This window comes from Amblyomma americanum, chromosome 1 (genome assembly GCF_052857255.1).
Source record: "Amblyomma americanum isolate KBUSLIRL-KWMA chromosome 1, ASM5285725v1, whole genome shotgun sequence".
Classification (NCBI taxonomy): Eukaryota; Metazoa; Arthropoda; class Arachnida; order Ixodida; family Ixodidae; genus Amblyomma; species Amblyomma americanum.
This window is the reverse complement of record NC_135497.1, coordinates 527,687,617-527,831,795: the sequence shown is the minus strand read 5'-3', so window position 1 is coordinate 527,831,795 and position 144,179 is coordinate 527,687,617. Positions and strand designations below refer to the sequence as shown.

Genomic DNA, 144,179 nt, shown 5'->3' with positions numbered 1-144,179 from the left:
TTACGGCCCAATTCAGGATGCCGGCATTGTTCCTTCAATTTTTTCAGTCCTCCCCGGATATGATGGACACTTTCAAAATCCTGTACCGATGCATGATGCCCGTTTGAGAAACCTCTACTCCGAAGAAATGTTGACGCATGATTTGGATGTTTTGGTTAAGAAAGCCAATGATGTCATGCCATCAATAATTATAAGTGAAGAGACCGTAAAGGCCGTTGAAGCTTTGACAAGGCAACAGAGCAGCTCGTCTAATTGGTTTTTGTACCGAGCGGGCAGGGTGACTGCTTCTGTAATGAAAAGGGTGTGCCACACAAGCATTGATAACCCTAGCATATCACTGCTAAAACTGATATGCTATCCTGAAAAGCAGTCGCTGAAGACGCCTGCCATCACATGGGGAGTGAAAAATGAGCCCCGTGCCTTCAGGGCATACTAAACCAGTGAAGCCGAGAAGCATGACATGTTCAAGTGCTCCAAGTCGGGGCTGCACCTGAGTACAAGATATCCGTTTGTTGGAGCAACACCAGACGGTCTTGTTTCTTGCGCATGCTGTGGGATGGGTGTTGTTGAACTTAAGTGCCCATTTTCGCTCAGGGAAGTGAAGGACGTTACAGAGATGGCTACTGCAGGTTCCTGCCTGGAAACTGTCAATGGTGTAGTCCAGCTACGGCGACAACACGGATATTTCTACCAAGTGCAGACACAAATGGCTGTATGTGATGTTCAGTGGTGCGACTTCGTGGTGTGGACACCTAATTTGTTGCACGTGGAGAGAATACAGAAAGACAGGCACTTTTGTGAGGAAATTCTGGCTGCTGGAAGAAAATTCTTCATTCCTGCAATCCTGCCCGAGCTTTTCAGCACCTACTTCACCAGGCAGCATGCTGGTCCAGTGGTAAACTCTCCCAGTGATGTCTACTGTTTTTGCCGTGGACCAGAAACTGGAAAGATGGTTGCTTGCGACAACGCATCCTGCCACTACAAATGGTTCCACTTTTCATGCGTGGCACTCAAGCGAGCACCAAAAACGACACTGTGGTTTTGTCCAGAGTGCAAATGACCGAAAGGCTAAGCAACCTGTAACACAACTTGGACAGCTGCCTCATGTGTCAACCTTGGAAGTGCGTCTTGAGGCTGGAACACACGTGGCCCATATGGGACACCCTGAAATCTGGCGTTGAGAAATGACAATGCCGTCAGCAGATTCTGAGTTTGCTTTATTCAGACATGCAGGAGCAGGACTCACAATCACTTATCCACTGAGGCCGAAGCCTGCTGTCCAGTGCTTTATTCAGACATGCTGAAGCAGGATTCACAATCACTCATCCACTGAGGCTGAAGCCTGCTGTCCAGTGGCGTCCTTTGGTGCAGCAACAATTGATGCACACAAGTTAGATAGCACACAACACACAGTTACAATTTTGTCGAGTGGTGCGACTTCATCTCCTGGCCGGCACACAACGTAATCGATTGGCACGACAGACTTCAGAAAAATAAACTTATTCCTAATGAGTCCAATTACTCTTTCCACGTGTATTCGCACGTTTGCGAGCTTTCTTGTGCTCTGCACATCTTCTGCTGAAAGTTGTTTCTTTCCCATGGTAAACGCTGGCACGTGCAGCTTTGCACAGTAGAAACCAACGCTTTCGCTGATGTTAAAACCCCTGTCTGCGAGTACAACGTCTCCAGGCACCAAGTTGTCCAAAAACCCACCCACAGTGTTCGGTGATATGTTTGTCACTGGCCCTGCCTCCCCAACCTTCGGATATATATGTAACAACACCTTGTGGAGCAATCCTAATCAGGAACTTGGCTGTGTTGCTACCTTTATACTGGGACCATGTTTCACATCTTGGAAGATACGATGTTGGCCTTTCTATCTTGATTTCGAAGCAATCGATGATGACTGCTACATTCGCACCAAACGAGTCGTAGAATGCCTGTGGCATTTTCTTTTGCAAAGCATCTCGTGTGGGCCAGATTATTTCATCTTTAAGTCTGCAATACGCCACGTGCAGCCACTTGTCGAAAATGCGCGATACTGTAGCCTCTCAAATATTGAACCGAAATGCAAGGTCAGCGTTTTGCAGATTTACTTTTAGCTTCATCATGAACAGAACGAATTCTTGAAATTTTGTGAGCTTATTGTTGACATTGTGTGAAATGAAGCTTGCTAGTGCTTCGAACACAGCAAATAAAACAGCAAAGTTTGGCATCCCAGTGTACAGTCGCACCTTTGCTTCACAAATTTTCAGTGAGTCTTCAGTCACCTCGAGCTGCTCTTTCTCTTTCTGCAATGTGTACAGATGTTCATTCTGCACTACAGAATGCTGCTCCAGTGCCTGTATGTCTTGCATGGTCATGTCAGTTTGAACAGCGATTCCTCTATAAAAAAAAGTTTATAAGCTCGTAAACTAGAGTGGCAGCCAGCGAAACTGCATGCTGGCTAGGCATCACAAGCACTGGGTAAGCGGACCGACGCACCAAAGGCCTTGGAATGCATCGTAAGCAAAAACAAATGACCACGCATTACTATGAAAAAAAAATGCCTACTGACCTTTCTCATTTTCATCGGCGCTGACTTCCTCGGCTTGCGGTGGCTGTGGGGAATCGGGACAGGCACGCGGCGACGCCTCCGATGCCACTGCTGTCGCTTCAACATCGGCCCGTCGCTTGTGAGCGAGTCTTTTTGCTCTGCGATCGTGCCGCGCGGAATCAGCATGCCTGTTCCCGTGGCCGAGACTGAGAGACGGGGCCCAGTCTGGATTTGTCTCGTCGAACAGGTTGGACGGTTCTCCTGCGGACGCAAAGCTGTTTTCAAAGCGTTCCACGTTGTCGTGTTGGCTTTTTTTCTATAAAACGGAGATACATACAGTGGGCTCACCTTTTATGAAATGCACACCGCAGACGCGCACATTGGGGCTTTCGTGGTTGAAATTAGCACGTTTTATGCGTGCTAACCACAAGCTGCGGCGCTTCGCACTCAGAGTCTTGGTTCGCTCGCACTGGTTTTCGATCACTTTCGGCAGAGAGAAAAACCTCGCGCTAGTTGGCCTTTTCTTTCTCCCTGTAACGTCGCTGCGATTGGAGCAGCCCACAACGGCACAGTTGACCATGCTGAGACTGCAACGCTTACGCACACGCGGAAAACAACAGGAGCTGGCACTACCGCGACCACTCCAGTGCGCACGGAGCGGCGGTGGGTCATGAATATGGCGGCCGCGTATCCCAGCATTCCTGTTGATGACGTCGGTGCAAGCCATGTATTAGTTGTGTCAAATCACGTGACTACTTTCATTTCGCAGGCAGAGATTTGAATCTGTCGGAACGCAGACACACGCCGACTGCCGTTACGCGGTCAGGTTACTTACCTCGCCTAGGTTAGAACAATGGGCTAGGACGTCGCCGTTAATTGCGCTTGAGGTGCACCGGGATTCTTTGATAGTTGTTACGCGAATTGCGTTTGGGTCACATTCTCTCGTTCTATACTCGACAGTTTGCGCAGTTGCGCGTACTTTGTGGTCTTGTTTTGAGTGCTCTTGTCCACTCGCGAGTTCGCGCAGTAGCGCGCGCGCGCTGTAGCGCGTCTTTTGTTTTACGCTTTGTTTTCAGTGCGGTTGCGCGCCCTTTGTTTTACGTTTTTTTGTCAGTGCAGTTGCGCGTCCTTTGTTTAAAGTTTTCTTCTCAGTGCTGTGAGCATTGTGCCTGCCGCCTCGGGGCCTCATTGGAATAGAAGGACCTCATTCACCACCTGCTGAGTCACCAGCGCGAGATAAGTATCTGTGCCCAGAGGGCAAAGCTGAATTTGCTTTTCTAAAATCCCAAAGTAGGCATGTGCGAAATAAGCACCCCGAAGCTGCGAGCTCATCAGCTCGTGAGAATACTTTCGCATGTGACCTCTGTTGTAATGCTTTTCCCCACCGTCGTGAACTTTTGCAGCACCACGAGCAGGAGCATGGCTTTATGGCGAGACGCAGCACGGTTCAGTTCTCTTCCACTGCAGGTGAGAAAGAATCACATGTTCTTAGTTTTTGTTTGTGTATGCACGCATGAAGGAATATGTTAGCTTGTGTACAGGGAAGGAGGTTTGTCTGAAGCCCTCGTGCTGTGTTGTGCAGAGCGCGTGTGTCCCTTATCCTCCATCCTCTAGATGCTGTTGTCACTAGTATATCATGCATCAACTAGCCCCACTGTTCACCTTATATCGGAAGCGGTCTTTCTGGTGCATGAAATGAAAGACAAGTGAAATTGAAATAAATGCATGCAGTGTAAACACATTGAAGACTGGGCATGGTAATCTTTAAGATTTTTACACAGCGGTAGGTGGTATACCGTAATAATGTGCCCTTTCAGGATTCAGGATTAGTGTTGATCTTTCGTAGGCTATTTACAGGTTGCTGGATTTGTAAAATGCGTGACGCCTGCTTTAAAAAGTGCACTTAACCGTTTTTAAAGCTTAGGCTGGCGACAGTAGTGAAGTGTAAGTGTTGGTAGTGTTTTGGGATTTACGTTCATGGAGGTTTACCATCTCAATGTGACTCGGACTATGAGGGACACTCTGGGGTCCTTTGACGTGCACTGACGTCGGACACAGTAGACTGGCCTCTAGAATTTCGCCAACGAAATGCGAGCGCCGCGGCTGGGATTGAACCCGCGTCCTTCCGGTCAGCAGCCAAGCGCCATAACTATCGAGCCATCGTGGCGATGTGCTGTCTTCAAAGTAGTCTGAGCAGTCATTTAGTAGCTGTGTCGTGTAGAGAGTGATTGACCCGCTTTTTGGTCAATGCCTACAGTTGGCTGCCTTAAGGCTTGAAGAATGTCATGTAAATGGTTGTGAACATAGCAGATCAAATGCAATCATTGTGTGGTCTCTGCATAAGTATATAATTTTTTTCTTTTGACAGAATTTCAAGCCTGGAAGGAAAACATTGAAAGGAAGGAGCAAGCGCACTTCATCGCAAAGAAAGGGGCGACGCGTTTGTCCTCTGGAGCGACAAAGAGGTACCTAGAGTGCCACCGTACTGGAGTAGCTGTGCAGTCTGGACAAGGTAAACGGCAGCCAAAGGCAGTGGGCAGTGTGAAATGCAACAAACATTGTTTGGCTGGTATGGTTGTCACTCAGGATGGTGAAAAGGTAACCGTTGAATACCAGGCCAACCACTATGGCCATGAGAAGAGTGTGACACACCTGCGCTTGTCCGCCACTGAAGTGGCTGCCATAGCAAAAAAGCTCGGTATAGGAGTCCCCATTAGAAGGATTCTTGCAGATGCACACTCATTTGCTGGAATTGCATTGGACAGACTCCATACTTTGACTACAAAAGATATATATAACATAAAGTACAAGTACCAAATTGGAAATGAGGAGCAAAGAGATCCCGATGACTTTGTCAGTATGCAGATGTGGATACATGATCTAAAGGAAAGCACAGATTCGGCTCTGTTGTATGCTGATAACGAGTTGCTCTCATGAAAAGACATCAAGGAGTTTAACATGGCCCTTATGACTTGTACTCAAAGGGAAATGCTTCTGCACTATGGCACCAAGGCTGTATGTGTTTACACGACGCATGGTACGAATTCTTATGGGCTTCTGCTCATGACAGTGCTCGTAATTGCGGCTGTCTGGTCAGGCATACCTTGTGCTTATCTCCTCTCTCAAAGCACATCGGAGGAAACTATGGCTCGGTTTTTTCAGGCAATAAAAGATAGTATTGGTCAGGCACTTTGCTGCGAGGCCTTCATGACTGATGATGCAGCAGCATATTGCAATGCTTGGCAAAAGTTAATGGGGATCCCTCAGAGATGCTTGCTCTGCACCTGGCACGTAAAACGCAGTTTGACCTGCAAACTTAGCAAAGTTAGTGGTGATGAAAATAAAAAAACTGGTCAGACACTCTGCACACTTTGATGGCTTGCCCAAGCGTACCAGAATTTCAGACTCTTCTTCAAAAATTTCTGGCGGCTAAGTCTTTGGGGGAGTGCAAAGACTTTGTGGAGTATTTCGAAAAGTCTTATGCGAAGCGTCATGAGCAGTGGGCGCATTGCTATAGGCAAGGTACTGGCCTCACGACAAACAATCACATAGAGTCTGTGCACAATGAGCTAAAAGGTTTTATTTGCGAAGAAAGCAGTGCCAGCGCCTGGACAAATTGCTGCATACTTTACTGGAATTTACGAATGATCGGCTCATCAAGCAGCTCATTTCACATGTGAGGCCCATGGAAAACCACCGGACAGCAGACTGCTGTAAGAAGCACTGCGCAGGTGTCGAGCTCGCTCAATCTGGCGTGAGTGAATCACCTGATGGATGGTGGCTGGTGCAGTCGCAATATTTGCAAGAGTTTAAGCACACTGTAGTAAAGGGCAGCATACCATGCCAAGGGTGCAGCTACAATTGCAAACAATGCAACATACGTATCCACACCTTACAATGTTTATGCTTGTATTACAAGCAGCACTTGAGTTTGTGTAAGCATATGCATGCAGTTGCTCAATGGGAGCGTGAAAAAAACAATTTAAGCGCTCAGGGATCGACTGAAAAAGGCGCAGCTCTTCCTTCTACTTCAACAGAAAATGATTCATTCGCTCTAGATGAGCCCCAGGCACTTCTCGACAGCATCCAGGCTGATGCAATCCCTGAGCCGCAAAGTCGTGGTATTGAAAACATCCGTACTTTGCTTGCAGCTGCTTTACAAGACTTAGCGAACAAGGAATCGGGAGATGCAGCACAAGAAGAGTTCGTGATAAAGAAAGTCCATGAGATAAGACAGGCGCTAAAGCAATTTCCGGATAAGCAGCCATCTGCAGCAAAGCGCACTACTACAAACAAAATCTGGAAAAGCAGCCAGATTATTGGCCCAAAAGGCAGCGCACCTCTGCGAGCACACGGTTTCCAGCATTTTGTGTTCATATGTACTTTTTATTTTATGTCTATGTGTACACCGTTTCAACAGGAGAAATCCCTGCAAATGTATTGAAATTTTGACTGCTCCCAACTAAAGATTAGAGTCGAGGCCTTGTCAGGCTCCAAGCCTTTTGCCTCGTCTTCCGCTTTCAACTGAAAGAAAATAAAATGGTCTGAATCTGAAATAAAAAGCCTCAGCCTTCTCAGGAATGAGAAAGTGGCTGAGGTGCATCATGTATTAAAGCAAACCAGTGGATCAAGATTTAGTTTTTTCAAGCACCGCTGCTTCCTTTAATACGCTGAAAACAGAATGTATGTTAACAATGGCATTATCATCTAAGAGCAGTGCTGGATGAAAAGGAATGCATTCATTACAAAATTGAGTTAAAAATTTTTTTTCAGTGTTTCCAGTTGCACACATGAAAATAAAATGCGATTGACCGAAAGATCATCTCCGCATTCGCAAATAGGTTTGCCTTGTTTTGTTAGCAGGAAGTTAGGCGTAAGGTGCGTGTAACCTATCCGGAGACGGCATGAAATCACTTCCTTAAAACGTTCCTGGTGCACACGATTTAAATTCACCGAAAACTGTTTTCACCAAGTGTAGTTTATTATTCACTTCGCCGTTCCATTCCGACTGCCATTTTTCTCTTAATTTACGCTGTGCCAAGTTTATGCAATGCTTTAAAGGTATATTTACTTTTTTTATTTCCCTCCCACGAGCTTTAGCAGTGCAGTAACTGCCCTGTCGTTGCCTCTTATTCCGATATGACTGGGAACCCAGCAGAACTTTGTTTTGTCCTCGAGCTGCGGCTGTTGCTATCTTGTGCATGATGTCACCAAGAATTGGTGTGACTGCATTTCTAGAGTGAAAAGCTGTAAGTATACTGAGGAAGTCTGTGTAAATAATACTGTTGGTAAGGTTTTCGTTTTCTGTTTTTTCTATGGCCACACAGACTGCGTAACATTCTGCAGTGAAGATGGATGAGCACTGTGGAAGTCGTACTGTTTTCTCCGACTTCCCTCGGACCACTGCGCTTCCTAAGTAAACGTCCATTTTTGAACCATCTGTATAAAACTACTGTACTTTCCTTCCAGTGCAAGGAATTCTTGTACTATATGTTGTTCCGGAGTTTGTTTCTTATGAAATTGTGTAAGAGTGAGATCACAGATTGCAGGAAAATTGTACCATGCAGGCAGTGGATCTCGTCTCCGAGCAATGTTAGGTAATGTATCTAGTACGCAGAGGTTTTGGCACATCTCTTCAATACGCAGAATGAGTGGCCTGATAGCGAGCGGTTTGTTGTGAAACAGTGTTCTAGATGGGCACTTTGCGGCTATTGGGCAACATAGGTGTTTAGGCAGTGAACGGATGTTTAAAATGTATGAGCATGTGAGCATGGTGCTTCTATCTGTAAGCGATGGTTTGTTGATTTCTACATGAAGATTAGTTATGTTTGACGTTCTGTAAGCACCAGAGTAAAGACGCAAACCTAAATTATGTATTGGATCTAGTCGTTTCTGGTATGAAGGCCTCGCTGACCCATAAACTATACATCCGTAGTCTAAGGTGGAGCGTACCATGCAGCGATAAATTTGTAAAAGACGTCCTGTCAGCACCCCAACGTTTACGTGACAGTACTTTGAATATATTTAGGGATCCGGAGGCTTTCTTTTTCAGTGCGTTTATATGAGGCAGGAAATTGAGTTTTTTGTCAAAAGTTGTACCCAGAAATTTGTGCTCTTTTTTGACAGGTGTATAAAAGGGTCAGGTGTATAAAAGGGTCAGCTTGTATGCTTCGTTTAAGCGAGAAAAGGATGGCTACTGTTTTCTGTGTGGAAAACTGGAAACCGTAGTGATCTGCCCATGTCACTAGTTTATTCATTGTCAACTGTATTTGTGTCTCGCATGTTGCTACGTTTGAGGAAGTGCAAGCTATTTGAAGATCTTCAACGTACACTGAATACAGGATGGACTTTGGGATTATTTTACTTATGGCATTCATTTTTATGCTAAACAATGTCGTGCTTAAAATAAATCCCTGAGGAACCCCATTTTCTTGAACGAAGCTCCTGGACAGAGTTGATACCAGGCGTACTTGAAATGAGCGGTCGGAAAGGAAGTCCGTTTAACATCCTACCGCGGATACCTAGGTCGCCAAGGTCGCGGATGATACCAAACTTCCAGGTTGTATCATACGCTTCCTCCATATCAAAGAAAACGGCAAGACAGTGCTGTTTGTGTATAAAAGCTTCTCTTATTGTTTTCAAGGCAAACTAAATGGTCTGTTGTTGGGCATCCCTTTTTATAACCGCATTGATGGGCATCAAGTTCGCGGGGTTCAAGGACAAATGTTAATCTTATTTTTTTGTAATTTGACAGCTTACAGATGAAATGTAACTCTGCCATGAGGCTTTCTCAGCACTGTGACTGACGTACTGAGCATAAGGTTCTATGTGTAGGGTATCTGCGAAATTTGCCCCAAGCTCTGTTTTGTTGTTTTTTGCTTCCTTGCATTCCTTTGTCCACCACACTGTTTTTGCCGCACCACTCCTGAAGACTGAGGAACAGTTAAGTGTACGGCAGTAATTATGCAATTCGGGAACATTTCGTTGATGCTGAGGTTTTCTAAAGCTATATTTTTTTAATTGGCCTGTGCTCAAATTTCCCAGTCTGCTAAATGCAGCTTCCAATGTTGCTGTTTAGTTGGGATGATTTCTGGTGCTGATGTCAAACTATTAATACAGAAAGGTGATCGCTGCCATATGGGTTATTGATAACGTCCCATTTAAAATCGTTAAAAACAGATGGTGAACTAAAAGACAAATCTAAACAGCTCATAGTGCCCGAGGTTGGAGAGCAGTATGTGGCCCTTTCCGTGTTTAAAAGACATATTGTTTGTGAGAATAAAATCTTGGATAGTTTGCCCCCTAGAGTCGCAGCGCTCGCTTCCCCAAAAAGGGGAGTAGGCGTTAAAATCCCCAACTACCAGATATGGCTCTGGAAGTTCATCTATCAATTCTTGTGGATCATGGGCTATTAATGCAAATTGTGGAGGAATGTATACTGAACAGATTGATAGTATTTTATAGGTGATGATGCTGACTGCAACCGCTTCAAGGTTTGTAATGAGCTTGATCTCTTGAGCAGGGACGCCGCTTTGAACGACAATCACGACGCCTCCCAAGAGTCGATTTGCCTGCTCTCGATCGCATCTAAATGTTTTGTAATGTTTCAGGATATGTACCTGTTGTGGACCAAGATTGGTCTCCTGAAAACAAAACTATGGGTAACTTTCACCCTAAAATATGTGTTATGTCACTGTAATTCCGCATAAGTCCTCTACAATTCCACTGAATTAAAACAAGGCATGTTTGTGTTTTTGAGAGGAAATGAAAGAGGATTTACTTAGATACGGGCCCGTTATAAGGGGCCTGTCTTTTTTTCGCTCAACAGAGCTGTTCCGCCGCTGCAAAGCAGGCGGACTGGGAGTTATATCCTTCGCCTTGCCAGAACTGCTGGAGGACCGCGCAGCTGCAGTTGTGTTAGTTTCAGACCTCCCCTGACAGGGGAAGTCCTGCGGGATGCCGACCCATGGACCGGCGCTCCCTGCTCCTGGCGGTGACCCTGCCTGGGGAGTCGATGGCCCTGCCATAGGCTCTGTGAAAGCTGCCTTGGCAGGTGCCGGATTGCTGTGTGGTGCTACGCCCCTGCGCACCACATCAGCGAAGTTTTGTTTTGCTGTGAAAAAGAATGTGTTTGTAAGTGCAAAACACCTTCTCCCTTCTTTAAATGAAATGTTTTCCTTTGTTTTTATGGTGATTATCTCTTTTTCTTTCTTCCAGGACGGACACGCCCTGAAGTATGCTGCATGGTCTCCCTCACCGTTTGCACAGTGCGGGGCTGCATAACATCCATCAGACTGGTGATCATTCGAAGCACATTTTGCGCAATTTTTGCGACCGTGGCAACTCTGTGAGCCATGGCCGAACCTTTGACAATTGAAACTTCTGCGAGGGTTGGGTATGTGTGGTCTTAAATTAACTTTCAAATATCCCACGTCAATTGTGTCGGGCAATGTGCTGGTGTTGAACGTAAGGATCAAGTGTTTGGTGTCTATTTCCTTGTTGTCCTTCTGGATTTTGATTCGGTGGACATATATGACGTCTTGGTCGGTGAGCCCTTCGAGCATTTCTTTTTCGGTGATGTGAACAAAATAATTTTCGGATATTACGCCTCGGGCAGTGTTAAGTGAGCAATGAGAAGTCACGGAGACAGGGATTTCCCCTATGGACGTTCTGTTGGAGAACTTGGAGTGTTGGACATTGTCGCACAGTTCAAGCAATAAATCTCCGCTGGCCATTTTTGAGAGCTTATAGCCAATGCCTAATGTTTCTGTCAAGCAGATTGACACAAGGAAGGGGGATATTATTCTTGCCTGCTTATCTTCACTGTGGATCACGTGATATTTTGGAAAAGTTACTCTTCTTTTTTGAAAGAAGTCGTCTGCCTCGTTCTGCCCTCTTTTGAGGAAGCGATCTTGTTTTTAAAGTGGGGGAGCCATAAAAAATTAGGTTTTTCGGTCATGGTGCCAGCCACCCACCATGAAGCCCAACTAACCGACGAGACAGGAATTTCCAAGGAAGGCCTGCCCATGCCACCTGTACACCTTAACTATAATCAAATATGGCACAACTCACAGTGGTTGGTCACACAAGGTTAACCTCGCTGCCAGGAAAAACGAAGAAGTGAGTAGGAGGAAGAATAGTTGTGCGAAAGGGGTACGAAAGTGAAAGATAGAGGAGAGGATAGGAAAAGGCCACTGCAGATTTCCCCCAGTCGGGTCAGGCCGGAGGTGCCGTCTACAGGAAGCTGGGGCCAAAGTGGTGTATTGCCTCTTCCGAGGGGCCTTACAGGTCCAAACACTCGGCATCGGCTCAACCACCAGGAACCCCTTTTCCCCGGACACGGCGATGCCACGCACGGCGAAGCGCGTGTGCTCGGGTCCGTGGTGAAGCACTGTTCACCATCATCCCCCTGCGGGAATGTCCCTGCGGATTCTCGGGAACTCGTGGTGTCGCCGAGCTGTGAAGGGAGACAGCGCAGCGGAGGTCGGGTGATCCAGTCATGGAGGTGGCAGCCATCGGACACTAGGTCCGTGCTGTCGTGGACCTCCCTTGAACCACCGATGCAAGCCTCCTGCGCCCCATTCAAACGTGGAGGTGGCAGCCGATGGACATAAATTATGGTGAGGAATGAAAAAGAATAAAAATAAAAGAGCCTCTGCCTGTGGACCGATTGGCAGAGGGATCGTGCTGTTGAGAGGCTCTCTTGGATTAGCTGCATTAAAAGGTTCCTGAAAAGGGTATTTGAGCTTGCTTATAATAGCACCTTGCATTATGTAGAGTACAGGCCACCGAGTGTTCATGCCGCATACAGTACTTCAAAAGCGGACCAATCATTTACAATATATTTAAAATTTGCGGCGACCTGCGGTGCCGCGTATTCACCCGAAACCCAAGCTCGTTACGTCAGCAGCAAAGGTCTTTTATTGGTTTGCCATGACGTCACGCACCTCCCATGGCTGCGGCCGGAATCTCTGCCCCCTCTCCCACTGAGTGGGTGGGACCGACAGAGGCGTGCCAACATTTCAGCGCGCAAAAAAGTGACGAGAGAAAGGTGCGAAGATGCGTAAATTCAAATTTTGTCTACGGATAACTCAGCTTCCACAAAACGCATTAAATAATTCTAGCTGGAGGATATTTGTGACCAGCGCCCTTTAACATCGTAGGCATGCCAAAACATTATTTGGAGCCCCTTTAAGCCTACGGCGTTTCAGGATGTCGTCGACGGGTCCTGGCTATGGCTTTTCCTGCTGCTGCCAAGTTCCTGGGGCTGTTGGCAGGAGTGAACCGGTGCCTTCCTGTGGTCCTCTCTGTTCCTACTACCACTTGCCTCCCTTACACCGATTCCTTCGACGCAATGCCAGTGACACGTCGCAGTTCATCCACCCGCGTCCGCCCTGTCCCTTGGACATCCAGCAAAATGGTGGTATTTGTTTTCTTCCCCCCCCCCTGCCCAGAATTCGGAGGATAAAAAACTTAGGTCGTCATCATTATTTTAACCTTAAAGGCCTCTATTGAGGCATTACGTAAGTTTAAACATGCAATGTTCAAACTTAGGTACAAAGCAGGCTATTCAAGTTTTATAGCTAGGAATGTTGTGTTGTTACCAACAATGATAAATTACCTCTATCTAGTGCATGTTTTTCTTTCCTAGCAACAAACGACAGGATGCACAGGACACTGCTTGCTTTTGTTTCGTTAAACCTTTATTCAATGCTGCAGGAAATGCAGCAGCCATGGAGACCCTGCTGGCCTTTCCTCTTCCATTGGCTCCTTCTTTGTTCCAGCTTTTCGCTCAACATGTCATTAGCATTGGTAGTGGTCGTACAGTGACGCTGGACACTACCTTATCTAGGCCTCTCGCTTTGAAAATGTACTGTTCGAACTTACCTTCAGGTTACGCCGTGCACTAAAAATTCAGTTCTATAACAAGTACAAGGTATCCACTAATACCCGTGCAGTGCTCTTGGCGTTGTGTTGTGGCAAGTTATATTTTCCAGAAGCTGCAGTTTTGGGTAGAAAAGAGGCTTAACCCGATTTCTGAGAAATCTGCTAGAACAGAGTCCCAACTGAAAACAGATGGCGTTGAAAGAGTACAGAACTAAATTTGAGTTGTTTTCTCACTTTCGAATGATGCGCAGCACACTGAAAAATGGCCATGCAGACGGACTTCGCCAAGAAGCGGTGCATAATTTATAACTGCCTTTTTTTCGCTGTTCTGGTTTCAAGTGCTAAACGACCGCTGTGATGTACACAAGGCGCTCGGGTTGTGCAAGACATGAAAAAACTGCAGTATGGTCACTGCTTTATTCGTTTCACCTCACATCAACTGTTACGCAAGCCTACCCAATAATTGAACGATTATTTTTTGCATGCGTTCTGTGAACTGGACACATCATGTATGTGCATATGTCACTGCTGCCATGCAGCGTTCACATCGAAACAGCATGAGAAAAAAATCTTAAATTATCAGCAGGCTTAAGTGAATGCCATGTCCTAATATATAAAATTTTATTTACATAGCATCGTTCCAAATAAAAAAAACATGCGCCAAAAAATTTGTTGCCTCTATGGCAGTGTTTTGCTAAGCGGTCACAAAGTCTGGTACACTATTGACAAGGTTTCACTGCAGCTTATCTTATTTCATGCGATTTTTAATGCGGAATTGAAATTGGACCCAAGATGTTTTCATTTCTACCATAGTCTTGACAAGTTTTGCTCATTGCCGATTTTTTCATTCATGGATCATTCTGGCTTTGTTGGTGATGGTTCTGCAATAGACTCATCCACTGCTGCAAAAATTGCATTTCAAAGTTTTCCCAGCCACTCTATTCAAGCTCATAAGTCGCACACACATAAATAACCCTGTTGAAAGTGAATGGCGGTGTAGTCTAATCTCAAGAAACTGTTCAAACCCTGCAGTTTACTTGCAGAAATCAGCTGGTGATAGGAACATGTGCATTTCATTTTTGGCCTTAAAAGCTTATGTTATGAGGTTGCTTTGAAAACTGCATATTAATGCAATAGCTTTAAAGGTGCCATTCTTGAGAAAAAGTGGCATCTCTCTGTGTCATAAAAATCCCTGGTTGGTAGAGACAGGTCATGTGACCTCGTGACATCGCAATCTAATTACTGATTGGTCGAGTGAGATCACGTGAATTTGTTATCGCAACTTGCCTACTGTGGGGGGCGAAAATTAATTGGTCATTACAGGTCACGTGATCATGTGGCGTCCTCATAACCGGCCTACCATGCCAGGTGCCACTACGGAACTGCTTCTGCAACACCCCTGCATGTCACACAGTAACGTAACGCCATTTGGGCTTGTGAGCAAAAACCTAGGGAAAAAAAGTATGGGAGGGATCTCTAATGCTATTGCATTGTACACCTAAAGGTAGAAGTGCCCCATCACCTTTTTGGAAAAGAATTTTTCAAACTTAATTGAAATATTATTTTTCTTGCAAATCATTCAGAAATCATGTTCCCATTACACCGTTCCAAACATGAACGCAAAGTTGGAGCATTAAAAGTGTCTCGCGAAACCAAAGCTAACTGTTTCAGTTTGACACACAGGAAAATAAATGGAAGATTTTTGTGACATTTACTCTCAGTTTACATCTTACCAACACTGAGGTTTGGTTTCTATGGTGCCATGTGTCATCTCAACAATAGCAAGGGAAGGATGCTAGATTTCTTGAACCACAATGGGATCAAGTTATATGTGTAAACATTGAAGGCTTGCCTCACATGGGGCTATAACTGGAAATCTTCCTGTCAGCGTATGGATTTGGCAGATAGTAACCCTCTCGACTGCTTTATGCATTCATAATGTTTGAAATCATTTTAGCTGTTTTTCTTGAAAAACCTTTTTTGCTACTTATTTTTCCTATATATTTGCCTGTGCAATGAACTAGAATAAGTAACTTTTTTATGCTGCAGTTCCAAAAAGATGCCTGCATAAAGACAGTTTTTTTTACAGTCATTCCAACATACTTGACAATTGGTAATTACACACCTCACCTTTATGTACATGAACAGTTATTTCCCTCTTAGTGAACTATTTTAAAGTTTCACTGCTGGCCTTGCATGTATATTTAGCAAAATTAAAAATTCAATCTGTTTTAACACTTTCATTAGGGCCCACTTTCAGGGCCGTCACACGGAATTCGTACTTGATGAAAAAGTAGTCCGTTCTTCGAGCAATAAAAAGAAGCTAAATTGCAAGCCGAAATTACAATGTCACGAATTTTGCTGCCTGTGGTTTGTTTGAGATAGTGAGACTTTAAAAAGTTAATTTTCTTGACTGCTGATTCGTCAGCGGAGCAATGCAAGATGCTGCAGATCATGGCCCATTGTTACTAAGTGCGATTTTTTTAAGTTCTATTGTGCTGTAATATTCTATTCTTATCTGCTGTTTTATCTGGAAAAGTTATCTCGTGGGATGCAGAGGAGAATTTTAAGTTGGCTAGTATTGATAGAATGCCAGCTCCTAATCACAAAAAGACCAGTCTCGCTGAAAAAAACACCTCTTGGAACGTAGAAAAAAGCTAGAACTGAAATATAGGTATCGTTGCTACAGGCCAACTTCGCAAGTGCAGGTGAGAAGACATCGCCAAAATAACACTATCTATGAAGCTGACAAATGCCCATGAAGGTTACGCATCTGAGTATTGAAGCAAGCGTCATTTCCAAATGCTAGTGCACTTTCATCACACAACGAAGAGTGAAAAAGGCAGCATCTGAATTTTGCAAGTTAAAGACAGCTTTTACTTGGTGGCGCCAGAGGCAGGCCGATCGTTTCAGTATCCTTGGTCTGGCGATTCGTGTCTGTGTGGTTTCATTTTTGATGTGCCATGATTTACAAGTATGGAGCAGCAGTTAACCCAAACGCTTTCCAAGTGTTCCTCGGACGAAGTTTGTCAGTACAGTAGAACCTCGTTGATACATTCCCGGTTCGTACACTCAAAATCATGGACATAATTGTCTTATTTTTTCCGGTTAATATGTTCCCAGAAACGCGATTTTCCGGCTACTACGCTTAAAAATTTTGACAAATTGTGGTCGTATAATACGTTTATTGACCAAGCGCACATGTGCAAACATACAAGTGGGCCGAATGAGAGGGCACATGACGTGTTTTTGCGGCAATCACACACTGTGGTGGCTTCTTTGCGGTGTCTCAGTGCGACGAGACGAAGCACCACCGCCGCCATCAAGAGCAAAAAATAAAAACTGCGTGCTAGCGTTCGCAATGGGTATTTCTGCAGGGTCCCAATATGAAGAGGGGAAACGCTGAGGTTTCTTTGCGGTGCATAAGGGAAACGAGGCGAAACTTCTATCAACTACAGCGATGAACTTGTATATGAATTGGCCGGGTCTGGGACATGCAGTTTAAAAAGCAGCATTGCGACAATTAGCTGCCGCAGTGGCTTTCTCACAGTACTGGGCAGCGAAGGGGTGCAGCATTTGAAAATTGCAAGGCAGAGATTTTGGTTACTTTCGTCACTGCCATCGACGGACCGTACGCATTACGAATTTCCTTCCGCGCTAAAGAAAGCGCGAACGCAGACTGAATTCAGAGAGCTCTGGAATAGGATCTGTTCAGCTCTTGTGCCAAGAAATGCCAATCGGCATTTTTATAAAGTGAAATTGTCAATAAATGTTTTTTCCTTCAATTCAGCAGTTACATTTCTCAAAATGAGGTGGTTTGAATAATATGTTTCTTCCCGCAAGTGAGGTTTTACTGTATTCCTGTCAATCAACAGTGCAGACACATCACAGCCGCCACTTAACGCACCTGCGCAGTGCTCACAAGAAGTCTCCCTTCTCCCTTCAGATTCTTTCCACGGAGCGCATGGTTAGCGGCACTAGGGACGGCACATGCAACGACATCCATCTATCTACTGAACACGAGGGTTCCAAGGTTCGAGCGACACTGTTGAGAGAGACTCGGCAGTAACATACGACCGCACTCTGCAGGTCGAGGCAATAGCTCGTTTGCTGCCAACTCGTCAGTGCCCAATACTCTTGGTATCCAGGCAGTCCAGTTTTCTGAGTCCTCAAAAGCATTGTGCACTCTCTGGGGCTAAGTTTGGGGAAATGCAGGACGAAGCTAACAGAGTTTATTGCGAAAACTTTGTTATTGGGAACGGGATCCATACCAGCTGCTGGTGTCAACGAAGAGACAAAAGATGCCTTCAACGTCTGGCTGGCGGTTGCTTTTACTTCGGCTGCTGCTAGCCCCGCTTGCAGTCAACAATCACAGAGTCCGCATTTACGTCATGGTTCACGTCACTTTTTGGAGGTGACATCATCAGAGAGTCCAGAGTTTGAGTCAGAGAGGTGGAAAAATCGTTCTGAACTCAGAATCCAAATCTCTCTGCAATAAATTAGTCTTTTGCTGCTGGACAAACAACTCTTTGAAATGCCCACATATTGGATTTTGCTAACAATAGAGTTGTTCTCGGTGTCTCTTTAAGCTGAGTCAGGTGAAACTAGTGACTCTGTCATTAAAATGCAGTTAGCAATACAGGCCAGCTTTGAAGGATAAAGATAGAAAGGGCACATACATAACCAGTGCATTCGTCTTTGCACTGTGGTTTTGCAAGGAAAGGAACCTCTCTTACAGCTAAACTAATTGTGCGTGTTTGTTTGGCTCTCTTACATGTGCGCACCAAAGACCTGCAGCATGGCATCAGCAGTGGTTCGTCTGCTGCAAGGAAGCAACTTCTTTAATATTCAGCATTCAATGTGTTGCAAGTGCAATACGTGAAAGCTGCTGTCCAACTGTGGATGAAAACAGCCTAAAAATTCCTGTGGGTGAACTGCTTCATTATGAGAGTTCATGGTACTGGAGGGCACTGGCCCACCGGATAAATTGCTGTTCCTTAGTACGTTTCTTTTGCCACTTTTATTGCAGTTTTATGTGTCGACCTATACTGTTGGGGAGAGAGTGCCTTCGTGTGCTCCTTAAATGACTGCATTACAAAAGCCTGAATATTGACAAAGTAGACCTGTGTGCCTGGAGTGTCAAAACGTACCACAGCGCTTGAGTTTGCTTAATAAACCTGCAATTGTGGTATCGCCGTCTTATTGACTGGGGCCTTCCTGTAGCATGCAACCTTGCAAAATTGCAGTCTGCCAAAAGAAAGAAAAGCATCCGGCATAAATCCACGACTCTGGGGATGACTTTCCATTTATTTCCATGGACTAGATTTACACATGTACAACTGCACCATACTACATTAACGAGCAGATTTGAGGAAATAGAAGCAAACATAAAAAACAAGGTCAGGGCAACACATTAGCAGAAAAGTAAAAGTCCTTGCAAATGCAACCAACAAGCTACTACAGCAACATGGAGCCACAGTAGCTCAGCTGGACACTAATTCGACCCTGGCTGCAGTGGTCACATTTCAACGCAGGTGAAATGGTAGAGGCCTGTGTACTGTGCATATTAACCGCTCCCCCTGCTTGGTCTCCTGCCTACTTCTTCCCTGCCCTGGTATTGAAGTTGCCCATCAGCTACTCAATTAGCAGTATGTCATCCCACAGCACAGCCCATATACTTCCTTAAAACCAATTATGGAGCAGGGCTTGGTGGAGATATGGCAATGGAACTGTAGGAACTTGGCAGAAAACGGGAGAACCCACAGCTCCACATTGAAACCCTCTCAAAAGAAAAAAGCCTACAAGAAACAAAGGTAAAAAATGATTAGGATATAACAGTGAAACCGATCAAGACGTGCGAAAGCGGGTCGACTCAATTCTCGATTTGGGCGAAGTTAATTTTGAGGGGTGGGCCAAGCATATAACCTGCCATTCCGACATACTGAGACATCCTAGATTATTACAGGGGCTGATGGAAGTGCTACTCAGCCCTGCACAAAAAGCTAACCAAAAGAGGTGGTAGATTAAAGAACGCTGCAGGCAGGCACCTGCTCACACCTGCATGAGCTCCAAAAGATGTGCCCTGCACAATACACTGACAAATGCCCTTGGTGCAAGCTAATCGACAGTCATACATGTAATATGGACCTGCCCGCATGCAGAGTTGGATCTGAAAAAAGACAACTCAAGCGTGACACAGTGGGAACACCCCCTGCCCAGCGAGGAAGGAGATGTACAGAGGTTTCTCGTACGTCAAGCCAATACAGCAGTAACCAGGTGTGGCATCCTAGACCAAGGGTCAACCACAGCACGTGGCAGCCTGTAGGGCTACCGACGTCTCTAAAAATGTAGAAATAGAATTTGTCTAATACTTAACTCCAAGTCAATGTACATAATGCCCTAATCCGATTTTGGGTATGGGGCAAGCAAATTTTCACCTCACGGCAACTCTGATAATAAATGGCAGTTACCAGTATCCCTCGAGGGAAATAAGTTGTGGCTTTATAGTTCCCTCGGGTTTTTTGGGATTGCTCGTGCAGCAGTGCTTCCACGCTAAAAAGTAAAAGTTCACGACCGTAAAACGCGAAAATGCTAAGGAACGAAGACCACTCACGGCTGTCTTGGTCCACAGAAATATGACGACAATACAGCACGACACAGAATGGAACGGTGCACGCTACCCCCTGATTGAGCTCATTGCACACAAAAAGAAGCGAGGCCCCATACTCCATTCTAGATATATAGAGCAACCCCAAAAGCGGAGTCCTATATTAATGAAAGCCATGAATGAAGCCAGAAAAATAAGCAAAACGAATCCCCTGATAGTATCAACGCAAAACGCATGGCATGGGGTTACAGAACAATTTTAAATAAAAGAATGAGCCTCTGGCAACACATTCCAGGCAATGGCTACACATGTGATGGATCTGCTAGTGCCAACTAGGATAGGAAATAGTGCGCAAGCCAACACATGCCCAGACTTGACCCTGTGCTAAAACATCATACATGCACAATGCAGAAACATAAATGAGAACCTAGGAAGCGACCATTACTTAGCAGCACACTCGGGAAGGGAGACACGAGTGGTAAACTGGAATAAGAAAGAAGGCAAGGCAATGCAGATGGCGAGAAGATTGAACAAAAAGAGTGCACTGACTCTTGAATGATGCAGAGTACATCACAAAGACTATAGGGATAGAAACAGAAAACAAAGCCACTGATAGCATGTTATTACACGTGTCAGACACATAACAGCTTACAAAAGTGATGGCTGAAACAAACACAACAAGAATTAACGGTTAGAACAGCCAAACTAGAGAGACAAATCAAAAGCCATGCTCGAGAAACAATAATGACAACAAATCTAAGATACATTTTAGACCCAGATAACAGTAACACAAACAGTGCATGGAAGCCCACCCAATGACGAAGAGATGTTCAAGGAAACGCAGAAACGACACCTATGCAAAATTTAAAAAACTCTTCGCAACTACAGCAGCAATCCCAATCCAAAAATGATAAAAGACAAAACAATACCATAGGTAATAGCATCCATGCAGAAAACTACAACATCCTCTGCACCAGGAGCAGATGAGCTTACCAACAAAATACTCCGAAACCTAGACAAGGACTCTATTCAGGAGATCACAGAGTACAACAACTGCTGGAAAGATGGATGGCTGCCAGACACCCGGAAACACACCAAGGTACTTCTCTTAGTCATGCCCAAGCCTGGCAAGAAACTCACTAACCAACCTCACGCCCATGTTCCTAACCTCATGCTCACGGAAGGTTTTGGAGCGTGTGGCGCTATCTAGTTTACAGGACCACATGGACAAGCACAATCTCTTCCCGCACATGATGACAGGCTTCCAAGCCAACCTATGTATGCAAGATATATAGCTCAAGCTTTCTGAACATGTAATACACACACTGACTAACGCCAACACTAAAGCTATACTGGCACTCGACCTCACGAAAGACTGATAATGTCACCCACACTGCCATCACGAATGCCCTAAAGGCAGAAATCACTTCTGTAAGCATCAAGTCAGATAGACTACTGCTAAGAATCAAAGGCACACTGGAAGGGTTGGTTTCTTTTCAACACAAACCTCATACCCACGGCTACGCTTCTTGTCGCCATACCAAACCCATCGTTGCCACTCTACGCGGCAACATTGGCCTCTGGACAGCCCGTCAGACAACTCCTAAAAGAGCAATATCTTAACACAAAACCCATTAGAAACATATGGGTTCGAGCCCACACGTTGTACCCCGGGAATGAGGTGGCCTGCAACTTAGCCCGACGTTTCGCTAACCTGGCAATGCAAGAGCCGGTCCTGCGGTCGGCCTGAGACACCCTGACCACCTACCACGAAATTACACATTATAGAAACAACAGAAGGATGCTCCCACCGACTGAAAAAAGCCTTAGCATACATCAACAGGTGGCATGGCGGAAACTGCAAATAGACACATTTCCAAACCACCATATTCCAGGGCTTCCCCAGGGGTCAACACCCCCTATTGTAAGCTCTGCGGAGCCACAAAAGCAGATTTAAAGCACATTTCATTCGAATGCAACGATTTGAAACTGAAGAAAGGTCGGCAATTCTTAAACGAGCAAGAGTGGGAGGATGCCGCGTCCAGCCTGGACCCACCGTCTCAACTGCAGGCCGTCAACTGGGCTTTGGAACTGGGAATGGAAAGCAATCAAGGCGATCAAGGCAATCAATGGAAAGACCGGACCCCACAACTAGAGCATGCACCGGAGGGCCTGATTGAACCGCCACCTCATGTACTCTGGATGCCCACTAGAATCAACCAAATCCGTTCTGACGACGAAATATAGTTGCCACCACGTGCAAATGACACTCTACAGACAAAAGCACAGCTATGGACCTCCTGCATGTTTGTAAACAAACGAGGTGGCGCTGCAGTCGCTAGCGAGCTCGTGGTAGGCAAAAGGTCGGGGAGTGGCGTCGCGGATAGGTGTTGAGCGCGGGTTTTCAAGGCTTGTAGGCACGTTTCCAGTTTCTGCGAATCATAGCAATGGTCGATGCTTCCAACTTAGTAATTTGTCGAGGTACACGAGCTCGCGTTGGCCACGTGCGGCCTATAAAGAGAAATAGTTTGCCACTGTGTATTGTATATATGGTTAGTAGTAAACATGTAGAAAGCGTTCCTACCGTTTATGTATGCGCTAGGCATTGAATAAAACAAGTTTTGACACTCTGTATTAGCCGGAATGATTTTACTTCGGGACAATAGTGAGGGGAAGTGCTGGCCTTGTTTCGTCGGAGCAGACGTGCGCTCATCGTCTGCTGACATATGTACGTGTCGCGCTGTGCGAAAAGTGGGGACAGCGTCGTGTCCCTGATCTCCTCTGTCTCGCTTAGCGGTGTTTTTAGCCGCATGACCACGCACCAGCCAGGCCGACTTGTCCTCTTGTTAAGCTGGTCGATTTGGTGAAAAGTTTTGATTTCTGGAATTATTTCTTTCTTAGCCCTGAAGTCTAGTTTCGTGACGAAAAATTATATCAAAATATTGAGTACAAATTTATAAATTGCGCTTTATAGAAGTGTGGTCGTCAAAAATTGTGAGGTAATTTCTTTGATTTCAGTGCCGCATTTCTTTGACCGAAGCGAAAGCGAAGATGCCATAAACTTTAAGGTTCGTTTTGTGACCTCTCACATTTTCTGCGACTGGATCACTCACCTTCGTAATTCGCATGAAAATCAAATGATTCCCTTCGTTGCAAACTATTCCTGAGACGTTGAGGAGCGTAATAAACCTCTCGATTTTTTTCCCTACACGTGCACTACTGTGTTAGTTATTTCTTGTAAGAAATGTTTTCATGTAACTATGCATGCATAAGTACTGTCATATAGAAAAAGAACTAATCGCGTCATCGTACAGAACAGGGCTTTATGTACATGCTGGCATAAAAAAACTGCGCACTATCTACTCAATTATTTTAGACCTTGGGGGGACTTGACGACGGTGTTAATTATAATTACCCAGAACTGCACCAGGTATAGCTATAAATAAAGTAATTACTGAAACTATCGTAGGAATTTGATATTTGCACCAAGTTTAGTTACATATCGCATGCATGAATAACGAAAACACTTTTCATTGCCGCGCCCCTCTCAATCTCGCCACGTGCCTGTTAGTACCACGCCTGCGGCTGCTTCTTTCCAAACAAGCTTCGCGATCATGTACTACCTCATGAAACATGACGCATGCATGATGCAATGAAAAAGCATATGGCGTTTAGCACACTTAAGGTACGCTATTCTAAGCACACCAACGCGACCGCGCAAGATTGACACAACTTACCAGACTTCTTTCTACTCGAATGAAATAATTACGTCGGCATATCAAGAAACAGTTTCAAGTGAATATTAAATGTCATAAAACGCGCCATTAAAACATGGGGTGCTATTAACAAAAAAACGCATTCCTTGGGGGTGAGTGAACCTGTCGACGCCCCGTGCACTCCGGCTCAAGGTGATAAGTACGTGTGCAGCTGCATATGTCTTTTTTTTCCTTGAGCAATTATTAGCCTACTATCCTGAAGTTCAGGTGAATGAAGGCAGTAACTTGCATGCTATTAAGTGCATTGAGTGGCAGTGCCTATCGAATCCCAGACTTCGCGCTTTACTACCGTGGCCCAATGCCTGTTAGCCAGTTTCCGAATGCGGCATTTATGCGCGAGAAACCTATCGAGGCTAATTTAATATTTTTTATGCTACTACGCGGATCCAGCAGTGACGCAGCTGGTCAATACATGCTGCTTCTGCAGTTCACAGGCTTGAAGCAGCCGCCGGTAGCTGCGGCAGCTGCGGTAGGCACGGGCAAGCGGAACCTGTTTTGCCTACCATGCGAAAGTCGCTGCTAACATCAGCGCCACCGCATCTTCGTGACGTCGCGGGGTGAAGGAGGTCCATAGTTTTTTCCCCAACCAATCCAACAAGTCATGCAAACAATTGTCACAATTTTTACACAAAAGCAACGATAGCGCGCACAGCGACAACCGACCGCAGCACGCGAGGAACAGATACACGGAAGACCAACGCCAAGGACAAAAGATGCGTCATCTTGCTCCATTTTAGAAGGCAGACTCCTCACTGGTGAACAGCATAGCGCAGAGGTTTTCGGAACACAGAAATACGATAAAGCCCGACGGCTATGCAGTACAAGTAAGCGGTCACGAACTCAAGGATATGATTTGTACTTCCCTGTGCCACCTGCAAAATGCACAGTCTGCGTCACCCCTGTACAGCGCGCTCGAGCAATGTGCACCGTGCAATAAAAACAAGTTGGAAAGCAGCCCAAGGTTTCCGGGAAAGGTGCTTGTGCCCATCTAGCTTGCAGGCAGTACTATCAATACCTGGCTGGGCCTCTGGGCGATGTGGAATTGCACGTTTTTCGTGTTTTTAGTGTTCCGAAAACTTTTAAGGCTCATGCACAGGAGCGGCCGAAAGAGTAAGGTCCACGCTTCAAAGTTTAACTTTTCTCGCGGCGACTGTAGAGAAGATAAGCTTTTTCTTGTGATTGTATTTAGGCGATCGCACCACAAGCAATAGCTGGTCTGTGTATAACGCGTGCTCCATATTATGACCGCACCTGTACGAAAGCATAGCCCGCCTCAGGTAAGCAATGAAAACACCGCACATTGAGTACCGGCATGTTAATTAAGAAGCTATTTGCGTTCTAAACAACTCACTTCAAAAACGCCGCTGCCACCAATCACTCGCATTCGATCCTCTTGGCACCCTAACTCTCTCGAATCGGTAGCTAAATGTCATTTATCGCTCTCGCTTACTATTCTACACGTTAGCGATGGCTTTACCTGTTAAGCAGCAGGTAGAAGTACACTCCGCGTTTCATGCACGCACTCCGCCATATTTGTTTGTTTCTCGGATTTGTGCTAGGCTACAGGCTCGTTTTGACTTGCAATAGATACGGACTCGTGAAGTAGGAACTGATGCGGAAGTGTATTTTTGCTTACAAAATGATACAGAAGCCGCCTTATATTAATTAACAACACAAATTAAGACAAACTGCGCGTTCTTACTCGCACAGCGAGGACTAAATTTCTTCTGCACAGCCCCTTTCCAGATAAGTCCAAAGGCGCTGCCATAGTCAACACTGGGCTGTGGTGATAGCGCAAGAAAGAGATGAGGTTAATGAGGATTAAACTCCACCCATGCCCACTCCACAACTGCCCCCCCCCCCCCACCCAAAAAAAACATGGAGAGGCCACTTAAGCTGCACCTTACGGGTATGACGCAATAGCATTGTGGGTTAGGCTTCCCATTCTGAGCGGTTAGACAGGTTTTCAAGCATTTTTCATTGTTTAAACTGTTTGAATTCTATAAATGAACAGCTACACACTCTACATTTTCTTAATTATCATCATCAAGCAGTGCCTTTTCATTCAGAGCAATCTGACACCTATGAACCCCCTTTTCCAATTTTTCCTTTCTTTAATTAATTATAACGATTTCATCAACTCATCACCTGTCACACACTGATCACTCACTAGAACCACAAATTACCATGATAAACTTTTTTTACGCAGGCCCCCGGTAATAGGTCGTCTGTTCGAACCCCTGCCGCAAGCTAGGGTCTAACTTATATACCTAAAAAGTTTATGCTGCACGAAACGCTGAATTGCATGACACCATCCAAAGCACTGTGTGGCAATGTTAGATTTTTTTACTCAACCCCCAATTATTTACGGCGCACGGTGCGGACATGTAGCTTTCCGACCGAACGAGCTGCATACGCTGTCACGAAAAAGGTTTTGTTGAAAGTCGTGCAAAAGGTCTACGCAGTATACACAAGTTGCACAGGTCTTAGCCCAGCAAAACTGTTGTGCAGCTTTGCTTCTGCAAGTAGTACCATAAGCGCCGACTGCGAGGGGGCTTAAGGGCTGAAGCCCCCCTCCTTTTGTCCCCCTCGAAGGTTGAATGATGTGGTTAGGGGCAAGCATATCTTGTTTCGTACGGTTCTGGACAAATTAATTAAAGAATTACATTCTGAATTATTTAGGGCGCAAGGATAGGACGAAGGTCGAAAAACACAGGACGTCCTTGCACCCTAAATAATTCAGAATGGACCAAAACCAACTAGCCCAGCAACAAATTCTCTAAAAGAATTACAGCTGCCTAATCACACTGCAAGAACAGCATGACCTTAAACTGCCACGGATACATATAGACTTGTTTCCTACTTATGAAGGGCGACAATAGTAAGTTATAGATCCAGTTCATCATCAAGGATCTGACTGGCAACAGGAGCTCACCAAACGTCTCCTGTTCCAAGTCTCTATGCGGAATCAAATGACTGGCCACTTGATAAGTGCAGTTTTTTGTGCTTGAACATAGTCTTCTTGAAGACTTCGAACTGTCCCCAAGCATTAGGATCATGTTTTGATCCGAAATATCAACTATGAGCGCACCTTTCAAAATAGCTCTTCTTTAACTCTGTTTTTCCCTTTTCGCATAGAAAGCGCGCCACACTAGTTTTACTATATGGGCATTGATAACCTTTCTACGCAACAAGATAACAAGCGGGTGCTTCCAAGAAGTGATGGAATTCAGAGGCAACAGAAACCTGAGAGTGTGTTGTGGATTTCATTAAATCACATTCACATAGCGCTTTTCCATGGGCACACAGAGTTGACTTGCAAAATAAATCTCAGTGGCATCGCGGACAACTTTCTTTGGAGATCAACTGTGCAAAGAAACAATCTTGATTTCATGCTAGCCTTTGTATGAAACAAACGACAGTGAACTTCATCAAAGTATGCCAGCTTTCTTCAAACTGTGACAGTTCAAATTACCCCTTCCCATAAAAACAGCATTCAATTCCTCGTGTTTTTGCTTCCCCATTACAACCTTTGCTCTTTGATTCCAATTTCTGTCTTTTGTTTTGTATAGAGTTTGGCAGTTGGTTTACAGTTTTGATAGACAAGGAGTTTTTTAATCCATGTTTACATTTTGGATTGTTGCCATACTATGGCAATGTTTGTAGAGCCCAGTGTTCCTTAGACATGAAAAGTTTAAAATCTTTTTAGTATTTGTATTGTTAGCTTATTGTGGAAATCTTTGCATTGCCCAGTGGTTTTTACAAATGAATAATTTGTAATGAGTCTGCGATATATGAACTGTTAGCATGTTGTGGAAATGCTTGTGTTGCCCAGTGTTTCCTTTCACTTCGACTATGGACATTATGGACGTCTACCTAGAGGTTAGTATTTTTCAGATATTTTTGTTAATTAATTTATTTAGTATTTTAAGAACCATGGGGTCATTCTGTATAGCATATTCGCTCAACTCAAGCCAAAACTGATGTTTACTGTATATCCGCATATATATCGCTTGCCAAGGAGCATGCATGGGGGGGGGAGACAGAGAGAGAGAGGGCAAACAATTAAAAAGAGAGAGGGTGCTAATTGTAGCCCACCCCCCTCCTTTCGGCAGATTGAAAACTTGGCGCCTATGAGTAGTACATTGACTCCCAAGTCATCTCAGTATAACAAAGCGAAACTGAACACTAAGATACGGTAGATACATAACCCAATGCAATACATTTTATGCGTATGAAAACATTTTGCATGTAACAATATTTCTCAGGGCAAAGTGTACTTGGGCAGCTTGAATGCGGCTTATGGGGGTTTCACGTCCCAAAGCGACTCAGGCTATGAGAGACACCGCAGTGAAGGGCTCCAGAAATTTCAACCACCTGGGGTTCTTTAACATGCACTGATATCACACAGTAGACGGGACTCTAGGATTTCGCCTCCATCGATATTCGACCGCCGCGACCGGGATTGAATCCGAGTCTTTCGGGTCAGCAGCCGAGCGTCATAACCACTGCCACTGCGGCGGCCTAGGACAGCTTGAATGTGTGCACTGTCAATGCCAACCTGACAGACTGCAGCCAGAGAGCAACTACGAAAGGAAAGGAAATGGTATTCCAGCATAAAGACTGGTTCCAATATAAATGTAGTTTGAGAACAAGTGTTTAAGGACCACACATTGTTTTGCAACTATGGTCGTCACACAAGAAAGTGAGCAAGATAACTATGGAGTACCAGGCTAAGCACTGTGACCACAAGAAGAGTATGAAGCACCAGCGCTTGTCAGCCACTCAGATGGAAGCCATAGAAGCAAAGCTGAGTGTATGAGTCTCTGTTAAGAGTATCATTGCAGATGCATATCCACCTATGGAGATGGACTGGACATGCTCTGAGTAGAAAAGACATATGCAACATAAAGTACAAATTTCTTGTTGGAAACGCACATTCCCCCTGTAGTGATGATTGGACACTACTTGACTGGAGCAGAGATCTGCAACATGAAGTACAAGATCCATGTTGAAAATAAGAGCCCTTCCAAATGCACAGTGATACACTGGAGATACCTTGACTGCAAAAAAGACAGGTGCAGTCAAACCTGACTATAACAAAATGGTTTGCGATGAAATAATGGTTATAATGAAGGAGTTGGCTATTCCCCTTGGAAGCTCCGATATAACTGACATCCCGTTGTTACAAAGTAAAATTTTTGTGCAGTGGCATATAACGAACATCCAATGAACCGCATTGGACATTTGACGCTAAGTGTAATGCTTTTTCACAATGCCCAATGCTTCCATGCCAATTTTGTGCACAAAACTGTAATCGCCGCGCATTACTTGCCTTGCCGAGCAGTGCATAAAATATGCGGAAAATTTAACCTGCCTCAAGCAAGGACCTGCATGCAGCCTTTTTATGGACAATTTGTTAGCTTTCACGTGCGGTTTGATGCTGACACACCTTTCAAAGGCCATCGCCCTCCATGAACTGCTTCAGGATCGCGCGGCAGCACGCACAGCTTCCTGAGGTTTTTTTGCTTCGCTTTACAGGTGGGTGAATTTCATAACTAGGTGCTATAGAAGCGATTATAGATTTCTAGTGCTGTTGGCAGACCCCACTGTGTTTGTTGTGCTTGCTGAAACTAGCAGTTGTTTGTTATCAGGGATTGCAAAAAGTTTGCTCCTTCTTTCTGGTGATGTTGAGGCTAACCCTGGACCACCCTTGAACATGATGCTGAATCGGGATCAGAAAATATGTTGGGTGAATTACTGGCAAGACAAGCCCACATTAGCCAAGACGTCGCTGCCCTCACTGCTAAGATTGCCCTGTTTGACGATCGTTTCACAAAACTAGAAGCGGCTTCTGCTGCTACAAATGACACCGCCTTGCGTGTTGAAGAATTGGAAGAAACTCTCACTGGCATAAAGGGCATTATGCATAGCATTGACCAAAACAACGATAATCTTGACAATCTGTCCCGCAAGAACAACTTAATAATACACGGCTTGGCGGAACTTCCAGATGAGACCCCTGGCACGCTACTCAAATCAGCTAACCCCTATGGTAGGTGTGGCATGCAATAGCATCCAGCGTCGGCAACGATTAGGCGTTAAAAGAGATGGAAAAGTAAGGCCTGTGATTTTTAAGGTGTTAGACTTTCAAACTAAGTCTGCTATATGCGCAACGTTAGCAAATTAAAGGGATCCAAGGAATACATGACTGAGGATTTTTCGGTGCACGTGCATTCTGTACGTAAATTGCTAAGGAATAATTCCATAGGAAGAACGCCATCAAATCTCATCTACAGTTTGACCACCTATTCATAGACAATGTTCGGTAATCGTGGGACGATGTGAACAAGTTCTTTGTTAAAGCGCCCGCCAGTACAATTGCACAAAACGATCCTTGCCTCCCCTGAAACACAACCTAACACTTTTGATCGTGAATGCCTGCAGTTTAGTAAATGACTATGTTAACTACAACTGCCTTGTAGAATGCCATGAGCCATCAGTAATATGTGTCACTGAAACTTGGTTGAATAGATCAATTTCCGATAAAGAATTCTTGCCATCAGATTACACAGTTATTAGGAAAGATAGCCTCTCTGGTCGGGGTGGTGGTGTAGCACTTTTTATAAAAATTATACCGAATACGTGATGCTGCCTGAACTCTCTGAAACAGAGTCTGCCTGGTGCAGGATTAGGATATGGAATTTATTTGTAGGAACTGATGCTGTATATCGACTTCCAGATGACGGTGGTAACTTCATTTTGGCTGTCACTGATTATACCGTAAAGCACAAACTTCATGACAGTAAACTGATTGTCTGTGGGGATCTGAACAGACCTCAAATCGACTGGAATTCCTCGATAGCAACTGGCCGCGACAAGGCTCTCTGTAATACACTGACTTACTTGGCCGTCTGATTTGATTTAACTCAGGTTGTTGAATGCACCACTAGAGAGTGCTCCATCCTGGATCTTGTCTTCGTCACAGCGAAGACAAGACAACTGCTGCCTGATCAGCCTGCCGTTCCTGCCACGGCAGACATATTTCCCCATAGCCCACCAGCTACTCACCACTCAGCCACGTCATATACTCCCTGTTGAAGTGATGTAGATGTGAGCAACCAGCGTGCCCATGCTGGACTCGAGCAAGCATTTTCTGAGCCCTGGGGCAAACAGGCAGCTGGACAGAAGATGGAACGCCATGCCCGTCTTCAGGCTGGGCCCTCGCCTAGTAGTCAGACTTAGTGCAACATTACCACATTGCTACCCAGAGGTTACTACCACTGCATAAGTGCCTCTCATGAGAGGAGGCCATCATGTGGTGGCAGCTACCAACGAGCACATATGACCACGTCCTTACCCGAATGCACAGGTAGTACTGCATTACCCAATATTCAAATAAATGTCTCTTTTGCGATGCCTACCGTACCCTCTAGCATATATACTGGGAACAGAAGACTGGCCCAGCCTTTCTGGCATTCATGTGTATGCGGATGCCACATTTGGTGCAGGAAGCGTTAATAGAGCAACGCAATCAATGCCCTAATGTGCATTGAAAGCTCTGGAGCTAGCCTGATAAATGCAAAATTCAGAGCTGAGAAGTGCGAAATTGCAGTTAAAGAGGAGGACTTTTCCTGTAATAAATTTCTGACTTCCTTACGGCACCTACTGTGAATACGTCAAGTACACAATAAAAGTGCTGACTCATTGTGACATGTTCTGTGGTACGACAATCTGCAATGTGAGCTGCATCTTTTCCACTCTGCATAGGGCATGCCCTCTTTCTCTTTTCCACTTCCCGGTTATGCTGTCCTAGCTACATAAGGAAGGACCTAACAGAGCTCGATAGATCTGTTTTCTATGATGCCAGGCCTTCAATACCTCACTCACACAACACCGATACAGTTCTGCAGTCCAAAGAAATGTTCACTTATGAATATTTCAGACTACATATAGCATGTAACAGAGAATTCATGTTTATGCCGTGGAGCGACAACAGATGGAATTTAAACATTGACAGTTAGTGCCACAATGGCCTCTGGACCTGTTTAGAACTCTCTTGGCAAAAAAGATTCAGAGAGCAGTCTCGCAAAAAGTACCGCAATTGCACAAATACAGCACGAGTTTGTTCCTCACTTCAGTGGTTTCGGAATGCCTATCGCGTTATATTCGAAAGCAAGGACAAATATAACGTGATTTTCTTTTCCTCACTGCTCCTGAAGCTAGCTACAGCAAGCTTCACCGCAAGACTACCAAGCTCCTAGAAAAAGCGAGCTTTGCGACGACCTTGGGGCCACGCTGAGCGCATAGGGTGAAAATTGGAAGGTAGAAATAAAGCTGCGCAGGCCGCCAAGAAAGAGAGGGCACTGAAATAGATGGGTGGAGTAGCGAAAAGAAAGAAGGGCGAAAGAACACACAGAACTGGGCGGCATAAAACATGCTGCAATGGTGGCACGGTGCGATGGCGGCTGCTACTGTGTGGGGGACTGCATTTAACTCATAGGAGACATTGCTGCGCTCGACGACATTGTACGCTCTTCTGGAGTGTTGCCTCTGAAATAATGTTTATGTAATGTTCATGTGAAGGCAATACATCGCTTTCGTATTTTTGCGTGCCGTCTCCATTTTTCCAAGCTCTCGGTTGTAGTTGGCATGAGCAGGCTGGGATCGCGTTATAATTAGAATTTTTTTTTCATTTTCCTTAGGTCTCAAACTCCACACTCTCAATATAATTACAGTCGCTTTATTTATGTGTAAATACAGTGCCTCCAGAAAGCGCGGGCAGTGCCCAGGGCCGTTCTGCTGCAGTTGCACTGACAGGCACCATGTGATTTGAAAATGACTGCAATGAGAGCATGTCAGAATGTGGGCAGGTAAAAACAAGAGCAGTCATTTCCATGGCATAATTAGTCATGATTGCAGCATAAGTATAATTGCAAAAGAAATTGCGATGCAATACCAGCCACTTAAAAGGTGATTCACTGCAAAGCTGAAAGAAGCCTGCAGAAATACATAAGTGTATGAAAGTGTGACAGTGATTAGCAGATGATGCCATGCTCCTGTCCCTTGTCCCCCAGTAACCAATGGCATTTCCCAGAAGTCAGCACAACCAGAATAGAGGATAGCACAAGAGGCACACCAAAGTTAACAGCATAGAAGCTTACTAGACTGTTTACATTGTAAGCAGAATTTTGTAATCCAGAGATGCAAGGAGGTAAGGCATCAAGAAACACCTCTGTGAGTCATGTAGTTACTCTAAATGCTAACCATAAGCATGCTCAGATCTCTCCGTATGGGGGACAAAATTTGTGCCCTCTCCATCATGCCACTTGGGGGTGCATACTACCTCTTTGTGTATGGATCTGCTGCTAATGCACAGCAGTTAAGTATGTAGACATTCCAATGCAGTTTCCCTTTAAGAACGCACAGGCAGAGCTAGGAATGTGACAAGGCTGTCCACTGGACAAAGAATGGTTGCATGTGATAACAACCTTCCTCAGCACTATCTTGTGATGACACTCTGCAAGGAACGGAAGCAGAACAGAGACAGAACCAATATATGCAGTAACCAATTACAGTCGCTTCTTTCGGTGAACAGACACGAGCATGCAGCCACAACAGGTAGGACCATTAAACCAACACTACCCATATTGCCATTCCGTAAGCACCACTTGTATCGAGCTAATTTACTGTTCCTATCTCTGCACTACAAAAAAAGACACGAGCGGAGGATAGGGGAACAAATGTGCAAAGCTGAAATGTTTTGTACAAATGGTAACAGCTGCATACCACAGCACTTGTACTATTTAAGCCTTATCCAAATTTACAACGCACGCACAACACTAGGAACTGTCAAAGGGAAAATTCAGTTAGCACACAAATTCACTCAGTACACATCATTTCATAATATGTCACATTAGCACGTCAGAATGAGTGAAGTGATCCACCTCTCCTTTCAACAAAGTGCAATCAACAGCCGCACAACCAGCCTCCTATAAGAGCAGCTCCAGCTTCATCCAGGCAGTGACATGCGAGTCACTACAGCAAAATGTGCACGTGACAATGCTTTTGAACTTGATTCATTTTGAGCTCTGGAAATTCTCCCATCTCGTCTCCCCATCCGAACGTGGCCCAGGTTTTTACAGACACAGACCCCTAGTTTCCCAACACAGCTAGGTACCAAGGTAACAGTACTGACTATCCGGCAGCTTGACACCTAAAATATTCTGTGCACCAGTTACTATCAATTATGTGCCCGGAGCAGGTAGTAACCACAAATCCGGGCTACGAAGCTGAAGTAACTAGAGGAATAAGAATGGGATGGAGTGCATTTGGCAAGCATTTTCATATCATGAAGGGCAGTTTGCCAGTATCCCTCAAGAGAAAAATATACAATTGTTGTATTCCAGCGGTACTAACGTATGGGGTAGAAACTTGGAGGCCGATGAAAGGGGTTCAACTTAAATTGAGGGTGATGCAGAGAGCTATCCAAAGGAAAGTGATAAGTGTGACATTGAGAGATAAGAAGAAAGTGGGTCACGGAACAATGCGAGTTAATGTCATCCTAGTCGAAATGAAGAAGAAATGGGCATGGGCTGGGAATATAATACTAACAAAGCAAGATAACGGATGGCCATTAAGGGTAACGGAATGGATTCTAAGAGAAGGTAAGCGTAGCAGGAGGTGACAGAGAGTAAGTTGGGCAGATGAGATTAGGAAGTTTGCAGGGATAACGTGACCGCGACTAGTGCAGGACTGGGTTAATAGGGGAAATTAGGGAGAGGCCTTTGTCATGCAGTGGGTATAGTCAGGCTGATGATGATGATGTACCTTGAAGGCCCTGGGTGGAGGTTTCAGACAAAAACTGCCTCATGTGGCTATGAAGGAGGAACCAGACATGTCACATGTCATCACTTGTTTCTGCAGGACAAACGAAACGAGATCCGGGTGCAGCACGATGAATGCTACCTTCAATTTCCAGTCCACCAGCAGCTGCGCACATAAAGACCCTGTTGCGTCAAAGACTTGCCGCATATTTCATCGGTATCTGACTGAGCTAGCTGATTTTTATCAGTGACTTTCCTGAGTGTGGACTGAGGTGTGTGGACCAAATCTGCAGCAACACCATTATGCAGGAAGACATGGTGCCGTTTTCCATTGTGGTGCAGAAATATCTTCAAACCAGCAGTAAATGCTGCACCACAGTGAGAGGCAATGAATTCAGGCAAGCCATGACTAGAGAACATGAAATAGACTCAAAATTATGGCTTCTGATGGGTAGGACACTGTTGCAAGCAAATGGGTGCTTGAAAATATTTAAACCTTTTTGCAAATCCATTCACTATGACAATGTGATAACCTGTAAGAAGTGCTGCAAATTCTACAAGAAGGCACAAGAGCAGCTACTACGGAAATTGCTAAGGGAACGTCGGCCTGCGATGGTCCTGACATATTAGCCAGTGATAGACTGTGACTGTGGTATGTTCATCGACAGAAGAGCACTCAATATGCCTTTGGCTTAAGAATAATTTTAATGACACTACATTGTCTTTTGCGACTCAACTGCAGGATGGCATGCTGTACAAACTGAGCAATTTTGACTCTAGCACACACTAATATGCAGTTCTCATGAACACAGCTACCTTGCCCTTGCATGCTGTTTCAAAGCTGATTCAAATGAGTCACTGCATAGGCACAAATCATCCAAAAGCTTCACTAGGGTTTGCATGTTTAAAGTTCTCTCAACCAGAGCACAGGCAGGCAACACCCTTGGGTAGGACTCCTCTAGCATGAACCCTTCTGCAGGAAAGACTCCAGAGTTGGAGACGACGTCACCAGTAAATGACTGAGTACATCAGCGTTCACAATGCAAGCAGCAGGCCTCTACTTCAGAATGTCTTTGTATGTTCAGAGCACCCACATGGCCAACACAGTAGAACATGTTTTCCGGGACCAGTCTGTCGTTGTGCAATGTTTCACTAGGCACCAAGATGCTAGGCAAACCTCTCCATGGCACCTGATGCAAACAGTCTCAGTCAATCAAGACTGGCCTGGACAAAATGCATGTGCACCATACACTGGGAAATGGCTAAGCAGCAAGCTTATTTCATAGTGCGAGGCACATTCACTGTGCTGAGGTGATTTGGTGGACTAGAGAAGTGCAGCAGAGGTACATGGCTATGTCTGCTATTTGCAGGGACGCAGCTTACAGAGGAGTAAAGGTCCACACACTGCATGTCCTTCAAAATTTTTCTTCCCACCCAAGATTTCTAACTTGCCATTGGTAGAAATTCTGAAGGAGGACAGCACAATATCTGTCAAAGTGAATAATCCTTGTACCATGGGCTGCAACGTCCCAAAGGTTCACATGGGCTACATGCGATACCGAGTGGGGAACTCTGGATTGATTTTGGCCACAAATGCCGGCAGGTACGCCGAATGCAAAAATGCCTGTGTGCCGTGTGATGCCACTGCATGTTAAAGAGCCCTTGGCAACACAGTGATGGCACTGCTAAAAGGACTGCTTGGCTGGCGAAGGTGCAAGAATGCCTGTTATGTACACCTTTGCCAGGCCTCTGATGAGGGTCTTGGCTGGCTCCTCAATTCCTTTGCCTGCCGATAGGTTGTACCCGTCACCAGCAAAAAATTGCCTCTTCTGCGCTTTTGCTGCACCCAAGAAACGAAGCTGAAAAGAAAATAGAATTTTGCTCAGAATTAGGCCACATTCAGGGAACATGCCAATTATGATTTGGCCTATGGTGTCGTCGTCTTTCCTGTGTGTGTTGTTTTGGCGCAAAAATCTTTTTAGTATGTATGATCACCAACTAGCCCAGCAGTTAACTCTTCTAATGATATGGCCATCAACGTCATCAGCCTGACTATGTCCACTTCAAGACAAGGGCTTCTCCCACACCTCTCCAATTAACCCTGTCCTGTGCCAGCTGTGGCCACCGTTTTCCCGCAGACTTCCGAATCTCATCAGCGTACCTAACTTTTTGCCACTCCTTGCTGTGCTTCCGTTCTCTTGGAATCCAATCTTTTACCCTTAAGGACCAGCGGTTATCTTGCCTTCACATTACATGCCCTTCCCAAGACCATTTCTTCTTGTTATCAACTAGTATGCTGTTACCCTGTGTTTGCTCCCTGACCCACTCTACTTTCTTCCTGTCTCTTAATGTAACATTTATCACTTTCATTTCCATAGTTCACTGCGTTGTCCTGAATTTAAGTTGAACCCTTCTTGTTAGCCTCTATGTTTCTGGCCCTTAGTAGCTATGTTGCTGAGTGCTATCATCAGTTGAAGTTTCTCATGTGTGTAGACTATGTGGTACACTACAGGCCTTCCTCGTGCAGCAATTAAGCAGTTAGCATGCTTGCAAGAGTAGCCACTCTGTTATGAAATGTTGAGTGTGAGTGCCGTCATGGTGAAAACTGGCCTCGAAGGGCAACTGCATTGTATTACCTGTGGACGCACACTTGAATTCGTGGGTTGTACTGGCCTCGAAGGGCAACTGCATTGTATTACCTGTGGACGCACCCATGAATTCGTGGGTTGTTCCGCCCTCCGAAACAAAGATGACCAGACGCAGGAAAGTAAGGAAGCTGAGGTGTCTGCAGAAGAAGGCGAAGGCTATCAACGAAAACCCGTCTGGTCAGCAAAATTCATAACGAAAAGTATCGCGCGGCGACCAGCCGTTCAAACAAAAGGCGTTCGGTTCCGCTGGGCAAGGCCGAGGTGGCCGAGAGCACGCCAGTTCGCGCCAACAGGCCTTATAATCTACTCTTCCTCGACTGTTAATTGATTGCCATGCACAAATGCCGATTCGCAAATGTTGTTGTAAGCCAGTGCTTTGTTCTTCTGGTCTTCCTTTTAGAAGTGCTTGCCGTTGGGCTAGTTGGGACTTGCCTTTTTGTGCTCTGTTCACTCGAAAGACGTACAGAAAGACAAGCATGGGTCGGGTACTTACGTCCGGATCGTAGCCGTCAACTTGAGGTTGAACAAGCGACCGCGGCCGAGCCAGCGACGGCTCGCCCCAACGTCTGCCGTGACAAACTACCGAGAAAGTTGGCAAGATCCTGAAGACAAGCACCGCAGGGGGGCCACGCAGCAGATGCAAGACGGCGGCCTGTGATGAAAAATTATAAATAACAATTCATTACAGAAATTTGCCGAGGTTCAGCGCATTGTACCCACGTACCTTGATGCTGTCGCTGGTAAACTGCGCACTCGCATTGGACCTCGACAGGTCGTTGCTCCCCACATACAAAATCGCGAAATCTGCAGGGTGCAGGCTGATGCGCACGACATCGTAGCCACCAAAGCTGAATCTGCACGTCTCCACCGACGGGAAACACCGCAGACAGCACCTGCACAATCGCTTCCGTTGGATGTCGCTGACGCGTGCCCCGCGCAACGCCGCTGCAAATCGGCACTAAGAAACGCTGGGAGCGACAGCTAGCACAGCGTGAGGAAAAGAACCGCCAATTTGGTCGCACGGTCGAAGTTCGCGGGGTTAACTCGCGTGAAAGGAAAGCGAGATGACCAGGTACTTTTTGACACGTAAATATCGCAACTTAGGGATTTCTGAAACGCCTAAAATGCCCAAGGGCCATAAGGCGCTAGGTTCCTGCGCTAGAGGGCTGGTGTCCCTATCGGTTCCTGCTCCGTTTAGTCGCGCCCGTATATACAGTATTGTGCGTTTTTATCGCTGACATTTTCAACAATTCCCTCGCCTCAACCGCTGGCTCGTTTGCGGTGAAACTGCACACAGAGCTTGCGTATTATGGTAACTTTTGTATCGTAGGAAGTTTGACAACGGTACTTACTTAGTTCAGGCGCACATGATGCGAAAACGTAAGCGTCTACGAGAGATCGGCGAGCCAAAACCCGCAGACGACGCTTTTTCGCTGAAGGGCGGTAGTGGCGCCATCTGTTTGCGGTAGCGCAAAGCGTCACGACAAGGCCGTCGAGGAGAGCGTTGCAAGGAGCGCGGGTCGTTTGAATATGCCGTTCCTGTCGTTTCGTCTGCTTCTACTGAAGCGCTTACAACATTTTCGACTAATTAAGCGGAAAAATATCAGAACAAATGATTTAACGAGGCTTTACCTTTTAAAGAATATTTTTTGCAATGCTCGCCTCGGCGGCCTTGTCGTTACGGTTTGCGCTACCGCAAACAGATGGCGCCACTGCCGCCCTTCAGCGAAAAAGAGTCGTCTGCGGGGTTTTGGCTCGCCGATCTCTCGTAGACGCTTACGTTTTCGCATCATGTGCGCCTGAACTAAGTAAGTACCATTGTCAAACTTGCTACGATACAAAAGGTACCATAATACGCAAGCTCTGTTTGCAGTTTCACCGCAAACGAGCCAGCGGTTGAGGCGGGGAAATTTTTGAAAGTGTCAGTGATAAAAACGCACAATACTGTATATACTCCCTGCGGCTGTTGCTGAAAGAAAAGGAAAGTGCACGGGCCTGCGGGCTGCGAGACTGACAATGACAACCATTTTCCGACGGCGCGGCATACCGCAGGCAACCGCGCATGAAGCCTTTTTTTTTTGCTGTCGACGAAAATGACGTTGTGCCACGTGTTTCCACTTCTGGACTGCTCTCATTGGACCGGCTGTGTAGCACCGGCCCGGCCAGCCGCCGCGAAGCGCGTGTGGCGCGGGCTTCGAGCACGTGGGCTGTCGTGGCGAATTCTCTGTGGCCACTGTGACCGTTGTCATTTGCCGTAAGCAGGCTGGTAGTGATTTGCATTGTCGGCGGCGCCACTTCTGCCTATGTTTCAGGCCTAATGGTTCAGAGGCACTTGGTCAGAAGCGTTCGACGCGTTCGGTGGGCCGCCGTCGTCTACTAAATTGGAATGATCTGACACCGCTGTAGACACTATCCGTCGTAGGGCAGTAAATTCGGTGTGTGTTCTCACTAGTGCTTGAATAAGCGCAGGCGATACCCGCTTGGACGATTCGGAGTGACAAACAAGGTATTCAGAATTGGTGCGCTTGGTTTTCGCGTATCGTGAGTCTTCCGTGCGACAACTCGCGCATTTATTTGTTTGTGTTGGCTGCGTATCGCCTCTCTGCAGGTCTTGAGAGCATGGAGGACAGTGAGGCACAGGATAACGAGCTTTTGGCGCTGGAAAGCATCTACGACGACTCTGTCTTCCAAGCTGTAAAGAAGCAAGGCTGCTGCCCCGAAGGCCATTTCCTGATCTCTGTGGAGCTACCCAAGCCATTCTGCGTGCTCGTGCCGCGCGTGGATGCTCCAGGTGGGCGCAGTATTCAGGGCTCGTCGAAAGATTTTGGCAGCCTTTTGGAGGAAAGTGCAAATTTCTTCGCTGCTGGGGTGGAACTGCAATAATTTCAATGCCAGAATTTACACGGGGAAAGTATAAGCAGGAAACAGCCTGCCTGCATGCTCTGGCAGCACCAAATATCGCAAACTCAGCATTGTGTGTAGAGTACTGACTTCACGATCTCTGCTGTGTTACTGCGATGTTTCTTATATCATTTTTTGAAGCTGCGCATGCACTGATTTGTAATCCCAGGTTTAGTATTTTCAACTAGTAAAAGGGTGGATGTGTTTGCATAGTCAGGTTTTTTAATTGTTATATTTCGGGAACGTTCTTCACTATACTTCCAATCTCGGTGCTATTATTTTCACTTTGCCAAGACCGCAGAATGTATTCTGTGAGAACAATTGGCATAGATGGTAGCCACATAGAGCTAGCAGCAACCATCTGTCCAGGTGCTTGGCCAGGAGCTTGGAGCTCTTGAGCATTTGTGATTCATCTTGTGAACCTGGCAGATAAGCATTGGATATTCTTGATAGAATATCAGTGGCCTAGTGCGGTCATGGCCCTTGCCAGCCGAGGCAATTGTGGTGTGCGCAATGTTGAAAAGAAATGTGCATCAGTCTGTGCAGCACTCTGTTTTTGAAAGGTGCTATCACACTTAAACGCCACCTGTTGCAAGAGGCAGGTTTGCAATTTTCAGATGTTATTGTATTAACTTAAAAAGCATCAGCTGATGGTGCCTTTGTGTCTGACCTTTTGAGCATTTTTTTATCCTTTAAAGAAGAGGGCTAGTTGGTGTTTCAGTTTAGAAGACATAAGAACTGGTGTGTGAAAGCACAAGGTTCAAAGCATCAGCAACAATCAGCATTGTATGGCATTCTTTCTATTAGTTTAAATGTGTTCTGGTTCTCTTGCACGCAACTTCCCATTAGCTAATTACCTATCACCTGTTATTGCATACTGAACAGTGGTAATGCATCACATGCAATTTGTTTCAGGGGAAATGGAGAAAGTAACACTGGAACACTTGCCTCCAATTCGGGTCGACTTTGAACTGCCTGCCAATTATCCATCTGAAAGTGTACCCAAGATATGTGTGAGCTGCCCGTGGCTCACTTCAAGAGAGGTGACGTATTAAGTTTGGTGCGACATTTATGATGTGGTGTTGCTGGTGTGCACTTACCACTTGCTTAGCCATGTAATTAAGTGCAAGCGTGAAGCAGTAACCATCTAGCGGCTGGCATGGTGTGGTATGTCGTGTGGGTTTTAACGTCCCAAAGACTCGTGCTATGAGGGACGCCATAGTGAAGGGCTCTGGATTAATTTGGGCCACCTGCGGACCACAATTCCCTAAATGCACTAGAGATTGTACTGCGGCCGGTTTGCCTCTATGTTTGTATGTAAGCGACAGTCTCTTCAATGATGTTTTCAAGATCAACATTCCAGTCTGTGAAGTAATATTTTTTCCAGCGGCTTCAGAAACAGGCAAATTTTTCACTTGCAAGAGTGGCAGATCGGGCTAGTTGGTAATTCATTATGCGATACAGCGCGAACAGAGATAAGGACGGAAATTTTTCACATCAAAAGAAAAAAACTTTCCTGTACCCTATGGTGTGAATCGACGTCTGAAGATTTGACTTGAGTCAGAGTCCAGATCCTGGCTGCATGATCGACGTCTGAAGATTTATGACTTGAGTCAGAGTCCAGATCCTGGCTGCATGAATCACTGTGACAGTTGCTGCTTTGCAAGCCACTCTGGTTCATCACAGTCTATGTCATCATTACTGGAAAATAGAAGCACCTTAGTTTTAGTTCAGCACCCATGAGACTCTTGCCTCTTTGCGACTCCATGTTCAGCTTGAAAACTGGCGGGCTGGAAAAAATTTCTTCCCGTAAATATTTGCGAACCTAGTGGACAACTATTGCTGTCTGGCAGAGAAGTGGTAACCAAAACCAAGGAACTTACGATGTTGTGGCATCTTTCACTATTTACTGATAGCAAATGGTTTTCCGGCAGACTGGGCTTTTTTAGGGCTCTGGCCCTTTTACCATCGGGTGGCGAATTGCCATTTTTTATTTGGAAGCGAATGGGTTGATACCTTATTGGCCTAATTCTTATTGACCTCATCTTATCTAATATCTTATTGACCTCAACGAGATTGTCAGTCCACACTGAAAAGCACACCATGCTTGAAATATGTGTGGTCTGGATGATACAAGTGGATTCAGCTTCCCTAGTTTTTCAAATGACATGTGTTCAAGAACCCCAGGTGGTCAAAATTACCCATAGCCCTTCACTATGATGCTTCTCGAAGCCCGAGTCGCTTTGGGACGTTAAACCCAATAAACCATAAACCAGAGCGTTTTGTGTTATTGGTCAGGTTATTCTAAAAACACATGAAGTTTAAAGTGCGACAGAGCTGTTAAAAAGGCAAAAATGTACAGCTGCATTTTAATGGCCTACTATCACAATATCTAGGTAATTGTCAGTGAATTAAAGAAATTGCTGCCATTTTATGCGATTCTCTGTGTGCGATGTCGGTGCACGTTAAAGAACCCTAGGTGGGCGAAATTTCGGGAGCCCTCCACGTTCCTCGCATCCTGAATCGCTTTAGGAGGTTAAACCCCATAAACCATAAAACAAAATGTGGGACTGCATGAAGTGCTCCCGTGCACTTACTCTTGCACCACTGTGATATCCGTGGGAGAAAATAGTTCTTTGCTTCTGAGCCAGTGAAGGGCCTGTTCTGGTTTGCTGTCCCTGTTATTGCCTTAAAAGCCAATGAAAGTGGGCATATAATATATGCCCACTTTCATTTTCAGAACAAGAGTACACACTACTCTCTGATTCAGGTTTGGGAGAACTGTAATATTCTCTGTTGGATGGGTTCAGCCCAGAAATATTTGTTAGTGCTAGCACCATTTTCAAAAGCCTGAACTTTTTGTTTGTGCTAAGAAATTTTTCGGTTTTTGTCATTACAGCGTGAAAGTTTTAGAACACAGGGGTATTGATGTTAAGGGGCCCCTGTGATATGTGGCAGCTGCAGAGCTTTAAACCATAGGCTGGCTGTATCTGTAGTCCATAAACTGCTCATCACCATGTGGGTCAAAATGGGAAGGGCTATAATCATGAATTTTTTCAAATTTGGTTTTAGTGTTGCTTATTCTCTGTGACTGCAAGAATGAAAAAGTTACGAAATTCAGTTATTTTTCACGGGTTTGCCCATTGAGCGGCTTGTGCTTGCTGACATAACCTCCATCATGCTAAGCCTAGTACTAAGTGCCAAAATCTAGAAGCAGTCTCTGGATTTGGGCTTTTTTGCCCCTGGAATTTTGTGCTACAGACAGCAATTGGGTCAAATCAAAAGCATCATGCACCCACTTCCTACAGGTGCCTCTGTGTTGGTTTGAAGCTGACTGCTCGCACACTAGACGTGGAACTTTAGGGCTTGGAAGTGGAGGATAACAAAGCACTGAAATCACTCCTTCAGTCCTGTGCATACATGCTTGCCATGCCCTATTCTAAGGAAGAAAGGGTTTACTTGCTTAGTCTTGTTTTTTTATAAAACCCTTTGGTGATTATTGTTTGAATGCATTAGCATTTTCTGTTGCTGCCGATTGTGTTGCAGCTCCGCCTTAAGGGTATGACTAGATAGTGTTAATAGGTGAATGCATGCCCTTATATGCGGAATTCGTCATTCTCCACTTTACATTCATAGATGGCTGAGTGTCCTCGTACCACTCCTGGCGCAGTGGTGCAGCTGTGAACTGTTTTGTTGCCATGGAAAAAATGACTGTTTTTAATAGGTCTCGGACACAATCTTTTTCCTGCAAAATACGTGTGGTGGAAAAAATGCAGTATGCATGAAAATGATGCCAGTAGAATGTTCTTTCTGAAGGCATTTATTTCAACACAAATACTGGGTGCTAACATTGTGAAAAAAGAAGCGGTAAACACACGGGAAAGTTGAAAATTAAGAAAAAAAGTTGTATTGGCAAGATGTCATTTGGAGAAAAGTATTAAACATTCTGGAACTTAAAGTATTTGAATTTTCTACTACAATTTTAAAATTATAACAACTTTTTGAGCATGAATTTTTTCGTACCCTACATGAAAAAAGGCCGTTTTCAGAGTGACCATGATGTAAATTTTTCACTCTGAGCAAAAAATTTTCAAAACAATATACAGTAAATCAAAATATAGGTTAAGTGTACTTTTGACATTTTTGAGCTGAGAACGTTTTGGAAGAAGCCGAAAAAAATGGCAGAAACAAAGTATATCCACGATACAATTTTTGATGATGTACTGGCACGAAAATAAAAAGGTTATAAAGTGAAACCTAATTTTTACGAGTAGATATAAGGTAGTAAAATAGTTTGATACAGCCGAAATTAATACAAAATATTGCCCAGACCTTACGCTGGAGCTGCAAAGTTTAATCAGCAAAAGAGCGGCAACCAGGAGAGACCTCTGTAGCTTTAGCGTCATTTTGAAGACTCACGGCAATTGCAGTGGCTGCAACAAACCGAGCTGCCAACACTGGTTGGGGCTTCTTCGCACAGCACCACAGCAAGTGGCAGGTCAAACACCAGGCGGGGTGGTTTCCTCGCATTACAGCAGTGTCACATTTCGGACTAATCAGGACCATTTGTAAGACATCCACAGCTTTCGCCAACAGCCTTGGGCTATTACGAAGCGTCAGTCTGAGGTCATTGCCCTGATTTCACCTGTGCCTGAAGTCTATTCTTTTTTTGGGCAGATGGAAGGAAATCTTGTGCATATGTTGTTGAGGCACTACAGAAGCTAGAAATATCATTTATGCATCAGTGCATTGAGCAAATCAACCCCAGTTGGTCGGAATTTCCGGAGCCCTTCACTACGGCGTCCCTCATAGCTGGAGTAGCTTTGGGACGTTAAGCCCCCAAAACTAACTAAATTAAACTGGCTCCAGGAATGAACAAACAGACAAAAGCGGAAAACGAAACCTACGGGCTGACAGGGCTCTACATTTAATGCTGAGGCTGCGCAGTTTCTTCATCGAAATTCGATAATGCAGTATCACCGTTAGTAACTGCTGCTTGCTGCATCGAAAAAAATAAGCAGATGCAGCAGAATCGTACGAAGCTGTATTTTGCTGAGCATGAACCAGCCCTGTGGCTGACGCTGTCCTGCAAGTGCCCTACGCCGGAACCTTAACTTCAAGGGCGTTTCAAGATAGGAAATGAAAGTTCAGTGTCTAAACCACCCACCACTATAGTCCAATACAACCTAAGAATGCTGGGGCTTTTCCCTGTCAAAAAAAGGACCCCCCTCTAGCCAATGGCGTTGGCCGATTCTCATGACCCTGCTAGCGTGAAAACGCAGGCTGCGGCACCACAATGGAGAGAGGGCTCTAGTATCCCTAATCATGATGGAGGGAAGGTTTTATTCCATTTTATCTACCACTCCTTGTTTTGCCACAGTTGAGAATTGGCCAACAACAATGGCTGGAAGGGGGTTGTTTGACGGGGAAAAGCCACTGCATTGTATTCAACTATAGATGGTGCAACATGTCCTTGGTGGCCCCGGCAGAACTGAAATCTCTCTTTGAATCCGTCGATCACTGGTGATCGATGCATAGTGGTGCGGTAACGAAAGAATTAAGCACAGTATAATATGAAACGGCAGTCATTTCCACTTGCACAGACCCTTCTAGTGCTAATGCATTAATAAATGAGATGCTCATGACCGTGCTTCTTCTGTCAGTGTTAACACAGGCATAATTCTCAGTCTCCTTTCAAATCAGTGTTGCCATCTTGAGAAAGAAGGTCAACATAAGTTGTAGGTGAGCCTGATGAGCGCAGGAAGATTTTTGGAATGAAATAAATGACCAATGGTGCTCTATTTAATTGTTTGAATGTGCATCATACTGGTTAAGTTAAGGAGAACACAGCGAGCTATGGAAAGAAAAATGATAGGTATAACGTTAAGAGACCGGAAGCAGGCATAGTGGGTGAGAGAACAAACTCAGGTTGATGACATCCTAGTCGAAATCAAGAGGAAGAAATAGGCTAGGGCAGGGCATGTAATGCGAAGGCAAGAAAACCATTGGTCCTTAAGGCTAACGGAGTGGATTCTAAGAGAAGGCAAGCGTAGCAGGGGGCGGCAGAAGGTTATATGTGGGCGGATTGGTTTAAGAGGTTTGCAGGCATACAGTGGGCACAGCTGGCAAAAGCTGTTAATTGGAGAGACATGGGAGAGGCCTTTACCCTGTATCGGGCAAAGTCAAGCTGATGGTGATGGTGATCATAATCATCACACTGGAAATGCTGTTTGGGTCAAAACCAAATTTTAGGTATGTGCAGGCATAAAACAAAGTATAAGTGTTAAAGGCTTTCTCTGTACTCGAGGTAATACACCGGATGATACAACATTCACGGGGTAACGAAAAATGTTCATATCATATCCGTAGCGTCACAAGAAAGTATTCGAAACATCTGAAATTCTGCCAATTGTACATAGTGCACTTTGGCCAGGGAATAACACAAGTCCATATCGGCTGTGATCGTGTCATTGAGATTTACTATGCTAAGAAAATTATATGATGCAAGAATTACTGATGGGACCCCCCCAGCCAACTTTAGCTGGTGGTTTTGCTGTGCACCAGTGGTTATGTGGTATGGTCCAGAGAGCATTCTTCTGCAAAAATTCAATGAAAAACAGTAAAGTGATGTGAGGGCAACAGGTGCAGTTGAGTTGCTTGTCACCATATTCTCACCCTTTCCAGCCAGTACGTTGGCCTTTACAGACCCTTTGGCAAAATTAAGCCAAGTTGGAGCTGCATGCCACTGCTATGCTTCTTGCTTGAATTTGAATTTCTCGCTTTGTGCTTACTCATGGCTTTGCATGCTCTGTGCTTCCTGGCACTGCAAGCTATTGAGGTTTTTTTACACCAATGTTAGAGTGCACCAGCTCAAATGTCACCATGGTAACTAAGACTGGCAGTACCGAATGAAAGTGTCCAATACTTTATTTTAACTTCCGTAGCCAAGTGTTGCTTTTTTGTCTTTTACTAAACTTTGGGTAAGGGTTTGGAAGCAGTGTGTTGAGACGGAACTTTGTGGCACTTTGTGTACCACATTTACATCTGCACCACTTCATCGCATGAAACAGCTAAAATTTTCTCTTGCTGTAGCCGCCACTCCTGCATCACCCATTCTGAAATGTTGAACTTTCAGCCCAGCATGCAGTGAATGAGCGTCAGATGCTTACTGGACCCAGAGCACTCGTGGCAGTTGATGTAGTACGATTGCAAAACTGGTAAAACGTGGCCGGCAGTCAAGCCAAATGTATCAGAGCCAGGGTTGCTAGGTCCTAAACTTAAAAAAGAACTACAAAAATCATAAAAGTACCCTACCTGCTTCCAAGATGCAAAAGTAGCAAAAAATGGCGTCAAGGCACCACAGAAATGTCACCAAAAGTAGAAATATTGCCAGGAATTTATAATTGTTTAAGAACGTGAGGTAACAGTGTCTGTGAGGCATTTGGAAGTGTAAGTGCATCGTTAATGAAATAAATGAAGAACACGACACAGAAGCACAGAAACTTAGGAGGCATTTATGAAAAGAGCAGAAAAGTAGCCAGAAGAATTTATTTTGTCCTCGCCAGAGCAGGAATACTGCGTTTCTGAGAGACGGTCATAGCAGTTTTAATTCTTATAATAGATGGCATGCATGGCACTGTTCTTTTTGTGCACGAAATTTCTTCAATGCTGTGCTGTCTTTTCCTTTGGCTGCTTTCCAGTACAAAAACATGCTGTTCGCCAAATGCAGGTATTCAAGGCATTGAAAGTATGGCCCTCGTAAAAGTTTTTCAGTCCGCATGGTTTTCTTTTCAGCCACGTACCGGGGTATTTATTGTTCCCCTGAAGCTTTTTTCGGTAAGAAAAGGAGTGTCTTCGGCTTCACCTTTCAAAACTTTTTGGTTTCACGGGTGTCAGTGGCCCACTAAACGGCTGAAAGAAGAATCCCTGTGGCCTGAGAAATCTCAACCAAGGCTCTCATTCCGAGCACTACACAACTGGGTTGTTGGGCTGTTCTTGAACCAGTAGCTTGCGGAGGAAACAAGGTATGCTTGCTATGTAGCAAGCCACTTCTTTACTAAGCTGAGGTACTTTTTAATGAATCGCTGTGCAACATCTTTTATTGCTAGTTCTACGGAAACCTACATAGCAGCATTGCATAACACAGGGAGAAATTTTGGAGTCTCGCCAGGCATGACAAGTCTGGTGATTAGGTGAGCACAGGAGCAAGTAGTATTTCGTCAGGTTCTGTCAGACACGATGACACGTAATTTTTCGACAACAGGGCAGGTAAAACAGAATAATGGTGTTCATAAATAATATTGCAAAAAGAGAGCAATGATTCTATTATTCAATCCTGATTAAGATTTCAGAAGTAGTCGGAAAGTAGCCAAGTAGCCAACAGGTCACAAAAGTAGTGAATTTGGTGCTAAGTAGCCAAGCCTGGCAACCCTGAACTGTTGCTGAGCAACAGAGAAAATATGCTGGCTGTGATGGATGCTGGCTCTTCCATCAGCTGCCGAAACTCCTGAAAGTGCTGCCGTTCAGAGTGACCGTGCCGCCGTGATTAAAGCAGCAGCCCTTCTATCAATTATCAACACTTCCTTGAGCGCCGACTGCACAGAGAAAGTTAAAATTCCAAACAAGTGCGCGGAATAGCCGAATGCTACTAAGTAGAGCCGTAGAGCTAACATAAAATTGTAACCACTGTGTAGCGTTCCTGATATCTCATTCTCTCCTTTATTAAAGGTGTCATGCTTTGGTTTCCACTATAAGTTGACCCCCCAACTTCAGATTTTCAAATTTTGAATAAGACACAAGCATGTCAGTGTGGTAGTGTCTGCGAGTGGCACACTTCACATCTCAGATGCTTGACGTGTTTTTTTTTATCTCTTAAAAGCTTGCAGTGGTCTGCAATGCATTGGACCGGAGCTGGGAGAGCTTTCCCCGCTCAGTGGTTCTGTTCCGCTGGATCACCTTGCTGGATTCCGAGGCAGCAAATATTCTGGAACTCAAGTCCACGCACAGCCTAGCAGCCCTCAACCGTGAACTGACTCGTCGCCGTGCTAACCCCAGTGAGTAGCTGGCCAATTCACTTTGCCTTTTATGTGCAGTGAGCAGCTTGTCTGGTATCCGTGCCCATACACCAGGGACTCCGCAACTTTCTTTCGAGTGGGGGGTGGGGGTTGCAGGACTTCGAGTTGTTTAGTCATTCCTTTATTTACCCCCTGTTTTATTTAAATATTTATTCAATTTTATGAACTTTTTCCTTATACTTAGTGTTTTGCTGTTGAAAAGTGTATTTGTTGAATTATATAAAACTTACTGAAATGGGCAGCTTTATAAAGATATCAGTAGAACCCCGCTGTTATGTTCCTCACTGCTGCGTTTTCCCGGCTGCTACGTCGTTTTCATCGGGTCCCGGCATAGCTTCCATAGGATCCAATGTATAAGGAACCCCGCTGTTACGTAGTAGCTGTGAAAAAGTTCCCGCATGGTACGTCGCAACTTAGCACCTCGAACACGCCTGGGCTGAAGTAGGCAACGCGCTCCAACCGCCATTTTGACTTTTGTCGAGTTTTGGCCGGACTTGGCTATGGAACTGGCTGCAAGAAGCCGTACGTCAGTTCGAGAGACTGCCACTAGGTGGCCGTTCGTGAAAAATGCTCACTTTTACGGTCGCCGCATGGTTGTTGGACGGGTCGACTACTCTTCTATCGTGCTATCGCCATTGTGCATTAAGCCTCATGAACGTCGAACTTGTGCTTAGATGGCATCGTGCAAGCGGAAGGCGCTTTCCCTTGAGGAAAAGCTGGATGCATTAAACGCAGTCGACAGGCAGCCAGCGCGGAAGAGAGTTAACATTGCCAAGGACCTTGGTTTCCACCCTCAACGCTTAGCAGCATCGTCTCGAAGCGTGCCGAGATAGAGGGGAATGCCGCGCTGTTCAGCCCGAAAGCAAAGCAGGCTCGTGGTGCCGAGTATGGAAACCTCGATGAGGTTCTTCTTACCTGGTTTAAGCAAGCTCGCGCTGCCGTTGTCAACTTCGACGGTAGCATTTTGCACGAGAAGGCGATGAACATAGCCGACAAATTGGCCATCACCGACTTTGCGGCGTCCAATGGCTGGATCGACCGTTTCCGGAAGAGGCACGGCATTGCTTATAAGATGGTAAGCGGAGAAGCAGCGAGTGTCAACATGGAAGCAGTGGACGATAGGAAGGCCACCCTATCTGGAATAATTGAGGGGTATGAGCCTCGTGACATTTACAACGCCGACGAAACGGGCCTCTTCTTTCGGGTGCAGCCATCTAAGTCATTAAGCCTGAAGGGCGAAGCATGTCACGGAGGCAAATGTAGCAAAGAACGACTAACCATGCTCCTTTGCTGCAACATGGATGGCTCAGACAAGCTCAAGCCATGGGTAATTGGCAAGTATCGAAGCCCACGGTGCTTGAAAAACACTAGACTGCTGCCATGTCACTACCGAAGCAACAGTCGTGCATGGATGACATGTTCTTTGTTCGAAGAATTTCTTTGGTATTTTGACAACAAGATGGGTGCCCAGTGCAGGAGTGTCGTCCTATTTCTGGACAATTGTGCTGCCCACCCGAGCGACCCGCCGTTTCTTCGGAACGTAAAACTTGTGTTTTTATCACCAAATACGACAAGCTATTTGCAGCCGTTGGATGCTGGCGTCATAAAAAATATGAAGCATTCTTACAGAAAGTGCATTGTCAAGCGCCGGCTCGCGCATATTGATCGCGGACAGCAGCCTGTGACCATTTCGGTGCTTGACGATATGCACTACGTCGATTCAGCGTGGACTGCAGTGAGTGCGTCAACTGCGCAGCACTGCTTCGTGCGGTGTGGCTTTCTCGTGGACGGCGAGATGGAAGCTGCCACGGAAGCTGCAGAGTTGCCAACAGCCTCTTGTGAAGAAGAGCTAGCTGAGGAAATGAATGCGCTGGGTGCCATGGGAATCGCATACGACGACTACGTCGCCGTGCATGCTGCCGTCGTGATGTCAGAGTGTCAGAGCATCGCCGAGATCGTTGAGAACTCGGTCGCGAGTGAAGCCGCGGACTGCGATGACGACGAGGAACACGAGCCGCATGATGCCGGGGAGTTGCCAAATCCTAGCTTTGGAGAAGCCGTCGCGGCTCTGGACCTCCTCCGCAGGTACGTCGCACCCACAGCGACGCTGACAGCAATGCGGCATTCCAGGCTATTGAGAAACGTGTGGTGATTACTAGCAAGCGAAATCAATGGCAAGCCACCATTCTGGACTTTTTTAAGTCCTAAGTGCACTCTGTGGAAATAAATTGTCTATTATTGAAACTGCACTTTGTTCATTCATTTTCGGAGCTTTCCTCACTGTTGCGTATTCCCGGCTGTTACGTTTTTTTGCCCGGTCCGGTGAAAAACGTATGAACGGGGTTCCACTGTTTACATGAGGAATGGTCAGCTAACTTAAAAAAGTTCGCTCATACTCTGTTTCAGTTCTACTAATGAAGCTCGTGAACAGGGGCCACCCAATCAATGACTTCTGTTAGAACATGATTGGTTTAGGTTGTTCAGATTAAATGCTTTGCAACCGGCTATGAAGCCAACTAGCTCAGAAACACTGTGCCTTGCATAAATAACCTCCTAAAATTGAAATCATGCGAGAAATTTGATCTGAGTGCAAGCAGTTGGAGGCCAGGTGGCACTGTCCCCTCTGAAGAAATATTGGGATGGGTGCAGCTGACCCCCTTTGCCCACCCCCCTGTTCCGGGGTCCCTGCTGTACGCCAATGTGTCTTGCAGCTGTGGCTTCGGTGATATCATGGTTACTTGGGCTTGCCTGGGAGAATTTTGAGTTTATTTCCACAAACAAGGGGATACAATGGTTGTGGGGGATAGAAGGGGAAAAAGCTGCTCAGGGGCAGCTTGACTGGCCCCAAGTACTGTTACAGTGGCCGCAGTAGGGCCGAGAGAAGGCTCATGAATAGATTAAAAGTTAAAACAAAGGCAAAACAAAGCCAAAAAGTTACAATTCAAACAGTAGAAGAGAAAATAAAAGAAAGAAAAAAATGCCGTACACAGCTTATTACAGAAACAGTCATGCGTACAAAAATATTTCAAGCAGGCTTTTTAAAAGAACAAGTGAGCACGTCAATGTTACATTGAGGAAGGTCATTTAGTAATTTCGGTAACCTGTAGCTTAACATTTGTTGACCATAATTAGTTCACGGATGAGGAACTCGCCAAGTCTCCGGAGCACGAATAGTCTAGCGGACTACACGTTTTGTGAGATTAGCGAGAGAGCAAAGATTACCTATTCTGTTCTTTGTCTTTACGGTAGGATAAAACCAGGCGGTGATTCAATAAGGCGGGAAGTGTCAGGGTTCTAAGATCACGGAAAAGAGGAGCAGAATGAAAGTCGTGAGGCTTATTGCAAATGATGTGCCGGAGAAATTCTTTCTGGACGACAAGCAGTCTGTGAAGGTTTGTGCAAATTGTTGTCCCCCATACAAGACAGCAGTAATTAAGATGACTGAGGAAAAGCGCGTTATATATTTAAGAGTTTTATGGAAAACGGAAGACATCTGACAGAATGGACTAGACCCAGTACCTGAGACAGTTTACCGGTGAGAAAATTTATGAGAGTGCCAGAACATATTATGATCAAAGCGCACGCCCAAACATTTGAATGTTTGTACAAATTTGATTTTAAAAGTATTCAGTAGTATATCACTAGGTAACGCAGTGTTCATGTTTTTTGGTTGAAAGAGTAAGGCGTTAGTTTTAACGGTGTTCATTAATAGGTCGTTTTCAATAGACCACGGATGTAACTTAGAAAGCACATGGTTAGCATGTACGGTTAGGTCATCTGAAGATTTGGAGGAGAAGGGAAGTGTGGTATTATCATCATACCTAATGAATGTGGTATTGGGATCAATGTTAGTGAGATTGTTAACGAAAATGTTAAACAATAGAGGACCCAAAATGCTTCCTTGCGGTACACCTACAACAACAGGAAGGACGTTAGATGATATGCCATTCACATGCACGGACTGCCTTCTATGACTTAGGTATGGTTCAGTTAAGTTGAAGGCGATGCCACGAATGCCATAGTAAGACAATTTGCAAAGCAGAAGTTTATGGTCAGTGAAATCGAAGGCTTTGGACAAGTCGACAAAAACGCCTAAGGTTAATAAGCGTTCCTCAAAGTTGTTTAGGATTAGCTCTTTCTGTTTAAGGAGTACCAGTTCGGTCGACATGCCTTTGCGGAAGGCGTGTTGATGTGGGGTTATTAACTTATGCTTATCGAGAAAGCTACCGTATTTATTCGAATCTAGGCCAGTAGTTTTTTTCAAATAATCATATTCCAAACTCTAGGGTCGGCTTAGATTCGACGATTTTAAAAAATGCGCCAGGTTTTCAATGAAACTGCTAAATATGGTGCATAGCTAGCGCCATCTAGAAAAAAAAGTCGCACTTCAATCACCCAGAAGCTGCCAAGTGATTTCGAAGAAAAGCTGATAGATTTTCAGCGCTACGTGCTGCGAAAGAGAGAAGCGGCAGGCTACGACCTTGGGCAAATCGGCAACGCTGACCAGACGGCTGTGTATTTTGATATGCCAGCGGCGTACACCGTGAATGAAAAGGGTGCCAAGGAGGTGAAGGTGCGCTTTGCGGGCTGCGAGAAGCAGCGCGCAACTGTGATGCTGTGCTGTACAGCTGATCGACATCAACTCCCTTCTTATATGATATTCAAAAAGAAGACACTGCCTGCTCGAGAAACTTTCCCAAGAAATGTCATTGTGCGGGCAAATGAGAACAGGTGGATGACGGTGCAATGGTGGAAGAGTGGGTTAAGATTGTGTGGCGATGGTGTCCAGGAGCCCTTTTGACAAAGAACTCACTCCTTGTTGTCGACTCTTACCGTGGGCACTTGACCGACAACGTGAAGGCTGTGCTCGCCCAAGCGAACAGGGACCTCGTTGTCATACCAGGCAGCATGACGGGCCAGTTGCAGCCACTTGATGTCTGCATCAACATACCTTTCAAGGATCGTCTGCGGAAATATTACACGGACTGGTTGACTGACGAAGACCACATGCTAACGGCAACGGGCCGCATCAAACGTGCATTGCTATCGCAGCTAGTGGGCTGGGTAGCTGCAGCGTGGGACGACATCCCAGGCACTTTGATCTTGCGTGCATTTAAAAAGTGTAGCATATCTAATGCGGTTGACGGAATCGAAGATAGTGCACTGTTTGAAGGTGATAGTGACAAGGAACACAGTGACGAGTCTTGCAGCGACGATGACGTTGAATGAGCTCTGCACATTCAAATTCAATAAATGCTATTAGCACTTTGTGAACGCTGTCCTCGCATTTTTTGTTCGATCTACATTCGAGATAATATATTTTTTTTGTTGGCTTCGGACTTTAGGGGGTCGGCCTAGAATCGAGTAAATACGGTACATAGCGTACAAAAAATGATCTTCTTAAGCCCTTAAGAAAAATTGGAAGTATGCAGATGGGTCTATAGTTAGAAATTTCAGCTTTGTCATTTTTTTTGAAAATGGCTAACACCTTTGCCACCTGCATTTTTTTCGGAAATTGGCCTGATGAAAGACAAGTATTGTAAACAAGAACAGGTGAAATTAGGTGAAGGACATACCTCACGGGCCCAATCTGCAGGTTATCGACATCACAGGCAGTACTGTTGCTCAGTTCTTTGAAAAGCATTGTTAATTCACCTTCGTTATTAGGGTGAAGAAAGATGGATTCTGTGCAGTGTGCATTAATATAACAGCATGCATTCACACTAGCAGTTTGGCAACCATTAGTGCTGAAATGGTCATTAAAACAACCGGGAAGTGCGTCAGCACTGATCTCTATGCCGTTCACGACAATTTGAATTTCAGGTGTTGCCCTCGAGTCCCGATTCATTAAATCATTTAGCTTGTGCCATAATTTGCGGCTATCATTTTGGCACACGAGAAAGTTCTCGTCAGAATATGAGGCTCTTGCCAGATGGAGTTCTTTTGTAAGCCGCTTACGAAAGGACTTAAAAATCTGCTGATCGCCAGGATCTTTAGACCTAATAAACTTGTTAAAAAGGTTTTTTTCTTTGATTGTCTTAAATGGGTCATTCGGGATCCACGGCTTACGAATTCGTGAATATTTAGGCCTTCTCAAACACAGAGCAAAGTGTTTCTTATAACATGAAGTAAAACTATCAATGAAGAGTTCATACGTGGTATCCACACATTGAATGGCATAAGCCAAGGCATAAGCCAGTCAACTTTGCGGAGCTCCTCCCGAAAGGGGTCAAGGTTTTTACTGGTGATGGAATGAAATATAGGGGAACGATTATCTTTATTTTTTACTTTACGATTTAAACTAAAAAAAATTGGCATGTGGACACTGTTGGATATGAAGGAGACCAGACCTGATATCAACCTGGCAAGAATTCGTGATGAAGAGATCAAAGCATGTGGAAGTGTCACAGGTAACTCTGGTAGGGCCACCTATGACATTAAAACAACCATAAGACCGAAGCAGCAGTTCAAATTCACGCCTCTCGGCAGTATCAGCACAGAAATAAATTTTGAAGTCACCACCACATATTATGTTGTATTGAAAGTTAGAGATGTATTTGAAAAGCCCTTGTAGGAAGAGAAAAAAAACAATATTAATCTAAAGTTCCTTGTGGTGGATGATAAAAAACAGAGTAAACCATATGGGCATGCAAAACACACTTCATAATCATCGGAAACACATGGTAATTCCTCGAGACATTGCACGTTGAAATTGTTTCGCACTAGCATGCTGACACCGCCGCCACGTGAAATACTTCTGATTCAACTAAAACAGTCAAAATTTGGGGATCGCCAGAGAGGAGTGCTGTGGTCATACCAAGTTTCAGATAGCATAATAAAATGAAATTCTAGGTTCAAGCTGCTAAACATTGCACCAAGGTCAGCCGACTTATTTCTCGCTGACTGACAGTTTACATGAATGCACAGAATGGATCCATTGTGCTCAGATCCAATAAACTTCAAATCAGAAGGAAGTGGAAAGGGTTCACGCGATAATGACATTATGAAATATGTTTTTGTTTTCTTTTTCTGACCTTAAGTAGCTAGCTTATCAAGGTCTGCCATGTACTTTGTGCCAAGGATGATGCGTCTGATAATTAGTTTGAAGTTTGTTTTGTAAAAATGACTTGAAAAATCACGAATTGTGCTGCTTCTTTCATCAGAAACATTGGTGAGCAAGAAACTGGCATGTAGAGTTTATGTTGATACCGTCAACTCTTCTGCACTTTTGTTGTACTGTACATTAAAAAGATATTGCTGTAATTCTTGTAAGTGGTGTTGTTTGCAGGCATATAATTCTAATGTCGAATTCCAGGCAAGAGACAGGGGCGAGATGTGTGCATTTCATTACACAGGTGTGCCCGTCTTGATGGCTCAGTGGCTATGGCATTATGCTTCTGAGCCCGAGGACACAGCATTTAATTCTGCCTATGGCAGCTTTCCATGGCAGCGAGCCATGGAAAGAAAAATGATAGGTGTAACGTTAAGAGATCGGAAGCGGGCAGAGTGGGTGAGGGAACAAACACGGGTTAATGACATCCTAGTCGAAATCAAGAGAAAGAAATGGGCTTGGGCAGGGCATGTAATGCGAAGGCAAGATAACCGCTGGTCTTTAAGGGTACCGGAGTGGGTTCCAAGATAAAGTAAGCGTAGCAGGGGGCGGCAGAAGGTTAGATGGGCGGATGAGATCAAGAAGTTTGCAGGCAAAGGGTGGATGCAGCTGGCAAAGGATAGGGTTAATTGGAGAGACATGGGAGAGGCCTTTGCCCTGCAGTGGGTGTAGTAGGGCTGATGATGATGATGATGATGATGATGGCAGCTGCATTTTGGTGGTGGAGAAATGCAAAAATGACCTTGTGTTGTGTGGTGTCAAGACATGTTAGAGAATCCCAGGTGGTCAAAATTAATCTGGAGCCTTCCACTGTGGTGTCCCTCATATCCTGTGTGTAGCTTTCAGACGTTAAGAGCCATATACTGTGCTATGCCAGCTCATGTGTGCGTGACTAAGGCCCCTAACTTTCTGCTGCAGAAAATTTTAAATTCCGCGAATCGAGAACAAAGAGTCTGCAGGATTCTACAGGTATCATCAGGTAATGTTTTCAGAACGCACCTCTCATTATATTTGGAACCATGGTATGAACATAGAGTGAAATTGTTTTTTCCTCCAAGCTCTTCAACGTAGCTAAAGTAACCTTCACCACCTGGTATGCAAGTCACTAGGAGAAGCCACCTCTTTATTGATCATGGGCTAGCAAATGTGAGGGAGGAGGTAGCTATGGATGTGGAAAGAAGGTGGTATGGGTCATTGAGGGAGAAGGCACTGTAAGAGTTGAGTAATGAACGGAAGGAAGAGCAAAGGGGTGGAGGACTCAGCAGCTAAAAACACAGAGCAGTGGTAGCATGCTGACCACGGCTGCTGCTGCTGCTTGGGAGGCTGTGTGCATTGTATTGAAGTCGTTTCTTCGCCCAATTGTGGTACGCGCATCTGAAGCACTGCCTTCTAAATGCCGTTGATGTGCAGTCTTTGTCAAAAGTTGAGAGCCCAGGGGGGGTTTGCATCTAAGCCTTGTAATGGGATTCCTGTCTCATTCGTTAGAGTCCTACCCATTGGAGGAGGCACATCGGAAATCTTACCTTCAGGAAATTTGGAGCGCTGGGGATACATTATGAACCAAACAGTGTGACTCAAAAGCAAACCCCCTGGGCTCCAAACTTTTGACAAAGGCTGTATCTATTGCTTTTAGCGTCCCAGATGCGTGTTTTTGGGGGGTGGGGACCCTCGGCTATGGTTGGCCTGTAACAGTTTGAGGTTGTATTGTAATCATAATAATTTTAAAATTCTCCTGAGGCCTCACTCATACCCCTCGTGTTATATTTGTGCAGTAAGGTAAATTGCACATTTTCCAATAATTCTGTTCCTACTGATGTCCATAACAATGGCACTATAAAAAAGAATGTCTATAAACTTAGAATTCCACGAAGAATGCATAAATCCACGATTTTTTGTGGCATTGCAGGAAACTAGGGGCCTTATGCATGACTGCTGTACTTTGCTTCTGGCTGGATGTGTTTGTACTTGTACTTACCTTACTGTGCTCTGTGTTGTATACTTTGGTGGTGTGTAGTGACCGTTTTAAAGTCTAACACACAAAGGCAAGTGTTTGTGCAGGTTTGGCTGACTGCCGTACTTTGCTTCTGGCTGGTTGTGTTTGTACTTGTACTTACCTTACTGTGCTCTGTGTTGTATACTTTGGTGGTGTGTAGTCACCGTTTTAAAGTCTAACACAGAAAGGCAAGTGTTTGTGCAGGTTTGGCCTGGTGCTCTCTGGGAAGACTGCATGTTGTGTGTATTGACTGACTGAAAATTTTAAAACAATGAGTGTCGTTAGAGAAGTACACTTGAACAAGCTGTTTGGTCAATTGTTTAGGGGAATCCCTCAAGGTGGAGTAGATTGTTAATAAGGAGTAATTTCTCAATGGCTCTGTTAGGGTAGATGCAAATGAGTAATTATTCCTTATTAAAAATATACTCTGCCTTGGGGGACCCCCCTAAATATTTGACCAACACTGTTTCCTCTGCGAATTATTGATCAGTTCGCTCTTGACCTACCATAAGCATGCCGTCCCAATTAGCTCAGTTGGTAGAGCGACTGCTCGGGTGAAGCGGTTCGAACCTTGGACCAGGACGAATTTTTCCTTCACTGTGAAGTTTCTGAGAAAGTTGTATAGCTTACCTTTGTAGCTGTATGGCTGCACTTAAGTGGATGCCAGTGAGTAATTACTCCGTATTAAGAACCAGCTGTTTGTGTGGAAGTTGCAATAACCACTTTGGCCTTTCTACCTTCAGTGAATGCCGATCATTTCCATAGACCTGGAGTGATAGGAGAGTTCTGGACAACAGTTCGAGTTCGGTGGTGCTTCGGAATACCGGCGTGCGGGAAGCAGAGGCAGCTGCCTGTCGGGCCCTCCTGCCTGTTGGGCCTTATTCTATGCTGTCCCCCTCCTGCCTGTTGGGTCTTATTCTATGCTGTCCCCCTCCTGCCTGTTGGGCCTTATTCTATGCTGTCCCCCTCCTGCCTGTTGGGCCTTGTCCTATGCTGCCCCCTCCTGCCTGTTGGGCCTTATTCTATGCTGTCCCCCTCCTGCCTGTTGGGTCTTATTCTGTGCTGTCCCCCTCCTGCCTGTTGGGCCTTATTCTATGCTGTCCCCCTCCTGCCTGTTGGGTCTTATTCTATGCTGTCCCTCTCCTGCCTGTTGGGTCTTATTCTATGCTGTCCCCCTCCTGCCTGTTGGGTTTTATTCTATGCTGTCCCCCTCCTGCCTGTTGGGCCTTATTCTATGCTGTCCCCCTCCTGCCTCTTGGGCCTTATTCTGTGCTGCCCCCTACTGCCTGTTGGGTCTTATTCTGTGCTGCCCCCCTCCTGCCTGTTGGGTCTTATTCTATGCTGTCCTCCTCCTGCCGGTTGGGCCTTATTCTATGTGGTCCCCATCCTGCCTGTTGGGCCTTATTCTATGCTGTCCCCTCCTGCCTGTTGGGTCTTATTCTATGCTGTCCCCCTACTGCCTGTTGGGCTTTATTCTATGCTGTCCCCCTCCTGCCTGTTGGGTCTTATTCTATGCTGTCCCCCTCCTGCCTGTTGGACCTTATTCTGTGCTGTCCCCCTATTGCCTGTTGGGCCTTATTCTATGCTGTCCCCTCCTGCCTGTTGGGTCTTATTCTGTGCTGTCCCCCTCCTGCCTGTTGGGCCTTATTCTATGCTGTCCCCCTCCTGCCTGTTGGGTCTTATTCTATGCTGTCCCCCTCCTGCCTGTTGGGCCTTATTCTATGCTGTCCCCCTCATGCCTAATGGGCCTTATTCTATGATGTCCCCCTCCTGCCTGTTGGGTCTTATTCTGTGCTGTCCCCCTCCTGCCTGTTGGGTCTTATTCTGTGCTGTCCTCCTCCTGCCTGTTGGGCCTTTTCCTTTGCTGTCCCCCTGCCTGTTGGCCCTTATTTTATGCTGTCCCCCTCCTGCCTGTTGGGTCTTATTCTATGCTGTCCCCCTCCTGCCCGTTGGGTCTTGTTGTGCTGTCCCCCTCCTGCCTGTTGGGCCTTAATCTATGTGGTCCCCCTCCTGCCTGTTGGGCGTTATTCTTTGCTGTCCTCCTCCTGCCTGTTGGGCCTTATTCTGTGCTGTCCCCCTCCTGCCTGTTGGGCCTTCTTCTGTGCTGTCCCCCTCCTGCCTGTTGGGTCTTATTCTGTGCTGTCCCCCTCCTGCCTGTTGGGCCTTATTCTGTGCTGTCCTCCTCCTGCCTGCTGGGCCTTATTCTATGCTGTCCCCCTCCTGCCTGTTGGGTCTTATTCTATGCTGTCCCCCTCCTGCTTGTTGGGCCTTATTCTATGTGGTCCCCCTTCTGCCTGTTGGGTCTTATTCTGTGCTGTCCCCCTCCTTCCTGTTGGGCCTTATTCTATGCTGCCCCCCTCCTGCGTTGGGCCTTGTCCTATGCTGCCCCCCTCCTGCCTGTTGGGCCTTACTCTATACTGTCTCCTTCCTGCCTGTTGGGTCCCCCTCCTGCCTGCTGGCCTTATTCTGTGCTGTCCCCCTCCTGCCTGATGGGCCTTGCCCTATGTTGTCCCCCTCCTGCCGGTCGGGCCTTATTCTATGCTGCCCTTGTCCTGCCTGTTGGGCCTTATATTTTGCTGTCCCCCTCCTGCCTGTCGGGCCTTATACTGTGCTGTCCCCCTCTTGCCTGTTGGGCCTTATACCCCTGTCAAACAGCCAGTTTCAATGGCCATCGAGTCCGAGGGCCTTCGAAACCTTCGAAAGTCTCAATCGCCGTCGAAGTCGAAGGAGTTAAATCGCTGCTACACGGCAAATCTCAATGGCCGTTGAAATGGTTCCCGTGTCTTACACCAAGCTTGTGTGGCGCAACAATCACTACTTTGGATTTTTCAAAAATAACAATATTTGATAAATTTAATCTAAATGCTGAAATACACGCATACGCGCATGTCGTTTAAAACCCTTTTAAGTGTATGTACGCGACAGACAGAGGCAGACACTGCTTTAGCCACTTTAATACAAGACGAGCCTGAACCAAGCCAGTCCAACTGCGTCGGTGCTCTGCTTCGTTAGGCTTAAGACCTGGGAAATCGCCTTGATATCTGAAAAACAAGAGCTATTTGTCTCTTGAAACTTTATGCGAGGGTAAGAATGGGCAAATCTAAGGCGAATACAACAGCTTAGAACACGATATTGCTTTGAGGGATTAGCGACGAAGCTGTTATCGCTGTGAAGCGGGCGGGCAGGGCGCAGCCATGTTGTCAATGTCAAGTACCCAAGCAACGCAAAAACTACAACGCAAAATTAATGCGGTTGATGTGCTTAAAACCAGTTTGATACAATTTTATAATTATTTTACAGACTGCTTGCATCAAAGTCTAGGCGAATAATGTTTTTTCATGCTTTTGTATCGTGAATGTATCGTGTACGAAAAGTGCGCTTGGCGCCGCTCGAAGCATCGCTAGCAATCTTGGGCTGCGCTCGAAGGCCCTTAAAACCTCGATGGAGTTCCGCGCTGCTCCGTTGACTCGATAGACTATTGACTCGATGGCCATTGAAACTGTCCGTGTAGCAGCGCTCGATTGCCTTTGAGTTGATAGGCTATTGGTTCGAGGGCCCTTGGAATGCTTGTGTGACAGGGGTATTATACCGTGCTATTCCCCTCTTACCTGTTGGTCCTTATGCTATGCTATCCCCCTCCTGCCTGTTCGGCTTTATACTATGCTGTCCCCCTCCTGCTGGGCCTTATGCTATGCTGTTCCCCCTCTTACCTGTCGGGCCTTATGCTATCCTGTCCCCCTCCTGCCTGTCAGGCCTTATGCTATGCTGTCCCCTTCCTGCCTGTTTGGCCTTATGCAATGCTGTCCCTCTCCTGCCTGTTGGGCCTTATTCAATTCCTTTATTTTACCATATACATGGAAGGAGCTCTTCGGCAAAAAGCTGCTCGAGGCAGCTTGACTGGGCCCAAGAGACTACAAGGTAGGGCAGCATGAAGTTCACTCAATGTACATTGAAGATACAGGAGAGACACCACTTGAAATTTCAATATGTGGTGGGAAATTTAAATATAAAGTTATGCATGTGGAAAGTCAATATAGGAAAACATATTGCATACATAGAAACGAGGAAAAAAAATAGTTTATACATAATTAAAAGAAACTAACATCAAACACAACAAAATCAATATCGTAAGTAATAACATGCAAGGCAGTGTTTAAGTGTTGATCTCATAATATATTAAGGAATTGCTGCCTCAGCCAGTTTATCATAGGCTTAGTATGAAATATGTATGTGTTTAGAACTGAAGGTAAATTATGTTTTAGCAACTGATGTTTATAATTAGTTCGAAAGCGCGGAAAGGCAGGACTTGCAAGTTCCTGTCTCGTCCCCTCGTGCTTCGTTATGGGTGGCTGCCACCTTGACCGAACATAAAATCATATTCTATGGCTCCGCTTCCTGCACATAATGACTGCACTCTGAAAAGGGTACAGACCGAGAATATCACTGCACGCTGCTTCAGGAAAAAGAAAGAATCATTTCCAAAATATGTCCCTCACAGGGAGGAAACAGAAAAACTGCAAGAACTTTATCCCCATTCCTAGTCTGAAAATATCAAAATATCTGGTCTTTGGTCCTGGGTACAAATTCAAAAATGCCCTATGGTGACCTGTTGCTAGAGCTAAAAGACATCGTCAAATACTCCAAACTTTCTAACCAACTTTCCATTGGGGACAGCATTGTGTCTATCACTGCACACCGATCCCTGAACACTATCTGTGGTGCGATTTCTGAAAGCACGAAGAAATAGCAGGAAAACAATAACTTTCATCTGGAGCAGGCATGCATGAGGTCTATAACCAGCATATCACACTGCAAGAGCGACACGTCCGCTCGCGCCACGATCCCAGCCCAAGAGCCTCATGCCCTCTCCCGTGTGCGGGCTGCAAGCAGTCTCTCGCGCAGCGATGCTGGCCAGTGAATGTAACTTGCCAGTTAATGTAACTGACAAGGGAATATGCGGTCCTCTTCGAGGTGAGGCTGCTGCTGCACGATGCCTCGCGGGAAAGCAAACACAGGGGACTGCAGGGCATGTCCCCACATCCCCCAACCTTAAATAGACCCACGCGCCTGAAAGTACATGCTATGGAGGAGTCTCCTGGTCTTTATGTCCTTTAGGCACGTCTTGCAGCGGAGGTCACACCGACAGCGTCCACGCAGACTTCCGCGGTGTTCCGAAGGCGGCGTGAAGGTCTCCGCTGGGACTACTCGCATGGCCCGCGGACTACCGTGTCCGCAGGCCCGCGAATAGAAGGCCGGTGGGAAAACTGCAGGCCAGGATTCTGCAGTAGTCGCCAGGGCAGCAGCAGCCGGAGGTGACTGCTGACTGGTCGCGCCACAGCTGCCCTGGATGGATGCGCCGAACAGGATACAGGCCGCTCCGTCGCAGCAGGTGGCAGCGAGACGATGTGCGCCGGACAGCAAGCCTGGGGGGCTCCACCAGATCTGCAAAATTGCAGAAACGCTCTCGGCGTGCCTTTAACGTAGGTAACGGGAGGGGGAACGGCGTCCGCAGGGGCCTCGTGGCACAATGCCTACCTCGCTAGCAAAACGTGTCGGGCGGCTGTGCAAACGCAAAGTTCGAGTCAACAAAGCCCTTTCTTTAGTTGAACGAGACTGCTCAGGTCGTGTGAGGTTACAAAAAAAAACAGGTGGGCAGCAAAGTGTGCCTTCTCTCAACAACACGGTCCGGTGGTCGTGTCTCTTCTGGCGTGGTACAGGCAGCTCCGAAAAGCCTCAGGCCTGCTACCGCTGACCACGACCGTGACCACAACAAAGACCCAAAACAGGTTATGTGCGCGCAGCCGCAAGGAGACATCAGCTTTGTGGGGTGGTCCTACCCGCTCACTGCACAAAGCAGCTTCTGAGCGGTCGGCGTCCACCGTATCGGACGGTGTCGGAGCGCTTGGTGCCGAGCTGCAATACCAGCGTGCTCGTAGCGGCACCCGTGGCCCCAGGCCACCCGGATCCCGGAGCCGTGACTCCCAGAGTCGAAAAAGAGACAGTAGAGAAAATATATACAGAAACTCTGACCACCCACGCGGCTTCCGTATTCACTCGCTTCGGGCTCGGCAACTCCGCGGGCGCTAGGCCTCGCGCTTCCTCGATGCGGACCAAGTGATTCTCTCGAAGAAACTCCAGGGAAAAATGTGCTGAGCATGTCGAAAAGTTCAAACATGCAGCGCAATACACCTCGCACTCACGAAAGCATGCCGCAGGTCTATAGCGATAAAATTCACTCTAGGCCTAGCACTTGTCAATTCCGGACAAAGAGTGTTCCTCGAACCGAACCGACAGTCGTCCAATGTTCCAAGAGCGGGCCCCACATTGGGCCCAGATGTGGGGCTCAATTGGGGGAGATAAATACGTTCTCCCCACTTAATCGCGCATGACATGGTTCAAAGCCGTCCGGACCTCACCCCGTGATCGCGTACGCTACCGAGCGCACGCCAACCACGGCGGGCCTTGTTTGTTCTGAGGGAACAAAGGAACGACACATTGGCTGACACAAAGAGGCATTTATTGCTACAGCAACTATAACGCCAGCTAGCAACAAGGTACGCTGATGAATCTAGGTCGTCTGACTCACCAGCAAGGTTCCGAGCGAATGTTCGCCCGCGCTAGGGCAAGGGAAACTCTGCGGCCTGTACGGGATGAGATTCGGGACCCAGTCTTCCCGCCACTTCCTCGCCCCGCCGGGGAAGAGCGGAGCTGCGAGTGACACGTCCGCTCGCGCCGACGATCCCAGCCCAAGAGCCTCATGCCCTCTCCCGCGCGCTGTCTCAAGCAGTCTCGCGCAGCGACGCTGGCGCCCTCTCTTGCCAGTTAATGTAACTGACAAGAGAATGCATTCTTCTTCGAGGTGAGGCTGCTGCTGCACGGTGCCTCGCGGGAAAGCAAACAAAGGGGACTGCAGGGCAGGTCCCCACAAAAGACAGCACCAGGTCCAGACAGTACATTACACTATGCGTGCCCATCTTTTTGAGGCTACAGAGGCACTGTTGAAATTCTTTAATAATATATGGATAACTGGGAAAATACCTGAGGAGTGGGAAAAAAGCAGTCGTATCTTTTCTGAAACCGGAAAACCTCCAGCAAGTTCTAACATAATTATAGACCGATAGCCCTTCTGTTCTCTTCCAAAGCATCTCTGCCATCCCATTGTCGCCAAGTGCCCATCCAAAAGATTCATCATCATCATCATCATCATCAGCCTTACTACACCCACTGCAGGGCAAAGGCCTCTCCCATGTCTCTCCAATTAACCCTATGCTTTCCCACTGCATCCATTCTTTGCCTGCAAATTTCTTAATCCCATCCGCCCACCTAACCTTCTGCCGCCCCCTGCTACGCTTACTTTCTCTTGGAATCCACTCCGTTACCCTTAAGGACCAGCGGTTATCTTGCCTTCGCATTACATGCCCTGCCCAAGCCCATTTCTTTCTCTTGATTTCGACTAGGATGTCATTAACCCGTGTTTGTTCCCTCACCCACTCTGCCCGCTTCCGATCTCTTAACGTTACACCTATCATTTTTCTTTCCATGGCTCGCTGCCTTGTCCTTAACTTAAGCTGAACTCTTTTCGTTAGCCTCCACGTTTCTGCCCTGTAGGTGAGTACCGGTAAGATTATGCTGTTGTACACTTTCCTCTTGAGGGAAACTGGTAAACTGCCACTCATGATCTGCGAGAATTTGCCATATGCGCTCCACCCCATTCTTATCCTTCTAGTTATCTCCCTCTCATGATCCGGATCAGCTGTCACTACCTGCCCTAAGTAGGCGTATTCCGTCACAATTTCTAGGCTCTCGCGGCCAATTGTGAACTGTTGTTCCCTTGCTAGGCTGTTCAACATTACCTTGGTTTTCTGCATGTTAATTTTTAGACCCATCGATCTGCTCTGCCTGTCTAACTCATTGATCATAATTTGCATTTCACCTCCTGAGTGACTCAGCAAGGCAATGTCATCCGCAAATCGCAGATTATTTAGGTATTCTCCATTCTTATTCCCAACTGTTCCCAATTCAGGCCTCGAAATATCTCCTGTAAACATGCGGTGAACAGCATTGGCGAGATCGTGTCTCCTTGCCTGACGCCCTTGCTTATTGAAATTTTATTGCTGACTTTATGGAGGACCATAGAAGCTGTGCAGTTGCTATATATATCTTCCAGTATTTTGACATAAGGCTCTTCTACCCCCTGATTACGCAATGCCTGTATGACTGCTGAGGTTTCCACTGAGTCGAATGCTTTCTCGTAATCAATGAAAGCTATATATAGAGGTTGGTTATATTCTGCGCATTTCTCTATCACCTGATTGATAGTGTGAATATGATCTATTGTGGAATATCCTTTACGAAAGCCTGCCTGACCATTTGGTTGATGAAAGCCTAACGTTGCCCCGACTCTATTAGCGATTACCTGTAGGCAACGGATAGTAAGCTGATCGGCCTGTAATTTTTCAAGTCCTTTGCGTCTCCCTTCTTATGAATTAAGATAATGTTTGCATTCTTCCAAGCTTCTGGTACAATCGAGGTCATAAGGCATTGCGTATACAGGGTGGCTAGTTTTTCTAGCACGATGTCCCCTCCATCCTTCATCAGATCTGCGGTTACCTGATCCTCCCCAGCTGCTTTTCCCCTTTTCATTGCTTCTAAGGCTTTATTTACTTCATCTTTCGTTACCGGCTGTATGACGCATTGCTGTGCACTGCGGTCTTTCTCATTAACGCTCTGATTACACTGGCTACTGTACAGGTCTCTGTAGAACTCTTCGGCTACGTTAACTATCTTATCCATATTGCTAATGACATTGCCCTGCTTGTCTCTTAATGCATACATCTGGTTTTTACCTATGCCTAGTTTCCTCTTCACTGTTTTTAGGCTACCTCCGTTCTTTATAGCATGCTCGATTCTATCCATATTAAACTTCCTTATGTCGGCTACCTTGCGCTTGTTTATTAACTTTGATAGCTCAGTTAGTTCTATTCTATCGGTAGGTTTAGATGCCCTCATGTTTTGGTGCTTCTTAAACAGATCTTTGGTCGCCTGAGGTAGCTTCCCGGTATCTTTTCGAACTGTCCTACCGCCTACTTCTACTGCGCACTCCGTAATTATTGATGTCAGATTATCGTGCATTGAATGAACATCAAGATCATCTTCCTCAGTTAAAGCCGAATATCTGTTTTGCAGCGCTATCCTAAACTCCTGTGCTTTCCCTCTTACGGCTAACTCGTTAATGGTCTTCTTCACTAGCTTCTTCCGTTCCCTCTTCAAGTCTAAGCTAATTCTAGACCTTACCATTCTGTGGTCGCTACAACGCACCTTTCCGAGGACGGCCACATCCTGAATGATGCCAGGTTTAGCGCATAGAATGAAGTCGATTTCATTTTTAATCTCACCATTTGGGCTCTTCCAGGTCCACTTCCTGTTTTCTCGTTTGCGGAAAAAGGTATTCATGATCCGTAAATTATTTCTATCCGCGAATTCGACTAATAATTATTTCTAGAGCCTATCCCATAGTCACTTACCGCGTGGTCGTCAGCCTGCTTCTTGCCCACCTTTGCATTGAAGTCGCCCATCAGTACAGTGTACTGCGATTTTACTTTATTCATTGCCGATTCTACGGCCTCATATCCTACCATATCAAAGATATGGTAGTATATGATACGTCCTCATATCATCAAAGATTATTCAACAACAAAGCACATTTTATGAGGCCATTGTTGTTGCGCTACCTAACATTGCATTCATCTAACATTGCATCTACCTAACATTGCATCTACCTAACATTGCGTCGAGACAAGACCATCTGCCGCCATAGTACAGCCTCCCTGAAGTATGTGACTTCTCACTGACTGATTTAGACAAAAAGTAAACTCCACAGGAGTGCATACTACAAGAATACTTAGCACTGCAAGAAAAATATGATACCTATACTGAGTTTTACACTGGTGGCTCAACGAAACAGTTTAAAAAATATGACTGCCAAAGTGTGCATCGGTTTTTACTGCTGAGTGTTATGCCATCTTCGTAGCTCTAGAACATCAAAAACAGAAATATTTGCAGACTCCCTTAGTATGCTGAATGCACTGCGCTCTAGAAATGCTGCTGAACCCTTAATAGGAAACATCACACGTAATATAAAGTCTTGACACAAAAACATAACATTAGATTCTGCTGGGTTTCCAGTCATGTTGGAATAGTTGGCATTGAAAAAGCAGATGCATGCACAGCACAGGCATGATTTGGTGAAATAAAATGCATGAACATACCATGCAAGGATTGTTTAAAATTAATACACAGTAAATTGAAAATTAACTGGCAGGCCACTTGGGAGGAGAAATAAGCAACTACATTTGGAGGAGGAGGAGCAACTACATTCTATAAAGCCCATTTTGGGAGAGTTGAAGTCATGTAGACATCAGGAATATTTTACAGGTTTTTTTATGTGATCTACACATTGGACACACACACCTTACACATAACGTCCTACTGACAAAACAAGACAAACGTCTCTACGAAATGTGTGGTGATGAACTCACAATAAACCACATTTTAATGTCATGTACAAAACTTGAACAGCTAGAAAAAGTATTTTACAACATTCTACAATGAATACATCCCATTACACCCCATCTTGCTTTTAGCTGATCAAGCATCTGTCAAGCATTTTTAATTTTCTCAAGGAAGCCAGTGTTTTGAACAAACTCTAGGTACAAAAAGCTTCACCTTTTACAGAAAACTGTAACCTAGTGTTTGGCACATCATAGTCTCAGCTGCTTTTGCACCATTAAAATAAAAAAATATAAAAAATCAATTTAGCTATGCTGGCCCCCCTTGCCTGGTGGGCCTTATGGTATGCTTTCCCTTTCCTGCCTGGTCGACCTTGTGGTATGCTTTCCCCCTCCTGCCTGGTGGAACTTACGGTACGCTTTCCTTCTCCTTCCTGGTGGGCCTTTAGCAGCAAAGCCCACAGAATGCGTTTTGTTGTTTCAGGTTCTATCAGGTGGAAAAAGTGCTACTCATACCGGGGCCATGGCTCCCACGATCTGCGTTGCTTCAAAGAAGTCGTGGATCCACACAGCCTGGGCACTTTCCTCACTGGTGAGGTTTCTTCTTTCTTTCACACCGATCTGCAGTGAAAACAGGCTCAAGTCACTTTTCAGCCAGATAACTCGCCAAAGCTTCCATATGCAAATTCCAAAGATTTCTCAGGGCAATGTTAGGAACTTTCAGCCTTTAACCCCAACTCCCAAGCGGTTCTGTCATCATGAAAGCTTGCAAAAATACCAACAGTGACCAGTCCTGCTTGTCCACCTGATTGTTTTTCGCTTAGCTTGTCACAGGTGATCACAGCTAGTCAACCTGTTTTGGGCTGTCTTTGTAACAACACGCTGTACAAGTCAGGACTTGTTTTGGCCTTGGAAACTTCCTTTATGGTGTTTTGGTGATTTGGAATAGTGACACGTGTGAAAAATCACCATGGCTGTGATCGAACTTGAAAACAATGTCTGCCAACAATTCTGAGAGTTCATGGGATACACATTGAGGTCTTTTTCTAAATGGATTGTTTACCTATAGAGTCAAACATTTCTCGTGTGTTTTAATACGCTGTGTCCCAAATGTTATTTACTTTGCTTCAATATAAATTTTAAGCGAGTACTACTGAATTTTATAGCCATTGAGAAGTTGAAACTGTGGTCGTTATGGTGCTTTGCATCTAGCCACTGGGCATCATAAAAGCCTTGTTCCAATCTTACTCTTGTTCACCATCAACACAATAACTTCATACTGAAATGAAAGTATGGTTTGTTTTTGCAATGCCTTCGGGGTGGAAAATGAGGGGAAAATCTGGATAGGCAAAAGCTGCCTCACTGAAGGCCCTGGTTCACATGTGGGTTATTGTTCCAAAATGCTGCCAAACCGTCGTTGTGGCCTGTTTTGCCTTAGTCACTTTATTATATGGTCATGCCTCTGCCTTAATTTGTTTGGAATACCATGAAAACATGCGTAGCTGCCACGGTGGCTCAGTGGTTATGGTGCTCAACTACTGTGCCGAAAGGCACACGTTCGTGTCGGGTACAAAATTTGGAAACTCTTCTTAGTTTTGGCGACATAGGGATACAAAAAGGTTAAGGAAGCCAACAGCCACAGAAACCAAGGAAAACATACGGGATGTTGCTATTTTTTTCTTTTTTTGAATTTGTGGTCATGATCAGTGGGAAATTATTAGTACAACCTCATGGCACTAGTGAGATCCGAACCCAAGACCACCATTACAAAATGCCTTCAAAGTAGCAGGTTGGGCAGTCGCTGCCATTTTCGAAGGGAATTCTTTGAGTTTGCTGTTACAGGCTTGCTGGTTTGGTATTCCCAGTTCTTTGTCACTCAAATTTTTTTTTGGTTTGATAAGAACTGTGGTAGAGGAGGTGGCGTCCTCTGCGTGATCAGAAAAGAATTCATGTTTGTGCCAGTTGCTATTCCTTCGTTTCTTGAGTGTGTTTCGGTCTTAGTAGAGTGTGGTGCTACGAGCGTAATAATTGAAGTCTTTTATCGTCCCCCTGACCTAGTAACTGAATTTTCGGATGAATTTTCTCTTATTCCAAGTGGGGTCTGTATGCATTACCCTAACAGTGTTCTGATGAAGTTTCGCAATTTTAACTTTCCAAGCATTAACTGGCCCTCCTTAACTGTCTGGCCAGTGATACTGAGGCTCATGCTTTTGTTTACTCCTGTCTTGATTTTTCTTTAACCCTCCAACCGCCAATCTATTTTTTAAAAACGTACCAAAATCGCCAATTTTTTAAGTGACCGTAATTTTCTCCATGTAATTCTGTTTCTGAAAATATATTACTGCGATGGTTTCTGGTTAAAATTAACACAAAAAGTTAAAATAAAACTTTACGAGGGTGGCTTTCCCACAGTGCATGCCATAGTAATGGGTAGAACACACTGAAATACGCCGTATTTATTTATGCTGTGACACAGAAAGTGCATAGACATTGCTTCGTTCTATAAGGGAACAAAATGTCTTCCTAAGAAATGGCTTCATAAGGTACAGCACTTCCCCCCCCCCCCTTGGTATCCATCACTTCCTTGCCGTCCGTATCTACCGTCCCCTTGCCAGTGTACACTGTCAAATTGCAGATGTAGCCACTGGAGGATTCCCACAGTAAAAACATCTTCAAGCCACACCTTGCACGCTTTAGCGGAAGATATTGTTTCTATGCTAATCTTCTCTTGTACAGCAAGAGGCTGTCATCAATGGACAAATCCGGTTCTGGCATGTAGGATGCTAGGAAGGCCTCGTTCAGCCTTGAGATCACAGGCCACAGCCTCCAAAGCCTGCGGTGCGGGTGGGTCGCTTCATCCACGGTCTGCATGTCGGTGAAATGGAGGCAGCGCATCAACGCGTTGAAGAGGTTCCTCCTCATGGCCTTCCTGAACACTGGTGTCTCCAAAACTTCTTTTGTAGACCAGTACATCTCCACGTGAGGTTTACCAACAATACTCTCCAATATTATCAGTGCAAAGAAGACCATGATCTCATCGTGGTCTGCCGGTTTCCATGCAGAACGCCAAGCAGCAAAGTACTGTACCGTGTAGCGGTTCATCTCTGTGACGATTACGTCAATGATGTCTCAGTAAAAAAATACCTGAAACCAGCCGAGAATGTCGTGCTCGTCAGTGGGCTGCCTGGAGATCCCAGGCACTGAAGAAAAAAGAAACCGTGGAGGTGCGGGTGGTGGGTTTTTCGTGCTCACACGCTGTCACACACACGTGCACTAAGCAGGGACTCGCTCTCGTTGTCGTCGCCGCTTTCATCGTCATCTGAAACCGACTCCAGCACGTACACAAAGTCCGAGTCACTTTCAAAACAAATTCCATATTGTCAGGCTGCTGTCACAACTGCTTGAAGAAGCAGCTATTTTTCTTGGGACACTGCCACTACCGGCATTCCTCATGAATGACTCTCTTGAGCCTTCAACTGCGCGCCAGAGGCGCAGAATGTGTTTTTGTAGTTGACTACCGCCCTCTAGTGTTCAAAATCGCAACCAATGCAACTGATGACCGTAACTCGTCTTTCGAGGTGACAGAACCGCAATATCGAGCCGGACGAGTGTGACTCATCATTAGCGATTTTGGTACGATCTCTCATGGCGAGTACAGCTCGGGGTTGGTGGTCAAAGGGTTAATGCAGCTTGTTAATCGGGCTAAATGATCCACACCTAGTTATACTAATATTTTTTACCTTGCATTGACAACTAATCCAGGCATTTGTTCCGACTTGAATCTTCTGGACGGCTTCTCAGATCATGCCATTATAATTGTGTAATTTTTCTTGCTTCCTCAACCTTCTGAAATGCCGCACTACGGAGAAATGTTTCAAAAATGAAAATTCCTCCTGACATTTTACATATGATTTCCAAAATAACTAAAAAAATGTACCCACATTTGCAATGACAGCCTATTATTTTCTATGTTCCATTTTTAGAACATTGGTTTTTCTTATATACAGAATGCTATTGTCGTCCGAAGCAGCTCTTATTCTTCTTGTCTGAAGACAACCTCATAGCTGCCTACAGTTTGTTCACAAATTGACAAGAGCAAATTATAGAGAAAGCCACTATGTTTGAAATTGCTTTTCCTGTCACCGTGCCAGTCGTGCTGACACTTACTCATGTCCACTCGCACTCACAACAGCTCATTCACACTCACACTCGTGTCCACTCACACTCACAGCAGCTCATCCACACTCATACTCGTCCAATCACTCTCAACCACTCACTCTCAGTCCGCTCGCACTCTGAACAGATCATCCACACTCGCACACATGTCCACTCACACTCATGTCCACTCACACCCTCAACCACTCACTAACACTCATGTCAACACACTAACACTCATATCCACACACTCTTGTCCACTAACACTCATGTCCACTCGCACTCACAGCTCATCCACACTCACACTCATGTCAACCCGCATTCTCAACCACACTCATGTCCACTCTCATTCTCAACCACTCACACTCATGTCCACTCGCATTCTCAACCACTCACTCATGTTTGCTCGCACTCTCAACCCCTTACTCATGTTTGCTCGCACTCTCAACCGCTCACTCACTCATGTTCGCTCGCACTCTCAACCACTCACTCTCTTGTCCGCCCGCACTCATAACAGCTTATCCACACTCATACTCATGTCCACTCACTCTCAACCACTTACTCACTCTCATGTCCACTCACACTCTGTCACTCACTCACTCTCATGTCCGCTTGCACTCTCAACGGATCATCCATACTCACACTCATGTCGGCTCGCACTCTCAACAGATCATCCACACTCACACTCATGTCCACTCACTCATGTCCACTCACTCATGTCCACTCACTCTTGTCCACTCACACTCTCAACTACTCACTCACACTCGTCCATTCGCATTCTCAACCACTCTCACTCGTTTATTGCACTCTCAACCACTCACTCTCATGTCCGCTCGCACACAACCACTCACTCTCATGTCCGCTCGCACTCAACCACTCACTCTCTCATGTCCGCTTGCACTCACAACCACTCACACGTTCATGTTCACTCACTGTAAAGTTTGCAGTGCATCTTTGTGGACAGTGTCCTAGAATTTTCTTTTTCCTTGTTTGCAGACAATAGAGGAGGTGAGAGATTTTATAGCCGTGACCACCGATGCTGTGAATCCCCTAGCATAGTCTGGCCCACACAGATGTGGTGATGGTTCTCCTAGGGCCTTGCCTCGCTCTTTTGCCAATTTTCAGTTTTGTTCCACAAAGGAAGTGGTTGCTTATCACGAGTCTTCCATGGCCCAAAGCATTGTTGCGCATGTGTGCTCCCATGCTTGCTGCTGAGACGATGAGTGCCTGTTTAGCGTCAGCTAAGATGCTTTGGCATGTTTTGGAACGGTGTCTAAGTAACAATAATGAGTTTGCCTTGACAGTGGCTTTGTATGGTGTCTAAGTACCAATAATCAGTTTGCCTTGACATTGACGTATCCGTAAGTCTGCATGAACACATTGAACATACGGGGTGATGAATACTTTTTGCAAACATGAGAAATTGAGTGCTTTTGAAAAGATCGATTGCGTTCCTGAACAGACAGGGAAATGACTGGAATGGGCAGGAAGTATATTTGCCCTGTGGAAAGATGATGCTAGGGGGAGTGGTCATTATAATCTCTTTACAGCAGCCTCTTGGGCTTATTTTCGGCATATTTGAGAGCAAGGCTGGCTTCATCTAGCCAAAGCAGGCATGCGTGACTGATTTGTGGACATGCCTGAATTGTAAGTCGTCTGCGCTGCACATAATCTTTGTATGAAGGAGGCTTGAGGAACCTGCATGGTCTTATCGCTTGAAGCCAGTACATGCGGCGACCATGTGCACATCTGCGTGGGCATAAAAGGTGCTACCACTGCACCTAGTAATTGTCACGTAGTTCATTGCATCGTTGGCTGAAGAAACTTAGTTTTTGGAAGAACGCATATGCATCTAACTTATTCATTTTGCAGTGCATGCCCTTCGAAAACAGTGGCGATGAGTCAACGTGCTTACGCAGGACGTTACTGAAGAAAGACACATTTAAGTCCTTAGACAAAATCGTAGTATCCGGTACAAAGAATTCCTCATCATGTCCTGATATCGGTGCAGAAAGTATTGCAGAATCTGGGGCGTGCAAACAGAATTTATTCCATTTACAATATCCAAAACACAAAGATCTAATGAAATAGCATTTCATGCACCCATTTCACTCGCCCAGTGCCAAAGGTTGGGCAAATCTGAACTGCGCTTTGCACGCATTCAGTGGAAACTTGCATGCAGTTGTTGACTTGCCAGGGCAGCCCGCGGCAGCGCGAATTGCCGGCATCTTCATGCCACGTACTTGCTGACGGGAGGCGTGACTGAAAGTTTGGACCACAGTAGGAAGAGCTCCCTTCCTTCTCGTCACATTGTTGGCCATGGTGCCTGTCGGATGGTTTCATCGTTGCTGCCATCTCGGTATTGGGAGTTTGAACAGCAGCGGTTGCTTACACGATACCTTTAGGTGAAGCAAATACTGCTGCCCATAACCTGATTCTTATTAGCTTTCTTTCGCTAGTACTGCTTTGCTTTTGTAGTTTTTTTTTCTTGACAAAAACCTTACAGTACTCAGCGACATTACATTTTAGATTCATTTCTCCAGTATAGAGTTCAAACTGTACGCGTTCAAACTGAGTTCAAACTGTACGCCTAACCAATATAAAGAGCAGCGGCCAGTTTGGTTGCCACCTTTTATTCACTGCTGAAAATAGCCACTATGTTTCCTCCACATCAGCACAAAACAGGCATTTCTGGAGCAGATAAAAACATCAAATTTTACCATTTTGGCTGTCTCCTTCAGCATCAAGGCATCAACATGTCCCGTGCTATGTATACACACAGGGAACCCTGGAACGTTTTTGAGTGGTAGGGGCAAGTATTGTTGTCTTTGTATGCTGTGTTTATTATTTATTTTTAATATCTGTCAATTCTTATTTAATTACATTATTTTTGTTATTTTAATTAGTGTAATTGGAATGACAGAAATTATGTTGTAACTCATTTTAGACGTATTAGATTTTTCTCAATTGCAACTTCATTTATTCTGCACTGGTACACACTTTAAAAATGGTTGGAAATTTCAAAAGTACTGAGAACCTGCACAGACCGTGCAAATAACAAAACGGGTTCAAAAGCCGCGAAAAATTATTTTCAATATTTCTGCATTCACTCCCGCAGTGAAGCAAATGTGATGTGATATATTCATCCAAGCAGACAAAGTGTGAAAGTATACGTAAGCACTAGGTACAAAGCTATTATTGCAGATCGACGAGCTTCATGGCTGGCATGACAAGAGGGCGTTAGGCAGGAGAGGTTGTCAAAGGAGGCCAAAGATTGCTGTTCGTTCAGCCGTTCTAGAGACGAACTCTTTCATAACAGCATCCAAGTTGAGGTCCGCAGCTCTTTTCTTGTGAACGTGGAGGAGGAAAAGGTGAGTCAGCCTCCTCTGTGTCATTTGATTGCACAGAAATGGTTTTACTCGCCTTAGAGCACTCTCTCCTGAAGTATCTGACGCAGGCACAGACAACATGAGTTGCAGGTACCGGACAACCTGGTCCATCATCTCACGCATGTCTGCAGACTTCCCCTGCAGAGTCTGCAAAATGCGTTCACTTGCGGCCGGACCCTCGTCACGCAGTAGTGTTGGGAGAAGCATGAGTTGCGCTGAAAGCCTGCTGATGTCAAAATATGCAGCGTGTGTGCCTAAAAGCTCATTCAGGTAATTTGCCGCGAAGTTTCGACCTTCAGCAACGTCGGTTAGAATGCACTCAAGGCTAATCAGCTGCTCCATGCCGGGCTGTTCAAATTGCCATCGAATCTCATTGGTAATACGATCGATAGCGGCAAAAAACTCTTTACGACGACTTGCCGTCAAACGCTGCAGGCTCCTCAGGCTCCTCTGTGAATTCAAGCCTTCTGGACGGCTGCGAGACACTGGGCACACGAGGTTCCTTTAGACGTAACTGTGTTGCTCTTGAGTTCGTCCGCCGCCATAGGACGTCGAATGAGGCATCAGACCGCAGCCGTGACAAGCGGTCACAAAGAGCCTCGGCTGCTTCTTATGCTCCTGCAGCGCAGTAAACTGGGTGTTGAAGCATCCTCGCTAATTCTTTGCATGGGCCAAACAGGGCTATAGAAAGGTTGATGCCCCATGAAGTTTCGAACTTCTTTAATGCTTTCTGATATCCCTTTATGGCTGTCTTGCTGGTGCCACTAAGAGAGCCTTGAACTTCTACCAGTTCCTGCAAAGTCGCTAGCACCCATTCATAGTTTTCAGTGAACCTTTTCATTGATTTTACTCTTACTGTCCACCTCGTTGGACAGAGTGGTAGCAGCAGGGTGTTGGCCTGGAATAATGCTGATCACCAGCATCATTACCTGGAGGAAGTACAACGCTCGAATAAACAGTCTTCCTGTTCTTCAGTTCGAGGATTGCATTTGAAGCATCCTTTACAATGTTCAGAGCGTCACCGACATCGCGGTTCCTTGCAACCTCCTGGAGTGCCAAGTCTAGGCAGTAGTTACTGCAGTGCACAAATACTGACTGTGGTTCAGAGTCCGTAATCCTTTTCTGCACTCCAGTAAATCTGCCTGCCATGTTCGCGGCCCCGCCAAAACAATGCCCCCTTAGGTTGTAAGTCCAGGCCCAGACCCAAAATCATGTCCTTTACACAAGGTATCGGCTCTGCTGTGTGGTGCATTGTACATGCCAAGAAATTCTTCACGAACTTCCAGTGCTTTCCCATCTACCCAACGCACACACAGTATGAATTGCTCATTGCCTGTTATGTCGGCAGTACCGTCAGCGATGATTCCATAAAATGGACTGTATCTGACGTCTTTAATTTTTTTGATGATGCTCCGCTGAATGCTGTGTGCCTTAATTTCCATGAGCTCATTCTGTATATCGCTGCTCAGCCACCTATCTCTCTGCTCCAGCCATTTCTTCAAAGCAGTCACGTCTTGCCATCATTCATCCAGCAGATCAAGGAGGTTTCCTTCATCCTTCGTTTGCCCTTGCAAAGCTTGACATGTGCGGCATAGGTAGCACACCGAACTCACTATTGCGCACAGTGCTTGCCTGGCTTCCTCCTGCTGTCTGCTTCTGTGTTGAGATAACAGCTACTCTACAAGCATTCCCTTTTCCCTCGACAGTTGGCGGCTTTCGGAAACGCAGTGAAATTGGCTCTATTCATGGTAATGAAATTTTTCAATAGGCTTTTTCCAGTTACTGAATTCTTTGTGAATAAAGCGCAGTTCTTGAAGGCTATTTGACACAAGCGGCAAAACACGACGTCACGTTTGTAGTCGTACGACAGCCACGTGAATTTCTCAAACCATGCATATTTACAGGACCTTCCAGCCCGGTTGCTTGGAAATTTGTAGCTCTTTGGCGGCAGTGATTGAATATACTGGGGCATGTCATCATGACTTGCGATTTCCAGTGTAGCGCAGGCGCCGGAATTTGAGGTTACCAAGAGGGGCTCTTCACCTGGTGCCACCGTTGCTGGGATCTCTGTGTGATAAAAGGGATTCTTAACACTGCATGGATCCTTATTCACAGGTACTGCAATCTACAAGGGATTTTAGCAGGGTGTGATTATAACAAAGCACAAAAATAATCGCAGGCAACAGAACAAAATACTTTGCCTGGTCACTACAACAAATGTAATTTTTCAATGCAATGCACTGTAAATTAGGCAAAAAATGCACTGCAAAAAAGCAAAAAAAAGCATATATCAGCTTTTGTGCCGTCAGCAGAGACTGGCGGTAAACAAAGAAAGGGAAGGTTGAGTTGCTGTCGCATTATATAAGTTATTCTAGTCAGTTACTGTCCTGGGAAAAAATATTTGAAACAATTATTTTTTACACAGAATGGTGTCATAGTGGATGCCTCTGCCTTGTGGAATATCTGGAAGAAATTGTAATTATATTAGAGATGTTAATGTTGTAGTGTCCATTTACAATCTGATATATAAATTTTAGAAGGGAAACTCAATTACGCTGGAGTAGTTGTTTTAAGTTTGCTCATTTTAAAAGTTCTGTTACTAACGTGCGGGAGAAATTATTGTATGTAAAGTGAACTGCATTTGCACAAGTTCAAGCTTTTTTATGTTAGTTTGTTTAAAAGGGTCCCAGATAATTGCCGCGTAATCGAGTACCAGAAGTATGATTATTATATGCAAGTAAACAGACATTGATTGTGGACAGCTTTAAGGCTCTTCTGAGAAAAAACAATTTAGGGCAGGACTTGTTAGTTTATCAATGTGCAGATTCCATTTGAACTTGTTAGTTATTCACAAACCAAGGTATTTGTATTCTGTTACTTCAGAAAGAAAAATATTATCTGAGTAATTTAAATTAAGGTTATTCTTTTGTGAGTAATACACATACAAAGTTTTCTCAATTTACTGACATCTGCCAATCCTCACACCAGGCAACAACCTTCTGAAGTGCATTATTTAACAACAGTTGATCCCAGGGATTTTCTCTTTCTGAGTATAGGACACAGTCGTTTGCATATAATCGCTTTTTTACGGGAACCTCCTTAACAACATCATTGATATAGAGGAGGATAAGAGTTTCAAGAACCGATCCCTGGAGAAAGCCAGATTCAACGGAAAGTTTTTCTGAGTCTTGTGACTTGAAACTAACGAATTGCTTACTTGCAATTAGGTAATATGATATCCAGTTAATGAGCTGAAGATTTTTAAGAATTTTGTTTACTATTCCTTCTTTACTATCCCTTCAAAAAATAGTGAGAAGTGCAAAAATGCACAACGCGCAAAATGTTCATGAAAGGCACATGAAGAGCAGGATGGAAACAAAATAATGCAAAAGCTTACCGTCAGTATTTGCTGCTGCTCCTATCGCATTGTCATCTGGTTGACTTTCATGAGAGGTGGGAGTTGTTTCCTGCTGCCAGCCCAAATAGAAATAGGAAGGGGCATTAGAAACACATTAATAATGAAAATGGTGACAAAAAATGTGACGCAATATGCGTTGTGAAACCTCTCTTTCAAGGCATAAACATTTCGGCCCAGGCATGAAGAAGTTGATCTTCTTTTGGGACCCAGACATCTTGCGAGGCAACGGAAGTGTAAATCTGCAGTTAAAAAATGTGCTGAAGAGGTGAGAGGTCATGGAAACTAGTCAGCCGACGTGGAATGTATGTAAATCATGAAAGCAGATCGTTTTAACAATGATGTCAAGAAATGTCATCTACTCTCTTGGCCCACATATTGTGCTAAGAGGCATGAGTTAACTTAGTGCGCTGCTGCAAATGGAACGCAACAAAATGAATGACACATAAGGTTTTTGTTTATTCCATAAGATTTGAATACGCAACCAGGGCATATGCATTTACGACGGGCAATTTATGATATTTGAATACGAAAGAACGACAGGTTACATTGGGTGATAAGGAAAGCAGGAAAGTGGCTTTCTTTAGGAAAAAGTAGAATTCCTTGGTTATTGCGGGGCTCTCATATTGTGAGAAAATGCTCTAAGGAAATTAGTTATATCATGAAAAGCTGTAGATTGAGAGCCACTTTCTGGACAAAATGCGACCAGTCAGATTTTGCTGCGGTGTATTTTTTTATTAACATACCTTTAGCAAAGTGCGTACAGCCATCGCTACCAGTTGCCGCGTAACACCGTCCGGTAATTCGTATCTGAAGACTGCACTGAACGGCCCGCACCTTCCGCGTTGAAACTATATTTGACATGCGCACTGACTGATGCAAGTGCAAGTAGTTCAAAAAGTGGGTTTCTGACCTCCAGATTGTTTGTAGGATGAATGGTCACTTGCTGCGTGCGTGCCAGGCGTTCCTAGTTGGTTTATTGAAGCTCTCATGCAGGGAAGAGAAGGCGACGGGGCGTCCGCGACTCGCAAGTGTGGATGTGAACTAAGCGGACCACAGCGTATCTTCGTTTCCACAGCATCGTCTAGGATAGTTACGAGGCTAGACTAATGGGAGAGTTTGTTTGGAAAACAAGCCCTGCGGAGAAGCTGTCATGCGGAGTTTCACTGTTTGTGCATTGCGCAGTGCATCTGCCAATGAGAGTCAGCAACCCATCTTTTTCGTTTCTGGGTAAAAACAAGAACAAAAGGGGGAGGGGGGGAGGAGTGGCGCCAGCTTTTGTGGGCGCCTGGTTGTAGACAGCCATGCGCTTGGGCCGAAGCGGCGAGCACTGTTGTTTCAGGCAAACCTCCTCAGCTATCCGGAAAGATCTATTCATGGGGACCACACAGGGTGTTGACCCTACTCGTGGTGGCTTGATGCGCTCTTCTAGGAACGAGAGATGCAGTTGAGTTTCTAGCAAAGAGGATTCTCCTTCCTGATTACTTTATTACTCATTCGAGTGCAATGGCTCGATCGGATCAATTCCGCAAAGCCGTTGTTAGATGTATAGAGAGTAGCCATAAGTGTTGTGCTAGGTCGTAGGATGTGTAGAAAGAGGTGCGAAGTCCTTTGATGCAAAAAGTAGCCAGAGCCTCTGGTGGTGTAGTTTTGTTTTACTTGCTTTACAGCACTTCTATCTAAGGCAAACAAGTTTGTTTTCTTGATGTAATGTAAAACGCAAAACATTGCAAAACGTATCCCTATTTATTACCACAAGTTGCAGTATTGGTCAAATGTTTAGGGGAACCCCCAAGGTGGAGTAGATTTGAGAAATTACTCCCATTTACAATTTGCAGTATATTTCCTGTTTGTCCAATCATCAAGCTCCTGCCCAGTGATGTCATATCCACTGCTAAAAACTGCCCCTGTATGGTGACACCGTCAGCACCATGAATTTGTTTTTGCGAGATAATTTAAATATTAAAACCAGAGTATACACGGTACGACCGATGCTAATAGCGTCACTATAACTCATTCTATGCAACGAACAGGCAAAACAATGCATTGATTATATGTTTCGAGGCCCCTTTAACACCCAGCAGGAGGTCCACTTGGAACAAGCACAAAGGACTCAAAACTGGCACCACTAACCGTCTCGAACCCAAGAGACGAGCTTTCCGGGTTGCCAGCAAACTAGACGCACTGAGAGCACTGACGTAAAGTGGCCAGTCTACTGATGGCTCTGTTTAAATGCCAAACCAGGCCTGCTTTCCAGTCATGCTAGTCATGTTTCGATATCCACCATGTTGATTGGGCGAAAATTTGGAGCTGTGCAGATTGTTGCGTCACTTGTGGCAGTCAGATGAATTGCCAAGGTTGTTCCAAACATGGTAGGATTGCAGATCTCGTGGGTGGTGCTGCCATGTGTTAGCCTTTGGTACTTTGAACGTGGTTATCATAATTAGAAAGGTCGAAGAATGGTAGGCCAAAAGGAGCTGCCAGCCTAGCACTGCCATTTCAACTCCTGTACACGACAATGTCTGATGACTGTGCTGCTCTGCACGGGATTCTCTTGGTGATTTGACAGCACTCGTCAGCCTTTGCTTAATTTTTACTCACTGGTTAAGACGTTGCAGCAGGGATATTGGGTGGCAGACATTAAACAATCTTTCTTTTATAGATATTGTTCATGCTGTGTGATTGCGGCAGTATGTGCTCTTTACTTTCCCATGTTCATGTAAGCCACCAATGTGGCTCAGTGGTTATGGTGCTCAGCTGCTGACCTGAAAGACACGGGTGTGATCCTGGCTGCGCCGGTCTCATTTCTTAGAGGCCCGTGTACGGTGTGATTTCAGTGCACGTTAAAGAACCCTAGGTAGTCGAAATTAACCAGAGCCCTCCACTACGTTGTCTTTCATAGCCTGAGTCGCTTTGGGATGCTAGACCCCATAAACAAAACAAAACCATGTTGATGTGCTTGTGTGCCATAATATCTTGTTGAAGGGTTAAAACTCCTGATGCCATTTTTTGGAGTTAATCCTATTGCCCATGCTAGTCGCTGCTGAGCAGTTCTGGTCTTTGGGCTGAGAGGAGACCCTGACTAAGGGGGGGATGCTTGTCTGTTTCAGAGTTCAACATCGAGGCGAAGCGGCGAGCGTTTGATCGGCAGTGGCTCATGTGCCAGGTGTGCCTGACATCCAAGCTGGGTACACAGTTTGAGCTGGTGATTGGATGCAATCACCCGTTTTGCCGTCAGTGCCTGTGTGAGTTCGTGCGCATTCAGATCGAGAGTGGCTGTGCCAGCCAGGTGCGCTGCCCGCAAGAGGGGTGCGACACCCGCTTTGTGCCGACGCAGGTACGGAGCAGCGTAAAGCCCTGCCGCATCTGTTACCACTGGTTTTTGAGGAGAACCTCGTTAATTAGAAGCAGAACAAGAAAGGCAGACACTCTACAGAACTTTGAGGCCTTCTTGACCACATTCTTAAAGAAAATGTGATAGCGTTTGGAAGTTCGCCCATCCGGAAATATTAAAGGACCCCCAAATTTTGCATGGATTAGTGGGTGGTGGGTTAAGGTGAATAATGTGGGTTAGTGTGAATTAGTGGGTGAATTAAGCAGGATAAGTATGGATTAGGGGGCAGATTAAGGTGAAAGAGGGGTTGGGTGAGTATAACTCTATATCATAATTTAGTGGAAGCTGCTCTGCCCCGCCGCGGTGGCTCAGTGGTTAGGGCACTCGACTACTGATCCGGAGCTCCCGGGTTCGAACCCGACCGCGGCGGCTGCGTTTTTATGGAGGAAAAACGCTAAGGCGCCCGTGTACTGTGCGATGTCAGTGCACGTTAAAGATCCCCAGGTGGTCGAAATTATGCCGGAGCCCTCCACTACGGCACCTATTCTTCCTTTCTTCTTTCCCTCCCTCCTTTATCCCTTCCCTTACGGCGCGGTTCAGGTGTCCAAAGATATATGAGACAGATACTGCGTCATTTCCTTTCCCCAAAAAAACCAATTATTATTATTATTAAGCTGCTCAAACATTCTAGTCCTCAGATCTTCAAATTTAGTGGTGTTGATGACATCGCAATCCTCTCGTCCAATCGGGGAATTTCTTTCTGGAGAAACAGTTTCATTTTTGGTAACCGACAACCTAAATGCTATTGCCTTGAATGCTGTGGTCGATGGTCAACGGTCAACTCCTACAGCGAAAGCACATTTGAACTGTCATCATGTCACTGCCAGTTGCCCGAATTTTTGATGTCCACCGTACATGGTTGTGCATCTGTATCGATATTCAACTTTGGTAAAGCTCTTGGCCATTTGTTGGAACTTTCTTAGATCATTGGTGTGTGTGCGAGGCCAAAAACATCTGGTTAGTGGTTCTGCTGCGTATGTGCAGAGGAACGCAGCAGTGCTCCCAGTGGTGTACATGAAATAAACGATGTGCCGCTGTGGTGGCTCAGTGGTTATGTCGCTTGGCTGCTGACCCAAAAGACGCGGGTTCGATCCGGACTACGGCGGTCGAATTTCGATGGAGGCGAAATTCTAGAGGCTCGTGTACTGTGCGATGATAGTGCACGTTAAAGAACCCCAGGTGGTCGAAATTTCTGGAGCCCTTCACTACGGCATCCCTCATAGCCTGAGTTTTTTAAGATGTTAAACCCACATAAACCAAATCAATATAAAGATGTCTGTGTAGTCTGAGGTCATCTAACACTTTCGAATGGTGCTCAGCTGTTTGGGGGAACTGTGCAGTACTGTTGAGGGTCGCTCTGGCCGCTATAACACTACTGTGCTGCTTGCGCGTTGGTGTGTGAAGGACTAGAGAAAATGTCACGGTGTTAATGCGGGCTCGCAAGCTTATGAGTTGTGCAATGCTGTGTTACAAGCTGAAATCGAATGTTCCCGATTTTTGGGGAACTCTGCTATTCTTGCACACTCTGCTAGTCTTTGAATCAACCTAGCCAGTTTAAATTGCCGGCACGAATTATTCGATGAAATTTACATTACAGAGTATGGTACCGCAAAAATTTTATGGATTATTTGGGATTTCGAAAAATCGAGGTTTTACTATAGTTGAGAACTGTGCAGTCAGCTCCAAAAGTTTGAGAAACATGGGAGATATATTGAACCTGTATTTTCTTGCTGCAGTCTAGTACCCTTGTCAGATATATATTATTGGCACTAGTCTGTAGGATGAATACTGTATAAACTCGTGTAAGGGCCGCACTTTTTTTTCCAAATTTGAGGGCCAATTTTCGGGGTGCGGCTAATACACGCGATGTGGGAAAATTTTTTTTTTAAGTAGGAACATACCAATCAGGGAATGAGCGACATTTATTCTATGTTCATCACTCGCGGAGCATTCAAACTCCCAGCTGGAGCGCAGCATGTCCGCTGTCAACACGTAGCTGTTGTTCCGCGCTTTTATCACTCAGCAGAGCAGCTCTCATTCCAGTTGTGGAAGCTTGCACGGCTTGCCTCGGAAAGCACGCTTTTTGCAGCTTGTGTTCCTCAATGCATCCTTTTGGTTGCACCATCGCTGGATGCTGCTCTCGGCCACGTCGAATTTCCTGCCTGCCGCATGCTTGCAGTGTTCGCAAACTCCCAGCTGTGTAGCTGTTGAGCTGCTTGCGCGTCGTGTTAAAAGTGCAACGCTCGGCGGCCGCGCGCAAAAGCCACAATTACAGTGAACTAACATGCTACTGACACTACCACAACTCCCGTGCCTTTTACAACCACAAAAGATGCACAAAAGGCTAGAGCTGGTGATACTGATGCCGATATGGATAGTGGGAGCTCGCGGCGGAGGAAGTTGACGATGATGATGATGAGCCGCAGATTCGGGCAGCATCTGTGGACGGAAATTTGAAGCTCCTGTGCGCATGTGTCGCCTCCGCAATCAAGCGCACGTTTGCTCGCAGCCGGAGCTGATCGCGAAGGCCACGGCGCATGCATTTTGAAGGCTATTCCTACGCGGATCAAGTTTGGGTGCGGCCCTTACAGGGATATTATTTTATTTTACTATTTCCTTGGGGAAACAGGGTGCGCCCATACACGGGTGCTGCCGTTACATGAGTTTATACGGTAATTGGCTCCTATTTTATTGGATATAAGTGACCTTTGCAATTGGATGAGTTTGCAGGACTTATTTGCTTTATTTTGAATTTGATTCCAATATATTTGCTTTCCACGCCTATCAGCAAGAAAAACAAACTTTGTGCAGTGATAACTTGTACAGCACTGAAGGCTGAAGTTCTTCTTTCCTCTGGTTTATGACAAAGCTGTTGATCTTTGATAACTCTTAAAGGTCTGAAAAGGGCTGTAATAACGTTGCGGTATGTCTGTGATGTTAAAGGATGGAAGTTCACGAATGTCCTTCAGCAAGAATTTTTAATGTGTTTTGTGGAAGCTGAGTTGTCTGTAGTTAAAATTTGAATCTCAGTGTCTTCGCGCCGCTTCCTCTCTCGTCACTTTTTGCATGCTGAAAGGCTGGCACTCCTCTGCCAGCCCCACTGCTGGGGGCCGAACTTCCTGACCCGCCGAAGCTTTGCTGCCTATTGGCTGCAGCCATTGTAGCTGCCTGGCTTCTGAAAGAATCAAACCAATAGCCATCTCTGAACTGGTATGCGCAGGAGTGGTGCGACGGACGAGGGTGCGAGCATGAAATAGTCGCCGGAAAGGGCTCGCAAACTTTTGTGTGTGATTATGGGTTCTCTGCTGCATGTGAAGTGTATTTGGCTCAGGTGTTCATGACAACGCCATGCAGACGTGATTGCAAGTTGATGTGCTCTTCTTGGAAGGTATTTCAAAGCCCCTTTAAGCACACCTTATGCTGTCACAAAGAGCTGTTACTGACTTGCCTACACTGAATTCTCGTAGAGAGGCTACCCGGACACAGCAGTAGTGCTCAACTTAAGCGGTGGCCTAGTGGTTCGAGCATCTGCCTTGCATGTGGGAGGTGCGGGATTCGATCCCCAGTGCCGCTGGGTACCCACCAGTTATACAGGGCGCACACGCTTTTCCCTGGCCTGGTGCTCGAATTATTTGGGGTGAAATGCTTGGGAAAATGGTCTCTGACCCCAGCTTGTGCCAAGGCGCTGTATGGCCAAAGCTGCCCTTGCATCATAAGCATTCATCATCAGCATCAGTAGTAATGCTCACCTGTCATTCACCTGTTAAGGTGGGGTGAGACTGAAAATGGTTTTTAAAAATTTGGCTGTACGGCAGTTGTAATAAAAGCTATGGCTATAAAATTTGCAAGGAGCCTTGAATATAGACAGCTTGCATTGGAGCTCAAAACTAGACTAAACTTTTGTATATTCTTATTTTAGTTTTTAATACTTTTCTACTACAGTAAAAGCTCGTTAATTCGACACTGACGGGACCGCAAAAAATTGTCGAATTAACCGAATGTCAAAATATCGAATGAACCACAAAAAACATGAAATTTGCCCCAGCATGACATACCTTTATTTGGCAAAGAAGTTTGTTATCGTCGTCTGCTTTTTCGGGCGAATTTGAGCGGCTACAATAGCTCTAACAGCTGCCAGATGCTCCGCGGCATGCGAACCATCCGGAATTTGTTCACAGAAGTCTTCCAGCACGGACAAGGCTTCTGCGGCTTCTTTCACCGTGCGCTTCGGCGTTTGGGGCAGGTGCTCACAAACGTCATCTTCCGACGAATCGTCGTTGTCGGCGCCTGTCACTTCTTGGATGATTTCGTCCTCGGTCAGCTGACCGGCAATGGCGACACCATCATCGATGGACACGGAATCCGCGAGCCGCACGGCAGGAGGCAAAACGCTGTCGAAACAGCTGTCGTCTTCTGTGGTTGCGTCAGCTGCTGCTGTCGGCAGTTCCCCCACACCGCAGTTCGGTTGCACAAAACCGCTGTGCCAAAAGCAGTTCGCAATAACTGCTGTAGGCGTGTTGGCCCATTCGTGCGCCCATTCGTGCGCCAAAACGAGACTTGCTGAAGATAGGGTTAACACGACGACTGAGCACGACTGCAAGAGGCAACGAAGCACAAAGAAAGACACCGGGCGCTTCGGCCACTGCTAACCTTGCTTCCCTCGCCCTCTCTCGCACTGCTGATGACGATGACCGTACGGATGGCCTACGCTACATTTTTTTTTTCCAACTTTACAGTAGCCCCGCTCTTGGCGGGCCGTGGAACTAGGTCGAATTAACCGATGGGCGGTAAATTTTGTCCGAATTAACGAGAGTTTTGCCCCATAGACTCCTATATATAATTGTAGGGACGATGCGTGCAGGTCGAATTATCAGATTGTCCGAATTAACGGGGGTCGAGTTAACGAGCTTTCACTGTAATGTACCCTTTTCTTGAAATCTGTATGCAGAGTGTTAAATTTTTTAAAACAGGAGGAGCTGATGCTTTGCACAACTGGTACCAAAATTATGCGCTTCAAACAAAAACTAGTTTTGTCGCTTTTCTTTTTCCATGCAATAAAATTGCCACCCATGAATGATTTTTTTAGTCAGAAAAATACAAAGCCGCCGCGGTGGCTAAGTGGTTATGGTGCTCGGCAGCTGGCCCGAAAGACGCGGGTTCGATCCCGGCCGCGGCGGTCGAATTTCGATGGAGGCGAAATTCTAGAGGCCCGTGTACTGTGCGATGTCAGTGCACGTTAAAGAACCCCTGGTGGTCAAAATTTCCGGAGCCCTTCACTACAGCGTCTCTTATAGCCTGAGTCGCTTTGGGACGTTAAACCCTCATAAACCAAACCAACCAACCAGAAAAATACATATGAACTGAGGCTTCTGACTCTACCAGTTATGTAAACAGCTTTGAATAACATCTTTGAAAAATTTTGTTTGCTTATGCCTTACCTTCCCCGAAAAAAACCCGACAAAAATGTTGTTTTGAGAAAACTTCAATAAAGTCACTGAAAATTGTCTTATTCGTCGAAACTTCCCTTGACTGAAGAGCTACAGGCTTAGTGTGGCATAAAGATGCACTATGAAGGAGGCCAAATTCCAAACCAAAACTTATATTTCTGATGAAAAATTTCGGAGCAATTAATTTCTGCACGTATCCCTAACAAAAAGGCACGTCAAGATGCATCCACTTTTCCGGTCAGTGCGATGACGAAAAAGGACCAAAAAATTATTTTTCAAATCCTGAATACCACAGTGTAATATATTTTTTGAAAGATAGACGTTCTCTATCAGGCGACCGCAATACCTCAAAATTGAATTTTTTGACACACATTGTCTCGCCCCACCTTAAGTGCTGCATATCATTTCCTGCATTGCATTCTGTAATGTCTTCTGTGCTGTCTGTTTGCATGCATTTCTGCTTGACTTTATTCTTGTCTTTAGTTAGGATGGACAGGCACTACTAAAGTAATGCTATAAAATTTAGTTAATGCATCTAAATTAGCATAGTATAAAAAAGGCTATGAAGTGTACCAGCAACATTATTCACAAAAGCGCAGGAAACATGGACAAAAAGGGAGAATAGAAAACAAGTGCTTGTTTTGTTCTCTCTCCTTTTGTCTGCGTTTCCTGCGCTGTTGTGAACAATGAATATGTACGAACTCACCAAACTTTTTTCACTTACCAGGAACATCGCTTTGCAATTTCGCATCATTTGCGTGGAGAATGCTGCAGCTTATATTTACTGAGCGTCTTTGCTCTTTTTTTGCAGACGTTGCTTTTTACCATGGAACATAAAAATAGGTCATTGCACACTAGTTTAAAATCACATTAAAGGGGCTGTGACGTGGTCGCTTGACATATTGCAGTTTTGTATTCAGTAAATAATACCGTCGGAGCTTATTTTATTTATAAAGTTTGAGCGCCCTAGACAAATTCTTTATTCTGAACTAAGCGACTGAAATTGAGGTCAAATGCCTTGTTGAAATGCTTTGTGACGTCATGAAGTCTCACTGGCCACTGCGTCATCCTTGGTATCGGCTGCGATAAGGTGCCTACACATAGCATGGAACACATTGCCTGCACATTGCATGAACAGTGCTCGCACTTTTACCTATAAATGCAGCCTTGCATACAAGCCATCATGAGTCATAATGCCTACTGGGCAGGTTTGCCTCGCAGACTGTCTTGCAGTGAAAATCTCGTTCTTGCTCCACATCCACTTTTGGTGCAACCACTGGTATCTGCAACGGCAGCGATTCATTTGAAATATTCTGAGGAACCCTCGGGCAAGAAGACTGCATGTGACGACCTGCTATTTGAGGAACTCTTACACATTTTACGAGGCTTGACTAACATATGTAAACATAGCTAGCTTTTACTGCAATACGATGTTTACTGCATTGTACAGCTCAGTTTGCTGTCGTGTGCAGTGATGTACTGCAGCACCACTTAGCTGCATGTGGCTTAGTGAAGGGTATTGTTTTAGGCAAACCTTACCATGTTCCTCTTTTTCAATGTGCGAGCAAGTTTGCAAAAGGTTTGTGTGCATAAGCCTTCGCTTACTGTCTTTGATTGAGGTCACTTGCCTTGAACAGGGTGTGCATGAGCAGAGCCTACAAGATCAACTGCTGATGCTAAACAAAGCTCACAGCATTGGTAGCTGTTGGCTTTTTGTAAATGGCATTCCAGAAGCACGACATCACTGTCAACAATTGAGTTCATCCCTCTTCTGACCACAGTATTCTTCGCGTTCAGCAGTAGCCGCTGTCGTGGCCAAGTATGCAAACATGCATTACTAGGACCTGGTGGTGCGTTCAACTCCAGCTGCGGCCAGCATTTTTGTTTACTGCAGTTTTATTTTCTTCTGGAAGCTGAAGGCAGCTAAGCTATTTTGATAACCAATGAGGGAGGGGATACACGTTAACTAGCCGTGTACTGCCAACAAGTAGGGTTTTAATAAATTTTTCTGTGGCTGAACAGAACGTGTGGTACCATGACCAAGTGAGCGTAACATTACAGAGGAGAACATTATATATTAGCACACATGAATGATTATACTCCTATGTATTATGGAGTGAGAAGCAAGTATATACATTATGCTTTTGTCTGTGTAGTTATTCAGTACAGTACATGCATGATAACTTCAATTTTGTTGTATGTTTTATGCAGAAATATGCATGAACTTGGCTTGCTCATTTATATTCCTCATACCTGTATATGTGCTACAGTATTTCAAACTTCAAGGAACCAGAAATTTTTGTTTAAATTATTAGGAGTGTGCCTTAATGCAGTTGAACCCAGATATATCGAACTCTAAGGGAATCATGAAATAGTTCGATACATTGGTGGTAGTAGTAGTACGAGACATTATTTAGGCACAACACTTAGGCGCCTAAGACTTCGATGCCCTGCTTTACGAGCAGGCACTGTTCTAGCTGTTCTTCAGCTCCAAGCCAGTCCGGCCAGGTCCCGACTATATGGGAGGGGTGAGAAAGAAACCTGATTGCAGAGCAGCTGGGCAGGAGAATAAACAGTGGGAAAGGTTGGTATAAGGGGCAGGGCAGTTTGAACATGAAGGATCGTGATGGAATTTGTACAGATAAAGCCATGCAGGTGTGATCAGTGTGTTGAGTTGTATCTGTCGAAGGATGTGAGCCTCCTGCACAGAAAGACTAGGATGAGGGTCGGGGTAGAGTTCACGGTCGAGGCAGAGAGCATTGTAACACTCTTTGATGGTAGCGTGAAGGGAGAGTCAATGGTGCCTGGGTAAGAGTTTCACAAACGAGCTGGTTAGCCAGATCATTGCCGTCAATCCCAGAGTGCCCAGGGTTCCATCAGAGGAAGATAGGGCAAGGCTGCAGTGATGCAAGTGTGGCCTCGAGTTCCTTGGACAGATGTGGTAGGAGTGTTTTTGATTGAATGGCATGAATGGCTTCGTGGGGGTCATTGTAGATGGTAGTTAGGTACATGTGGGAGCGAATGAAAATGTTGAGTGGCATGAATGATGGAGAGCACCTCGAGCGAGAGGATGCTAGGGGGTTGTAGGAACAGGTTGCTAGTGTGAGCAACAGCGTTAGAAAGAAGAGGTTGACAGAGGACTTGGCTACTGGAGCCATGAGGAGCCATGTTAGAGGCATCTGTGTACGCTACTCCATGAGTATTGAAAGGGGACTATGATGAGAGGCAGCAGCATGTCGGCGGCCGGCATGCATCACTGGTGACATATTGGAGGGAACAGGAAGTATACGGAGGTTAGATGCCTTCGGAGGGGAGGGAATAGGAAGACTGGCCATATAGATGGGGGAATAGTAGCCTGGTTGAGAAGCCAGTGCCTGTGAGCTGTGCATGGGAGGCGAACCGCTTCCCCATCGCGGTGAAGTGAAAGGAGGCTGCGAAGAGGATGGAAGAAACCAGTGGCGTAAAGTTTATCGGTGGAGGTGGTTATGTGGAATGGAGAGCAGCCTTATAGAGGCCGTGGAGAGCGGTGGCGAGAGTGTTCATCTGGGTGTGGGCGAAGGAGACATACGGTTTGAAGTGAAGAAATTTGTTAAGAGCCAGCGCATGAGCCAGTTGACATGCATGCGCCTCTCGCAGGCCAGAAGGCCTGCTCGAAACCTGAAGTAGGTGAGTTAGAGAGACAGGTAGAAACAGCCGTATGGAGAGCCTGCGCGTTCTTGGCGGCATGCAGAGGCGTGTCAGAAATACGGCACTGACAAACTTTGGGGATGGTAAGGGAGATCAGTGAGGTGTGAGCTTTTTGATAGGCAGAATGGCTTAGAAGTGGTAGTTCGGACTTGTCGGGCACGGGTGAAAGGCCTGCCTGGTCAAGGAACGAGGAGATGAGATCGAGGCCACACAGTATGATGTCATCGGCATAAAAGAACTGATGAAAATTAGGAATGGATGAGAATTGAACAGTGAGGGGACCCATGGCATTATTAAAAATGGTGGGTGAAAGAATGACACGTTGAGGGGTACCCCGGGTGAGATGATGAGGTGTCGAGGTTAGGTCAGATCCTTGGAAACATGCCTTGCAGTTAGAAAGGAAAGCATGAACGTAGTTATACATGCTGGAGCCACAGTTGGTGTTAGAGAGGTAGCAAAGGATGGGATCGTGAGACACAGTCGAATGCCGTGCGGACATTGACTGTGACAAGGGCATGAATTTGAGAGCTGCCACAAGCGAAGAAAGTGTGCTGATGGATTAGAAAGAGGTCTTGGGCAGACACATGGGGACGAAAGTCAATGAGGGTGTGAGGAAGAAAGCTAGAAGCCTCCAAATGCCAGCCAAGCCTGGTGAGTGCCATACGCTCTATTATCTTGCCGACACAGGAAGTCAGAGAAATGGGGCGCAGATTGGTAACGGTGGGTGGCTTACCGGATTTAGGAGCGAGGGAGATGAGTATTGAAGTCCAGGATGAGGGTAGGGAACCTTCTTCCCAAGCAGTGGGAGATTATAGGGAGATTAGGTGCTTTTTGGCATTGTCAGGAAGGTTGCGGCGAACGGAATAAGTGATTGTCTTCACTGAAAGCAGATCGAGTGGCGTTAGCGAGGAGAGCCACCTCAAGTTTGCAAGGTGTGAAAGGGCCATAGAGCTCACTGTTCTTGGAGCCTGCATATGCAGGGTAAGAGGGAGAGACATCTGTACTTGATTTATAAAAGATGGCAATAGATAAGCTAACCTGCAACCTCTTGCAAGTAAGAACGTATTACACCCATGAAGAGAATCACTTCTTGCAGCGATGTGCCATCCCCCGACATGCTTTCAGCACACCGCTTGCAAGGCGTTGCTGGGTCTAACCTGCTTCGCATGGAAGGTGCTGCAGATGCTGCTTTGGAACTATCCACTGCCTATTATAAGATGTGTGGTTCTGTTAGCAGTGCACTATAAATAGAATAATTGGTTATTCCGCAACGTGTTCGGCAGCGAAGGACTCCTTGCGAGGGCCGCAGCTAGATTTAGCTCATTAGTTTGGCTTCACCGCAAGACAGTGATGTGGCATGGAGTGCAAGAGACTGAAGGCTACCCTCAAGTACACCGTATGTTCACCTCTGCATGTGGTTTCATAGCGCTAGCGCTGCCAGCAGGTGCCCAAGGACACGCAGCCTACCAATCTCTGCACGCGGAAAGTGATCGAAGAGCTGTATTAGTAGAATCCCCATTTCTGGGGACAAGAGGCATGGCAGTTAGACTTATGGTTTTCTTTCCTTTTTTTTCCTCTCTCCTGCTTGGCATAATAGTATTTGTGAAAGTGTTGCAATTTTCTTGATGTCTCACTTTTGTACTTTGTTCTGTTCCTTTATTTTATTTGTTTTACTCAGTCTCAGTCTGTCTCAGAAGACAGTATGACTGTCTTCAGTTATGTAGAAAATCAAAAATGCACTTGAAGAATTTGTTGCTTTCAAGGTGCAGTGTATTCTTCTTTTCCTTTTTCTCTGTATTACTCAGCAGAACCGTGTGTGAAAATTGGCACTACTTTCGTGATGTTTTATTTCTGTACATCTAAATATTAAATCTTTCAGCTCAGTACTATGAGTGCGGTATCACTTTTTGAGGATGTACTTGTTTGTTTCTTTTTCTTTTTACTTACTAGTGTTGATTTATGAATCAATAGTACATTTGTAAGCGTTGCAATGTGTGGTGTGCACTGCTTCTGCCGGCCCTCCCACAAGCACTGAGGTGCTTAGGTGCAGCAGAAAATATGTAAATGTTGCGCACAATAAAGCTTCTGTTCTATTCCATCCATCCATCCTAGAATGCTGCGTTCTCTAGAACCAGCCTGCTTGTATGCAAGCACATTGCTGTAGTTATCTCCTTCCCACAGCAATGAAGGTGCTGCATTCCAGCTCTTCGTTATCCGCAAGGGCTTGTTACTTTTATGGTGCACCACTGTGCAGAAAAAGTGCGCAGTGAAAATTCTGCTCTCACTGCAAACAGAATGACCTCCTTTTTATGCAGGTGACGTCGCTTGTTGGCAGGGACCTGGGCCTGCGATATGAGGAGAGCCTGTTCAATGCCTATTTGGACTCCCAGGATGACATGACCTACTGCCCCAGGCTCCCATGCCAGCGAGCAGTTGTGATGGACCCAGACGTGCCGACGGCAACCTGTGCCACCTGCCTGTTTTCCTTCTGTGTCCTCTGTCGCCAGCTCTATCACGGTGTCGAGCCATGCAAGCAACATCCTGGTGAGGGTCTGTCTGTCGGGGGGTAGTGACTGCCATGCCCTTTGGAAGGCAGGAACAGATATGTCGGGCCTGGTCTGTTGTTAGGTGTCTTCTCATTCACTGCAGCAGGGAAGCTCAAAACTATGTGGTTGTGTGGTGATCAGTGTTAACGGTTATCTGACTATACGTGAGTAACTTAATACAGACATCATTTGCTTAGCTCTCCCTCAGGCTGGACTTGGCTTGGCTTTGGCAGCTGCCTTGACATCTGCCCCCCTCCTTTTTTTTCCTTTTGTCAATGGTCCAGCCTCACGACGGGCTTCACAGTGTGACCAAACTTTGTCACGATGGGGGTATGACCCTTCTCTCCGGGTAGTGTGTTTGTACCCATGCTGGTTGATTGATCATTGTTACTTTTGTCTGCACTTCCTGGAGGTTTGTTTCACGGTGCAGATCAGTGCTTGGGACATGTTCTGCCAGTAGCATCCTTTCGGTGTCTGCACGATGACAGAATGGAGTTCGCCCGTATAGGAAACGACTGTGCCAGGTATCCACTTCTTGTCACTTTCCCATACTTTTACTCGCTCTCCTGAGTGTAATGCGGGGGCTGATCCACGTAGGTTTTCTGGCAGCTGTGCTCAATGCGTAGTTTGTTAGTCGCATCTAGAAAAACTTGGGCTAGAGCATGTTGTCGATTATTGGAACTGGTGTTCTGGTTCATCTGCTGTGCAGCCTCAATGTGGGTGAACCTACCTCTTCATTTCTAGGTGTGTTTCTTAGGTTCAGTAGAGCCATTTGTATGTCTGTTCCATCTTCAGTGCGTTTCCGCTGCATTCCTTTTGTTGTTTGGACAGCTCATTTTGGCAGACCATTTGATTGGGTATACCTCGGACTTGCAGTTATGCTCTTGAATCCTTATAATAAACTCAACAGATCTCCAACCAAAACCTTTAATTTGAAACCCAACGTTTTGGAGCTGGCTCGGCTCCTTCTTCAGGGGGTCTTTACGCATGCATGAATGGGAGCAGAAGGTCAAAAGAACGAAAGCTGTGATGCGAAAGGCGCGGGGGAGGAAGGTAGGAGGCTAAGGTTGTGAGTCGCACCTCCCCACAGTCCGAAAACGTGACTCACAGCCTTAACCCCCCACCCCCTACCCTCCCTTCTTCATGCCTTTCGCATAACAGCTTTCGTTCCTCCTGCTCCCCTCTATGCATATTTAAAGACACTAGCTACTGCCCCCAGTCACCTCTGAAGGAGCCGAGCCGGCTCCAGAACGTTGGGTTTCAAATTAAAGGTTTTGCTTGGAGATCTGTTAGAGTTTATTATAAGGATTCAAACCCAACCAGACAGGTATATTTGTCAAAATGTTAGGTTTTCTTGCTTGAATCCTCAATCCTTGTGAAGTTCTTTAACTCTTCTGCTGCATAACGCGGCCCGTTGTTGGTTTCCAGTATTTTGGGAACTCCGTGAGTGGCAAACCATTGTCTTATGACGCTGATGACTTCTTTCGATGATTCACGAAGGAGGGTCTTAAAGTCTGATAACCTGTGTAGCTGTCTACAAGAACAACACAGGTTTGGCCTTCAAAGCTGAAGAGGTCTGATGCAACTTTTTCGCAAGGAAGGCTTGGTATTTCCTTCATGAGGAGTGGCTCATGAGGTGGCTTCTTGTCACTACTTTGGCATGGTGGGCACCTTTCTCCATGGTTCTTTGTATCAGCAATCACACAAAGCCAGTGTACTGTTTCTATACTTCCGCTGGGTCTCTGTCTTAGAGGTTGAGGCAAAAGCAATGGGCTTTCCTTTTTTCAGCAGAACTGCTCCCAAAGCCTTAGAACTGACGTCAAGTGTCATAACCCCATTGATGTTGTAGTATGCCAGCATTGGCGCAGTTTTCAGGGATGGCTTGATTTGTCCGTGCCTTGCTCTGCTCATGTGTACACAGGTACTCGATGTCCTTGGTTACTGTCTTTTCTGCTAGGTTGGGTATGAATTTCTGGAGATACTGGATTATTCCTAGTAGCCTCTGCAGTTCAGTTTATTGCCTCGTTCTTCGAGCTGGTCAATAGCAGCTACTTTTTTTGGTAAATATTGAGTCCATCTGCAGGTATTTTGTGGCCTAGAAACTTTACAGCTGTCTTGTCAAAAACACATTTGTCTTTGTTGAGTGTTGAGTTTTGCACCTGCTTCATGCACTGCGCCCATGACCCTTTCAGTGTATTTTTGAAGTTGTTCACTGGTTTCTGTTTACACAAAAATGGCATACATTGAGTTGACTGTATTGGGTATGCCTTCAGAGATTCCAGTGATAACTTTCTGGAACACCTCAGGTGCTGTAGCAATTCCAAACAGCACTTTATTGAAGCAGTGCATACCTCATAGCGGACTGAACGCAAGGTTCTTCTTGATGCCCTCTGAGACCTTCATTTGCTGGAATCCTTTCGTAATAGGGTATTCTGATAGGGTAAACCGCATGGCTCCTTTGATGTGTGCAACGATTTCTTCCAGTGTGTTTAGCAGATGATTTCTTCTTAGTAGCACTCTAGTTCTACTGGATCGATGCATAGTCTTAGCTTTCCTCACTGTTTGACCACAAACATTTCAGTGCTAAAAGTTGTTGGCTTTGTGATTTTTTCAATGAGTTCCTTTTGTTCCATGCTTGTAAGTCGCCATGGTGGCTCAATGGTTATGGCGCACGGCTGCTGACCCGAAAGATGTGGGTTCGGTCCCGGCCACAGCAGTTGAAATTCAGGAGGCTTGTGTACTGTGCGATGTCAGTGCACATTAAAGAACGTCAGGCGGTCGAAATTTCCGGAGCCTTTCACTATGGCGCCCCTTATAGCTTGAGTTGCTTTGGGACGTTAAACCGTCAAACTATAAAACATGCTTGTCAGCTCTTTCATGAATTCATCCATCAGAGCATAAGGAATCCTTATTGGGGGTTTGTTTGCTAAACTTATACTGGCTTCTTTTTTTATGTCCACTTCATATTCAGAATATTTGATGCATCCGATTCCTTGGAAGATATCTTCTTTTGGACTTACATTGACTGCATGCACTCTGTTCACTAGATTGAGTAACTTGTAGGCATTCTGTCCTAGCACTGGTATATCAGTGTCGACAACTAGTTATCCGAGCTTAGCTGGTTGACCTCTTACTTCACAGGTTTCTCTGGCTTCACCCATCACTTGCATCTTGTGGTTGCTGTATGTTGAAATTCTTCTGACAGTAGATGGATGTATGTGAAGTCCCATTGCTTGCACTTTTTGCTGCGGTTGCACTATTCAGCTTCATGGTTACTATGGCACCACTGCTGAACTCAATTTTTTCTTGCTACATTGTTGTGTTTTCTATTTTCTTTGGCTCCGACACATACAGCTCTGTGTTTGGACATAACTGCAGCGCGAAAAAAAAGACAACTACATGGGAAGAAAACACTCAAGACACAGACAAAAAAACACCAGCGTTTGTCTGTGTCTTGAGTGTTTTCCTCCCTTTTGGTTGTCCCAACTTGCCCAAAAGCTTGTTTTACTACATACAGCTCCATGTTTTCTTGGTCATCATGTGAAATGCTTGTGAGGCTGCACTTTGCTTCCGCCTGTTAGGCAAACTGTCGCAAAGTGTCCTATCTTTTGGCACTTGTGATACTGCTTGCCATAATCTAGGCATTCTCTAGGCTTTTGGTACCTATCACAGAACTTGCAGGCACATCCTGGTCGTCCTGACTTGCTTAAGTGTGACATTTTCACCTTCGTGAAAGTCTTCTTTGAGCTCTCATTTTTATTCGATTGTGTTAACCGTTTTGGTGTCCTTGCTCGCGATTTCTTTCAGTCGCATCGACGCTTGCTCACTTGCCTTCCATAAGTGTATGGGTTTCTGATGATCTACAGTAGGATCATTCAGCAGCCTCTCTTGCACATCATTGATGATCATGTCGACAATGATGCGATCTCTGAGCAGCTCGTCAGTCAGGTCACTGAACTGGCATTTCTTTGCCTGCATCCTCACTTCCGTCAGGAGCACGGCAAAGAGCTCACTTTGGCTTTGCTTCGTCTGGTTCAATTTGTAGCATTCGTAGGTGTGGTTTATTTTTGGAGTAAAGTCTCTTTGAACCTTTGCATGACAACTTCAAGGTTTTTCTTACCATCCTCGCTCGGCGAGAGAGTTCGGAACGCTACTTGCGCATCCGGTCCGATAACAGTCATTAAGTTTGCCACTAGCACTCCGGCGGCTTCTTGTGGAGTTGTATCGCTGTGGCGTACCACTCATTTTGTATCCAGTCTGTGCACGCATTTGGTGCAGTGATGACAGGTCGAGCGGCTTCGGAGTCTTTAGACTGCCGGCCACTATTGTTTCGAAATCCACGCTGTTCTTCTTCGTCGATTTCTTCTTCTTTTGCTCTGCTTGTCTTCTCTTACTTACACTTCTTATTTCTTCATCTAACAATATCGTGCTTCTGACACCATTTAAACAATGGTTATTTTATTGATAGACGCTGAGGTTACGTGAGTGGCGTACATGAGTAACTTACTACAGCCATCGCCTGCTTAGCTCGCCCTCAATCTGGACTTGGCTTGGCTGTGGTCAACTATGGCTGCCTTGACAGTTGGGTACACTTGCCATTCGGTGCAGTTGTGCTCAGTAAGGTTTTCATTTGGGAATGTTTGTTCTGTTGGCCAGAGTGGTTGTGGACATGCACAGATTAATGGAAAACTGTCATAAGTTCTGTAGTTTTCGCATGTATGTTTGCTGTTCAGGGTTGAAAATCACTCACTCACCAGCCCAGCAAGCATGCTTAGCTAAATGTGCAAGGAGAGGCATGTCTCCCTCAGAAACATTGCACATTTAAACACCACAAATTTTCACCTTGGCTATTAGCTCGGCTGCTGACCCGAAAGATGCGGGCTTGATCCCGGCCTTAGCGGCCACATTTCGATGGAGGTGAAACGCTAGAGGCCAGTGTACTGTGGTGATGTCAGGGAATGTTAGTGAACCCCATTATCTAGAGCCCTCCACTATGGCGTGCCTCATAGCCTGAATCGCTTTGGTGCGTTAAACCCCATAAACCAAACCAAACCAAATTTCAGTTTTTTTTCCTTGTGTGAAATTTTTGTTTCGCACTGGCATGGCATCACTGCAGGTGGAAAGCATACCTGCAGTGAAAAAGATGGCCATGGAAAATTGGGGGCTAAGGGAGTTAGTAATATTAGTGAATTTTACAGCATTGCAGAAAAAAATTTGTAGTCTTCCATTTGGGTTGCTGTCTGAGGCAAGGAATTCTAAGACCATTCCTCCACAAATTTTCCCCGACTTCGTTTATCTCCTTTGTGTGTGTAGCATGCACAATGTAGCACAATGAAGAGGACTGGCCATGGAAGCCAGTAGTACTGCCTCACTGCTTGGTGGCCACCCGAACAATTAGCAGGGTGCAGTAGATTATGTAAAGGATCGATGGTGTTAAGAGTTGATGAGCACCTCATGGGGCTGTCCCTACAGGTGAAGACCCGATTTTTACAGCCAATGTGGCTTGCAGAATGCGAGCGGTGGCCAGAACACTTTTTGCAGCTAGCTAGTTGCAAAGACATGCACAGTGCCATTGATTGTAGCACAAGTTGACTGTTCTCGAACACACTTTTTTCATTGGTGTCACAATTGTTCATCTCAGTGGTTGGATATTGGCCTACTGATGGGGTGCAGTGTTGCAGTGTAATTTGACTTAGCCCTTTGCCGAGTTTGCAGCCCTCTGCTTGGTGGACAAGTTTTCCTTTTCAGGATGGCCGCACCCAGGCTTCATGTTCTGGCGTGTCTTGTAGTGGCATTTCCAACTTGCAACAGAGCATGCTCTGGCCGCAGCTAGGGTGTTAAAGGGGACACTGAGTGTAGTAGTAGCACAGCTAACCAATTGCCCTTGTGATTGCATTAATCATCATTGAATACCTTAAAAAAGTATAGCCAAAGCTGGGGTGTTGGAAGCCATATTGAAAGTGGCTGTGCAGTTTGACCTGTTGCTGTATTACAGCTGCAAACTGTGTTCAGTATTCTTTAAATTACCTTAACCTGTGTGATGCTGACTTTTTATTAGACATGAGCTGACTGATTAGCATTGTTTAGTGAGGTGTGTACCCTTTCTTTTTTCACAGTAAATATTGATTGGCTAGTTGATGAAGCATTGGCTAACAAATGGTAAAAACAGCGCTAATTTAACACAAACCACACAGCGCCTGTCCTGTTAATGTTCCTGTGTGGTTTATTTATGGTTTAAGGTTTGGAGTGGTTTAACGTCCCAAAGTGACTCAGTGTTTGAGGGACGCCATAGTGAAGGGCTCCAGAAATTTCGACCACCTGGGGTTCTTTTAACGGACACTGACATCGCACAGTACACGGGCCTCTGGAATTTTGCCTCCAACGAAATTTGACTCATCTGGGATCGAACTCAGCGGTAGAATTCTGATGGTCTAAATTCTAGAGGCCCATGGTACTGTGTGATGCCAGTGCGCATTAAAGAACCCCAGGTTGTTGAAATTTCTGGAGCCCTTCACTACGGTGTCCCTCATAGCCTGAGTCACTTTGGGATGTTAAACCCCATAAACCATAAACAAACCACTCAAAAAGACATTGAGCCTTGCATTTATTGGCTTGATGGTACACACACAGGGATAGATGGCCCCGCAGGAGCATATGCAACATGCACATGATCGTGAGTTGTGACACCACGGTTTCCCAAGCATCCGCTGGGATATTCCCACAGGGGGATGATGGCGAGCGGTGCTTTACCATGGATCAGAGCACCCACACTTAGCCATACGTGGCACCGCTGTGTGCGGGGAAAAGGGGCCCGTGTGGTTGAGCCAGTACTGAGCGTTTGAACCTTTGAGGCCCCTCGGTGGAGGCGACACACCACTTTGGCCCCAGTTTCCTGTAGACGGCCCCTCCGGCCTGACCCGACTGGGGGAAATCGGCAGTCGCCTTTTCCTATCCTCCCCTCCATCTTTCTCTTTCCTGTCTCCTACTCACTTCTTAGTTCTTCCTCTTTTTCTGGTGGTGAGGGTTAACCTTGTGTGACCCACTACCCTGAGTTGCATCATATTTGGTTATAGTTGAGGTGTACAGCTAGCTTGGGCAGGACTTGCTTTCAAGTGTGTCCTGTCCCCTCGTTGGGCCCCATAGTGGGTGGCTGGCACCATAGCCAAAAAACATACATACTCTATGGGTCCCCCTTATTCATCAAATGATCACCCTCTAAAGCGATGGCGGGCCGATGTAACCAAACTTTCCCTCAGAAAACAAGAGGTCTTCCTGAAATATTACTTGGTCCACAGCGAAGATCCTGAAAAACCAGCCAGGAAAATATCCCTTTCATAGTTGCGAAATGTCTTAAAGAAGCCTTGGGCCCTTGTTACAAGATGATCAAACTGGCTAGCGAAGACTTGCACCTAGAGATCCGCGACAAGGTTCAAGTACCTAAATTTTCAAACATTCGTGTCTTCGTTACAGCCGACAGGCCGCTAAACACAGTTCGTTGTGTGCTCTCTGAAGGTAGACTTTCTAGCCCTCACTGAAGAGGAAATGCTGGATGGCCTCACTGACTAAAATGTCACCAAAGTCGAAAGAATCGAAATAAGGAAAGAAAAGAAAGAAATTGCACCAAAGCATCTGCTGGCTTTCACTTGCTGGACATTCCCAAACTATATAAGTGGGGCACACAAAGATTGCGGGGAGACCGTACGCTCCCAACCCCAGACGTCGTTTCAGCTGCCAAAGATTTGGCCATGGCTCTGAGTTGCCAAGGCTGCAAAACCTGCATGAAATGCGCTTTAAAAGAACACTGCCCTTAAAACTGCGAAGCAGCGCTCCGCTGCGCTAACCGTGAAGGTGAGCACCCAGCCTACTCTAGGTCTTGCCCATCGTGGAAGACAGAAAGAGTAATAACTACATTGAAAACAAAAGAAAACATTTTCATTTAAAGAGGCAAGAACACGTATCCGAGAAAGCAACTTTTCTCTCACTTCACATACAAACTGCCAATGTGGTATGAAGGGGCGATGTATCACACCAGCCTCTGGTACCTGCCCAGGACACACACAGTGAGGCTGTAGCAGTGCCATTCTCACCGCAGGTGGAAGTAGGTATTGCTACTCCACTACCTCCAAAGCCGGTCGCGCTACCTCGGGTTGGCTGGCCTCAAGTCCTCTGCCCACGAGGTGAGGTCTGACACAAAGATTCACATGCAGTCTGCACGATCGTCCAGAGCCTCTGAGGAGGTGATGGACACGAGCCAGGGTAGCTCCGTGCCATTGACTTTGCAGGGACGGCGAAACTGCCCGGATCGAAAAAAAAGGCAAGCCTAGAACCACGGGGCCAATTCAAACCTAGTTTCCCACCCTACATACATAATAAGATACGTAAATAAGATGGCAGTCATAATACGTTGGAACTCTAGGGGAATTTTAACTAAGTTCAGTGACATGACGTCTTAAGTTCATTTACCTATGTTGCTTTATGCCTATAGGAAACTAACCTAGGTCCCCAGCATACAAATGTACAAAAAATAAATGTTTTTCTGCCATGACTGAGCATGCGAGCAGGCTATCGGGAGGGGTAGCCATCATCGTGCAAAGTGGTATAGCAGCCCGTGATGTGAAACTTAAAGCTGACTTAGAGGCTGTAGCAGCCACTCTGCTTACACATAAAACTATTAGAGTGCTCCGTATACCTCGAGCCACACCTGAAAGTAACTCACATAGAGTTAGAAAACCTCTTAGAGCAACTAGCAGAGCCTTATCTGGTAGTTGGTGATTTGAATGCACATTCCTCTTTCTTGGTAAGGTCAAATTAAAGAGGATTTTATTCTAAGCGGTAATATTTGTGGAACTGGTAAAACTACATATTGCTCCCCAACATTGTGGAAAATGTGCTGTTTAGATTTGTCTTTTAGTTAAGTCTTTTTAGCGATTTTAAATGGAATGTCATTGACAACCACTAATCAGTTTGTCATCAGTACTACAAGTCTTCCCAACAAAACAGCGACATTGGAAGCTTCATTTAGCAGACTGGCAACTTTTTAGAGCAAAAGCAACTGTACAAAAAATAATTATAGAAAATCGCAGCATTGATGAGATAAATGAAAAAGGAGCGAGTTGTATCATAATTGCCGTACACTTAGTTGTTCCTCAGTCTTCAGGAGTGGTGCGATAAAACCATAAAGTGTGGTGGACACAAGACTTGAGGGAAGCAAAAAAAACGACAACATAAACCTTAATGTATATTTCGAAGGTACCCGACACACAGGAAAACCTCAAATTTTTATAAATCAAGAACGAAAGCTTGGTATGTGCATCATAGCGCCGAGAAACTATCATAGAAAAGTTGCATGTCATCTATAAACAGCCTGATCGCATCGACAAAAAAGTGGGAGCAGGTTCAAAAATCATATAGCAGCTTCTCACAATACCTGGTACAAAAAAAAGCATAAGGGAACAGGCAGACATTTTGGGGGAACACTTCTCTGCAGTTTCCAGTTCTTCTCACTACACACAGTCTTCTTTAAAATACAGAAACATAGCTGCGAAACAAAGGCTTCCAACAAGTGGAGGTGCTAATAAAAAACACTAGTCGAATTATTCTCCAAGAAATCAATACTGTACTGTCTGCCGGAAAAAAAAACTGCTCAAGGACCTGACCAGATGCACTATGAAATGCTTTCCCATCTTTCCCAGCCTGCCATAGTCACTTGAATTTGTTCAACAAAATATTCATAGAAAGAAAAATACCTAAGGAGTGGAAAAGAGCCGCTCTAGTACCATTCCTGAAACCTGGGAAGCTGCCAACCTCCTCTAGCAGCTACAGGCCAATAGCCCTTACAAGCTGTCTTGCCAAATCTTTTGAAAATGAAAATGTTTTAAATATAAGAATAACTTTTGTCCTTGCATCCTACGAACTTCTTGACATCCTCAGTGTGGTTTTAAAAAGGCATGCTCAACAACTGACCATATATTTTGCCTTGAAAATACTGTCCGAGAAGCTTTTATACACAAACAGCACTGTCTTGCAGTATTTGTCGATCGGGAGAAGGCATATGACACAATGTGGAGGTTTCGAATTCTTCGCAATCTAGCAGAGCTCTGCATTCTTGGCACAGTGTTGAACTGCCTAGAGGATTTCCTGCTGAACCGCTCATTTCATGTACACCTAGGCACAGCCCTTGCGAAAAACTTCAAGGGAACGGGGCTCTTCAAGGATATATTTTAAACACAACACTCTTTGTTGTAAAGATGAATTCCATTAGCAAAATAATTCTGAAGTTCATTATGTATTCAGTCTTTTTGGACAATCTTCATATAGCCTGCAAGTCCTCCAACGTAGCAACATGCGGGAGACAAATAGAGTTAACAACAAAAAAACTGGTGATCTGGGCAGACAAAAATGTATTCCAGTTCTCCAGACAGAAAACAGAGGGTGTTCTGTTCTCACTCAGATGAGGCCTACAGGCCAATCCTATATTACACCTAAATAAAATTGAATTACCTATCAGAAATGAAATTCCTAGGCATTACTTTTGACAAAAACTCACTTTCCTACCTCACATTAGTGCTCTCAAGAAGAAAGCCTCCTGATACTTGATTGATACTAATACTTCGAGAAGGAGCTGAGGTGCAGTCTATATGCAACCTCATCAGACATCGGCTTATGTTCGGTTTGCCAGCGTTAAACTACTCTCACAAAAACACTGGGGTTCCGATAGGACATGTCTTTTACAAAATTATTGCTCTGTAGTGCAATCATGTATAGTTTATGTGTCAGTGAGACCATCACACCTTAAAATACTTGATCCAGTTCATAGTTTGTGTCCTTCCATTGGTACATGCAGGACATTGCCCATAAGTCAGGGTTCGCACGGGTCCTTGAAAACCTTGAAAACCCTTGAATTTGAAAATGTGATTTTCAAGGCCTTGAAAACCTTGAAATATTTAGTGGTGCCTGAAAAACCCTTGAATTTCGTGATGATAGCCATTGGCGCCGTTCAGCGATTGCCCATTGATCAACTGGCCACATTGAAAGCAAGGGTTGCCTCCGGATCCAAGCCAAGAAAATCCAGTCCGGTTCGGGCGTTTGTCCTCCATGTTGTCATATTGTCGTGTTGTGTTTTTTGTTCGCTGCGGTCGCGCACTTTTTATAGTTGCCGTCCTCATACCGCTTGTTAGTCGTCTCCCGTTGGCTTATTCAGAGCACGTGTATTGCGGCATGCGCTGGACGTGGACATAACTGTGTGTGCGCGCAATGCCTGGGAAGTGCAATTTTCAGCAATCGTGGCTTAGCCGTGACGAGTACAAAGACTGGATTGCACCGGGCACCTCAAGTTCGCATCGTGCTAGATGCAGACCGTGCAGAAAAGTGTTTGACATCTCGTCGATGGGAGAGTCTGCGTTGAAGAGCCACAAGAGGAGTTCGAAACACAGCGCGAGCATGAAGAACGTAGCAGATAGCTCCATGTTGAACTACGTAACATCGCGTGAGTGTGGCAAATCTGTTCGTGTGGTCGCAACGGAGTCCTCAAATTCGAATGCTGCAAGCAAGGCTCACGATTTAGTGACAGAAGCGGAAATATTGTGGGCTTTGAAAGTTGTCACGTGTCATTACTCGTACAGCTCATCTGCCCACGCAATCAATCTGTTCAAGAGAATGTCTCCCGACAGCGAGGTGGCGAAGGTCTTCACATGTGGAGAGAAAAAGTGCGCATACCTGGCATGTCATGGTCTTGGACCATTCTTTCTATCATCCATTCATCAGGCGATAGATAAGTGCGACTATTACGCCATTCTGTTTGATGAATCCACAAATGATTACCTCCATAGGAAGCAGATGAATATACACGTTAGGTACTGGGATGCATCTAAAAAATAACAAGGTACTTCACATCCGTTTTTATGGGCCTCGCGACGGCAGATGACATCGAGGATAAATTGTTGAAGGCACTGGAGCCATTACCACTTGTTAAGATCCTACAAGTGTCCATGGACGGACCGAATGTCAACTTGAAAATTTTCAGAAGCTTTCAGGAGCACCTGCAAAAAACTATCAACTACAATGCCTAGATTCAGGCACTTGCAGTCTGCACGTCGTGCACAATGCCTACAGGGCAGGTGTAACGGCCAGCAAGTGGGGAGTGGACATTCCGTTGTCTAGTCTAAGTGCATTATTTCAAGATTCCCCGGCGAGGCAAGAAGACTTCGTAGCGGTGATTGGACAGGCTACATTTTCCCTTAAGTACGTCTCCCATCGCTGGGTTGAAAACGTTCCGGTAATTGAACGAGCCCTTTCGCTCTGGCCTGGTGTGAGAATTTACATTGAGTCTGCAAAAAAGAAAGAAGTGAACCAGCCGAACTGTGCCTCCTTTCAAAACTTGCTCAGTTCCTCCAGTAACCCACTAGTCCCAGCAAAACTTAACTTTGTCCTTGGGATTGCACTAATTCTGAAAGTTTTCCTGATGGACTATCAGGTAGACCAACCACTTGTGTTTTTTCTGGCAAGGGACCTCGAAACAATTGTCAGGAAGCTTCTCACAAAGTTTTTGAAGTGTTCAGTTCTCTCTGCATCAGTTGGGACTACAGGCCTGTTGAAAATCAACAATGAAGACGTGAACAATCACACAGCACTTGAGGAAGTGCACATTGGTTATGCAGCTGAACAAATTTTGAAGAATTCCAAGGTCAGCGCAAAAGATGCATTTGCATTTAAAATGGAATGCAAGCAGTTCCTTGTTAGTGTGTGTAAAAAGGTTCTTGAGAAGAGTCCTTTAGGATTCCCTTTGGTTATAGGCCTTTCCTCACTGGATCCCCGTCAATTGTGCACCAAGCCAGACCAGTGCCTAGCAGGACTTGGGAATGTTTTGAATGCCCTCATCGCTGCAAAAAGATTTAGCGATCGCCAACGGGACTCTGTTCTCTCTGTGTACACCGAAATGCTGCAGATGGAGAAGCACAAGCTGCGATTTTTTGAAAAGAGCTCTGACAGGCTAGACATTTTTTCCTTTGAACTTAGAAAGTTGATTCATCCTACGCTGAGCTCTGGACAGTAGTCCAACTTTTACTTGTGTTCAGCCACGGCCAGGCAACTGTGCAAAGGGGATTTAGTGTCAACCGGCAGGTCTGTGTGGAAAACCTGAAAAGTATGTCGTATGTCTCATAACGCGTTATATGCGACGCCGTTAATAAGGCAGGTGGCATCCTTAACATTCCTATAAGAAAGGAGTTGAGGACCTCCGTTTCAGCTGCAAGGCATCGTTATCACGAATATCTGGAGGCACAGAAGAAGGAGCAACTTGAAGAAGCTAATGAGTCAAAGAAGCGCCTTGTTGAGGAAGAAATTGATACCTTGAAGCGAAAGAAATCAAGACTTGAAGCAACCGTTGCTGATCTGACAGCTTCAGCAGACAACTTGGCTGAGAAAGCAGAAGAGACAAGCAACGTCATGCACATTGGGAAGTCAAATTGCCTTAGGAAAACGGCAAAAAGCAAAACAGAAGAACTTCTAATCATCAAGCAAGAAATAATCGCAAAGCTTCAGGAGCTTTCATGAACGCTTGTTATGACCTGTCTTATTTTAGTATTAAACTAGTCTAGTGTGTAAGTGCGGCTATTTCTTAGTTTTCAATAAATTTGTTGCAGCGTGTTTTAAAAAAGTTGTTTTAATATAAAGGGTACTAAATTGAATATTGAAATGAGTCCTTGAAAAACTTTTGGGGGCCTTGAAAGTCCTTAAAAACCCTTGAATTTGTGCCTTCAAAGCCTGTACGAACACAGCAAGTGGTCGTTATGTAGAATCCAGTGAACCACCACGTATACACAGAAGAACCATGCTCACATTCTTATAGATGCTGAAAATCTATTCACTACCGAAATATATCTGTTACCCAATAGTCACAAAGTGCCTATTTAGAACACTGTTTAACAACAAACCTCAAATTACCAGCCCACTGCTCCTGCGATTTGAAGAAATGGGCAGAATCTCTGCATACTCGACACACTACCTGGCATTGCACAAAGTCGAGATCCACTGCCTCCATGGTACAATTTTTCTGCAATCTGCGATTTAACTCTTAGATAGTTCTGCAAAAAACACTCCACAACAACATTTAATGCAAGAATTTCTTGCACTTAAGCAAAAATACAGTGGTTTCACAGACTTATACTGATGGTTCAAAAACAAATGGAAGCGCAGTGGTACGAGAAATTTGGGAGGAAACAGTATGACTTTCACTGTGTGCATCCATCTTCACTGCCAAATGTTGTGCCATCTCTGTGGCCATACAAAAATAGTAAATGAGAAGCTCACAAACAGTAATATTTACAGAGTCACCAAGTGTACTTACAGCTGTCCATTCGAGAAATGCAATCACTTTGCTACTTGGTGCATCATACACACCATAGTAACAGCCACAGTTCAAGGACAAAACATGAAACTGCTTGGTCCCGAGTCATGCCGGAGTAAACGGCAGTAAGAGGGCGGAATTGTGCGGTGCTCAAGCATGTGCGAAGCAAATATATGCCCTTTACAGACAGCATGAGCTTAGTGCACAATGAATGAATCATTCCCCTGCGGGGAATGTCCCTGCGGATGCTCGGGAAATCGTGGTGTTGGCACTCACCAACGTCTGCAAGCTGCAGACGCCCCCCTGCGGGGGGATGCCGTCAGACGCAGCTGGTGGAAAGCACACATTCAGGAAAGTGGCATTTGGAGAACTAATGGTACGAATAGGAAGAGTAAAAGAAGGTAGACCTCAGTATTGCAAGCATCAGATTCACTGCATCTCAAGCATCCACATATTGATGCAGCGTTTCAGGTTGAGATTGATGGAGAGAATTGCAGGTTTCCAGCATCCTCATTTCAGCTATGGTATAATCATTGCCTTGCTAATTTTTGCCTGAAATGTAATAAACTGTCATTAATCAGAGGGCTCACTGGGCAACCACTATCAAAATGCATGGTGTCAGCATGTGCAATGCATCTTTTGATAATGCTCCAAGGCACAGCTCATTTCTAAAGAAATGTCCGTAATGGGGTGGCACCTACCTGTGGCTGCTGTCTCGAGCCTGGAGTGAAATTTGTAGTGACTCGAGAGCTGGATGCAGGTGGACAGCGGGCTATTCGAGACCAGTATCTGGCAGCTGGCCCATCTGGGAAGAAAGTGATGGAGAAGCTCTACGGGAAGCGCACATTGCAGCGCATGATTGATGAAATGCTCACCGTGGACTGGATGGAAGAGAACAGCCGCAAGTGCCCACACTGTCGCATTTTCATTGAGGTGAGCCGCTTCATGACACTAACACTGTCGGAGAAGACGCATCCTAGGTGATGTGCTTTGTTAGTGGAGGAGTGTACCATGGTTGGAGTTGAACCGTTTGAGAAGGAGCTGAGGTGCAGTCTATATGCATCATCATCAGACATCGGCATATGTTCGGTTTGTCAGCGTTAAGTGTATTTTTAAATTCTCTGGATATTGTCATGAATATGTACAAAAGCTCTCTCTGTGGCCTTTCTCTGTGATTTGTGCAAATAGTCTCTATGCCTTGAGAAATGTGCAACTTCTTATGACAAGCATTTAGTTGGATTAACATGCATAGGAGAACAAGTTTTTCAATCAGAATTTCAAATAACGAGGTGGTGAAATGTGAAAAACTTTTACTTCGCTGCTGGGAGCTACGGGGATTTAGACAAAGCAGCCAACTGGAAAGGCTGCTCAGAGTGCTCCTACTGCTGCACAGTTTTACAAAATGTGATCACGTGGAAGCAGAGCAAGTACTCAGACTTGTCAAGTGCAGAACTGGTGCATTCTCTAACAGTGCTGTAAAAAAAGTGATGTGCATTGTAACGTATGTGGGATCTTATGACGATGTATGGTGGCATGCTATGTCAGACATTGTGCCTTCTCTATAATTTGGCTTCGACTTCCCATTGTCTTTCTTTGTGGAATTCACTGCTTCATCAAATGCCGTATTGCATAAGGATAATTTGGAATGCTTCAGTATGGTATGTGACCATGTAGTAACTTTTTTATGATGTTTACACCTTCTGGCATATTTTGGCTTCAATCCACTGTGTCAAAACTCTGTACATCGGCACTTGAACAGTGGAGACTATAAGTAGGTTTCTTGAGGTGGAATTGCTCCACTCGATTCTAGGCCAGGCACTCTACCGAATAATTCAGTGTGTTGTGTGTGCAGAGCATGTCTTGTTATAGCAAGGGCACAGCTACCAGCATGTAGATGGCTTTATCACTACAGGGCATGCAGATAAAAGAAGGGCAGCAAACAACAAAAAGACAAAGAACTGTAGACAATTTTGGTTCCACTCCAAATTAGTGTCAGTGCTACATGCTACTGACCCCTCTTGTCATTTACTTTACTGTCTTGTGTTGTCGCCCAACCACACCTTTGCAGAAGCTGGATGGCTGTAACAAGATGACGTGCTGGCGGTGCGGCACTCACTTCTGCTGGATCTGTATGGTGGCCATCCAGAAGTCTGGCAACCCATATGAGCATTTCAGCAATGCCAGTTCCAAGTGCTTCAACAAGCTTTTTGATGGGGCTGAGCAGCCGTTCGTTGAGGAGCAGCACGACTTTGGAGAGTTTCTGTGAATGTAGCAGCGTCTTTGAGATTGCTGATGTTCTTCCAGCAAACCTGTTTTCAGGCATGAAAGATATCACATGCTGCTGTTTGGACCTCTCATGTTGACCTAGGATGTAAAATATCATCCTGAAGAAAGAACTTTGAAGATTATTTAAATTTTTCTTTCTGTTCTGTCAGGGAAATAAATGTTATTTTCCTTCTGGTATGCTCAGTTATTTCCAGTTTCAGCAAAAAAAAATGAATCAGTAGCTGACACCAAGATAGCTTGAAAAGAGCCGAAACCACAACATAACGTTAAGAAAAAACCAAGCAATTGGCTTGATGTGCTCTCCCCCATGGAAGAAAATTCTAAAGGGACACATCAGACAGACAGACAGAAAAACTTTATTCAGCAAGTGAGTTTTAGACCCAGCTGGGTCCCTGGGCCACTGCGCGGTCCCGCATTGCCTCAAGTAGGTCATGCCGGGACATGACGTCGGCAGCCCGAGTCACCGCAGCAAGCTGCGAGGTCGGGTCTGCAGACAAGCAGGACCTCACAGCTCGAGATGGCGTGCTGTCCCCGCGGGGGAGGGTCAGCAGGGCAACCGAAAAGGATATGGGAGAGTGGTGTGGGGGTCACCACATAGGGAGCATGCAAGGGATGTGCCACATTAGTGGGATAAAAGCTGAGGGGATGACAGAGAGCTGGTCTGGAGGCGTGTGAAGAGGATCTGTTGGGAGTGCGTAAGAGAGGGGTGGGGAGGAGGGTAAGTCCGACGGTCCAAACGGGGTATTTGCGTGAGCTCCGCAAAGGTGTGCGCCCGCTCCCTCGAGAATCCTGGATCGAGACTGTCCTGAGCTCGGCAAATCAGACCTCGGGCCAATTTATCGGCAGCCTCGTTTCCAGGGTTCCCAGAGTGAGCCGGCACCCACTGAAGCTCTACCCTGCGCGGTAAATTTTGGGTAGGGGTGTTCGACAATTGCCAGGCAGGGGCGTGAATCCTGCCCCTGGCAAAGTTGGACAGAGCCGTTTTGGAGTCGCTGAAGATGTATTGGGCGCCCGAATGTGCAAGGGCTAGGGCGATGGCGGTCTCCTCTGCCTCAGGTGTAGAGCCCGAGGGAAGACGGTGAGTTAGGGGGTGAGGTAGGGTTGGATTGTGGGCAACTGCTACCGCTTCATGCGCTGTACATGCGGCATCTACACAAACGGCATCGTGGGCTTGCCCATAGTACTTATGGAGGGCATTAGCGCGAGCTACGCGGCGAGGGATGTGATATTGGGGATGGACGTTTCGAGGAAGGGGTTTCACAACGAGAGGTGTATGGATGTGTCGAGGGATGGGTATAAGGGCTGACTGGTTAGCGGGTATGTTGATGCGAAGGGAGGAGAGTATATGGCGGCCAGTGGCGCTCGTGGCAAGTCTAAGGTACTGTGTCTGAAGGTGCGTGTCAACTAGTTCCTGATTGGTGTTATGCATGCCTAGTGCAAGAAGTTTGGCTGTGCTAGTGCTACGAGGTAGGTTTAGGGCTGCCTTAGTCGCAAGGCGGATCATTGCGTTCACGCGTTCGGTTTCCGTGCGGTTCAATTTGAGATATGGGGTTGCGTATAGAATGCGGCTAAGCGTAAATGCGTGCACTACTTTCATGTCCGCTTCGTCGAAACCCTTGTTAAGGGAGGACACTCGGCGTAAAAGGTGCAACACGGATTGCGTGGAGGCCTTCAGCCTTTTCAGGGTATGTTCATTTCGTCCACAATCCTGCAAGTGGAGGCCAATGATGCGGAGGGTGGGTGTGATGGGGATAGGGGATCCTTTTAAATTGATTTGGATGGGCGAGTTAGCGCTAGATTTTGGCCTAATTAGGAAGAGCGCGGACTTAGATGGGGAACATTCGAGCCCGATGAATGACGCGTGAGAGATGGTGTCTGCTGCTAACTGAAGAGTTTCCTCAATTTTCTCGTCAGAGCCATGAGTGGTCCATGTGGTAATATCATCAGCGTACAGGGTATGCTTTAGGTGTGGGATTAGAGCCAGTTTGTGAGCTAGGGGGATGAGAGCAACGTTAAAGAAAAGGGGAGAAAGGACCGCCCCATGAGGTGTTCCGAGCTCTCCGAGTGTATAAGGGGATGTGGTAATCTGATCTATGTGCAGGGAGGCAGTGCGGCCCGATAGAAACGCGCGAGCGTAATTGTAGGTTTTAGGGCCTACCTGTAGAGCCTGCAGTTCCCGTAAGATGACATCGTGTCGAATTCTGTCAAATGCCTTGGTGAGGTCAACTGCCAGGATAGCTTTAGTGTGGTGGGGGATGGTATCATCAAGCACGTCATGCGCAATTTGAAGTAGGGCGTCCTGCGCAGATAGATGCGCACGAAATCCGAGCATACTGTGGGCGAAAAGGTGGTTGTCTTCTATGTACGTTGTTAGCCGAGCAAGCTCGAAGCCCTTGCCTAGACAGGATGTAAGAGAAATGGGGCGGATGTTGTCTAGGGTGATAGGCTTGTGGGGGTTTAGAATAAAAATGATTTTTCCATGCTTCCACGAGGCAGGGAGAGTACCTGCCTCCCAACATTCGTTAAAGTAGTTGACTAAGTCAGAGATGGAAGCATCGTCAAGATTTCTGATAGCTGCATTGGTAATTTGATCATCTCCGGGAGCGGTATTCCGTAATTTCAATAGGGCGGCGCGAAATTCTGATTCTGTATTAAGGGCGTCAAGTTCGGGCTGGGGTGGGCCTGCATAATCAGGATACTTGCAAGGGAGACCGGGGGTTGTATAGGTGCATTTCACCTGGGCGAGGAAGGCGTCGGTATCCTGTCGATGGTTGTGAGTGAGGCGGCGAATGCTAAGGCACGTCTGAGATTTGGATTGAGTGGGGTCTAGCATGTGCCGTAATAGATGCCAAGCGCGGGTTGTGGAGAGATTGCCGCGGAGACCGTCACAAACCTGAGCCCAGTTAGCTTTGCAAAGAGTGGCACTCCATTGTATTATTTGGGATTGAATCTGGGCAAGTTTGAGTTTGTCTCCTATTGTGCTTCTGAGTCTTCCACCTTTGCGTTATTGTGTCCTGTGCTTGGAGGAGGTGGGCGAGCTTGCTGTCAATAACAGGGGCGTCTGGCGTAGAGTCGAGCGTTTGAGTGTGTTGGCGAATGTCTTTTTGCAACTGAATAATCCAGGTGTCTAGGTCGAAGGGGGCTTGTGTTGGCTGCGCTTGTCTAAATTTGCGGAGCGCGTCCCAATTAGTGTGCTTAATGGTAAATTTACGCTGATATCGGCGATAGTTTAGCGTTATTCGAATTAGGTGATGATCGCTGCCTAGTGTGGAAAGCATTCTTTCCCACTGCAGGTGGTCCAAATTTCTACCAAGCGTGAGGTCTGGGCTAGTATCGGCAGTAACACTGTTACCAATCCGCGTAGGTAAGCTGAAATCATTAAAGATGGTCAGGTGGAGCGCCAGCGTCTCATTGTACAAAACTGTGCCTCTGTGGTTGGTGCGCCGAAAGCCCCAGTCCACGTGAGCGCAATTAAAATCGCCGGCGATAAGTAGGGGGTTTGATCCGGCCATCTGGGTTGCGGATTTGAGAAGTGAGGGGAGTAAGTTAATTGGCTGACGTGGGAGAAGGTAGCAGTTAAGAAAGAACAGGCTTGATTTTGCAGGTGTGGGCGGTAAGACTTCAATAAGGCTGTTAGCGATAGGGGAGGTAATTACGTGCTCTACGTAATGCAAGAATTTACTGACATATGTGACCACCCGAGGAAGATCAGTGGGGTCTGAGGGGATAAAAGCGTATCCTAGCAGCTGCCTGCAAACATTGGCGTCCTGAATGGCGATAATGTCTGGTGGGGATGACGAACTTGCTATAATTTGCTGCAGAGGATCGCGCTTTCGCCGAAAGCCCCTGCAATTCCACTGAATAATCTGTAAAGAATTAAGGCCCGTCGGAGGAGCCATGTTGTTGGGTAGTGAGGGGAAGGAGGGGTGTGGAGAGTGGGACTGTGGGAGGATAGTTCGTTGAGAGTCCAGGAGTGAGGCCAGTTAAGCGCTCCTCTACCTTGGTCATGATGCTACATATGACACTATCCATTAGACGGGTAATGGTAGATTCAATCATAAGCTGGCACTGTGCAGTGAGCTGCGCAGTAATGCGCTCTGTGAGCCTGGCTTCCAAGTTTTGGGCGAAGGCCTGAAATTTGGCGTCTAGGTCTATTGGTTCGACTGGGCTCTCATCAGGCCTTCTTTTTTAGGGGGAGGTTGAGCGGGTTGGGCGGGTGAAGGGGAGGGGGTGGTGGATAGGGAGATACAGTACAGGTAGCGGTAGAGAGGGCTGCCCTGAGCTGCTTTACCTCCTCTCGCAGAGCCTTCACGTCCGGGTCCTGGGAGGTCCTGGTGTTCGTCCCGGCAGCCTTGGAGGCCCATGTTGCAGTAGACGGGAGGGTCGTTTTCAGCGGAGGAAAGTCGTTCTTGTTAGTTTGCAGCGGAGGAAAGTCATCCTTGTTAGGGGCATTGCATTCTGGGGCGATGGGTTGCGTGGTTGGGTGGTGCGATTTCTAGCCATGCACGAGCCGGTGCCCGTGAGGTGCTGGCCTCCACAGAGAATGCAGGTCGGGATGCAGGAGGGCACATCTTGCGGTTCATGCTTGTCTCCGCACCGCGTGCAGAGACCAGTCTTGGGATGCGGGCACACGTCATACCTATGGCCCGGCCGACGACAGTTCGTGCACGCGTCTGGACTTCTCTTGTACGGCGTGCATCTGTACACTACACTCATGTAGCGTATGGTATGCGAGACTGGTCCGTGCGCAAAGGTGATCAGAACGGAATGAGTCCTACCCAATCTGCGGGCTGCAATGATATCAGCGTACGGTTTACGGGTCTGGAGGTCCCGTAGCATCTGCTCCGGCGTCTCCTCCCAGTAGGCTTGCAGATGACTCCACGCACAGCAGCCGCCGGCGGTGCAATGTAGGCTGCGACAGGGTAAGCGGTCTCTTGGAGGACCACTTCCCTGAGCTGGACGAGGTGAAGGGCGGTTGTCTCGTGCGGGGTAGCGACCGTGAAGGTGTTATTCGTAGGGTGGATCCTCAGGTGAATATCCCCGAGGTCACGGCCAGCAGCGCTGACTTGCAGGGCTTGCAGGAGTGGCTGCGCCATGGTGCCTTTCAAAGCGAGGCCTCCTCTTGGTCGGTAAACGACCCGTATAGTGCCGGGAGGGAGTGAAGCAAGTTGTTTGCTTCGGGGTGCGACTGCGTGCGTCGCGCGCAGCTGTTCTTGCTGAGGCCTGTATGTAGGCTTGAAAGTCGCAGGGGTAGCGTACGCGGACGCCGTAGGCGTAGATGGAACAGACGCTGCTTGATGGGATATGGCCAGCGTTTCCGCGCTTGAGATTTCACCCTTGTACGCGCGGAGTATCGGGGTGCACTCACTGGGACGAAGGTCTTCCCTCTGCGCTTGCACTTCCATGGCTGCTGGGGGTAGGTGCGCTGCCGGTGAGTGAGGAACGCAGCGCGCCGGCGAGGCTCGCCTCGATGAGGCGAGGCTTAGCGCAGCGGCACAGCAGGCGGAGACGTTTTCACTTGCCAGTTCTTGTAAATAATCGGGCACATCCAAAAGATGATAACGGTTAGGGCCCGTGTACCTTCCTGGATCGGTTGAGGGTCTTGATGGGTCCTTGGGAAGATTTAGCTGGGCACAGGAGCCAGAAATTGGCGGAGTCGATGCGAGACACGTCCGCTCACTCGGGCCCCTAGCGGCGATTCCTTGAAAATCAGTGCGAGAACAGTGCAGCTTCCTCACAAAAATAATGGTATTCTGTACAGCAAATAACTAGGAGGTATTACTGTGTTCAAGCTAGAAATCACAGAAAAATGTTTTTTTCCTTCGGATATGCTCAGTTATTACCAGTTTTAGCAAAAAAAATGTATCACTATCTGACACGATAGTTCGAGGAGAGCCGAAACCAAAACATTACGTTAAGAAAAAAACCAAGCAATTGGCTTGATGTGGAAAAAAATTAGAAGTGGACACATCGGTGCGAGAACAGTGTTGCTTCCTCAAAAATAATGGTATGCTCTACTATTTGCTGAGAACACATGCAAGACAAGTCTAATGTTTGTGTTGTCTATGTTTTAGTGTGTACGTCTGTGGCCCGCTGCACAGGCATCTACAGCGAAGAGGTTTGTCTACAGTCGGTTTTCCAGGCTCGTATGCACAGCGCATGCTGTCACATGGGGGACTGACTTTGTCCTTTTTACTTTTAATCACTAGGCTTCAAGGTTATCGCTGGACATGCCCTCCCGATTTTTTTACCTCCATGTGCAAGATGTCGGACAAAAAGAAAACTATTTAATTCAGTATGTGTGTGAAAGACAAGAATTCCTTTCTCTTTCTCCATAATTACCCAAAACCTAATGCAGAGAACAAAATGTGTGAATTTTCTTGAGCAGGAAGAAAATTATGGATGGTAGATGATGCAATCTGATGTGAATGCATGACATGATTTCATGGCATATGCAAGGTTCATTCATCCAGGAACCCTTTATATATTCATTTTGTCACACATGAACAGTAACACTCCTTGTGCATAATCCATGATGTCTGCAACTGACAAGTTTAGACACTCCGGAAGAGCACTGGCACTAACTCCCACCACGCCTGGCCTTTCGCTGCTTTGGCCGCCTCAGCACAGCTAACGCAGATTTGTTTCGTCATGTTTTTTTATTCGTATCATTCAATCTTATTTCTGAGACATTAACAGAGGCACTTAGTTACATATGTAGTTGGTCGCTCCACCCTCTTGCTACCTTGCATAACCCACTTTCCATACAACAGATGCATGTCTTAATGAATCACCAACCATATTATTATGCCCTTCCCTGCAAGCTGACCTGCAGGTGTACCCCCAGGCATAACCATATATTTTGGATGGACGGAAGCTAGACAGGCACAAGAAACATCAGTACTGCTCTCTCTCCCATAAATGTAAAAATTAAAGGTTCGCCCAACTGCAACTGACATAGCCATGTGAGCTCTTGCACATGAGTGGCATGCACAGATAGTCATGTAACCCTCACACCCAACCTGTGACACACCTTGACAGATACCCAAACCTTTGTATTATCATGGATTGAGGACCAATCAAGCCACAAGGCTCTGGGTGGAAATCTCGGAGGACACGGGGTTTCCGCAGAAAGGTTCACTCCATGTCCAGCTCCCACCCTTTGGTTGGAGCTGGGCATTTTAAAACCCACTGAAGCAACTGCACAAGAAATTATAACTGAAAGAAAAACTTTTGCACAGCTTTCCTGGCTTATAAAAGCACAATTCAATGGCTGCAGCTGCATGAACACTTACTGTGTTGTGTTGTATGGCGCATAAGTGACTAAGGCTATCGTGCGCCATGAATACTTTCCGGCGATGCCACACTGCCCACATAATCCAAAGACAGTCTCTCTGTCTGCTCCCTCCTGGCCAACAATGCAGTCTCCAGCTTCGATATGCTGAAAACATATTTGATGGAGAGCGGTAGCTAGATCACTAGAATCTGACTATTCATTTCCAACATGCAAAACAAAAATGCTTCTCTCTCTGGCTCAAGCATCTGTGCCACCTCACCCACTGGTAGTCTGTTGACCTGAAAATGAAGGCAGAATAGTACTCATCATCAGTGAGTGACGAAATCATCGGTGAGAAAAGCATTGGGAGGGTAAGTAAACTGGTGGTAAAAAGACTAATTTCAAACAAAAAGAAATAGATTTACTGTGTTCAAACAGGAAACATTGCTCAGCACAGCCCCATGAATACAGAAAAGATTGGGGTTTTTAAGTTTCAGTTCAAAGTTAATGTAGTCAGTGGGTCTGCTGTTGTATGAGAAAGAAATCTATAAAGGTCTTCATTCTAGCATTCTGTGGGGCTAGTGATCCTCCTTGATGCCTTGTCAGGTGTGTTTCAAAGTGGTGTTAGATATGACTATATATGAGTGAGGCTTATTTTTTGTTTTAGAAAGAATAGAAGCCAAAGTCTTCAAATCTCTCATCATAATTTTAATGCTGGAATGCCATTCTTCATTACATTTGTTGTGCCCATTATATGATAGCTACAAAAATGAAACTAGCAGCTTTGCATTGCATAATTTCAGATGAGTTAATGTCTGCCTGAGTGTGGTGGTACCAAATACTGCAAGCATTGTGAACTGGGTTGTGTGGCCCAAAGCTAATAAGGCTGACATTAATTCATTCTGTGCTCGTATTTTCCACTGCTTTAAAACTTTTTAAATTCCCACAATTTCTTGAAAACTACCATTGGTTATGCATGTGAACTAATTAGTCAAAAAACTCGTTTATAAAGTTCAAGCTGCCTAGAATTTTGTACATTGTCTACGTACATTTGATCTCCCATTCTGGAACTAAGTTTTTTCCTGTACCTCAAAGTATAACATGCTGGTCTTGCTGACTAGACGGTACGGTTTGGCGGGATACTCTTGTCGCACTTCTGGGCTATGCTTAGGGAGTGTGTAGGTATATATAGCTGGTTAGTGCAAAACGTGAAAACAGTAGAGGTCACCAAGATTGGCCTGAACTCTTATTGAGCACTAGCGTGGCGGTCTAAGACAGAAATGATGGCTAAATGATTACACAGCACTTCATTTACTTACAACACCAAGGCAGTCTTGATGAGAAAAGAGTGTCAGTATAGGTAGCTTTTGCTGGAAGTTCAGATGGTGGTATATTTGCAGCAGAAATTGGTGCCTGGGTCACCTAGGTCTGTAAATGTCATGGTAAGAGCCCGTATCGGGCAGCACAGCCAACTGTCAACCGGCCTTCATTGCTTTGCTTGCCTGAGGGTCTGCTGTAAACATCCTTCGTGCTTGCCATCCTTGCATTTTAGCACGCCGTCACTATTACTACGGCACCTTCTCCTGCATCGCACTCAAATTGCAGTGTAATACACCATTTGAAAAAAAATATCAGGTGTCATACCACTTCTTGAACAGCTGTTTCCTTCGGCTCTAAAGGGGCACGTGCACTGGTGCAACATTACAAGATTAGTGAATGAAATATATACCAGCATCATTACTGGATGGTAGAGAGCTTTAAGCTGTGTTCCAAGTTACCAAGGACATGCCTTCATTCATTTCACTGTGTGGAGAAAATGATAAATTATGCAATAAGTTAATGTATAAGTATTTGCAAAGGGACACAGCGAGAACAGCATTGAGTTTTGATAACATAACTAGACACATGCAGGTACCAATAGCAAATAGGTATAAAGAAAATGTTGTGCATGTTACATGTTGTAAACCTCTTGCACCGTTCTCTTATGATATAGGTTGTCGAAGAATGAGAGCACCTGAATTGCTGTTAATAATATACCTTGTTTGTGTGCACTGAAACAGTATTTCAGGACCTCAATTAACATTTAATTAAGGACAAGATGAACATACTGGGTAGAACAGCACAGGTGGACTAAGGAGATAGAGAAGGAAACAGCAAAGGTGAGCACTCACTCGCAACTGCATCTTTTTATTCAGAAAACCACATTTTTATAGCAACAATCAACAAGACCCAACTTTCGAGCACATTCCCAGAGTACAATATAAAAAAAAGCACATCATCAGTCCATTGCACAACCTTTACAACAAAAAATCCAGAAAACACTGAAAAACAACACCTCATGTATGCTCAAGGAAAGCAACTTCTTTACTTACTAACGGTAAGGATGGCTGACTAACCCACTATTCTTTTCTGAATAAAAGAATAAAGTATGAACAGTCCAGTGTCTGAAATAATGAATCTAATATTAAGATAGCCAATCCATCTATCTGAACAGTGGTTTCTCTGGCCTTACTGGCCCTAAACACATGCCTCAGAAATATAATGATTTAAACTGTGGTTTAGCACAATCTTCGTGATCTGTTATGCATTTTAAGCTACTGTACATTACAAAATGACATCCGTAATTTTCCTCGATCCCCTCTCTCATTTTCAATCACTGGCATCACAAAAATTTGGTTAAGAATGCTGACAAAGACATCTTTTCGTGTTTTTCTTTCTACAGCTTTAAATTTTCACTCGGGTCATCCAATCGTGGAGCTGCCTTATATGAATGTCAGCAACCATCAAGGGCATAAATAGGCTGCTTTCAGGGATGTGGTTGTAAATGCATTTCTGCACCACTGCACCATTGGTGGCGGGCACTATCCAATCAACCATGCATTATCTAAATAACAGTCCTCTTGAATGCAGCATTATCTGCATTGATCTATTTGCTCAGCCAGCATTTATAACAATATTATTCATCTCAAAACATGGAGAGGACTCAGGAAAAAAGCCTCAAGGCCTTGACAAGCACTTCACCCCTACATGTACAAGGACAACAGGGTAAAATTGGATTCATATCAGGTGAGAACATGACAGTAACATCAAGACAGCTACAAAATTAGTGATGCATGTATTGCAAGAAAAAAAGTATACAATGAGGCTATTTGTTCAAATGCAGAAAATATTTTGAAAGTTCACGAATTGTTTGCCTGCCTGCAGCAATAGTTTTATGGTGTGGTATAGATCTAAGCATTTTAGTAGTTGGTAAGCATTCATTCGTTGGTCATAATTTGTTCTTGGAGTTTCAATATGTCATGGCGGCGATGTCTTGCAAGATGTCTTTCAGTCAGCGCTGGAGAGGCCAATGTTTTTAAGTGGTAAATATGACAAAATTGGTCCTTTTTATATCTGGAAAGCAGTTTGAAACTATAGATATAAAAATCCTCATAATGCATGCATACTTAAAGTACTGCTTTGTACTCTGGTTGAAACTGAGTGAGTTCTTTCTAGGTTGCTTGCAGTAGTCGAGCCCCAAACACGACTACAGTTGTTCACATGGCGCAGAACAACGATTTATACTCAAGCTCTTTAACCCTTGCTGAAAGCGTTACTCTGAGGTAATATAGGTGGTCTACAACACGAGCAAGTTTAGTCAGAATATTATCCACGTAATGATCTCATGATATTGTATCATTGACGATTACTCCGAGTATTTAAAATTTATCAACTAGTTCAATTTTGTCCGAGTTCATCAGCAACATTTATATCTATGCATAAATTTGTTCTTTGGTCTGAGAATAACTGCCTTGTATTTGTTTGCGTTTTATTTTTAACCTGTGTTAAGCGAGGCGTAGTACGTACGGTTTTCCTTGACGATCAGGGTATCACAGTCGCCATCAGAAAAGCAAATGCAGGTGTTGCCTTCATAAATAAAAAATGCCCTATGGTCATGTTTACTATGCTAATAAATAAATAAAACAGCAGAGGTCCTAATATGCTCACTACGTTTGACATACCGAGATGCCTGCGCACGCACAAGCACGATGTGCTTACTTGGGCATTGATTGTGTTGATAAATGGGAGCAGAAGATACATTTGCTATGCTTGCACAAATTTTCACCATCACCGCCACCAGGCTTGCACTGTTTTTCATGAGGCCGCAACCATGTCTTGCATGTTGCAAGTCAACCTCAGCACGACTGTGGAGCGTACAAAAAAAAGTGAAGTCGAAAGGAAGCAGCTTCCAGTACTGTAAGTGCAAGCATCTGTAGGACCATAGCAAAGGTGCAAGCATTCGTGATTTATAACTTTTACTGGCGAAACTATTGTAGTAGCAAAAAGCAGGATTCACAAAATAGTGTCACAGTTGATGTGAATAGTCCGCAGATACTTCAAAGATCCATGGAAATTGTAAAAAGACAAGATGCAGTAACGAAAAACATATTAAACTTTTGGTTATGCATACTTGAGCCTGACTGTGCTGTCATGTAGAAACATTTGTTAACATTCTTGATCCAAGGACACAAGTGAATGCTTTGCGTAACTGGGTCGCTAGTTACAGTAGCACCTTCTCTGTACAATTCGATGCGGATTGATTCATTCACTGAACGTGCATGCTTCACCCCAGTTGCACCAATCACCAAAGGCACGCTATTCAATGTTATAGTATACAGTGCATATACCGTACCAGAAATAACCCTGAAATAACAAAGAAACCCTGAAGTGCACTGTCACACATTGGAAAAGCGCACTGCCAAATCTCCAAGAGTAGCAGGTGCTGCAAGAAGCATCAGCTTATTTCAGCATGAGAAGAGGTAAGGATGCAAATAAGAGGTGATGGGAAGCTGCTGCGGTGGCTAAGTGGTTTTGGCCCTTGGCTGCTGGTCCGAAAGACGCGGGTTCGATCCCGGCCGCGGTGGTCGAATTTCGATGGAGGCGAAATTCTAGAGGCCCGTGTACTGTGCGATGTCAGTGCACGTTAAGGAACCCCAGGTGGTCGAAATTTCCGGAGCCCTTCACTGAGGCGTCTCTCATGGCCCGAGTTGCTTTGGGACGTTAAACCCTCATAAAACCATAAACAAAGAGCTAGTGATGGGAGTAGGCCTAAGAACGATGGTCGCTGTCATGAAGAACACAAAAGCACAGAGGAACGTTGGTTGCTGGGTAGCCAATACTTGAATGTGCCTGGTTCTTTCAAAGCTGCTGGATACGTTTCCATAAAGTTTTCCCGGCCACAAGCTTAGAGATAGGGCAGTACAGCAACATCTGGCTGCCCGAACAGCTCAGATGAGCCGTTTCTCTGCTTAGGCAGTATATACCTTATGTGCTACAAAAATATCCAGAATAATAAAACCTTGATTTTAACTTAACTATAGCAACGCAGCAGTCACATCTCTGTGACTCGTTCATAGACCAGTTCCGCAGGCAAAACCTATGTGCGGCAAGAAGTTTTTTTCAACCATAAGCCCAAAGCAAGTTTTTGATACTTTCCAATGCAATGGCAGCAGTCTCAACAGGGATGCTTGTACCAATATTAATGTGCATAATAACACGAAAGCAAGCAGCTAACACTTCCACTGCAACCAATAAAAATCTTGGCCCTCATGCATAGTTAGCCTTGCTGATGAGCCACAGCGCGATGGTAAATAAGGTACTGGTCCTGTTATTTTCTGTGCCACACGTGCCTGAAACCTACTGAGTAGTGCAAGCAGGAGTCGATGTATGCAATGAAGAAGCATGTACAAAAGGAGCCAAAACGATCTTCAGTGCCACCAGAAGCAGCACCCGCAAGATATTGCATATATAATGTACATGCACTTTATGTGACAGAACCTTTCTATACACCTAGCATTCTTCAAAATAATAACCTTGGGCATTGACACATACAGGAAGCCCAGAGAGTTTCCCCACTGTTTGTACATGTCCTGGAAGTGCTTTTAAAGAATATCATTGAGCGCCTTCGTTGCGGTCGTTGTCATGTTAGAAAATGATGTCTCGCGCAGGCGGGTTTCGTGCTGTAGTTGAAATAGACTCGGTTGTCTAATTAGTTTCTTCTGAAAAAAGGAAGTCGCGCAACTCAGTTGTCATGTTAGAAAATGATGTCTCGCGCAGGCGGGTACCGTGCTGTAGTTGAAATAGACTCTGTTGTCTAATTGGTTTCTTCTGAAAAAAGGAAGTCGCGCAACTCAGTTGTCATGTTAGAAAATAATGTCCCGCGGAGGCGGGTACCGTGCTGTAGTTGAAATACACTCTGTTGTCTAATTGGTTTCTTCTGAAAAAAGCAAGTCACTCAACTCAGTTGTCATGTTAGAAAATGATGTCTCGCGCAGGCGGGTACCGTGCTGTAGTTGAAATAGACTCGGTTGTCTAATTGGTTTCTTCAAGAAAAAGGAAGTCGCGCAACTCAGTTGTGTTAGAAAACGATGTCTCGCGCATGCGGGTACCGTGCTGTAGTTGCAATAGACTCGGTTGTCTAATTGGTTTCTTCTGGAAAAAGGAAGTCGCGCAACTCAGTTGTCATGTTAGAAAATGATGTCTCGCGCAGGCGGGTATCGTGCTGTAGTTGAAATAGACTCGGTTGTCTAATTGGTTTCTTCTGAAAAAAGGAAGTCGCGCAACTCAGTTGTCATGCTAGAAAATGATGTCTCGCGCAGGCGGGTACCGTGCTGTAGTTGAAATAGACTCGGTTGTCTAATTGGGTTTCTTCTGAAAAAAGTAAGTCGCGCAACTCAGTTGTCATGTTAGAAAATGATGTCTCGCGCAGGCGGGTACCGTGGTGTAGTTGAAATAGACTCGATTGTCTAATTCGTTTCTTCTGAAAAAAGGAAGTCGCGCAACTCAGTTGTCATGTTAGAAAATGATGTATCGCGCAGGCGTGTACCATGCTGTAGTTGAAATAGACTCGGTTGTCTGATTGGTTTCTTCTGAAAAAAGGAAGTCGCGCCAATCAGTTATGTTAGAAAATGATGTATCGCGCAGGCGGGTACCGTGCTGTAGTTGAAATAGACTCGGTAGTCTAATTGGTTTCTTCTGAAAAAAGGAAGTCGCGCAAATGAGTTGTCATGTTAGAAAATGATGTATCGCGCAGGCGGGTACCGTGCTGTAGTTGAAATAAACTTGGTAGTCTAATTGGTTTCTTCTGAAAAAAGGAAGTCGCACAAATCAGTTGTCATGTTAGAAAATGATGCATCGCGCAGGCGGGTACCGTGCTGTAGTTGAAATAGACTCGGTTGTCTAATTGGTTTCTTCTGAAAAAAGGAAGTCGCGCAACTCAGTTGTCATGTTAGAAAATGATGTATCGAGCAGGCTGGTAGCGTGCTGAAGTTGAAATAGACTCGGTTGTCTGATTGGTTTCTTCTGGAAAAAGGAAGTCGCGCAACTCAGTTGTCATGTTAGAAAATGATGTATCGCGCAGGAAGGTACCGTGCTGTAGTTGAAATAGACTCGGTTGTCTAACTGGTTTCTTCTGAAAAAAGGAAGTCGCGCAAATCTGTTGTCATGTTAGAAAATGATGTATCGCGCAGGCGGATACCGTGCTGTAGTTGAAATAGACTCGGTTGTCTAATTGGTTTCTTCTGAAAAAAGGAAGCGGCGCAACTCAGTTGTCATGTTAGAAAATGATGTCTCGCGCAGGCGGGTACCGTGCTGTAGTTGAAATAGACTCGTTTGTCTAATTGGTTTCTTCTGAAAAAAGGAAGTCGCGCAAATCAGTTGTCATGTTAGAAAATGATGTCTCGCGCAGGCGGGTACCGTGCTGCAGTTGAAATAGACTTGGTAGTCTAATTGGTTTCTTCTGAAAAAAGGAAGTCGCACAAATCAGTTGTCATGTTAGAAAATGATGCATCGCGCAGGCGGGTACCGTGCTGTAGTTGAAATAGACTCGGTTGTCTAATTGGTTTCTTCTGAAAAAAAGAAGTCGCGCAACTCAGTTGTCATGTTAGAAAATGATGTATCGAGCAGGCTGGTAGCGTGCTGAAGTTGAAATAGACTTGGTTGTCTGATTGGTTTCTTCTGGAAAAAGCAAGTCGCGCAACTCAGTTGTCATGTTAGAAAATGATGTCTCGCGCAGGCGGGTACCGTGCTGTAGTTGAAATAGACTCGGTTGTCTAATTGGTTTCTTCTGAAAAAAGGAAGTCGCGCAAATCAGTTGTCATGTTAGAAAATGATGTCTCGCGCAGGCGGGTACCGTGCTGTAGTTGAAAATAGACTCGGTTGTCTAATTGGTTTCTTCTGAAAAAAGGAAGTCGCGCCACTCAGTTGTCATGTTAGAAAATGTTGTCTCGCGCAGGCGGGTACCGTGCTGTAGTTGAAATAGACTCAGTTGTCTAATTGGTTTCTCCTGAAAAAAGGAAGTCGCGCAAATCAGTTGCCATGTTAGAAAATGATGTATCGCGCAGGTGGGTACCGTGCTGAAGTTGAAATAGACTCGGTTGTCTAATTGGTTTCTTCTGAAAAAATGAAGTTGCGCAACTCAGTTGTCATGTTAGAAAATGATATCTCGCGCAGGCGGGTACCGTGCTGTAGTTGAAATAGACTCGGTTGTCTAATTGGTTTCTTCTGAAAAAAGGAAGTCGCGCAAATCATTTGTCATGTTAGAAAATGATGTATCGCGCAGGCGTGTACCGTGCTGTAGTTGAAATAGACTCGGTTGTCTAATTGGGAAAAAAGGAAGTCGCGCAAATCAGTTGTCATGTTAGAAAATGATGTCTCGCGGAGGCGTGTACCGTGCTGTAGTTGAAATAGACTCGTTTGTCTAATTGGTTTCTTCTGAAGAAAGGAAGTCGCGCAAATCATTTGTCATGTTAGAAAATGATGTATCGCGCAGGCGTGTACCGTGCTGAAGTTGAAATAGACTCGGTTGTCTAATTCGTTTCTTCTGAAAAAAAGGAAGTCGCGCAACTCAGTTGTCATTTTAGAAAATGATGTCTCGCGCAGGCGGGTACCGTGCTGTAGTTGAAATAGACACGGTTGTCTAATTGGTTTCTTCTGAAAAAAGGAAGTCGCGCAACTCAGTTGTCATGTTAGAAAATGATGTCTCGCGCAGGCGGTTACCGTGCTGTAGTTGAAATAGACACGGTTGTCTTATTGGTTTCTTCTGGAATAAGGAAGTCGCGCAACTCAGTTGTCATGTTAGAAAATGATGTCTCGCGCAGGCGGGTACCGTGCTGTAGTTGAAATAGACTCGGTTGTCTAATTGGTTTCTTCTGAAAAAAGGAAGTCGCGCAACTCAGTTGTCATGTTAGAAAATGATGTCTCGCGGAGGCGGGTACCGTGCTGTAGTTGAAATAGACTCGGTTGTCTAATTGGTTTCTTCTGAAAAAAGGAAGTCGCGCAAATCAGTTGTCATGCTAGAATATGATGTATCGCGCAGGCGTGTACCGTGCTGTAGTTTAAATAGACTCGGTTGTCTAATTGGGAAAAAAGGAAGTCGCGCAAATCAGTTGTCACGTTAGAAAATGATGTATCACGCAGGCGTGTACCGTGCTGAAGTTAAAATAGACTCGGTTGTCTAATTGCTTTCTTCTGAAAAAAGGAAGTCGCGCAAATCAGTTATGTTAGAAAATGATGTATCGCGCAGGCAGGTACCGTGCTGTAGTTGAAATAGACTCGGTTGTCTAACTGGTTTCTTCTGAAAAAAGGAAGTCGCGCAAATCTGTTGTCATGTTAGAAAATGATGTATCGCGCAGGCGGATACCGTGCTGTAGTTGAAATAGACTCGGTTGTCTAATTGGTTTCTTCTGAAAAAAGGAAGCGGCGCAACTCAGTTGTCATGTTAGAAAATGATGTCTCGCGCAGGCGGGGACCGTGCTGTAGTTGAAATAGACTCGTTTGTCTAATTGGTTTCTTCTGAAAAAAGGAAGTCGCGCAAATCAGTTGTCATGTTAGAAAATGATGCATCGCGCAGGCGGGTACCGTGCTGTAGTTGAAATAGACTCGGTTGTCTAATTGGTTTCTTCTGAAAAAAGGAGGTCGCGCAACTCAGTTGTCATGTTAGAAAATGATGTATCGAGCAGGCTGGTAGCGTGCTGAAGTTGAAATAGACTTGGTTGTCTGATTGGTTTCTTCTGGAAAAAGCAAGTCGCGCAACTCAGTTGTCATGTTAGAAAAAGATGTCTCGCGCAGGCGGGTACCGTGCTGTAGTTGAAATAGACTCGGTTGTCTAATTGGTTTCTTCTGAAAAAAGGAAGTCGCGCAAATCAGTTGTCATGTTAGAAAATGATGTCTCGCGCAGGCGGGTACCGTGCTGTAGTTGAAAATAGACTCGGTTGTCTAATTGGTTTCTTCTGAAAAAAGGAAGTCGCGCCACTCAGTTGTCATGTTAGAAAATGTTGTCTCGCGCAGGCGGGTACCGTGCTGTAGTTGAAATAGACTCGGTTGTCTAATTGGTTTCTCCTGAAAAAAGGAAGTCACTCAACTCAGTTGTCATGTTAGAAAATGATGTCTCGCGCAGGCGGGTACCGTGCTGTAGTTGAAATAGACTCGGTTGTCTAATTGGTTTCTTCTAGAAAAAGGAAGTCGCGCAACTCAGTTGTGTTAGAAAACGATATCTCGCGCATGCGGGTACCGTGCTGTAGTTGCAATAGACTCGGTTGTGTAATTGGTTTCTTCTGGAAAAAGGAAGTTGCGCAACTCAGATGTCATGTTAGAAAATGATGTCTCGCGCAGGCGGGTACCGTGCAGTAGTTGAAATAGACTCGGTTGTCTAATTGGTTTCTTCTGAAAAAAGGAAGTCGCGCAACTCAGTTGTCATGCTAGAAAATGATGTCTCGCGCAGGCGGGTACCGTGCTGCAGTTGAAATAGACTCGGTTGTCTAATTGGGTTTCTTCTGAAAAAAGTAAGTCGCGCAACTCAGTTGTCATGTTAGAAAATAATGTCTCGCGCAGGCGGGTACCGTGCTGTAGTTGAAATAGACTCGATTGTCTTATTGGTTTCTTCTGAAAAAAGGAAGTTGCGCCAATCAGTTATGTTAGAAAATGATGTATCGCGCAGGCGGGTACCGTGCTGTAGTTGAAATAGACTCGGTAGTCTAATTGGTTTCTTCTGAAAAAAGGAAGTCGCGCAAATCAGTTGTCATGTTAGAAAATGATGTATCGCGCAGGCGGGTATCATGCTGTAGTTGAAATAGACTTGGTAGTCTAATTGGTTTTTTCTGAATAAAGGAAGTCGCACAAATCAGTTGTCATGTTAGAAAATGATGTATCGCGCAGGCGGGTACCGTGCTGTAGTTGAAATAGACTCGGTTGTCTAATTGGTTTCTTCTGAAAAAAGGAAGTCGCGCAACTCAGTTGTCATGTTAGAAAATGATGTATCGCGCAGGCGTGTACCATGCTGTAGTTGAAATAGACTCGGTTGTCTGATTGGTTTCTTCCGAAAAAAGGAAGTCGCGCCAATCAGTTATGTTAGAAAATGATGTATCGCGCAGGCGGGTACCGTGCTGTAGTTGAAATAGACTCGGTAGTCTAATTGGATTCTTCTGAAAAAAGGAAGTCGCGCAAATCAGTTGTCATGTTAGAAAATGATGTATCGCGCAGGCGGGTACCGTGCTGTAGTTGAAATAAACTTGGTAGTCTAATTGGTTTCTTCTGAAAAAAGGAAGTCGCACAAATCAGTTGTCATGTTAGAAAATGATGCATCGCGCAGGCGGGTACCGTGCTGTAGTTGAAATAGACTCGGTTGTCTAATTGGTTTCTTCTGAAAAAAGGAAGTCGCGCAAATCAGTTGTCATGTTAGAAAATGATGTATCGCGCAGGCGGGTATCATGGTGTAGTTGAAATAGACTCGGTTGTCTAATTGGTTTCTTCTGAAAAAAGGAAGTCGCGCAACTCAGTTGTCATGTTAGAAAATGATGTATCGCGCAGGCGTGTACCATGCTGTAGTTGAAATAGACTCGGTTGTCTGATTGGTTTCTTCCGAAAAAAGGAAGTCGCGCCAATCAGTTATGTTAGAAAATGATGTATCGCGCAGGCGGGTACCGTGCTGTAGTTGAAATAGACTCGGTAGTCTAATTGGATTCTTCTGAAAAAAGGAAGTCGCGCAAATCAGTTGTCATGTTAGAAAATGATGTATCGCGCAGGCGGGTACCGTGCTGTAGTTGAAATAAACTTGGTAGTCTAATTGGTTTCTTCTGAAAAAAGGAAGTCGCACAAATCAGTTGTCATGTTAGAAAATGATGCATCGCGCAGGCGGGTACCGTGCTGTAGTTGAAATAGACTCGGTTGTCTAATTGGTTTCTTCTGAAAAAAGGAAGTCGCGCAACTCAGTTGTCATGTTAGAAAATGATGTATCGAGCAGGCTGGTAGCGTGCTGAAGTTGAAATAGACTCGGTTGTCTGATTGGTTTCTTCTGGAAAAAGGAAGTCGCGCAACTCAGTTGTCATGTTAGAAAATGATGTATCGCGCAGGAAGGTACCGTGCTGTAGTTGAAATAGACTCGGTTGTCTAACTGGTTTCTTCTGAAAAAAGGAAGTCGCGCAAATCTGTTGTCATGTTAGAAAATGATGTATCGCGCAGGCGGATACCGTGCTGTAGTTGAAATAGACTCGGTTGTCTAATTGGTTTCTTCTGAAAAAAGGAAGCGGCGCAACTCAGTTGTCATGTTAGAAAATGATGTCTCGCGCAGGCGGGTACCGTGCTGTAGTTGAAATAGACTCGTTTGTCTAATTGGTTTCTTCTGAGAAAAGGAAGTCGCGCAAATCAGTTGTCATGTTAGAAAATGATGTCTCGCGCAGGCGGGTACCGTGCTGCAGTTGAAATAGACTTGGTAGTCTAATTGGTTCCTTCTGAAAAAAGGAAGTCGCACAAATCAGTTGTCATGTTAGAAAATGATGCATCGCGCAGGCGGGTACCGTGCTGTAGTTGAAATAGACTCGGTTGTCTAATTGGTTTCTTCTGAAAAAAGGAAGTCGCGCAACTGAGTTGTCATGTTAGAAAATGATGTATCGAGCAGGCTGGTAGCGTGCTGAAGTTGAAATAGACTTGGTTGTCTGATTGGTTTCTTCTGGAAAAAGCAAGTCGCGCAACACAGTTGTCATGTTAGAAAATGATGTCTCGCGCAGGCGGGTACCGTGCTGTAGTTGAAATAGACTCGGTTGTCTAATTGGTTTCTTCTGAAAAAAGGAAGTCGCGCAAATCAGTGTCATGTTAGAAAATGATGTCTCGCGCAGGCGGGTACCGTGCTGTAGTTGAAAATAGACTCGGTTGTCTAATTGGTTTCTTCTGAAAAAAGGAAGTCGCGCCACTCAGTTGTCATGTTAGAAAACGTTGTCTCGCGCAGGCGGGTACCGTGCTGTAGTTGAAATAGACTCGGTTGTCTAATTGGTTTCTCCTGAAAAAAGCAAGTCGCGCAAATCAGTTGTCATGTTAGAAAATGATGTATCGCGCAGGTGGGTACCGTGCTGAAGTTGAAATAGACTCGGTTGTCTAATTGGTTTCTTCTGAAAAAATGAAGTCGCGCAACTCAGTTGTCAAGTTAGAAAATGATGTCTCGCGCAGGCGGGTACCGTGCTGTAGTTGAAATAGACTCGGTTGTTTAATTGGTTTCTTCTGAAAAAAGGAAGTTGCGCAACTCAGTTGTCATGTTAGAAAATGATGCATCGCGCAGGCGGGTACCGTGCTGTAGTTGAATTAGACTCGGTTGTCTAATTGGTTTCTTCTGAAAAAAGGAAGTCGCGCAACTGAGTTGTCATGTTAGAAAATGATGTATCGAGCAGGCTGGTAGCGTGCTGAAGTTGAAATAGACTCGGTTGTCTGATTGGTTTCTTCTGGAAAAAGGAAGTCGCGCAACTCAGTTGTCATGTTAGAAAATGATGTATCGCGCAGGAAGGTACCGTGCTGTAGTTGAAATAGACTCGGTTGTCTAACTGGTTTCTTCTGAAAAAAGGAAGTCGCGCAAATCTGTTGTCATGTTAGAAAATGATGTATCGCGCAGGCGGATACCGTGCTGTAGTTGAAATAGACTCGGTTGTCTAATTGGTTTCTTCTGAAAAAAGGAAGCGGCGCAACTCAGTTGTCATGTTAGAAAATGATGTCTCGCGCAGGCGGGTACCGTGCTGTAGTTGAAATAGACTCGTTTGTCTAATTCGTTTCTTCTGAGAAAAGGAAGTCGCGCAAATCAGTTGTCATGTTAGAAAATGATGTCTCGCGCAGGCGGGTACCGTGCTGCAGTTGAAATAGACTTGGTAGTCTAATTGGTTTCTTCTGAAAAAAGGAAGTCGCACAAATCAGTTGTCATGTTAGAAAATGATGCATCGCGCAGGCGGGTACCGTGCTGTAGTTGAAATAGACTCGGTTGTCTAATTGGTTTCTTCTGAAAAAAGGAAGTCGCGCAACTGAGTTGTCATGTTAGAAAATGATGTATCGAGCAGGCTGGTAGCGTGCTGAAGTTGAAATAGACTTGGTTGTCTGATTGGTTTCTTCTGGAAAAAGCAAGTCGCGCAACACAGTTGTCATGTTAGAAAATGATGTCTCGCGCAGGCGGGTACCGTGCTGTAGTTGAAATAGACTCGGTTGTCTAATTGGTTTCTTCTGAAAAAAGGAAGTCGCGCAAATCAGTTGTCATGTTAGAAAATGATGTCTCGCGCAGGCGGGTACCGTGCTGTAGTTGAAAATAGACTCGGTTGTCTAATTGGTTTCTTCTGAAAAAAGGAAGTCGCGCCACTCAGTTGTCATGTTAGAAAACGTTGTCTCGCGCAGGCGGGTACCGTGCTGTAGTTGAAATAGACTCGGTTGTCTAATTGGTTTCTCCTGAAAAAAGCAAGTCGCGCAAATCAGTTGTCATGTTAGAAAATGATGTATCGCGCAGGTGGGTACCGTGCTGAAGTTGAAATAGACTCGGTTGTCTAATTGGTTTCTTCTGAAAAAATGAAGTCGCGCAACTCAGTTGTCAAGTTAGAAAATGATGTCTCGCGCAGGCGGGTACCGTGCTGTAGTTGAAATAGACTCGGTTGTTTAATTGGTTTCTTCTGAAAAAAGGAAGTCGCGCAACTCAGTTGTCATGTTAGAAAATGATGTCTCGCGGAGGCGTGTATCGTGCTGTAGTTGAAATAGACTCGTTTGTCTAATTGGTTTCTTCTGAAAAAAGGAAGTCGCGCAAATCATTTGTCATGTTAGAAAATGATGTATCGCGCAGGCGTGTACCGTGCTGTAGTTGAAATAGACTCGGTTGTCTAACTGGTTTCTTCTGAAAAAAGGAAGTCGCGCAAATCTGTTGTCATGTTAGAAAATGATGTATAGCGCAGGCGGATACCGTGCTGTAGTTGAAATAGACTCGGTTGTCTAATTGGTTTCTTCTGAAAAAAGGAAGCGGCGCAACTCAGTTGTCATGTTAGAAAATGATGTCTCGCGCAGGCGGGGACCGTGCTGTAGTTGAAATAGACTCGTTTGTCTAATTGGTTTCTTCTGAAAAAAGGAAGTCGCGCAAATCAGTTGTCATGTTAGAAAATGATGCATCGCGCAGGCGGGTACCGTGCTGTAGTTGAAATAGACTCGGTTGTCTAATTGGTTTCTTCTGAAAAAAGGAGGTCGCGCAACTCAGTTGTCATGTTAGAAAATGATGTATCGAGCAGGCTGGTAGCGTGCTGAAGTTGAAATAGACTTGGTTGTCTGATTGGTTTCTTCTGGAAAAAGCAAGTCGCGCAACTCAGTTGTCATGTTAGAAAAAGATGTCTCGCGCAGGCGGGTACCGTGCTGTAGTTGAAATAGACTCGGTTGTCTAATTGGTTTCTTCTGAAAAAAGGAAGTCGCGCAAATCAGTTGTCATGTTAGAAAATGATGTCTCGCGCAGGCGGGTACCGTGCTGTAGTTGAAAATAGACTCGGTTGTCTAATTGGTTTCTTCTGAAAAAAGGAAGTCGCGCCACTCAGTTGTCATGTTAGAAAATGTTGTCTCGCGCAGGCGGGTACCGTGCTGTAGTTGAAATAGACTCGGTTGTCTAATTGGTTTCTCCTGAAAAAAAGAAGTCACTCAACTCAGTTGTCATGTTAGAAAATGATGTCTCGCGCAGGCGGGTACCGTGCTGTAGTTGAAATAGACTCGGTTGTCTAATTGGTTTCTTCTAGAAAAAGGAAGTCTCGCAACTCAGTTGTGTTAGAAAACGATGTCTCGCGCATGCGGGTACCGTGCTGTAGTTGCAATAGACTCGGTTGTCTAATTGGTTTCTTCTGGAAAAAGGAAGTCGCGCAACTCAGTTGTCATGTTAGAAAATGATGTCTCGCGCAGGCGGGTACCGTGCTGTAGTTGAAATAGACTCGGTTGTCTAATTGGTTTCTTCTGAAAAAAGGAAGTCGCGCAACTCAGTTGTCATGCTAGAAAATGATGTCTCGCGCAGGCGGGTACCGTGCTGCAGTTGAAATAGACTCGGTTGTCTAATTGGGTTTCTTCTGAAAAAAGTAAGTCGCGCAACTCAGTTGTCATGTTAGAAAATAATGTCTCGCGCAGGCGGGTACCGTGCTGTAGTTGAAATAGACTCGATTGTCTAATTCGTTTCTTCTGAAAAAAGGAAGTCGCGCAACTCAGTTGTCATGTTAGAAAATGATGTATCGCGCAGGCGTGTACCATGCTGTAGTTGAAATAGACTCGGTTGTCTGATTGGTTTCTTCTGAAAAAAGGAAGTTGCGCCAATCAGTTATGTTAGAAAATGATGTATCGCGCAGGCGGGTACCGTGCTGTAGTTGAAATAGACTCGGTAGTCTAATTGGTTTCTTCTGAAAAAAGGAAGTCGCGCAAATCAGTTGTCATGTTAGAAAATGATGTATCGCGCAGGCGGGTATCATGCTGTAGTTGAAATAGACTTGGTAGTCTAATTGGTTTTTTCTGAATAAAGGAAGTCGCACAAATCAGTTGTCATGTTAGAAAATGATGTATCTCGCAGGCGGGTACCGTGCTGTAGTTGAAATAGACTCGGTTGTCTAATTGGTTTCTTCTGAAAAAAGGAAGTCGCGCAACTCAGTTGTCATGTTAGAAAATGATGTATCGCGCAGGCGTGTACCATGCTGTAGTTGAAATAGACTCGGTTGTCTGATTGGTTTCTTCCGAAAAAAGGAAGTCGCGCCAATCAGTTATGTTAGAAAATGATGTATCGCGCAGGCGGGTACCGTGCTGTAGTTGAAATAGACTCGGTAGTCTAATTGGATTCTTCTGAAAAAAGGAAGTCGCGCAAATCAGTTGTCATGTTAGAAAATGATGTATCGCGCAGGCGGGTACCGTGCTGTAGTTGAAATAAACTTGGTAGTCTAATTGGTTTCTTCTGAAAAAAGGAAGTCGCACAAATCAGTTGTCATGTTAGAAAATGATGCATCGCGCAGGCGGGTACCGTGCTGTAGTTGAAATAGACTCGGTTGTCTAATTGGTTTCTTCTGAAAAAAGGAAGTCGCGCAACTCAGTTGTCATGTTAGAAAATGATGTCTCGCGGAGGCGTGTATCGTGCTGTAGTTGAAATAGACTCGTTTGTCTAATTGGTTTCTTCTGAAAAAAGGAAGTCGCGCAAATCATTTGTCATGTTAGAAAATGATGTATCGCGCAGGCGTGTACCGTGCTGTAGTTGAAATAGACTCGGTTGTCTAACTGGTTTCTTCTGAAAAAAGGAAGTCGCGCAAATCTGTTGTCATGTTAGAAAATGATGTATCGCGCAGGCGGATACCGTGCTGTAGTTGAAATAGACTCGGTTGTCTAATTGGTTTCTTCTGGAAAAAGGAAGTCGCGCAACTCAGTTGTCATGTTAGAAAATGATGTCTCGCGCAGGCGGGTACCGTGCTGTAGTTGAAATAGACTCGGTTGTCTAATTGGTTTCTTCTGAAAAAAGGAAGTCGCGCAACTCAGTTGTCATGCTAGAAAATGATGTCTCGCGCAGGCGGGTACCGTGCTGCAGTTGAAATAGACTCGGTTGTCTAATTGGGTTTCTTCTGAAAAAAGTAAGTCGCGCAACTCAGTTGTCATGTTAGAAAATAATGTCTCGCGCAGGCGGGTACCGTGCTGTAGTTGAAATAGACTCGATTGTCTAATTCGTTTCTTCTGAAAAAAGGAAGTCGCGCAACTCAGTTGTCATGTTAGAAAATGATGTATCGCGCAGGCGTGTACCATGCTGTAGTTGAAATAGACTCGGTTGTCTGATTGGTTTCTTCTGAAAAAAGGAAGTTGCGCCAATCAGTTATGTTAGAAAATGATGTATCGCGCAGGCGGGTACCGTGCTGTAGTTGAAATAGACTCGGTAGTCTAATTGGTTTCTTCTGAAAAAAGGAAGTCGCGCAAATCAGTTGTCATGTTAGAAAATGATGTATCGCGCAGGCGGGTACCGTGCTGTAGTTGAAATAAACTTGGTAGTCTAATTGGTTTCTTCTGAAAAAAGGAAGTCGCACAAATCAGTTGTCATGTTAGAAAATGATGCATCGCGCAGGCGGGTACCGTGCTGTAGTTGAAATAGACTCGGTTGTCTAATTGGTTTCTTCTGAAAAAAGGAAGTCGCGCAACTCAGTTGTCATGTTAGAAAATGATGTCTCGCGGAGGCGTGTATCGTGCTGTAGTTGAAATAGACTCGTTTGTCTAATTGGTTTCTTCTGAAAAAAGGAAGTCGCGCAAATCATTTGTCATGTTAGAAAATGATGTATCGCGCAGGCGTGTACCGTGCTGTAGTTGAAATAGACTCGGTTGTCTAACTGGTTTCTTCTGAAAAAAGGAAGTCGCGCAAATCTGTTGTCATGTTAGAAAATGATGTATCGCGCAGGCGGATACCGTGCTGTAGTTGAAATAGACTCGGTTGTCTAATTGGTTTCTTCTGGAAAAAGGAAGTCGCGCAACTCAGTTGTCATGTTAGAAAATGATGTCTCGCGCAGGCGGGTACCGTGCTGTAGTTGAAATAGACTCGGTTGTCTAATTGGTTTCTTCTGAAAAAAGGAAGTCGCGCAACTCAGTTGTCATGCTAGAAAATGATGTCTCGCGCAGGCGGGTACCGTGCTGCAGTTGAAATAGACTCGGTTGTCTAATTGGGTTTCTTCTGAAAAAAGTAAGTCGCGCAACTCAGTTGTCATGTTAGAAAATAATGTCTCGCGCAGGCGGGTACCGTGCTGTAGTTGAAATAGACTCGATTGTCTAATTCGTTTCTTCTGAAAAAAGGAAGTCGCGCAACTCAGTTGTCATGTTAGAAAATGATGTATCGCGCAGGCGTGTACCATGCTGTAGTTGAAATAGACTCGGTTGTCTGATTGGTTTCTTCTGAAAAAAGGAAGTTGCGCCAATCAGTTATGTTAGAAAATGATGTATCGCGCAGGCGGGTACCGTGCTGTAGTTGAAATAGACTCGGTAGTCTAATTGGTTTCTTCTGAAAAAAGGAAGTCGCGCAAATCAGTTGTCATGTTAGAAAATGATGTATCGCGCAGGCGGGTATCATGCTGTAGTTGAAATAGACTTGGTAGTCTAATTGGTTTTTTCTGAATAAAGGAAGTCGCACAAATCAGTTGTCATGTTAGAAAATGATGTATCTCGCAGGCGGGTACCGTGCTGTAGTTGAAATAGACTCGGTTGTCTAATTGGTTTCTTCTGAAAAAAGGAAGTCGCGCAACTCAGTTGTCATGTTAGAAAATGATGTATCGCGCAGGCGTGTACCATGCTGTAGTTGAAATAGACTCGGTTGTCTGATTGGTTTCTTCCGAAAAAAGGAAGTCGCGCCAATCAGTTATGTTAGAAAATGATGTATCGCGCAGGCGGGTACCGTGCTGTAGTTGAAATAGACTCGGTAGTCTAATTGGATTCTTCTGAAAAAAGGAAGTCGCGCAAATCAGTTGTCATGTTAGAAAATGATGTATCGCGCAGGCGGGTACCGTGCTGTAGTTGAAATAAACTTGGTAGTCTAATTGGTTTCTTCTGAAAAAAGGAAGTCGCACAAATCAGTTGTCATGTTAGAAAATGATGCATCGCGCAGGCGGGTACCGTGCTGTAGTTGAAATAGACTCGGTTGTCTAATTGGTTTCTTCTGAAAAAAGGAAGTCGCGCAACTCAGTTGTCATGTTAGAAAATGATGTCTCGCGGAGGCGTGTATCGTGCTGTAGTTGAAATAGACTCGTTTGTCTAATTGGTTTCTTCTGAAAAAAGGAAGTCGCGCAACTGAGTTGTCATGTTAGAAAATGATGTATCGAGCAGGCTGGTAGCGTGCTGAAGTTGAAATAGACTTGGTTGTCTGATTGGTTTCTTCTGGAAAAAGCAAGTCGCGCAACACAGTTGTCATGTTAGAAAATGATGTCTCGCGCAGGCGGGTACCGTGCTGTAGTTGAAATAGACTCGGTTGTCTAATTGGTTTCTTCTGAAAAAAGGAAGTCGCGCAAATCAGTTGTCATGTTAGAAAATGATGTCTCGCGCAGGCGGGTACCGTGCTGTAGTTGAAAATAGACTCGGTTGTCTAATTGGTTTCTTCTGAAAAAAGGAAGTCGCGCCACTCAGTTGTCATGTTAGAAAACGTTGTCTCGCGCAGGCGGGTACCGTGCTGTAGTTGAAATAGACTCGGTTGTCTAATTGGTTTCTCCTGAAAAAAGCAAGTCGCGCAAATCAGTTGTCATGTTAGAAAATGATGTATCGCGCAGGTGGGTACCGTGCTGAAGTTGAAATAGACTCGGTTGTCTAATTGGTTTCTTCTGAAAAAATGAAGTCGCGCAACTCAGTTGTCAAGTTAGAAAATGATGTCTCGCGCAGGCGTGTATCGTGCTGTAGTTGAAATAGACTCGTTTGTCTAATTGGTTTCTTCTGAAAAAAGGAAGTCGCGCAAATCATTTGTCATGTTAGAAAATGATGTATCGCGCAGGCGTGTACCGTGCTGTAGTTGAAATAGACTCGGTTGTCTAACTGGTTTCTTCTGAAAAAAGGAAGTCGCGCAAATCTGTTGTCATGTTAGAAAATGATGTATCGCGCAGGCGGATACCGTGCTGTAGTTGAAATAGACTCGGTTGTCTAATTGGTTTCTTCTGAAAAAAGGAAGCGGCGCAACTCAGTTGTCATGTTAGAAAATGATGTCTCGCGCAGGCGGGGACCGTGCTGTAGTTGAAATAGACTCGTTTGTCTAATTGGTTTCTTCTGAAAAAAGGAAGTCGCGCAAATCAGTTGTCATGTTAGAAAATGATGCATCGCGCAGGCGGGTACCGTGCTGTAGTTGAAATAGACTCGGTTGTCTAATTGGTTTCTTCTGAAAAAAGGAGGTCGCGCAACTCAGTTGTCATGTTAGAAAATGATGTATCGAGCAGGCTGGTAGCGTGCTGAAGTTGAAATAGACTTGGTTGTCTGATTGGTTTCTTCTGAAAAAAGCAAGTCGCGCAACTCAGTTGTCATGTTAGAAAAAGATGTCTCGCGCAGGCGGGTACCGTGCTGTAGTTGAAATAGACTCGGTTGTCTAATTGGTTTCTTCTGAAAAAAGGAAGTCGCGCAAATCAGTTGTCATGTTAGAAAATGATGTCTCGCGCAGGCGGGTACCGTGCTGTAGTTGAAAATAGACTCGGTTGTTTCATTGGTTTCTTCTGAAAAAAGGAAGTCGCGCCACTCAGTTGTCATGTTAGAAAATGTTGTCTCGCGCAGGCGGGTACCGTGCTGTAGTTGAAATACACTCTGTTGTCTAATTGGTTTCTTCTGAAAAAAGGAAGTCACTCAACTCAGTTGTCATGTTAGAAAATGATGTCTCGCGCAGGCGGGTACCGTGCTGTAGTTGAAATAGACTCGGTTGTCTAATTGGTTTCTTCTAGAAAAAGGAAGTCGCGCAACTCAGTTGTGTTAGAAAACGATGTCTCGCGCATGCGGGTACCGTGCTGTAGTTGCAATAGACTCGGTTGTCTAATTGGTTTCTTCTGAAAAAAGGAAGTCGCGCAACTCAGTTGTCATGTTAGAAAATGATGTATCGCGCAGGCGTGTACCATGCTGTAGTTGAAATAGACTCGGTTGTCTGATTGGTTTCTTCCGAAAAAAGGAAGTCGCGCCAATCAGTTATGTTAGAAAATGATGTATCGCGCAGGCGGGTACCGTGCTGTAGTTGAAATAGACTCGGTAGTCTAATTGGATTCTTCTGAAAAAAGGAAGTCGCGCAAATCAGTTGTCATGTTAGAAAATGATGTATCGCGCAGGCGGGTACCGTGCTGTAGTTGAAATAAACTTGGTAGTCTAATTGGTTTCTTCTGAAAAAAGGAAGTCGCACAAATCAGTTGTCATGTTAGAAAATGATGCATCGCGCAGGCGGGTACCGTGCTGTAGTTGAAATAGACTCGGTTGTCTAATTGGTTTCTTCTGAAAAAAGGAAGTCGCGCAACTCAGTTGTCATGTTAGAAAATGATGTATCGAGCAGGCTGGTAGCGTGCTGAAGTTGAAATAGACTCGGTTGTCTGATTGGTTTCTTCTGGAAAAAGGAAGTCGCGCAACTCAGTTGTCATGTTAGAAAATGATGTATCGCGCAGGAAGGTACCGTGCTGTAGTTGAAATAGACTCGGTTGTCTAACTGGTTTCTTCTGAAAAAAGGAAGTCGCGCAAATCTGTTGTCATGTTAGAAAATGATGTATCGCGCAGGCGGATACCGTGCTGTAGTTGAAATAGACTCGGTTGTCTAATTGGTTTCTTCTGAAAAAAGGAAGCGGCGCAACTCAGTTGTCATGTTAGAAAATGATGTCTCGCGCAGGCGGGTACCGTGCTGTAGTTGAAATAGACTCGTTTGTCTAATTGGTTTCTTCTGAGAAAAGGAAGTCGCGCAAATCAGTTGTCATGTTAGAAAATGATGTCTCGCGCAGGCGGGTACCGTGCTGCAGTTGAAATAGACTTGGTAGTCTAATTGGTTCCTTCTGAAAAAAGGAAGTCGCACAAATCAGTTGTCATGTTAGAAAATGATGCATCGCGCAGGCGGGTACCGTGCTGTAGTTGAAATAGACTCGGTTGTCTAATTGGTTTCTTCTGAAAAAAGGAAGTCGCGCAACTGAGTTGTCATGTTAGAAAATGATGTATCGAGCAGGCTGGTAGCGTGCTGAAGTTGAAATAGACTTGGTTGTCTGATTGGTTTCTTCTGGAAAAAGCAAGTCGCGCAACACAGTTGTCATGTTAGAAAATGATGTCTCGCGCAGGCGGGTACCGTGCTGTAGTTGAAATAGACTCGGTTGTCTAATTGGTTTCTTCTGAAAAAAGGAAGTCGCGCAAATCAGTGTCATGTTAGAAAATGATGTCTCGCGCAGGCGGGTACCGTGCTGTAGTTGAAAATAGACTCGGTTGTCTAATTGGTTTCTTCTGAAAAAAGGAAGTCGCGCCACTCAGTTGTCATGTTAGAAAACGTTGTCTCGCGCAGGCGGGTACCGTGCTGTAGTTGAAATAGACTCGGTTGTCTAATTGGTTTCTCCTGAAAAAAGCAAGTCGCGCAAATCAGTTGTCATGTTAGAAAAGGATGTATCGCGCAGGTGGGTACCGTGCTGAAGTTGAAATAGACTCGGTTGTCTAATTGGTTTCTTCTGAAAAAATGAAGTCGCGCAACTCAGTTGTCAAGTTAGAAAATGATGTCTCGCGCAGGCGGGTACCGTGCTGTAGTTGAAATAGACTCGGTTGTTTAATTGGTTTCTTCTGAAAAAAGGAAGTCGCGCAACTCAGTTGTCATGTTAGAAAATGATGCATCGCGCAGGCGGGTACCGTGCTGTAGTTGAATTAGACTCGGTTGTCTAATTGGTTTCTTCTGAAAAAAGGAAGTCGCGCAACTGAGTTGTCATGTTAGAAAATGATGTATCGAGCAGGCTGGTAGCGTGCTGAAGTTGAAATAGACTCGGTTGTCTGATTGGTTTCTTCTGGAAAAAGGAAGTCGCGCAACTCAGTTGTCATGTTAGAAAATGATGTATCAGCGCAGGAAGGTACCGTGCTGTAGTTGAAATAGACTCGGTTGTCTAACTGGTTTCTTCTGAAAAAAGGAAGTCGCGCAAATCTGTTGTCATGTTAGAAAATGATGTATCGCGCAGGCGGATACCGTGCTGTAGTTGAAATAGACTCGGTTGTCTAATTGGTTTTGTTCTGAAAAAAGGAAGCGGCGCAACTCAGTTGTCATGTTAGAAAATGATGTCTCGCGCAGGCGGGTACCGTGCTGTAGTTGAAATAGACTCGTTTGTCTAATTGGTTTCTTCTGAGAAAAGGAAGTCGCGCAAATCAGTTGTCATGTTAGAAAATGATGTCTCGCGCAGGCGGGTACCGTGCTGCAGTTGAAATAGACTTGGTAGTCTAATTGGTTTCTTCTGAAAAAAGGAAGTCGCACAAATCAGTTGTCATGTTAGAAAATGATGCATCGCGCAGGCGGGTACCGTGCTGTAGTTGAAATAGACTCGGTTGTCTAATTGGTTTCTTCTGAAAAAAGGAAGTCGCGCAACTGAGTTGTCATGTTAGAAAATGATGTATCGAGCAGGCTGGTAGCGTGCTGAAGTTGAAATAGACTTGGTTGTCTGATTGGTTTCTTCTGGAAAAAGCAAGTCGCGCAACACAGTTGTCATGTTAGAAAATGATGTCTCGCGCAGGCGGGTACCGTGCTGTAGTTGAAATAGACTCGGTTGTCTAATTGGTTTCTTCTGAAAAAAGGAAGTCGCGCAAATCAGTTGTCATGTTAGAAAATGATGTCTCGCGCAGGCGGGTACCGTGCTGTAGTTGAAAATAGACTCGGTTGTCTAATTGGTTTCTTCTGAAAAAAGGAAGTCGCGCCACTCAGTTGTCATGTTAGAAAACGTTGTCTCGCGCAGGCGGGTACCGTGCTGTAGTTGAAATAGACTCGGTTGTCTAATTGGTTTCTCCTGAAAAAAGCAAGTCGCGCAAATCAGTTGTCATGTTAGAAAATGATGTATCGCGCAGGTGGGTACCGTGCTGAAGTTGAAATAGACTCGGTTGTCTAATTGGTTTCTTCTGAAAAAAGGAAGTCGCGCAAATCAGTTGTCATGTTAGAAAATGATGTCTCGCGCAGGCGGGTACCGTGCTGTAGTTGAAATAGACTCGGTTGTTTAATTGGTTTCTTCTGAAAAAAGGAAGTCGCGCAACTCAGTTGTCATGTTAGAAAATGATGTCTCGCGGAGGCGTGTATCGTGCTGTAGTTGAAATAGACTCGTTTGTCTAATTGGTTTCTTCTGAAAAAAGGAAGTCGCGCAAATCATTTGTCATGTTAGAAAATGATGTATCGCGCAGGCGTGTACCGTGCTGTAGTTGAAATAGACTCGGTTGTCTAACTGGTTTCTTCTGAAAAAAGGAAGTCGCGCAAATCTGTTGTCATGTTAGAAAATGATGTATCGCGCAGGCGGATACCGTGCTGTAGTTGAAATAGACTCGGTTGTCTAATTGGTTTCTTCTGAAAAAAGGAAGCGGCGCAACTCAGTTGTCATGTTAGAAAATGATGTCTCGCGCAGGCGGGGACCGTGCTGTAGTTGAAATAGACT

General features: G+C 45.3%; 1 protein-coding gene and 1 pseudogene across 1 annotated transcript; one reads left to right on the top strand and one right to left on the bottom strand.

Annotated features, from left to right (window-relative positions):
* Positions 1-39,516: 39,516 nt before the first annotated feature.
* On the top strand, positions 39,517-111,707 carry LOC144107464 (E3 ubiquitin-protein ligase RNF14-like). The gene is made up of 9 exons (XM_077640480.1): positions 39,517-39,786; positions 39,889-40,071; positions 41,097-41,224; positions 49,060-49,234; positions 69,352-69,459; positions 82,937-83,163; positions 94,670-94,898; positions 110,005-110,177; positions 111,313-111,707. Exons 2-9 carry the CDS (start codon positions 39,900-39,902, stop codon positions 111,508-111,510), a joined length of 1,410 nt encoding a protein of 469 aa, XP_077496606.1. The 5' UTR covers positions 39,517-39,786; positions 39,889-39,899; the 3' UTR covers positions 111,511-111,707.
* LOC144100767 (uncharacterized) lies at positions 98,657-99,697 on the bottom strand (annotated as a pseudogene).
* Positions 111,708-144,179: the final 32,472 nt, after the last annotated feature.

Bases quoted from the DNA above. Each gene is read 5' to 3' on its own strand.
- LOC144107464 (XM_077640480.1), top strand. From the start codon at position 39,900: ATGGAGGACAGTGAGGCACAGGATAACGAGCTTTTGGCGCTGGAAAGC. The intron at 41,225-49,059 runs GTGACGTATTAA...ATCTCTTAAAAG, and splicing joins CGTGGCTCACTTCAAGAGAG to CTTGCAGTGGTCTGCAATGC. The intron at 49,235-69,351 runs GTGAGTAGCTGG...TTGTTGTTTCAG, and splicing joins TCGTCGCCGTGCTAACCCCA to GTTCTATCAGGTGGAAAAAG.